General features: G+C 37.0%; 2 protein-coding genes across 8 annotated transcripts; one reads left to right on the top strand and one right to left on the bottom strand.

Moving 5' to 3' along the window:
- Positions 1 to 37,704: 37,704 nt before the first annotated feature.
- On the bottom strand, positions 37,705 to 139,128 carry RB1CC1 (RB1 inducible coiled-coil 1). Of its 7 annotated transcripts, none has more exons than XM_082720093.1 (24): positions 138,750 to 138,888; positions 116,583 to 116,697; positions 115,305 to 115,414; positions 113,794 to 113,920; positions 113,456 to 113,626; positions 109,027 to 109,229; positions 107,269 to 107,695; positions 102,115 to 102,285; positions 93,257 to 93,441; positions 92,904 to 93,090; positions 92,737 to 92,818; positions 92,422 to 92,483; positions 90,740 to 90,843; positions 90,113 to 90,239; positions 88,124 to 90,024; positions 66,328 to 66,493; positions 64,046 to 64,154; positions 63,712 to 63,952; positions 55,172 to 55,226; positions 54,126 to 54,173; positions 51,538 to 51,596; positions 49,292 to 49,428; positions 39,891 to 39,961; positions 37,705 to 39,104 (listed from the first exon to the last, which is right to left on the bottom strand). In XM_082720093.1, the coding sequence occupies exons 3-24, from the start codon at positions 115,373 to 115,375 to the stop codon at positions 39,027 to 39,029; spliced, it is 4,782 nt and encodes a 1,593-aa protein (XP_082576219.1). In that variant the 5' UTR covers positions 115,376 to 115,414; positions 116,583 to 116,697; positions 138,750 to 138,888; the 3' UTR covers positions 37,705 to 39,026. The 7 variants fall into 7 exon arrangements, with proteins under 7 accessions (XP_082576219.1, XP_082576221.1, XP_082576223.1 ...); XM_082720095.1 differs by having other exon boundaries at positions 49,301 to 49,428; XM_082720097.1 differs by having other exon boundaries at positions 66,328 to 66,472.
- On the top strand, positions 131,404 to 140,658 carry LOC309859437 (uncharacterized protein). Its single transcript, XM_082720113.1, has 2 exons — positions 131,404 to 133,488; positions 136,542 to 140,658. The coding sequence occupies exon 2, from the start codon at positions 138,601 to 138,603 to the stop codon at positions 139,354 to 139,356; it is 756 nt and encodes a 251-aa protein (XP_082576239.1). The 5' UTR covers positions 131,404 to 133,488; positions 136,542 to 138,600; the 3' UTR covers positions 139,357 to 140,658.
- The last annotated feature ends 3,521 nt before the right edge of the window (positions 140,659 to 144,179 follow it).

The following is a 144,179-nucleotide window of genomic DNA, read 5'->3' as shown; positions in this document are numbered from 1 at the left end:
AAAATGGTTATGAAAGAAATTAAAGAGGACATAAAGAAATGGAAAAACATTCCATGCTCATGGATTGGAAAAACAAACATTGTTAAAATGTCTATACTACCTAAAGCAATCTATACACTTAATGCAATCCTTATCAAAATAACACCAGCATTTTTCACAGAGATAGAACAATCTTTAAATTGTATAGGGCTACAAGAGACAATGAATGGCCAGAACAATCCTGAAAAAGAAAGCAAACCTGGAGGCATCCAGACTCAAGACTTTAGGCTATTTTACAAAGCTATAGTCATCAAGACAGTATGGTACTGGCACAAAAACAGACACATAGATCAATGGAACAGTACAGAATACCCAGAAATGGACCCACAATTTTATGGTCAACTAAGCTTCAACAAAGCAGGAAAGACTATTCAATGGGAAAAACATCTCTTCAACAAATGATGTTGGAATACTGGACGGCAACATGCAGAAGAATGAAACTGGGCCACTTTGTTATACCACACATAAAAATAAATTGAAAATGGATGAAAACCGGAATGTGAGATAGGCAACCATTAAAATCCTAGAGAACAAGACAGGCAGAAACCTCTTTGACCTCAGCTCTAACAACTTCTTACTAGACATGTTCCTGGAGGGAAAAAAAACAAAAGCAAAAATTAAATATTGGGGCTTCATCAAGATTAAAAACAAAGCAAAACAAAACAAAAAACTTCTGCACAGTGAAGAAAACAATCAACAGAACTAAATGGGAGAAGATATTTGCAAATGGCATATCTGATAAAGGGTTAGTACCCAACATCTATAATTTATCAAACCCAACACCCAAAAAACAAATAATCCAGTTAAGAAAGGAGCAGAAGATATGAATAGACATTTTTCCAAAGAAGACATACAGATGGCTAACAGACACAAGAAAAGATGCTCAACATTACTCATTATCAGGGAAAACAAATCAAAATCAGGATGACATTACCACCTCACACCTGTCAGAATGGCTAAAATTAGCAATATAAGAAACAACAGGTGTTGGCAAGGATGTGGAGAAAGGAGAACCCTCTTGCACTGTTGGTGGGAATGAAAATTGGTGTACCCACTTTGGAAAATAGTATGAAGGTTGCTCAAAAAGTTAAAAATAGAACTATCATATGACCCAGCAATTGCACCACTAAGTATTTACATGAAGGATGCAAACATACAGATTAAATGGGGTACATGCATTCCAATGTTTATAGCAGTATTATCAACAAAAGCCAAACTATGGAAAGAGCCCAATGTCCACTGACTGATGAATGGATAACGAAGATGTGGTAGCCATCAGAAAGAATGAAATCTTGCCATTGGCAATGACATGAAGCTACAGTGTACTATCTGAAGCAAAGTAAGTCAATCAGAGAGACAAATACCATATGGTTTCACTCTTATGTGGAACTTAAGAAACAAAACAGAGGAACATATTGGGTGGGGAGGGGAGAAAAGAAATAAGAATATAAACCTTAAGAGACTCTTAACAATAGAGAACAAACAAACAAAGGGTTAATGGAGGGAGGTGGGTGGAGGATGGGCTAGACAGATGATGGTATTAAGGAGGACAATGTTGTGATGAACCCGGTTGTTATAAGTGATGAATCACTGAATTCTACTCCTGAAACCAATATTATACTTTATCTTAACTAACTAGAACGTAAATAAAAATTGGAAAATAAAATAATTAAAATATTTGCCAGCAAAGGCTGTTTTGACCCAATCTTCCCACCCACACCCACATCCATAGAAAAATAACAGATTTTCCTTTTTTTATTATCATTATTATTATTACTAATTGCAAATAAAAATTTGGGAGCATTTTATTTAATGTGATGAGTATGTAGTCTTTATAAGATCTTTCAGTCTGGAATACATCAGAGCAATTCTCACATGTCCCATATACTATTATATTTTATCATATTTTAAAATTTAAATTCAATTAATTAATACATAATTAATACATATATAACAATTAATACATATAATGTATTATTAGTTTCAGAGGTAGAGGGCAGTGATTCATCAGTCTAGTACAATACCCAATGCTCATTACACAAGCCCTCCTTAATGTCCATCAACCAGTTACCCCATCTACCCACCCCTTCCCGTCCAGCAGCCCCCAGTTTGTTTTCTATGATTAAGAGTCTCTTATGGTTTGTTTCCATCTCTGATTTCATCTTATTTTATTTTTGCCTCCCTTCCACTATGATCTTTTGTTGTGTTTCTTAAATTCCACGTATCAGTAAAATTATATGATAATTGTCTTTCTCTGATTGACTTATTTTGTTTAGTATAATACCCTCTAGTTCCATTCATGTTGTTGCAAATGGCAAGATTTCTTTTTTGATGGCTGCATAATATTCCATATACATATATATACCACATCTTCTTTATCCATTCATCTGTCAGTGGACATCTGGGCTCTTTCTATAGTTTTGCTGTTGTCTATAAACATTGGGGTGTAAGTGCCCCTTCGGATTACTACATTTGTATCTTCGGGGGTAAATACCTAGTAGTGCAATTGTTAGGTCATAGGGTAGTTCTATTTTCAATGTTATGAAGAACCTCCATACTGTTTTCCAGAGTGGCTCTACCACCTTGCATTTCTACCAACAGTGTAGGGGAGTTCCCCTTTCTCCATATCCTCACCAACACCTGTCATTTCCTGACTTGTTAATTTTAGCCATTCTGACTGGTGTGAGGTGGTATCTCATTGTGGTTTTGATTTGTATTTCCCTGATGAAGAGTGATATGCAGCATTTTGCAATGTTTCTTTTGACCATTTGTATGTCTTCTTTGGAGAAATGTCTGTTCATGCCTTCTGCCCATTTCTTGATTGGATTATTTGGCCTTTGGGTGTTGATTTTGATAAGTTCTTTATAGATCTTGGATACTAGCCCTTTATCTGATATGTCATTTGCAAATACCTTCTCCCATTCTGTCTTTTTCTTTTTTTTTTTTTTTTAAAGATTTTATTTATTTCTTTGACAGAGATCACAAGTAGGCAGAGAGGCAGGTGGGGGTGAGGGGGAAGTAGGCTCCCTGCTGAGCAGAGAGCCTGATGCAGGGCTCAATCCCAAGACCCTGGGATCATGACCTGAGCTGAAGGCAGAGGCTTTAACCCAGGCGCCCCAGTTGTCTTTTTCTTTTATCATCTGTTTCCTTGGCTGTGCAAAAGCTTTTTATCTTAATGAAATTCTAATACTTCATTTTTGCCTTTGTTTCCTCTGCTGTTGGAAACAGGTCCAGTAAGAAGTCCAGTAAGAAGTTTCTGTGACAGAGATCACAGAGATTGTTGCCTGTATTCTCTAGGATTTTTGATGAATTCTTCTCTCACATTGAGGTCTTTTATCTATTTTGAGTCTATTTTTTAAAATAAATTTTTTTTCTTTCTTTTTTTCTTTTTAAGATTTTATTTTTTTATTCAAGAGAGAGAGAACATGAGAAGAGGGAGAGTCAGAGGGAGAAGCAGACTCTCTGCCAAGCAGGAAGCCTGATGCAGGACTCAATCCCAGGACTCCAGGATCATGACCTGAGCCAAAGGCAGTCACTTAACCAACTGAGCCACACAGGCACCCAATTTTTGAGTCTATTTTTGGGTTGATGTAAGGAAATAATTGTTTCATTCTTTTGCATGTGGCTGTTCAATTTTCCCACCATCGTTTATTGAAGAGACTGTCTTTTTTCCACTGGATATTCTTTCCTGCTTTGTCAAAGATTAGTTGACCATAGACTTGAGGGTGCATTTTTGGATTTTTATTCTGTTGTATTGATCTGTGTGTCTGTTTTTGGACCAGTACCATACTGTCTTGATAATCACAGCTTTGTAATAGAGCTTGACATCCAGCATTGTGATGCCACCAGCTTTGGTTTTCTTTTTCAACATTCTTCTGGCTATTAGGGGTCTTTTCTGGTTCCATACAAATTTTAGAATTATTTGTTCCAGCTCTGTGACAAAAGTTGATAATATTTTGATAGGGATTGCATTGAATGTATAGATTGTTCTAGGTAGCATAGACATTTAAAAATAGTTGTTCTTCCAATCCATGAGCATGGAACATTTTTCCATTTCTTTGTGTCTTCCTCAATTTTGTTCATGAGTGTTCTGTCATTTTCTGAGTACAGATCCTTTGGCTCTTTGATTAGGTTTATTCCTAGGTATCTTATGAGTTTTGGTGTAATTATAAATAAAATTAACTCCTTAATTTCTTTTTCTTCTGTCTCTTTGTTAGTGTATAGAAATGCAAATGATTTCTGTGCATTGATTTTATATTCTGCCACTTTGCTGAATTCCTATATGAGCTCTAACAATTTTAGGGCATAGTCTTTTGGGTTTTTGACATAGAATATCATAAACTCTACAAAGAGTGAGAGTTTGATGTCTTCTTTGCCAATTCAGATGCCTTTTATTTCTTTTTGTTGTCTGACTGATGAGGCTAGGACGTCTAGTACTATGTTAAATAGCAGTGATGATAGTGGACATTCTTCTGTGTTCCTGACTTTAGGTAAAAGCTTTCAATTTTTCCCAATTGAGAATGATATTTGCTGCTGGTTTTTCATAGATGGCTTTTATTGTATTGAGGTATGTTCCCTTTATCTCCAAACTGTGGAGAGTTTCAGTCAAGAAAGCATGCTGCACTTTGTTGAATTCTTTTTCTACATTTATTGAGAGAATCATATGTTTCTTGTCCTTTTTTTTATTAATATAGTGTATCATGTTGATTGATTTGTGAATGTTGAACCACCTTTGCAGCCTAGGAATAAATCCCACTTAGACAAGGTGAATAATCCTTTAATATACTGTTGGATCCTGTTGATTAGTATCTTGGTGAGACTTTTGCATCCATGTTCATCAGGATATTGGTCTGTAATTTTCCAAGGAAAAGCAGTCAATCACTCCTGTCTTCCTGGCCTCTGTCTGCACTCTGTGCTCACCCAGCCTGTAACTGAACATTTCCTTCTAAAGCATGCAACCCCATTTCAAATCTCCAAACCCTGCAGACTCCTTTTGGCACCCACACCACTCCTACCAGGAGAGAAAAAGGGGTTTCTTTGAGGTTCTGCCACTTGCTGGGCCCCTGTTTGGGGAATGGTTGCCTGACTGTGCTGCTGTTAGTGGTATATGGTGTCCCTGAGCTGAAAGTCTCCTCCTGGGCTTACTTTGATTTCAGCCAGTTCCCATTCCAATGCCCAGGAACTCTGCTACACTTAGGCATCCCATCTTCCTGTGACCCTGGTGATCCTGGGGTCCTGAGATCATATGTGCCCCACCTAGGATTCTTCCCTGCTTCATCACCTGAGTGTCTTCAGGCTGGGACATCCCTCTATAGAGCAGACTTCTAAATGTTCTGATTTTGTGCTCCGTTGCTACATCACTTTCTGGGAGCCAGCTAATTGATGTTCCCTTCTATGGCTTATCTCCTGATATATCCCCTCAGATTCACTTCCCTGTGTTGGGTTGGCGGGCTCCGGGAGTGCAGGAGGAACAATAGAAATGACCACCAGGCCGCCATCTTCCAGCCCCCTCCTCCCCTTCCTCAACCCATGACTCTCCCACGTAAAGGATGTATGCCCAGGTCACATCTCCATAGGTAATCTGATATCTATGCAGGAAACAGAAGTATCAGGACCACCCATCCCATACCCTCCGATTACCAAATACTCTACCATATATGGATGTGAGCCCATGCCCTGCCTTGGCCCGATAAAAGACCCCTGCCCACTCCCTCCCAGCGTGACTTTCCCAACTCCCCTTTCCTGAGTCGAGGAACCTCGCCCGAGGGTGCCCACCTACTCCCGGTGTGACTTTCCTGGCTCCCTTTCTCCTGAGCCCTGAAACTTCACCGGAGAGCGCCTTTACTAAATCTTGCCTTGTGCCTACCTCACCTGGCGTCATGTTTATCTCATCTATAAAACCTTACACCCTGCACCTCTTACTTTGTAGAAAGTGGTTACTTTTTTATTTGTAGAATTGCATCTTAGATCTCTGATTGAGTTCCCAGGTGTTCAGAATAATTTGATAGCTATCTAGCTGAATTTCTGGGACTAGATGAAGCTAAGGTCTCCTACTCCTCTGCCATCTTGGACTATATCTCTTTATTTCTTTTTTAAAAACTGTGTTTTCAAGTGTTTTCTTCCCTTTATCATCCACAATAAAAGTCATTGTCACATTATTCAATGTATTGGTTACTTTGTTTCTGTCTTATTTATTCATTTAGTGGAAAATCTCACAAATGTGAAAAAATAAGCTATAAGAACACATGGAAATGTTCCTTTTTCCTAGATATCAGCAGGTAGAACATGAATTTATATCGAAAACCATTTCTTTTTTTCTACCTGTAATTAAACAACATTAAAAAAATCACATCCATATCCATTAATTCAAATATATGTCTATTATTTACAAGTGTTATGTCTAAAGATCCCTTATTTAGGGAGGTAAGCCACAAATGATAGTTCTGAATTTTACTAAAATTACTCTTTTTTTGTTGTTGCCATATGGATGGAGAGTCACATGATACTTCCTGTGAGGTTTGCTTGTTTTTGTTGTTTTTTTGTTTGTTTTCCTGTTCTTTTAATGAGGAAATGGAGTTTGGTTTGTTTTTATTTTATCTTATGGAAACTTGAAGCTATTTATCTATACTTCTATTTTGCTGAAATCTTTAGAAAGCTGATGCCCAAACTGAAAAGCAGAAAAACCCCAAAACTTAAAAAACATAATTATATACATACAAAATAAAATAAAACTCTACCAAGGATCAAAAAATAATTGAACGTATGGGGCGCCTGGGTGGCTTAGTGGGTTAAAGCCTCTGCCTTTGGCTCAGGTCATGATCCCAGGGTCCTGGGATTGAACCCCTTATTGGGCTCTCTGCTCAGCAGGGAGCCTGTTTCCTCCTCCCCTCTCTCTGCCTGCCTCTCTGCCTACTTGTGATCTCTGTCAAATAAAATCTTAAAAAATAATAATAATCAGAATTAAATTAGAAATTAAAAATCACAACATTGGGGCACCTGGGTAGCTCAGTCATTAGGCATCTGCCTTCAACTCAGGTCATGATCCCAGGGTCCTGGGATCAAACCCCATAATGGGCTCCCTGCTCAGTGGTAATCCTGCTTCTCCCTCTCACACTCCCCCCTGCTAGTATTCCCTCTCTCACTGTCTCTCACTGTCAAATAAATAAATAAATAAATCTTTAAAAAATAAAGTAAATAAATGAAAATCACAGCATTGTTTTATCATGTTACAATGGATTCTTTGTCAAACTGAGAATATTTTTGAAAAGAAAAAGTACAAATCAATGTGCTATATGAATAAAATGAAAATTGAAGAGCATTTGGTTTAAGATGGTAGAATAAAGCATTTAAGGAATTTTATTGTTATTTCTGGAAACCCTCCAAAGACTACCAAAAAAAACAAAGTATAGACACACATCCACAGGTTCTGGGAAACAAGTAAATATCCATAACAATAACCCAAAGACTCTAGAATATCCTCAAGAGTTAGACTAATTAGAATATCTGTCTATAAGGGTTGCCTTTTATCATCCAGTCAAGAGCAAAAGTATGGGGGTAATCCCTTTACTCTTGTTGATGGGAGCTGAGTTCTTTCCCAAAATGTCTGGCTTGAGTAGCATGATTATTATCTAATGGTTTCTGTCTTGCTAGGCTTCCCCTTTCTGACCTTTTCACTACATAGAACATGTTGGTCATAGCAGAGCACTTTGTTATCAGAACTCCTTGGCGTTTCTTGGTTGCCAGCTTCCACAGCACACAGTTTGAGGGCAAAACAAAATCACTGCTGTTGAGAAAGGGACAGGTGGGGCTAGGTAGGGAGAGATAGGTAGAGGGCTATGTGATCAGGCTCACAGAAATCCCAAAGATATGGAAGTGTGGGAAAACCAGATATAAGGGAACAAATTGGCCCCTCCTGCCCTAGCATCACCCTGTCCTAGGTGTGAATGGTGGGTGTCTTTTTAATGATTATCACCTGTGACCAACAAAGAATAACCAGACCTTATAAAGGAAATAAGCCATTGAAGGTGTTGTCACTAGTTCCTGCTCAATGGTTATCAATAGAGATGTTAAAAGGATTTAAGCTCCTTGTGAGCTTCCTATAAAAGATCAATCCTAATTGCCCTCATTGACAACCCTCTTGGGACCCCTTTCACTCTTGAGAGCTTTTCTGTATCTTCACTTAATAAACTTCTATTGCTTTACCCACTCTCCACTGTCTGCGAGATTTATTCTTTGACTCCATGACACAAGTACCTAGCTCTCCAGCTTAACTGTGTTCTTTGCCCCCTCATTGGTCTGCATTCTTTGCAACTTTCAAGGCTTCCTATGTTTGTTTTATCTACAGTACAAAGGGTTTTTAGCCATACTTTATGGTAGGAAAGAAATGTATCTACTCTACCTTATTCCAGAATAGGAAGTCTGTGTGGTATCATTTTAATCATGCCATTGTCTCAATTATTTTTTTTTCTTAAGGTAAATCATCAAGAGGGCTAGTAATAGTATGGCTACAAGATCCTTTTCTGGATTTGAGATTTTGTAATTTGATAGCAAACAGGCAAAACAAGACAAAACTGTTGTGCATTTGATCTGAGAGTTGCTCTAAATTTAGTTTTACTTATCACTAATAGTTCAAAGTTATTCACTGCTTCATTATCTTCTGGTATAATTTGTTAAGCTGATGATTAATTCAAAGCCCTATTTCCTATGAGTTCATATTTTACCATATTTTTAGTTTTTTAGATTTTATTTATTTATTTGACAGACAGAGATCACAAGTAGGCAGAGAGGCAGGCAGAGAGAGAGAGGAGGATGTAGGCTCCCTTCTGAGCAGAGAGCCCAATGTGGGGCTCAATCCCAGGACCCTGGGAATCATGACCTGAGCTGAAGGCAGTGGCTTTACACACTGAGCCACCCAGGTACCCCCATATTTTTAAATTTTTAATAAATAAGCTCTCAAATAATCACTTATAAAAGTACCTGCTTCCAAAACCCATTTATATTTTAACTAACTTCTGGGGTGCACATTAAAGTTTTCAGAATGCCGAAATAAGCATTTTTTTCAATTTTTCCTCAGCCCGGGAAATTAAGCCTCATATAAAGTTAAATTATATATCCAAATTAATGGTGAAGTTGTGATGCATGAGATAGTTTGTCTCCATATTTGAAGGTTTTCATTAAAGGAAATTGTCCCATGAAAGTCCTAGGTGCAAAAGAAATAAGGATGTTATGTACTTAAGGGTGTGGTTAAACAAAAGGAGAGAATGGGGGTGGGGGCTGTGCTTTAGAAGGTTTCAGATCATGGAACGGTCATCATGGCCAGTTTTTCCAACATGGTGTTGGTCTGGTTCACACAGAGGTATATCGAAACTGCTCTGTTTGCCTTCAAGAAGACCATTGGATTTTCATTCCAAGGAGAATATTTAGGAATCAAAGATTATGCAAAAATAAAATGAACTGCCCTGAGTGGTAGTAACTTTTTCCACCTCTGGAGCAATTGAAACATCACCTGGATATTTCTAGGGAATTCATATATTTTGCGGATGAGATTTAAGCATTGCTTAAGTTTGGTGATGAGGCATTTATGGTTTCTGATATTTTGTGACTTCATACAACCCTGATGATTTAGAATATGTTTGAATTCTAGAATACTGAAGGCAAGGCAAATGTTTTAATTCATGCTTTGCATTTAAATCACAATGGAAGAGATCATATGCCATTCAAAGATATCTTAAACTAAATTTTGATTTTCCTGAGAAGTTGCCTATTAATTAAGAGAATAGATTTGAAATTGTTAATTGCAGGAAGACTCCATCAAATATTTATTGTATGAATAAAGTCTGGATAATTAAACATGTAGAGAAAATACATATTTGTATTAGATTTTTCATTCATTATTCCTCACCTTATAGAGAGATTTGGGCTAGATGTATGATAGAAGCTTTGCTGCACTCTGCATGTAAGTATTAGCCAATTTTAAGAAAATAGGGTTAATTTCATTTGCTCTTTTGGTGCCCCAATTATTAAAGCAATTGCCACTTTTATAACTGGTACTCGTAGATGTTAAGTACAAGAGAGGAAATAGAGTATCATAAACTTGATTACCAATAACTGAAACACCACACTTACTTTAGCAAGATAATTATTGTGGTTTTCAGTGGGACCATACTCTGACAATTGTGAGGTTTTGCCTAGTCTCACCTTCTGCCACTAGGAAACACGTCCAGGCATATTTTAGAGGAGCAGATGGGCAGTAATAATACATGTTTCCTAAGTAGATCACTCAAAATCTAAATGCTCATTCACTTATTTATTTCTTAGCATACTTTACAGTAGTTTAGACTACTTGGGTATTGTGGATAGCTCTCTCAATTACTTTTATATAGGGCATCTCTCATCCATGGGATACAGTTTCAGTTGTTCATATGGGACCTATTTTTTTCTCTTTCAGCAATTGGTGTTGAGACTAATAGGATAACATACTTTGGAATGTATATTTAAGGTCTTTTTGTAAATTCATCCTCAGGTTTTATTAGAAATTAAAATGAAAAGAAAAGGGTCTTAAGCACTAAGGTAATTTGGTGTGAAAATATCTTTCAATTGTGATTTATTTCTGTCAATAAGATGTTTTGTCATTGTTTCTGGTAAACTAATTTTATTTAACTATTTTCTCTAAATTAAAAGAAAACTTTAATAGAACAATTTGAAGATGTCTGTGAACACTAGCTTGAAATATGATCCTAAAGATGTTTCAAAACATAAATATAATTTAATATAAATATAATTTATGTTTGAAACATCTTTAGGATCATAAAATACATATTTTAATGGGTATATAGCTATTGTTTAAATCATGTTTATTTAACACAAATTTGTGAATATTATTTGATGAAGCAAAACTGAATTTCTGAAACCATTTTCTATTGGTTCTGAGGGACAATTTATATTAGAACATATTCTTTTTAAATAAAAGATTTTATTTGAGAGAGAGAAAGAGAGAGCATGACGGGGAGAGGGGCAGAGGGAGAAACAGATTCCCTACTGAGCAGGGAGCCCAATGCGGGGCTCAATCCCAGGACCTTGAGATCATGATCTAAGCTGAAGACAGATGCTTAACCAACAGGACTAGCTAGGCACTCCCTATTAGATCATATTCTTAATCAAAACTCACAAGTAAAAAGTTACTAATATATCACTAAGAGGATTAAGCCACTAATGCTATGTATAAATGCAGAGTAATCTTACTAAAATATATCATAATTTATTCCTTCTATTGTCAATATATAGGAATTTGGGGGTAATGTGCTAATTATAGGAAAGATGAAGACATATTAAAATATGTACCTATGCTTGCATAAAGGAGTTGCATGTGGGCATAGAGTGATAGTAGCTAACCACATAACATATAGATGATGCCAGCACCTTCCAAGCACTATGTATATAACAACTTATAACCTCACAAGCATGCTTTGAATTGTTGATATTACAACTATTCACATTTTCATTGTGTAGAAGGAAAAGTGAATCATGGAGAAGGTCACTGGTCCAAAGTCAGGCTCATACTTGGCCAAGGGAGGACTTGAACTGGGCAGTCTGTTCCAGACTTCATGTTTTTATCTCTCAGATGATACTCCGTTAGTTTCTTCATTCTGCATTAATTTATTTGCTGAACATAATCATTGAAACCAAATCAAATTTCACTAGTTTTGTGTGTCAGGAAGGTTCTTTTTCCTGATGTGTTTTAGGATGGTACTTGAGAGATTGTTATTAATTTGGCTTTCCTGTCTACAGACAGTACATTTGCATCTCTGCAAAATTAGCAATTAGTTCCTTGGCTTGGCTGCAAGCATTTTTACATAACTGCTAAGATAATAAACAACTCCTACTTTTCCATAAGCAGAGTTATCTGTTGGAATGCAACAGCCACAAAAGAGCCAAAATGTTGAATGGCCAGTGAACATCTAAGAAACAGTATTCATCCACAAGGGCCCTCCCCCACATCCTGCAGGAAGGTACTCAGGGCCATTGTGCATGTCCCTTGCACCCTGGGGCATCTGGAGCCACATTTACTGAAAGTCAGTATGCTCTCCAGCCTGCTAGGCAATCACACTGGATGTTAAAGCTTTTTTTTTTAATTTTTTTTTTAAGATTTTATTTTTTTATCTGACAGAAAGAGAGACACAGCGAGGGAAGGTACACCAACAGGGGAGCAGCAGAGGGAGCAGAGGGAGAGGGAGAAGCAGGCTTCCTGCCAAGCAGAGTCCAATGTGGAGTTCAATCCCAGGACCCTAGGATCATACCTGAGCAGAAGGGAGATGCTTCACGACCAAGCTGCCCAGGAGCCCCCTGGATGTGAAAACATTTATGTGAGTAGCATCTATGTTATTTGTTCCTGCCCTGAAGATGCTGACAAGATAATATTTACTGATGGCATGGTTTCTTCATTTAAAATTTTTTCAAAATTTTAGTCTTAAAAATTGTTCCTAAACAGAATAAGACATAGAGATGTCAGGCAGTCCTTCAATGTTCTCATTAGTAGAATGTTCACATAAAGCTCTCTTCGGTGATGCGGGAGAAACAGACATAGGCTTTTCTGATGTTTGATATGAGGACCAACTCCTTTCTGGGCCACTGCCCAAGCCTCTGAAAGCTGAAGCAGACCTCTTTTGTTTTCTAGATTTTCTTCCTCTGGGAAGTGGCAGTCAATTGTAAATGTGAATTTGGGGAGACAGAATTAGTCTGGAAGGGAAGTCTAGGGCTGAGTTTCCAAAGACAGAATGCAATGACGGGCCTGGATTTGGCTCATCAGTCTGCTGGATGTGCTGCTCAACATGCAGGAACATGAATCACTGGAATTCAGTTGAGAGGGTCTAGGTCCTGGTGCTGGTACTCTCAGTTTTGATTCTTGATAAAAGGCAGTTTCCCAAAACCCTTCAAGGATGATGACCTAACAAATTGTACAGCTCATTAATCCAAGGTTGATGAGATTGCCAAAAGATTGTTGAATTTAAGACACCTAATTGTACTTTTTGCCATTCAAATTAAGGTTCAGAGTTCTGAGGTTGTCCAGAACACAAGCAGTAGTGCACGATGTAACTTTGTACCTGTTGTGCTAATGAACCAGATATCTCGAAAACACTGAGCAGGGAGCAGAAATGCATAGATTAGGAGAGAAAAAAAAAAGAATCATAGATGAAGGTGATGTGGTTTTGGAATCTAGGTGAGGTTTGGTAGGGGTGGAGCCCAGAGCCCATGTCCAAGAAAGAATTCTTGAGACATCTTTGTTGTGAAATGGTTTATTAAAGTACAGGGAAAGGACCTGGGGGCAGAAAGAGCTGCTGCCCCGAGGTTGTGAAGGGTGGCTGATTATATACCATGGGATTGGGGCAGGTAAGGAAAAAGGGAGGTTTCAAAAGGATTTTCATATATTAAAGAAGACTCACAGGATATGGAGGCCTTGCCATTGTCAAGTTAAGGTTGTTTTTCCCTCTAGCAAGACATTAACATGAAGATAGTTGGGAACTTCCTGGAGGAATGTTACACTCTGCCTGTTTCAAGTATCTCAATGGGCTGCCAATTATAAGGACATTATAAGGACACAAAAGCTATTGCTTTCGTAAGTAAAATACTTATTTCGTAAGTAAAATCAGGTCTGGTTGGACTGCGGTCTCTACAAGTTAACTGTTCTCCCTTTAGGGCAGCCAGGAGTGCCTAAGGAATGTCACATATATCCCATGGGTAGGTGGGGAGGGTTGTGGGGTGTCAGTTTCTGCTTTGTCCTCAGTTTGCCTTCTGTTACCTCATCAAAGGGCAAGCTTTAATCTGTAGGTAATATATCATGATTACTGAAGGTTTTTAAATCACAAATAGAAGTAAAACTAAACATTTTGATGTAACAATTTTGATGCTACTGAGAAATTAAATTTCTCCTGGAAGAGAAATTGAAATCCACTAAGAAGTCAGTGGAATTAAAACTAGGAAGGGAACCATCAGAGTAAACAGTCTGTGATTTAGGCCCTGAGGTACCAACATTTTATTGCTTTAACTTTCTTTATTGATATATCCTTTTCAAAAGTTAAAACAAAACAAAACAAAACAAAATGGGTTCCAGTGTGTTTAGAGAATTTCCTGGCATCTTTTGAAGTAATTTGACCAATTCATTTATTGATTTTCATAATTTTCTTATTAACCTATATTTCTTTTTAGTTGTATAAAATAGTGAGCTTTTATCATCATTATAGAAATAACATTTTTTGGTGAGCTGTTGACCATTTTATTTTGGTTTTTACATTCACTGAAGGTATTTTTTATTAGCATTGATAGGGAAAAACTGTGCTCTAAGATGGCTGACCAAACCAGCAAGGGAATTCCAGTCCCTGTCTCAAAGCCCTTCTGGGTTCTTCTTTCCTACCCCGTTTCCCATGCACGTGCCAAAAGTACCAAGTATGCGTAAGTAGAAGGGTATAAATCTCCCTCCCTGCTTGTGCTCAGGGCTCAGACTCTTGGAGGACAACCTCTTCTGAGCCCACTAGTGTTAAATAAACCTCCAACCCTCCAAAATCTCTGAGTGCCACTTGGTTCTTCCACCAGGATCCAATTCAGGTTCCACAACAGCATGGGGCAAATCTACCTTCTTTTCTTTATAATTTCTTCTCTCTGTAAGGTTATAAAGTCTTTCACCTTTCAGGGTGGGGACAAGTATTTAACTGCATTACTGCTTTTGTTTTTAAATGGTGTCTACAGTTTCTATAACTCATCTGGATACAATTTTGGGTGAGAAACTTTTTTTTTTTTTTTTTTTTTTTTTTAAGCAAGGCTGATGTCTTCTCTGGCTTATTTATGATGTGTTGATTTGGCTAACCTGGTCTCTTTTCTCTGCTGCTTTATGAAAGGATTCTGTGGATCCAGGTTCTTCATTTCTAAGGTGAAGTGAAGGGTTCAGTGATGGGTTGGCCGAGAGTAGAGAGAGCGGCTAGTGGGCTTGTCTGGGGCCCAAGAAAGAGATGCAGACTGAGGTATACTTAGGGTTTCATCTAGTGCTACCACGCACCCAGACTGTGGCCCAGGGAGCCACCCCTGTGTGAAGGATGGGGGTGCTAGTTTAAGGACCCAGAATAAATCACCCCACTCCTATAAAACCTTTTATGGTTATCAAAAATATGAAACTGCCTTTCTTTTCATGCATACACCTCCTAGGCTACAAGCTACATCATGTAATTTGATTTAACTTGAATTTCAAAAAAGGGCAGATCATTTGTTCTGAGCACTGAATCTTTTCTAAGGATGTTGTTAGCATTGAAGCAAAGCACTTTTTGCAAGTAATAAGATAATAAAAGCATGGCTTTCCCCTATCCTTTCATTTAAATTCCTCTTTTCTGCCATATTTATCCAGTGAGCAGACATAAATGAAGTGTACTGTTGTCTAAACTTGCTTCAGAGGACACCTGGGTGGCTCAGTCATTAAGCATCTGCCTTCAGCTCACGTCATGGTCCTGGGATTCTGGTATCAAGTCCCACACTGGGCTCCCTGCTCTGAGGGAAGCCTGCTTCCTCCTCTCCCACCCCCCTGCTTGTGTTCCCTCTCTCACTGTGTCTCTATCTGTCAAATAAATAAATAAAATCTTGGGGTGCTTGGGTGGCTCAGTGGGTTAAAGCCTCTGCCTTCGGCTTGGATCATGATCCCAGGGTCCTGGGATCCAGCCCCACATTGGGCTCTCTGCTCTGCAGGGAGTCTGCTTCCTCCTCTCTCTCTCTCTCTCTGCCTGCCTCTCTGCCTACTTGTAATCTCTGTCTGTCAAATAAATAAATAAAATCTTTTTAAAAAATGATGAAAAAGAAGTAAACTTGTTTTGGGTACCTCTGCCAGGCACAGTTCTTGCCTTTCTGGAACTCATATAGAGTGACAGGCAGAAAAAAACAGGACAATAACTGCAGGATAGACACACAATGACTTGGGGTCCCTGGATAGCTCAGTCAGTTAAGTGTCTGCCTTTGGCTCAGGTCATGATCCTGGGGTTCTGTGATGAAGTCCAGCATTGGGCTTCCTGCTCAGCGGGGAGCCTGGTTCTCGCTCTGCACCCTCCACCCCATGCTTTCCCTCTCTCTCTATCCCTCCCCCCAAAGATACACAAATACAGACAACAGGTTTAACAGTCTCAAAGACATCTTCCATGTATATTGAATATCTTAAGATACTGGTTGAATATGATGCTTATAGTTTTTGAATTTCAGAGATCAGAAGGAGGATGAGAACAGTCAGATGAGACTGAAAAGAGGGAATGCTGGGAGCACAGCCTCTCCACACCTACCCACTGGCCCACAGTGACTTGCATATAGTAGATAATGAGTGAGAGTGTGAATGTAGTAACACTGCTTGTGCTGGAATGTGCAAAGCTGGGAATAGGTGTCAATTTGAGATGAGAGTATTTCCATCTGCCAGCAGTAGTTGGATTGGTAATGATGGAAGTCATGATCCTGATCCTGGGCTAGTCCATCCACCTCTCTAAGCATCAGTGTCCTTATGTTAGCTAGGGTGCAACAGATGTTACTCAATCAGAGGGCTGAAAACCAGCCACAGAGGGGAAGTGGGAAAAGGGACACAAAAGGGAAGGGATATGTTTTGTTTTGGAGAACCAACAGTTCCAGCCAAGGAGAGGACCTGCTGAGATTTTCACCTGAGAGCCCTGTGCTAAGTGTGCCTCACCCAATAATGCACCACCCCCACCCCCGTAGGTGAGCCAGTTTGAGTGAGATTGGAGCTGAGAACCTGCACAGAAGTTCCCCTGAATTGTACTGAAGTTACCTTTTACTAATTAGAGTACTAAGATCTCCTCCTAGGGGTAGAGTTTTCAAGCATTGTTTGAGGATATGGATGTATGCATTGGTGTATTGATGTGCTGAACATGTGTAATTGAACCAAAGGGCCTAATGGAATTTGTTTAAGCTCCATAACTGTTGGGCAATCTCTCTGCCCTGGGCCTAAGACACTGAGTAGAAGCTTCCTGCACTACCCTGAAGGGAGCCAGTGCTTTGAGACCTATTTCCCTGTCTCCACATTTGTCACAATAATCACAAGTTCTTTGGTTTCAGCACTTCCACTTCTGTTCAGCACTTGTGTTCAATTTAATGCACCTCAAGTGATGTGGTTTTGGAATATAGGTGAGGTTCAGTGGAGTGAGGTCTGGAGCTGATGACCAAGAAAGAATTGTTGAGATGTCTTTGGTGTGAAATGGATGGTGGTTTATTAAAGCATGGGCACATGACCTGTGGACAGAAAGAGCTGCTGCCCTGGGACTGTCAGGAATGGCTGATTATACACTCAGGAATTGGGGGAGTAAGGAAAAAGGAGGTTTCAAGAGGTTTTTCCATATGTTAAAGAGGACCCTAAGGATACTGGAGGCTGTCAAGCTAAATTTGTTTTTCCCTCTGGCAAGGCATTAAGATAGTGAGGAGAGCGGGGAGGAGTCAAGATGCAGAGGAATAGAAGGGTGAGATGACATCAGGTTGCAGAAGTGCAGTTAGATAGTTATTGAACCTTTCCAAACACCTGCAAATCCAACAGTAGATTGAAGAGAAGAGCAGTAGTTCTAGAAACAGAAAATCAACCACTTTCTTAAAGGTAGGACTTGCAGAGAAGTGAATCCAAAGTGATGGGAAGATAAACCTTGGGGGGGGGGGGCGGCTCCCAGAAAGTGGTGGGGCAACGGAGCACAAAATCAGAACTTTTAAAAGACTGCTCCACTGAGGACATGGCTCCAGAGCCTAAGCAGGGGTGGAACCCACGTGGGGACAGAGGGGTCTCAGGTCCCAAGGGGTCACAGAAGGATCAGGGGTGTCTGAGTGTAGCAGAGCTCACAGATATTATAGCAGGGAAGCTGGCTACAGAGACGGAGCTGAGGAGTGAGCTCTCAGCTTGGTATTACCTTAAACTGTGATCTGTGGCAGTCAGGTCACTGCTCTTTGAGCAGGGATTCCACAAGTGGCAGATCCAGGGAGACTCACCTTCCTTCTCTGGAGGTAGGAATCTGCTGGGTTTGGAGACTCCAAACAGGACTGAATGCCAGAGACAGAAATGCTCAGTCATAGGCCAGGTGAGCTCAGAGAACTGCTGGAGACCAAGATGGGAGTGATTGATGTCTTTTCTCCAGGGTCACACTAAGGAATGGGGCCCTGAGCTCTTGGCACCTCTGGGCCAGAGACTGGGAGGCAGACATTTTCATTCCCATCTTCCAGAGCTCTACAGAAAGCCTTCAGGGAACAAAAGTTCCCGAGAGCAAACCGAAGGAAATTACTTAGCCTAGCCCCTGGCAAGGACGGTGCAATTCCACCTCCAGCAAAAACACTTGAGAATCACTACAACAGGCCCCTCACCCAGAAGATCAGCAAGAACATCCAGCCAAGACCAAGCTCACTGATCAAGGAGAACAGCAGAATTTGAAGGAGGGGAAAGCAAAGCATGGAATTCATGGCTTTTCCCCCATGATTCTTTAGTCTTGCAAAGTTAATTAAATTTTTAAAATTTTATTTCCTTTCTTATTCTATTTTTTAACTTTTACTCTTTCCTCTTTTAATGTTTTTTAACTACTTTATCTTAACAATACCTTTCTTTAAAAAAATCATTTTGAATCTTCATTATTATAGTCATATTTTATTCTTTATTGTATCTAACTTAATTTTTTTCAAACATACAGGGTTTTTCTTCTAAAAAATTCTGGGATACAACTTCTTCTAATAGATCAAAATATACCCTAAATCTATCACAGGGCTTAGTTCTAGGCTCCAGCCTGAGCAAATTCTCCTAACTTGCTTTATCTTTCTTTTCCCATCCAATGCATCAACTCTCTCTCTCTCTCTCTCTCTCTCTCTCTATATATATATATATATATATATATATATATATATAGTGGTTGTTATTGTTGTTAAAAATTTTTTTTAAATTTTTTGAACTTTTTAAACCTTTTCTTCTCCCCATGATTTGGGATCTCTTCTGATTTGGTTAACACACATTTTTTCTGGGGTCTTTGCCACCCTTTTAGTATTTTATTACCTCATTCATATATTCTTATCTGGATAAAATGACAAGGCAGAAAAACTCACCACCACCACCACCACCACCACAACAACAACAAAAGGACAAGAGGCAGTACTAAAGACTAGGGACATAACCAGTACACACGTTGGTAATATATCAGATCTAGAGTTCAGAATGGCAATTTTCAAGGTGCTAGCTGGGCTTGAAAAAGGCATGGAAGATATTAGAGAAACCCTGTCTGGATAAATAAAAGCCCTTTCTGGAGAAATAAAAGAACGAAAATCTAACCAAGCTAAAATCAAAAAAGGTATTAATGAGGCGCAATAAAAAATGGAGGCTCGTACTGGTAGGATAAATGAGGCAGAAGAGAGAATTAGTGATATAGAATACCAAATGATAGAGAATAAAGAAGCTGAGCAAAAGAGAGATGAACAACTACTGGACCACGAGGGTAGAATTTGAGAGATAAGTGACACCGTAAGATGAAACAATATTAGAATAATTGGGATTCCAGAAGACAAAGAACAAGAGAGGGGGTAGAGGGTATATTGGAGCAAATTACTGTAGAGAATTTCCTTAATATGGCAAAGGGAACAGGCATCAAAATCCGGGAAGCACAGAGAACTCCCCTCAAAATCAATAAGAATTAAGTCCACACCCCATCATCTATAGTAAAACTTATAAGTCTTAGTGACAAAGAGAAAATCCTAAAAGCAGCCTGGGACAAAAAGTCTTTAGCAATAAATGGTAAAAATATTAGATTGGCAGCAGACTTATCCACAGAGACCTGGCAGGCCAGAAAGAACTGGCATGATATATTCAGAGCATTAAATGAGAAAGACATGCAGCCAAGAATACTATATCCAGCTAGGCTATCATTGAAAATAGAAGGAGAGATTAAAAGCTTCTGGGACAAACAAAAACTAAAAGAATTTGTAAATACCAAACCAGCTCTAGAGGAAATATTGAAAGGGGTCCTCTAAGCAAAGAGAGAGTCTATAAAAATAGTCAACCAGAAAGGAACAGAGACAATATAGAGTAACGGTCATCTTATAGGCAATACAATGGCACTAAATTCATATCTCTCAGTAGTTACTCTGAATGTAGATGGGCTAAATGCCCCAATCAAAAGACACAGGTATCAGAATGGATAAAAAAACAAAACCCATCAATATGCTGTCTACAAGAAACTAATTTTAAACCCAAAGACACCTCCAGATTTAAAGTGAGGGAGTGGAAAACAATTTACCATGCTAATGGACATCAAAAGAAAGCTGGGGTGGCAATCCTTATATAAGATCAATTGGATTTTAAGCCAAAGACTATAATAAGAGATGAGGAAAGACACTATATCATACTCAAAGGGTTTGTCCAATAAGATGATCTAACAATTGTAAATGTCTATGCCCCTAACATGGGAGCAGACAACTGTATAAACCAATTAATAACAAAATCAAAGAAACACATTGACAATAATAAATAATAGTAGGGGACTTTAACACCCCTTGACTGAAATGGACAGATCATCCACGCAAAAGATCAACAAGGAAATAAAGGCCTTAAATGATACATTAGACCAGATGGACACCACAGATGTATTCACAACATTCCATTCCAAAACAACAGAATATGCATTGTTCTCTAGAGCACATGGAACATTCTCCAGAATACATCACATCCTGGGTCACAAATCAGGTCTCAACTGGTACCAAAAGATTGGGATCATTCCCTGCATATTTTCAGATTACAATACTCTGAATCTAGAACTCAATCACAAGAGGAAATTTGGAAAGAACCCAATACATGGAGACTAAAGAGCATCCTACTAATTAATGAGTGGGTTAACCAGGAAATTCAAGAAGAATTGAAAAAATTCATGGAAACAAATGATAATGAAAACACAACTATTCCAAAATCTGTGGGACACAGCAAAAGTGGTCCTGAAAGGAAAATATATAGCTATACAAGCCTTTCTCAAGAAATAAGAAAGGTCTCAAATATACAACCTAACCCTACACCTAAAAGGAGTTGGAGAAAGAACAGCAAAGAAAGCCTAAACCCAGTAGGAGAAGAGAAATCATAAAGATCAGAGCAGAAGTCAATGAAATAGAAACCAAAAGTACAGTAGAACAAATCAATGAAATTAGAAACTGTTTTATTGAAAGAATTAATAAGATTGAGAAGCCCCTGGCCAGACTTACCAAAAAAGAAAGGACCCAAATAAATAAAATCTTGAATGAAAGAGGAGATCACAATCAACACCAAAGAAATACAAACAATTATAAGAACATATTATGAGCAACTATGCACCAGCAAATTTGACAATCTTGAAGAAATGGATGCATTCCTAGAGACAAACTACCACAACTGAACAAGGAAGAAACAGAAAACCTGAACAGACCCATAACCAGTAAAGATACTGAAGCAGTCATCAAAAAATCTCCCAAAAAACAAGAGCCCAGGGCCAGATGGCTTCCCAGGGGAATTCTATCAAACATTTAAAGAAGAATTAATTTCTATTCTCCTGAAACTGTTCCAAAACATAGAAATGGAAGGAAAACTTCCAAACTCTTTTTATGAGGCCATTACCTTGATCCCAAAACCAGACAAAGACTCCATCAAAAAAGAGAATTACTGTCGCCCTCGGCCTGCAAGGACGACAATGAGCCTGGTATGGTGTTAATACTTCATTTCCATTTATTTAATCAACTTCCTTAGCTTATATACAGCAGGGTGACCAATAAGGGGTCAAGCAATGGGGAGAGCCAATGAGAGTCCTGTTACTATGCTGATTAAATTTGATACAGCCAATAACTATGTCCTCCTTTAGGCGGGCTTCACCAGAAAGTTCATTGTATACTTGCAGCGTATTTTGCTAGCAGTGAGCCAAGCACCTTCTTGTAATGGCGGGGACTTTCCCGGCTGGAGGCAGTCCTCGACATCTCCCCCTTTTTTGTTTTATGGCAGAGATCGTGCCTGTCTTAGGTCGTCAGTAGCAGAAAACATCCTTACCCGTCATCAGACACAAGATATCGATGATCTCTGTCCTGTCTTAGGTGGTATGTTTCTCTACTGATCTTACCTGTCTTTGACTACCGATCTAGCATGCTTAGCCATATCTGGGGAGATGTCCCAGCCTCTATTGACATAGGGGCTTGTGCTATAGCTCGCTTCTGCTCTCGCTGCTGTGTTCTCCATTGGTGAACGTTTCTGAATAGAAGCAGAATGTCAATAAGGAGGAGGACAAGATGACCAATTGTACCAGCCCATTTTTGGTGAACTGGAACATATTGCTGAATGTTGGAAATAGCTCTGGAAGGGAAGCTGGTTGCACACGTGTACTATTTAGTCAAGTTATCTCAGCCAGAAGGATTCATGTGAAATTTTGAAAATCGTCAGACCAAGTACCCTGCAAATACTAAGAGAGCTGTTGGGAGGAATTGCTGGCCTTATTAAATTGAGAGAATTTTACAGGGGTAACACAAAGCACAGAAAAAGGAACAAAGGATAGGGGCAAGCCTTCAGAATAGCCCATAATTCACGTGTCGCCGTCAGGGGAATTAGGAATATCAGAGTCCCCCACGACAGTAGGAGAATCACGGCTTCCTCTGGCCTCATCCTTGTTCTCAGGGGCCTTCCGGACCAATCTCTCTGGAATCCAAATCGGCACTTCTTTGTCCTGTGGGAAAACACAAACGGAGCCTCTGCTCCAGATTAATACAGGATCCGGGCCTTTCCATTGTCCTGTAAGGATATCCTTCCAAAGAACTAAGGGCTTGGGGGAAGAATCCATACGGGCTGAATGTCTTTCAGCTGCTGCTTGACCGTTTTTATCGAGCGTCAAAAAATTTAAAATAAATAGAATTGTATTTAGTTTGTCTTTAGGGGACCGGAACGTGTCCCCTATTCCCCCTTTTTGTTTTAAAAGAGTTTGTTTGATGGTTAAGTGGGCACGTTCCACAATGGCCTGTCCTTGAGGATTGTAGGGAATACTATGATTTAGTTGAGTAAGGAAACTGAAATAGAGGCGAATATGACACCAGAACATGTGTCCACGGAAACATGCACATATTTTAGTTTGCCAAATTCAGGGATGTGAGTAACATCCATTTGCCATATATGGTTGGGTAACAGGCCTCATGGGTTAACTCCTAAGGAGGGGGATGGCAAGAGGGTAACACAGTTTTTACAAGAGACTATAATGTCCCTGGCTTGAGCTTTTGTTATGTTGAATTTAAGTCTGAGAGTAAGAGCATTAACATGAAATAGCTTGTGAAATTGTTTTGCTTGTTGGATATTTTCCATTAAAGTGAAGATAAATTGCTCTTTGGTTAACATATCTGCAGTGCGATTGCCTTCCGTCAAGGGGCTGGGGAGAGCCATATGTGCCCTGATATGCCCTATGTAAAAGGGTACCTTTCTGTCCCATATAATGTGTTGGAGATTCTTTAAAGTTTCTGTAATGGTGGATTTGGTGCTGATGTGACCTACGTTTTCCAGGATGGAAACAGCTTGGACAACATATTTGCTGTCTGATAACAAGTTAAAAGGTGTATCATGAAACAACTGAAAGGCTTTAATGACTGCAAATAGCTCTGTAATTTGAGGGGAGGAGCTTTGAAATAAAAAGGTCCAAGTGTTATCTTGGGTAACCACAGCGCCCACCCCATTTTTAGAACCATCAGTAAAAACGAGTTTTGCATTATCCAAAGGTGATTGACGTGTAACCCTTGGATATATTAATGGGTGAGTAAGACTAAATTGCAGCCATGGGTTTGCCGGATAATGATTGTCAAATTTTGCAGTTGAGATAGTCATAGCAATGGCCCAATCATCGTCACATGCTGCTAAGCAAGTTAACTGCTCTTGTGTATAGGGAGTTAGGATGACGTCAGGTTGTTTGCCAAATGCAGTGATGCTAAGTTTTAGTCCTTTCAATATAATTTTAGCTATTGCATTGGGATACCATGGCAGAACTTTTCCTGGAGAGTAGGCTAAATTGACCCAGGAGATGGGACCTTCCTGCCAAAAAACAGCAGTGGGCGTGTGCTCTACTGCAAGAACACAATAATATAGGGTTTCAGAGTAATTAATTCTATCAACTTGGGCAGTCTCAAGTCTATTTTGAATCAATTTAACAGCTTCTTGAGCTTGTTCAGATAAAATACGGGGGGAGTTCAAGTCAGAGTCTCCTTTCAATGTCTCAAACAGGGGCTGTAGTTCCTGATTAGTGAGTTTTAGGTATGGCCTTATCCAGTTAATATCTCCCAGGAGTTTTTGAAAATCATTTAATGTTTTTAATTTATCTGTTCATAGGGTTACCTTTAAAGGTTTAACTTTAGTATCATCAAGTCTAGTGCCCAGATAGTCCTTGACAGATGTTTTTTGGATTTTTTCTGGGGCTATATTCAAGTCAAACTGTTTGAAATATTCGAAAAGGGAAACAAGGGCCTTTTCAAGCTGTTCTTCCTGTTTATGGCAAAGTAGTACATCATCCATATAGTGGTATACCAAAACGGAAGGATAGAGCTCCTTGACCTTTTGCAAGGCCTGATCAACATAAAGTTGACACATTGTGGGGCTGTTAGCCATACCCTGAGGAAGAACTGTCCATTCAAATCGCTGATCAGGACCAGAATGATTAATAGTGGTTATGGTAAATGCAAATCGGGGGGGTATCACTGGAGTGTAATGGTATAGAAAAAAAGCAATCTTTGATATCTACAACAATTGAAGGCCAACTCGAGGGGAGGGCAGATACCAAGGGTAACCCTAATTGGACTGGTCCCATGATAACCATTTGGGCATTGATTGCTCTCAAATCATGCAATAACCACCATTTACCTGATTTTTTCTTAATGACAAAGATAGGAGTATTCCATGGTGAAGTGGAAGGCTTTATATGTCCTGCAACAAGTTGTTCATACACTAATGTGTGGGCGGCTTCGTATTTTTCTTTGGGCAGGGGCCACTGAGAAACCCACACAGGCTTGTCATTGTGCCATTGAATTTTCAAAGGCTCAGTGGCCCCTATGAAAAACTCAACCCTGGTCCACCAATCCCAGAGGTATAATTACTTAGGGGTACTGAATTTGTAATACCCTGATTTTTCCTCCCTAATCCTCCAACACCTGAATATCCAGCTTTAGTCATGAGGTTTCGAGCTTTCTCACTGTAAAAGGCTTCAGTAGTCAATTTTAGGTCCATTTGAGTAAGAATGTCTCTTCCCCAGAGAGATATAGGGATCTTAAGTACATATGGCTGAACCAGGCCGCTATGACCTTCATCATCCTTCCATGGTAATGTAGCAGCACTACACATAGGACTTTGGGCAACCCCTAGGCCTCTAAGGGTTTGATCAGCCCTTTGTAGGGGCCAATCTTTTGGCCAATCAACTTCATTAATGATACTACGATCAGCCCCGGTATCCAGAAGGCCCATAAATTTTTTATTTCTGATCCACAGAGAATAAAGAGGTCTAGCCTCTATTCCAAGTGTTAGACATGTGAGGGGCGGGCCAGTAGAGCCAAAACCCCTCTGTCCACGGGATTTTTCTGTGTTGGGGAATAGTTTATGACAGCTTGGTAACACTATAATTTGTGCTATTTTATCACCTGGACTGATAACTGTAATGCCACGAGGGGAAGACACTAATATTTTGACTATTCCTGTATAATCAGCATCAATTACTCCGGGGTGTACTATTAATCCAGCAAGGGCTGTGGAGCTATGCCCTCATAATAGGCCTACAGTGTTCACAGGCAGTGGGCCCTTAAAATCCGATTCCACCACCTGGGTTCCCATCTCGGGGGTTAGTACAAGTCTGGTGGTGGCGCGGATGTCCAATCCGGCGCTTCCTTTTGTAGCCCGCCTTGGCTCGTGGGCGGGTAATGCGTGCGGGCTACCTGTTGAAGCACCCCATACATTTGAGGGCCCTGGGGTGATGGGCCCCATTTCCCGTTTTTTGAATTCCTTGGGGGTAGTGGATTACCTTGAATATCTTTTACTGAGCGACATTCATTCGCCCAGTGTGTACCCTTGCCACACCTAGGACATATGCCAGGTTGCTTTACTGTTGGGGGACCCTTGCTGTCAGGACATTCTCGCTTAAAGTGCCCCTGAGCTCCACATTTGTAGCATTCCCCAGAATTTCCTTTAGCGCCCTTACGTTGGGATAGCTGAATGCCCTGAAGGCCTTGAGTAATGGCTGAAGCAAGTACTTGTCCTTGAATAACACTGTCATTAATATCCCTGCATACCTTAATGTATGTGCTTAAATCTTTAGCCTTCCATGGCCTAAGGGCCTCTTTACACCATTTATTGGCTTGCTCATAGGCCAGTCGTTTAATTAGAGGCATGGCTGTGTCAACATCCCCAAATACTCTCCCAGCTGTTTGCATCAATCTTGCAACAAAATCAGCATATGCTTCATTTGGTCCTTGTATCACCTTAGATAGTTGACCCTGCAAGTCCCCACTGCCCTGGAGGGTTTTCCATGCTTTGGTAGCGGCAGCCGCAGTTGGTCATGTTTACCAGTGTATGGCCCCATGCCCATAAGCATATCCAGATTCCATTGTGGATTGCCTGCCGCGGCATTACGCCGTGCAACATCCTGGGAATGCTCTTGCCATGCTGTCTTCCAGACCAAATATTGCCCTCCAGAGAGGGCTGCCCTTGCTAAATTCCCCCAGTCTTCGGGGATTAAATTCATGCCTGCTATGGACTCCACTAGAGAAATAGTAAATGCTGCCTGAGGGCCATACTGCATGACCGCTTCCTTTAATTGTTTAACTAATTTAAATTCCAAGGGCTGGTGATACCGTTGATGATTTTGGTCCTCTAGAACTGGGAAAATCGAGCTGCTATTGGCCCCCCTCCATGCGGTCTTCCAATCCTCATTAGCAGAGGGATGACATTTACATGTTATCTCCCCCGCCAGGGGATTGTAAGGAGGCGGAGCACTAGGGGTCACTGCTGAACAGGGAGGGTCTGGTTTTAATTTGAACTTCCACTCTAGCTCCTCCCCCGACATTTCTTCTTCCCCTTCACTAGAACTACTCCTTTCCGAAGCAAGAGATGAGCGTTCTTCTTTCACTTCCTCGAGTGCCTCAGCGCCCTCCTGAATAACTGAATCACATTTCGGCTTATATCCTCCCAGGCACCCTCTGACTAGAGTCCATATAACTAACGTTCCTGGCGGCAATGGTTTATTTTTATCCCTCTTCTTAAAATCCTCACCTAACTGGTCCCATTGGGGGATATTTAGCAAGCCCTCGTCCAGAAACCAAGGTGCCACTGTCTCAACTGTATTCAAGAATGTCCTAGCAGTTTTCGTTTTTAATGGCGTGCCATTGGCCTTTATAGAAGGTCCTTTAGGGAACCCTCTAACCTCGACTTTGACAGTCCAGATCCCATAATTAGAATCCCAACCTAATGGCTGTTCCGTGTATACTTGCTGCTTAATCCCGGCTCTAAGGCCGCCCGCTTCTTATTGCGGACTCACTAAATCCTGACTCTAAGGCCGCCCTGCTTCTTATTGCGGTCTTGTACAAGATTCCCACCACTTTGATCGTGGTCCCTTCCCTGCTTACCTTTGGACTTCTCCCTTGCAAGGTTTTTCTATTTTTCTTAATATTTCCTGGGTCTCAGCACCATTTGTCGCCCTCGGCCCGCAAGGACGACAATGAGCCTGGTATGGTGTTAATGCTTCATTTCCATTTATTTAATCAACTTCCTTAGCTTATATACAGCAGGGTGACCAATAAGGGGTCAAGCAATGGGGAGAGCCAATGAGAGTCCTGTTACTATGCTGATTAAATTTGATACAGCCAATAACTATGTCCTCCTTTAGGCGGGCTTCACCAGAAAGTTCATTGTATACTTGCAGCGTGTTTTGCTGGCAGTGAGCCAAGCACCTTCTTGTAATGGCGGGGACTTTCCCGGGCCGGAGGCAGTCCCCGACAAATTACAGGCCAATATCCTTGATGAATACAGATGTGAAAATTCTCACCAAAATACTAGCCAATAGGGTCCAACAGTACATTAAAAGGGTTATTCACCACGACCAACTGGGATTTATTCCTGGGCTACAAGGTTGGTTCAACATCCACAAAACAACCAATGTGATACAATATATTAATAAAGGAAAGAATAGGAACCATATGATACTCCCAGTATATGCTGAGAAAGCACAGTATCCTTTCTTGATCAAAACTCTTCACAGTGGAGGGACAGCCAGCATAAAGTCACACATATGCCTTAAGAAAACATGCCTCTACATACATTGTGTGTAAGTAAGGCTGAGGGTCCTCTTTGTACAGAGATTTTAGTATTATAATGAGGTAAATGTCATTGTTGGTCATGCCAAGGGCCATACATGGTCCATCGGTGCAGACTAGATTCAGGGGTTTAGCTCAACACATCTGGGTGGTCTGGGCCAAGTGGAAGTCTCTTCAGGGCAATTGCTATCACCTGATGGGTGGTTTCTGTTTTTATCTGCCAGAGTTAATAGGCAAGTCATAAAGAAGTGCTTAAAGAAAAATGTAAGACAAAGGTTGCAAATACAAGCAGTAAAGTGAGTACGGGAAATCAAGGTCAGGTCTTGGGGTTTAGCTGGTAACACTTCATTGGAGATATGCATCACAAATATCTTCTTCCAGTCTGTGACATGCTTTTTTACTCTTTTGGTGGGGTCTTTTGATGAATTATAGTTCTTATGTTTCAGTGAAATGTAAGTTTTCAATCTCTTAGTTGCTTTTCATGGGTCCAATTTAAGAATTTTTTGTTTTCCCCAGGGGAAGAATGGGTATTTTTCTCTTTTCTTCAAAGAGTTTTATTATTATATCTTCCACATTTAATTTCACAATCCGTTTTAAATATACTCTCCATGTTTTAAATGCATTTTGTGCATAGTATGCAGGCAAAGTCAAGGCTCACTTTATTTCCCTACTAAGTTGCAGTAGCTTTGTGGTAAATCAGGTGATTGTATATATGTGAATCTATTTCTGGACCCTGTTTTCTTTTCCATTTTATTCTGTGAGCAGAAACCAGGACTGTTTTTGTGAGGCTATAGATAGTAATTTCTCAGCATGCTATTTTTAGATTGAGACATGAATGCTTTTGCCTTCATAGAGTTCTTTTGATTCTTTTCCCTGACTTACTTTCCATCCCTTTATAAAGACAAAGATAGCAGTGACCTCCTGGACATGCACTGGCAATGGTGACCCCAGAGCTTTTTTACTATAAATTTTATTATGTTTACTTTGTCTAATAGAAAAAAAAATATGTCGCTTAACCCAAAAAAGAAAAAAAAAGTACAATAATATGAAAGGAGCAGTTATTTTTCATTATTTATTATTCATTTTTCATATTCCTGACTGAATATGAACACCTACTAGAAATAGTCTACAAATGTTTTGAGATCTCAGAGAAATAATAGTTTTATAATCCAAGATTTGGCTTTTCAAACTATTATGTGTAAAGGAAATATTGCATCAGTTTATCTTTAAACTTGGCATTTAATATAGTAATTAGTATAGATATTGATGTAATCTCCATATTTGCACTATATATTTTAAATTATCTTTTAATTAGAAAGGTAAATGTTTAGCTCTTGCTTGTGAATGGAAACATTAAGTACAAGAAACAATACTTTTACATATTATGGCTGTTATATTTTTATAAAATGAAATTCCATATGTTCTTCATAATCTGACAAGTACAAAAAAAACTCCTGATGTAAGTATTGATCATAGTTTCTCTGATGCTTCCAGTGGAAGTAATATACCAGATTGAATTCTCTGTAAGTCCTCAGTCACTGAACACTTGCTATCTTATGACAAAAAAATTTTTTTAAGATTTTATTTATTTGACAGAGAACAGAGAGATCACAAGTAGGCAGAGAGACGGGCAGAGAGAGGGGCAGAGAGAGGGGCAGAGAGAGGGGGAAGCAGGCTCCCTGCAGAGCAGAGAGCCTGATGTGGGGCTTGATCCCAGGACCCTGGGATCAAGACCTGAGCCGAAGGCAGAGGCTTAACCCACTGAGCCACCCAGGTGCCCCTTATGAAAACCTCTTAAGTCTATCTCACAATGTACCTGGCTCCCCCTAAAAATAGGTTCAGCAATATGTGCAGCCTTAACTCTGAAATTATGGATTTCTCTTTTCTCTTCCCTCTAGATTCACTTGTGCTTCTTCAAAATGTTAGGTGAGTTTTCTGAGGTCCTATATAACACCAAAACTTACTGATAAATGACAGCTACCTGAATCACTCAGGCAAGGAAGTTTCTGTTAAGAGAATAAACTTAGAATTAGTGGTCCTTGTCCCACAGAATCCAATTTTGGCTAATTTGTACTGTGAACAATGTGCAGTTTGTTTGCATTCACAACATACACAAAGTAAAGATGAGAGGGAGCACTTTGTTGCCTTAGGTCTTCAACAAAGACCTTAGTGAAGATAAGCCAAATAGAGCTAGAGGAGATACATTTGAAAGAAGTGATATAGCTCATCACTTTACCAGTTCAGTGATTTTTGAAGCATATAAACTTATGTTAAGAAACATTAAAAAGGCAGTTTTGTATCAGTCCCGAAAGGGCTTATTTAAATTTCAAGGTGGTTAATGAACTTCTTTTGTATGGAAATGAAAAAAATAAATCTAGACCAATATATACTTTTTTCCATTTATTGTGTAATATGGTTAGTTCTCTAACATCTTTAATTCCTATCTCAAAAATAATTTTTCACATATGTCATGTTTCTCATGAAAATTATACTTCATTTAGAGAAAAACAGAATTGTCAAAATCAAAATGGCTATATCTAATGAATAAGTCAAACTAAAATAGGGATCAAAATGTTTAATTGTTTTCTAAAATTTTCTAGAAATCCATATTCTAAAATTATTTTAATGTACAAAATATGGATATTAGGTCATTTCTAAGTGCTTCTCTTTTATTTCCTTTTTTCCCCAAGGTTTTTGTTTTTTGTTTGTTTGTTTTTTAAGATTTATGTATTTATTTGACACAGAGAGTGAGATCACAAGTAGGCAGAGAGGCAGGCAGAGAGAGAGGGGGAAGCAGGCTTCCTGCTGAGCAGGGAGCCCAATGGTGGGGCTCGATCCCAGGGCCCTGAGATCATGACCTGAGCCGAAGGCAGTGGCTTAACCCACTGAGCCACTCAAGGTAACCCCACCCGAGGTTTTATTTTTAGGTAATCTCTACATGTAATGAGGAGCTCGAACTCACAACCCTGACATCAATAGTTGCAAGCTGTACCAACGGAGCTAGCCAGATGCCCCAAGTGCTATTCACATTAAGTTTAGAATGGGAATTAAAATTTTTCTCTACAAATTCTGTGTTAAAATCTTTATCCCAAGGAAAGATAGAGGGAAGAGAGCAGAGAGGTTTTAGTGTCTCTTTGTATCCCTAAATGCATCAGAGATGTCAGTTGCTACTTCCATCTGACGTGCCACCATTTAACTTTTGTGGGATTTTGGTGGTGGGCTGGGGTTAGGGTGGGGTTATATGCCTTTTGTTTGTTTGTTTTTTAAAGATTTTATTTATTTGGCAGAGAAAGAGAGAGCGCGTGCACAAGCAGGGGGAGGGACAGGCCGAGGAAGAGGGGGAAGCAGATTCCCTGCTGAGCAGGTAACCGAACATGGGCTAGATTCCAGGACCCTGGGATCATAACTCGAGCTAAAGACAGACACTCAACCGACTGAGCCACCCAGGTGCTCCAATAATAGCATTGATGTAGAAACCTAGGAAGACCACCATCCTACAACCCTAATTAGTGTTTTGAAACCACTTATGAAAGTCTTTCTAGGAATGTATAGATATTTGTATGGCACTTTTCAATATGCAAAATATTTTCACTTAATTTCTCTCATTGTGATCATCACAACAAGGCTGTAAGGTTAATTTCTTCCAGATAACAGAAATTCCTACAGGGAAATTAAGGCTAATTCTGCCCCTTATCAGAATGTCACATTGTATCATGCCTATAATTCTAAGCAGGAGGATCTGTGTAAAACATCGGAATTTTCCTGAGGAAACAAGTTCTCTAGATGCTTATATTAAAAGACTTATCAAATGAATAAGGATGGCTGTGTTCGAGTCATGTATTTTTGAGCTTCACTTGTGGGTATTGATGATATGGGGCTAGAGATAAATGTGGGTTGGGAGCAGTCCTGAAATTCCAACATGAACAGAAAGTAGCTGACTGCAAGCACCTGACACAGGCAGCTTATGGTGCCCTTGGACTGCACCATCACTGTAGTTTTATCTTATTAGACCTCAGCATCCCTGTGGTCTACTGGTTCACCCTATGGGATAAAGTCCAGAATTTTCCCTTGGAGCAAAGGTATTTCTTTTAAGTACAAAGGCTGGATTCAGATAGACAAAGGTCAACCTTTCAAACTCTTTGTTTCTTGAGCATTATTTTTGAAAATGTGGATGGTTCCCGTAGTAGACTAGCAGTTCATACTATTGTAAGAGGCTTCCTACAGAAGGTAATTGACTAAACATACTCCTTGTTGTTAATGAACTATATCTTTGTGCTGTCTCTTAATTTGTAGAACTTTCTTTAAGAAAGGACCACAGTGACTGCTCATCACTTTCAGTAAGATCCAACTTGTTATTATAGTAACCTTGAGTATATGGTTTCCCCCAAAACTTTGAAAAGACCTCGTGAGAAAATACTGTGCAAAGTAATGGTAATAAATTGCTTGATATTAGCCATCCTCCATTTCACAATTGTAGCCTTTTAAGATATGCCACAAGTGCATTAGGAGGCATTTAGCTTTGACCCTTCTAATCAAAGTAAAACTTTTGAAGTTTACTACTATGTGAATACACAGAATCATCTTGACGCCACACATTATTTAATGGAGATTTTCTGAATTTCATTCTTTTTTTAATAATCTTATTTATTTATTTGACAGAGAGAGAAAGAGAGAGCACAAATAGGCAGAGGGAGAAGCAGTCTCTCCACTGAGCAGGAGCCGAATGCGGGGCTCGATCCCAGGGCCCTGGGATCATGACTGGAACTGAAGGCAGCCGTTCAACCTGAAAGAGCCACCCAGGTGCCCTTTGAACTTTATTGCAATCATAACCTTGTAATTACAAGCTCTGTAATTAAAATGATTAGAAATAATGTGGTAGTGAGCATTGAGGAGGTATTTTAGTATGTCTAAATTGCTGGAATTGTTACACTTGATGTTAGCCAAAAGGCCGAGAAGCGATAAAATTGCTGGAATTTTTAAGATTTTTATGAAAATCTTGGAATTTCCCATTCCAGTTTGGCGTATTCCAATAAACACAACAAAGAACATATGCAGAGGGAAATCAGGTACCACCTAGAACTTGAGTAAAATGAGAAAAGTTTAAAGAAATAATTCAATAGTGATCTGGAGAAATAGTCCTAGGTTGTGGATATGTGGCTGGAATTTTAAAACGATTAGTCCAATCAGACAAGAAGTTGGTTATAGTCTCATGGAGACAGGACTAGAACTTCATCACACTTATAAAAAAGCTAAGCCCTGAACAACTGAAAAAGGCAGCGCTGACTACAGGGGTAATGTGAAAGGGAAGCTAGGAAATGCAGTAGGAAATGCAGCTGGGGGAGACTGGTGAGTAGCACAGAGAAGGCGAGTCCCCACCTTGGACTCCCACAGCTGGACTGCTGTGGCCACCTGAAAGCCAATTTCTGGCTCACTGGGCTACATTTTGATAATTCTGCTTCCACCAAGGGGCAGAATTCATCTGTTAGTATACCACATTCCCTTGGCAATCATATTACTGTCACAAGTGACAATGGTTTGAGTTTATACCAGAATCACCCCAGTGACATGGCCTGCCTTCATACAAGGACATGGAAAAGTTAGTACTTACTGATTCATTCATTCATTTATGGGAAAACGGTTTGAGTGAAGATATTTAGAATACAGAGCAGCACAGGCATGCTTGTGAGGTAAGTCATTCAAATCCCAAGAAGACAACTTGGACACGCTGTGGAAGTGATTTCTTGACATTCCAGTTACATCCACAAGCCTGGACCCAACCACCTCTTAACATTATGAACTAGGATTTATCACGTAGCTCATGGGGTGAGATTTCAACTAACTCTACCGTGAATACTCTATTGATAATGGTAAATAGCCAGTTACTCAATTAATCAAAACTTTTTTGAAAAGCCTCTCCAGTGTTTTAAGGAGTGCACAATTGTTCAATACAGAGGTAGTTTGGGAAATACCAGGTACCAAAGTTGGAAGGTGACTTGTCCAGTATCGTAAATCCCTGCAGATGTCGGGATCAGAGTGATGACAGAATTCTTGTACAATTTTTGAATGCTCTTATTTCCAGGGTACAAAATAGGCCACAGTTGTAAATGTTGCTCACTCATGTTTTCTTGCACTCTTCAATGCTACAGGCTAAAGTATGTTGCTTTTAAGGATCTAGCTATGTATATTGTTGTATATGAAAACATTAAGGACAGAGTATACATTACTAGATCATGTATAAACTTTTTTTTTTTTAAAGTTAATACCTGCATATATGGTGACAGTTCCAGAAATCATACTTCTAAGCAGGTTGAAGAAATAAACTTGTTGTACATAACTGAAATTGATGAGGTAATTCAAGCATCATATATATTTGTGGGATTAGGCTTTACACTTGCAGGAGTTAGCTCATTCTTTAAGAAACTAAGCAGTTGATGTTAGAAGCTTGGACTTGTTAAGTAGACATCCACTGATACAGAATTCAAAGAGAATACAAGTGACACCTATGTGAGTTATTCACTCAGTAATATTACTGACTAGTGGAGGAATTAACTGATGGCATTTCTAAATCAGTCTAAGAAAGGAGTGTTACAACATCAACTGGGAATTAGACTGTCAGAAGCATTTTTGCTATTAGGGTCCACAAAACATCTTGCAGAAGCAACATAAAACATTTATAAAAATAGCCTCTGAGTGTGCTGGAAATTCCTGAATTGTCCATTTTATAGTGATAGTTCAGTAAGAATGGGGGGGATTTCTCCCTCTAGCAGGCCTAGTACCTGCTCTGAAGGGAAAAGATTCGGTGACATGTTAAAATGGCTGAACAGCACAGTATTTTAATGGGGGCACAGACACTAAATAGGCATTGCTAAGTATATTCTTATGTGATGCATACAATTATTGCTTTGATGAGAAAACAGGGAGATTTAATCTTGCACTTTGTAGCACTGAGGTTTGCCACTTTCCATTAACATGGGGACTGATACTGCTAGTAAGCCTTATTTTAAGGTAGGAATGGAATAGGTGGAGTTCAAATGAAATGGTATCCAAGTCTGAGAAACCTAAGAAGTATGTAAACCAAATAGTTTACAGCTGACTGCAGTCTCATTACCACTATGTTGAGAAGTGTTTGAATTTCCATCTTACTCATAAAGATAATAAATTATAGAAAGCATTTTTAAAATTGGCCAAAGATGGCTTGTTTATATTCTGAGACTATGACTAATATAAAAGCTATTAGTGGACAATGACATTTTTAACTGCTTCCAGTTTTTACTACTAAGTAAAATTCGTATTTGTGGAAAATTATTTTAAACATTGAATTTTGTGGCTTTAGACATCATTAAATCACATGCTAGTCTAAAAAAATTTCAAGGATATCTATAACGATTTCTAAATATCAAGGGGGTAATAGCTACTTTGCACCTAACTTGAGAAAGTATTGTGATGGTTTAAAAAAGACAATTTTTATGCCCTGCTACTCCTTTGAATGTAAGTTGGTTCTGTTAGTTTGACCAAAAAGACAAGTGACAGAATTTGATTTCCAAGCCTCAGACTTTTGCTACTTCTTTCAGGAATGCTGCATTGCTTAGAAAGCCAGGGTATTATGATGGAGGCCACACAGGGAACCAAAATATTCCTGGTGACAACCCCAACTAATCTTTAGACACTTCAGTGAATATGAAGCATCTAGCCTAAATTGAGTAAACAGGTGACTACAGCCATGTGAGCAACTAATTGTTTTGGAATGAACAGTTACACAATAAACACTTGATACAGAAATTGGTACCAAAATTGTGGGGCTGTCATAACAAAAGCCTAACATTTGGCACTCCCTGACCAAAGGCCAGAACAGTGAAGGAGTTGTCTGTGAAGGTTGGGAAAGTAGAGAAACTGTTACTGGAAGCTGGAAAGATGAGGACATTTTGCAGTAGTCAAACAAATGGCAAAAGTAACAAATGTGTGCTTCCGGGTAAAGTTTCCAAGAAATGTTCAAAGTGACAACTGATTCATTTTAGCAGTGTATGAGACATGGGAGAGATGGTCCCAAAATGCAGGTCTCTGGGAAATGTGACTTGATGAAATGAAATACGAAGAAACATTTAAAAAAACTGAGGCTCTGGCAATTATACAATAATAGCACAAAAAGAAAAAACAACAGAGAAGCGTCAAATAGACTACGGGCTGTACAAGGAAGGAAATGTAATCCTAGCTCAGGACTTGGATCAGCAGACAGTATTTAGAGTCATGACAATGTAAATGCTAGTTGAAAAGTAACCGTAAATTACTGGAAAGAGAGCAGAGAGAGTTCTAATGAAATAACTAAAATTTCATATAAGACAGTAAACTGGTAACAAATTATCAAGTAAACTGCAGTACAGTTATGATTTGGTATATAAACTAAAAAAGTCTAACCAGTAAAATTTTACCTCTATGTGGTACAACTGGGAAACAGGACAGGGACGTAGGGGTATATTAAGTTTTTTGAAAGCATGTGCATGTCTTATACCACGAAAATTTTAAAAAATGAAAGTGAAGGTTAGGATAATTTTTGTTCATTCTGTTCTTAGCATATGCAGAGGTACCTCTGCAAAAAGAAATTACCCACATATTTTACATGTGCTTGAATTTTACTTGCAGAAAAATATGATTTAAACACTCATCCCTGGAATAAAGATATATTTCTATTAGAGTCTGAGTAGTGAATTTAACAGCTTTTGACTCTGCAAAAAATCTTTACAATAGCTAATATTTATCCAGTATTTAATGTTTTTGAAACTGTTCTAAGTACCGTGTATTAATTTTCATCACTTAACCTTCAAAATGACCTTAGGAGGTAGGTCCTAATAGTATACCATTTTATACATGAGAAAACTGAGGTTCACCTTAAGTTGCCCAAAGTTAAGGTTAGATCTAGAAATGGAACTCAGGAGTTCTGATGCACCAAAGTACAATACACATTGACCATAACCAGAGGGTTAAGAACTCAGTGAGTTCTGACTTTTAGGTTTCATTTTTCTTTTTAGCTAAGAAAATTGCATTTTCCTTACATGTGTTTTATAAAGGGATATATGAACACTGGTAGGATGGAAATAAAAGAAGAAAAACTAAGAGCAATAAAATCCAACATTAAAGAGGGGCATTAATGAAATGATGGCTTTCATGTGTCAGGCCACTTTGGTTCCACAGCACAGAGACCACATATTTATGTGTGTGACGGGTACCAAATAAGTCAAATAGTCCATCTGGCAGATTCATTTAGGCTCAACCAAATCTGCTTAACAAAACCATTCTGTATATAAAGTAGTTTATTGCTTTGGTTTTTTGCATTGAGATGTCATGGAAGGATTGAATAGAAACATGTGAAATCATTTGCTCATTTATTCATTAATATGTTGTCAAATTCAGTTATCTATACACTATGGTGTTTATTCCATTTTCTGTACTATTAGATATACATATTTAAAAAAATATTTAACTTATTTTTAAGAAGAAATTAAATATTTTCTGAAAAAGAATCATTTAATTATTGTTCTCTAGCAACAAACCTAAAACAAGCCTCATCCAACTCAACTAACTCATTTAAATACCTTTGCTCCATAGCAATTTGTCTACATACCTAGTTTATACAATTCTATTCTACATAACACTGTTTTACCCTGTTACATAGTATATAGTTAAAGAACATTTTTGTAATAAACATGTTTCTCTTTTGATTTGATACAGAACAAGTTTTTCCACACTTCCCAGCAATCACTCAAATATATTAAAAACGTATCCTTCTTTAAAAGGCACACACATGTACAGGTTCAAATCTTTATTGTTTTAAAATTCTACATGTCTTTTACAATACAATACTTTGTTATTTAAATGACCTCTAAATGGTTAATGTACAATGAATATGCTTTTTCTGAAATCAAACCATGAATTACGATTTCATCAATATGACTATTCTAAACCAAATAATAAAGAGGTTGGGAAGTCTCCAGTGCTGCCTTTTAAACTGTCGATAGCACAGACTCTTCCCTTTAGAACCCAGGTGACCACTGTTGAAAGTGCTTTTGAAGATTGCTGATTATGGCTGATCTTAACATCAGTCACTCAAATTAAGAGTTTCTTTTTGTTTTGAAACATCAAAGGGCATTTAAAAAAATAAATGAAACAGTTTGCTTTAGTAATCTACAGAGGCAAACTCAAAGTTATGATTATCTGCATGCAATAACACTCCTCTTTAAATAGATTTGAAGAATTTATACATTTTATAAAGAATGTGTTTAAGAGTGCAAGTTTTCTGATATTGATTTCACAAAAGGACAAATGCTGGTAATAATAACTAACATTTAATATCTAAGTCCAAGCTAATGTATATGTAACAGGCAATTAATATGGCTAACCATAAGCCACAATGCAGGGTATGCCCTTTGAGAAAATGAACTAGTTTGGTCCGCATTTCTAGTTATTTGGGTAAAAAAACAAAAACAAAACCATTTTAACTCAGCCAAGGGTTTTGATGAATTTATTGTTCCTAAAACGTAGCCAGTTAAAAAGTAAGTGTTATACACCAATGAAGTATATTGTCACGGTGACTTTTGTATAAAAAGATGGCCTGCTGTTTTTGGAGTGATGAATAAGCACTGTAGGACAAATCAGAAAAACGTCACAGAAGGTTTAGTTTCTTCCATAAATTATACTTTCTTATTCCATGACACAGCTTTCACTCTGTAGAACTTTGTCCCCAAAGGAACTTTAAATCTGTTTTGTGCCTATGAAGAGAAGAAAAAGAATCACTTAAATGGGTAAAGCCAAATTACAGAGGTGCTGTCCTATCACACTACTCAATGCTAGAGTACTAGGGGCTGAAAAGCATGGGTGAGGAGAAGTCTTTATAAAATTATACAAGATCCAGCCCTTACACCTGAGAGTATACTGAACCACTAATACTGATGGAAGAAAGAGCTGGTAATCACTGCTCAAGAATATAGTACAAAGGGAGATATATGTCATGATTTTAAGTATCAAAGCATCCTCAAAGCACTGTTTTAAGTTTCATTAGTGTTTTGGAGCAGAGGGGCCCCAAATTACAGTGAGTCAGGAAAAATGCTCATTAGATTTCATTGATTCTATAGCTTTGATACTGCTGACATTAGTCACGTACATTTTTAGTCACCAATTTTTTTGCATTCTTTCTTCAATAGGGGTAAGCATATGAAAATCAGAAAAAACAACTCTGCTACAAATAGATTCACTTTTAATCACCAGTTATGCTGTGTGATTAAGAAAACATAATGGTTCTAGAACAGAAACTTGCAGTTATTGTCATGTACAGGCCGACTAACTGTTGGGAAGCTACCTATATCCACTCTCTAAAGATAAATAACAGATATTTATAAAATTGGTGGTTCATACTCACAACTCATTAAATTCAAGGTATTAATGAAATGAGCTAAAGGACAAACCCCTGCCCTACTAACAATTTCTATGTGAAGTAGTATGTGAATCTGAATCTTCTTGATAATTTCTAGGTTTATATCTTTTGATGTAGTTTTTACCTTTTTGGCTTGACAGTATTCCTTTTCCATTACTTTTCCAAGTACCCAGGGTCTTCTAGATGCACCTGAAGCTGTTGAATGAAATTGTCAATTTCTTTTTAAAAGTAAGGATATAATCACCCATGAAAACATAACTGCCAGAGTCAAATCAAATAAAGTTCTCTAAAGTAAAAGAAGGTATAAGACTTTTAAAACAAATCACTAAAATACAAAATTATTTGTAAATCGAAAATTAATTCCTTTTACTTTTCCGCCATAGTTTTGGCTTTTCTCACTAAATATAGTTGATAAATCCTATCACAGAACTAAAACAAAGTTCAAGAAATACAAATCATGAACGAATAAATCTAGGAATTCTAAATTAGCTCAACAGTGCCATCTACTGAAAGTGCTAAGGAAGATGACGATGTCCATTTCTGAAAGCAGACAGTTACTCAGACAAAAATTTCTTTTCTAGGTTCAAACCAAACCACCGCCCTTTTCTTTGGTGTTGGGGGTGGGGGTGCCTTGAACGCCAGTGCTCAAGGACAGGAGCTGCATCTGCCTGGCAGCCTGGTATGCCTTGGCATGGAGTGTTAACATCATCAGTGAGGAAAAATTGGCAGTTAAAGGGTTAAGAACCAAATCTGGAAAGGCAGTGCTTATGTGAAGGGGAGATGGAAAATGTGGGAGGAGACAGGCTGAAAACAATAGTCCTCATAGAGCCAAAGTGTGACAAGCTAAGGAAATTTTATTTTTTAATTCATCAGAAGATAAGTTTTTAAAAGAGTCGATTTCAAAAGTATTTGGCCAGTAAACTATCTGGTTAGGCTAAAGCCTTTGAGATTCCTAAGAAAAGACAAAACTGATTTTTATTCTGTAAACATTATTTGGCAACATATAAATTAAAGATATTACAAGGGGTGCCTAGGTGGCCCAGTTGGGTGAGTGTCTGCCTTCAGCTCAGGTCATGATCCTAGGGTCCAGGGACTGAATCCTGTGTTGGGCTCCCTGATCAATGGGGAGTCTGCTTCTCCTTCTGCCCCTCCTCACAGTCATTTCTCTCTCTCTCTCACTCACTCAAAAATAAACAAACAAAATCTTTTTAAAAATTTTAAAAAGGGGGGAGGAGTCAGAATGGCGGAGAAGTAGCAGGCTGAGACTACTTCAGCTAGCCCGAGATCAGCTAGATAGCTTATCTAAAGACTGCAAACACCTGCAAATCCATCGGCAGATTGAAGAGAAGAAGAACAGCAATTCTGGAAACAGAAAAACAACCACTTTCTGAAAGGTAGGACTGGTGGAGACATGAATCCAAAGCGATGGGAAGATAGAGCCCGGGGGGAGGGGCCGGCTCCTGGCAAGCGGCGGAGCAACCGCGCACAAAATCAGGACTTTTAAAATTCTGTTCCGCTGAGGGACATCGCTCCAGAGGCTAAACCCGGGCGAAGCCCACACGGGGTCAGCGTGGCCTCAGGACCCACAGGGTCACAGAAGGAACGGGGGTCTCTGAGTGTCACAGAGCTTGCGGGTATTGGAACAGGAAAGCCGGCTACAGAGACAGAGCCGACAGTAAGATCGCAGCACGGGGTTACCTTGAACCAGCCGCAGGCTCGGTGAGCTCGGAGCGCGGCTGGAGGTCAGGCAGACGGGAGTAACTGGGCGCTGTTCTCTGAGGGTGCACTGAGGAGTGGGGCCCCGGGCTCTCGGCTCCTCCGGGCTGGAGACCAGGAGGCCGCCATTTGTATTCCTGTCCTCCGGAACTCTATGGAAAGCGCTCAGGAAACAAAAGATCCTGAAAGCAAACCTGAGTGGATTACTCAGCCCAGCCCCTGGTAAGGGTGGTGCAATTCCGCCTGGGGCAAAGACACTTGAGAATCACTACACCAGGCCCCTCCCCCAGAAGATCAACAAGAAATCAGCCAAGACCAAGTTGACCTACCAAGGAGTGCGGTTTCAATACCAAGGAGAGCAGCAGAATTCCAGAGGACGAGAAAGCAAAGATGGAATTCATGGCCTTCTCCCTGTCATTTTTCTTAGTCTTGCAGTTAATTTAATTGTTTTTCTTTTTAATTTTTGTTTTTTTTCTCACTTTCTGGTAAAATTTTTTTTAACTTTTAACCTTTTCTTTTTTAACGTTTTTTAACTAGTTTATCTAATTATATATTTTTCCTTTTTTATATTTTTCTTCATTCGTTTTCTTTTTTTTAAATTATTTTCTTTTTTTTTTCTTTCTTCCTTTTTGAACCTCTTTTTATCCCCTTTCTCCCCCATCACGATTTGGGATCTCTTCTAATTTGGTTAAAGCATATTTTCCTGGGGTTGTTGCCACCCTTTTAGTATTTTACTTGCTCCTTCATATACTCTTATCTGGAAAAATGAAAAGACGGAAAAATTCAACACAAAAAAAAGAACAAGAGGCAGTACCGAAGGCTAGGGACCTAATCAATACAGACATTGGTAATATGTCAGATCTAGAGTTCAGAATGACAATTCTCAAGGTTCTAGCTGGGCTCAAAAAAGGCATGGAAGATATTAGAGAAACCCTCTCGGGAGATATAAAAGCCATTTCTGGAGAAATAAAAGAACTAAAATCTAACCAAGTTGAAATCAAAAAAGCTATTAATAGGGGCAATCAAAAATGGAGGCTCTCACTGCTAGGATAAATGAGGCAGAAGAAAGAATTAGCGATAGAGAAGACCAAATGACAGAGAATAAAGAAGCTGAGCAAAAGAGGGACAAACAGCTACTGGACCACGAGGGGAGAATTCGAGAGATAAGTGACACCATAAGACAAAACAACATTAGAATAATTGGGATTCCAGAAGAAGAAGAAAGAGAGAGGGGAGCAGAAGGTATACTGGAGAGAATTATTGGGGAGAATTTCCCCAATATGGCAAAGGCAACGAGCATCAAAATTCAGGAGGTTCAGAGAACGCCTCTCAAAATCAATAAGAATAGGCCCACACCCCGTCACCTAATAGTAAAATTTACAAGTCTCAGTGACAAAGAGAAAAGCCTGAAAGCAGCCTGGGAAAAGAAGTCTGTAACATACAATGGTAAAAATATTAGATTGGCAGCTGACTTATCCACAGAGACCTGGAAGGCCAGAAAGAGCTGGCATGATATTTTCAGAGCACTAAACGAGAAAAACATGCAGCCAAGAATACTATATCCAGCTAGGCTACCACTGAAAATAGAAGGAGAGAGTAAAAGCTTCCAGGACAAACAAAAACTGAAAGAATTAGCAAACACCAAACCAGCTCTACAGGAAATATTGAAAGGGGTCCTCTAAGCAAAGAGAAAGCCTACAAGTGGTAGATCAGAAAGGAACAGAGACCATATACAGTAACAGTCACCTTAAAGGCAACACAATGGCACTAAATTCATATCTCTCAATACTTACCTGGAATGTTAATGGGCTAAATGCCCCAATCAAAAGATACGGGATATCAGAATGGATAAAAAACCAAAACCCATCTATATGTTGCCTCCAAGAAACTCATTTTAAGCCCGAAGACACCTCCAGATTTAAAGTGAGGGGTGGAAAAGAATTTACCATGCTAATGGACATCAGAAGAAAGAAGGAGTGGCAATCAAATCAATTAGATTTTAAGCCAAAGACTATAAGAGATGAGGAGGGATACTATATCATATTCAAAGGGTCTGTCCAACAACAAGATCTAACAATTTTAAATATCTATGCTCCCAACGTGGGAGCAGCCAACTATATAAACCAATTAATAACAAAATCAAAGAAACACATCAACAATAATACAATAATAGTAGGGGACTTTAACACTCCCCTCACTGAAATGGACAGATCATCCAAGCAAAAGATCAGCAAGGAAATAAAGGCCTTAAACGACACACTGGACCAGATGGACATCACAGATATATCAGAACATTTCATCCCAAAGCAACAGAATACACATTCTGCTCTAGTGCACATGGAACATTCTCCAGAATAGATCACATCCTCGGTCCTAAATCAGGACTCAACCGGTATCAAAAGCTTGGGATCATTCCCTGCATATTTTCAGACTACAATGCTCTAAAGCTAGAACTCAACCACAAAAGGAAGTTTGGAAAGAACCCAAATACATGGAGACTAAACAGCATCCTTCTAAAGAATGAATGGGTCAACTGGGAAATTAAAGAAGAATTGAAAAAAATCATGGAAACAAATGATAATGAAAATACAACGTTTCAAAATCTGTGGGACACAACAAAGGCAGTCCTGAGAGGAAAATATATAGCGGTACAAGCCTTTCTCAAAAAACAAGAAAGGTCTCAGGTACACAACCTAACCCTACACCTAAAGGAGCTAGAGAAAGAACAAGAAAGAAACCCTAAGCCCAGCAGGAAAAGAGAAATCATAAAGATCAGAGCAGAAATCAATGAAATAGAAACCAAAAAAACAACAGAACAAATCAACGAAACTAGGAGCTGGTTCTTTGAAAGAATTAATAAAATTGATAAACCTCTGGCCCGACTTATCAAAAAGAATGAGAAAGGACCCAAATAAATAAAATCATGAATGAAAGAGGAGAGATCACAAATAACACCAAAGAAATACAAACTATTATAAGAACATACTATGAGCAACTCTACGGCAATAAATTTGACAATCTGGAAGAAATGGATGCATTCCTAGAAACATATAAACTACCACAGGAACCAGGAAGAAACAGAAAGCCTCAACAGACCCATAACCAGTAAGGAGATTGAAACAGTCATCAAAAATCTCCAAACAAACAAAAGCCCAGGGCCAGACGGCTTCCCGGGGGAATTCTACCAAACATTTAAAGAAGAGCTATTCCTATTCTCCTGAAACTGTTCCAAAAAATAGAAATGGAAGGAAAACTTCCAAACTCATTTTATGAGGCCAGCATCACCTTGATCCCCAAACCAGACAAGGATCCCATCAAAAAAGAGAGCTATAGACCAATATCCTTGATGAACACAGATGCGAAAATTCTCACCAAAATACTAGCCAATAGAATTCAACAGTACATTAAAAGGATTATTCACCACGACCAAGTGGGATTTATTCCAGGGCTGCAAGGTTGGTTCAACATCCGCAAATCAGTCAATGTGATACAACACATCAATAAAAGAAAGAACAAGAACCATATGATACTCTCAATAGATGCTGAAAAAGCATTTGACAAAGTACAGCATCCCTTCCTGATCAAAACTCTTCAAAGTGTAGGGATAGAGGGCACATACCTCAATATCGTCAAAGCCATCTATGAAAAACCCACCGCAAATATCATTCTCAATGGAGAAAAACTGAAAGCTTTTCCGCTAAGGTCAAGAACACGGCAGGGATGTCCATTATCACCACTGCTATTCAACATAGTACTAGAGGTCCTAGCCTCAGCAATCAGACAACAAAAGGAAATTAAAGGCATCCAAATCGACAAAGAAGAGGTCAAATTATCACTCTTCGCAGATGATATGATAGTATATGTGGAAAACCCAAAAGACTCTACTCCAAAACTGCTAGAACTTGTACAGGAATTCAGTAAAGTGTCAGGATATAAAATCAATGCACAGAAATCAGTTGCATTTCTCTACACCAACAACAAGACAGAAGAAAGAGAAATTAAGGAGTCCATCCCATTTACAATTGCACCCAAAACCATAAGATACCTAGAAATAAACCTAACCAAAGAGGTACAGAATCTATACTCAGAAAACTATAAAGTACTCATGAAAGAAATTGAGGAAGACACAAAGAAATGGAAAAATGTTCCATGCTCCTGGATTGGAAGAATAAATATTGTGAAAATGTCTATGCTACCTAAAGCAATCTACACATTTAATGCAATTCCTATCAAAGTACCATCCATCTTTTTCAAAGAAATGGAACAAATAATTCTAAAATTTATATGGAACCAGAAAAGACCTCGAATAGCTTAAGGGATATTGAAAAAGAAAGCCAAAGTTGGTGGCATCACAATTCCGGACTTCAAGCTGTATTACAAAGCTGTCATCATCAAGACAGCATGGTACTGGCACAAAAACAGACCCATAGATCAATGGAAGAGAATAGAGAGCACAGAAATAGACCCTCAACTCTATGGTCAACTGATCTTCGACAAAGCAGGAAAGAATGTCCAATGGAAAAAAGACAGCCTCTTCAATAAATGGTGCTGGGAAAATTGGACAGCCACATGCAGAAAAATGAAATTGGACCATTTCCTTACACCACACACAAAAATAGACTCAAAATGGATGAAGGACCTCAATGTGCGAAAGGAATCCATCCAAATCCTTGAGGAGAACACAGGCAGCAACCTCTTCGACCTCAGCCGCAGCAACATCTTCCTAGGAACAACGCCAAAGGCAAGGGAAGCAAGGGCAAAAATGAACTATTGGGATTTCATCAAGATCAAAAGCTTTTGCACAGCAAAGGAAACAGTTAACAAAAATCAAAAGACAACTGACAGAATGGGAGAAGATATTTGCAAATGACATATCAGATAAAGGACTAGTGTCCAGAATCTATAAAGAACTTAGCAAACTCAACACCCAAAGAACAAATAATCCAATCAAGAAATGGGCAGAGGACATGAACAGACATTTCTGCAAAGAAGACATCCAGATGGCCAACAGACACATGAAAAAGTGCTCCATATCACTCGGCATCAGGGAAATACAAATCAAAACCAAAAGGAGATATCACCTCACACCAGTCAGAATGGCTAAAATCAACAAGTCCGGAAATGACAGATGCTGGCGAGGATGCGGAGAAAGGGGAACCCTCCTACACTGTTGATGGGAATGCAAGCTGGTGCAGCCACTCTGGAAAACAGCATGGAGGTTCCTCAAAATGTTGAAAATAGAACTGCCCTATGACCCAGCAATTGCACTATTGGGTATTTACCCTAAAGATACAAACGTAGTGATCCTAAGGGGCACGTGTACCCGAATGTTTATAGCAGCAATGTCCACAATAGCCAAACTATGGAAAGAACCTAGATGTCCATCAACAGATGAATGGATCAAGAAGATGTGGTATATATACACAATGGAATACTATGCAGCCATCAAAAGAAATGAAATCTTGCCATTTGCGACAACATGGATGGAACTAGAGCGTATCATGCTTAGCGAAATAAGTCAAGCAGAGAAAGACAACTATCATATGATCTCCCTGATATGAGGAAGTGGTGATGCAACATGGGGGCTTCAGTGGGTAGAAGAAGAATCAATGAAACAAGATGGAATTGGGAGGGAGACAAACCATAAGTGACTCTTAATCTCACAAAACAAACTGAGGGTTGCTGGGGGGAGGGGGGTTTGGATAAGGGGGAGGGATTATGGATATTGGGGAGGGTATGTGCTTTGGGTGAGTGCTGTGAAGTCTGTAAACCTGATGATTCACAGACCTGTACCCCTGGGGATCAAAATATATGTTTATAAAAAATAAAAACTTAAAATAAAATTTTAAAAAGATACCATGAGTAAACTATTAGAAATAAAAATATATAGATGTATCACATGATAGAAAGATAAAAGCCCCTAAGCCAAAGGATATGAAAATATTCTCAAGAGTAATATAGCACATCACAAACAATCCATGATTTCTGGAAAGAATGACCTAAAACTAAATACTTATGTTTTGTTTGAGGAGTAAATAAGTCCCACTGTCATGGGCAAAAAAAAAAAACAACACACTATTATTATTCCCGAGGGCAATGATAGAAGGGTAGGGTAGCATCATCCCCAATTGGTATCCTCTCTTCTGTATTTCTCAAAAAAAAAAAAAAAAAAAAGGCTGGAGGGGAGAGAAGGCTGGAGTTCCTTGGTAAAAGAAGATTGTTAAATTCTTTTCTCTGAGACCTCTGAGAACCTTTAAAATGGTAATGTTGCACTGTGAATCTCTAAGAGTATACGGTGTTTCTTAGATTTATTTTAATTTATTTATTTATTTTTAAAAAGATATTATTTATTTATTTATTTGTCAGAAAGAGACACAGCAAAAGAGGGAACACAAGCAGGGGGAGTGGGAGAGGGAGACAAAGGCTTCCCGCTGTGCAGGGAGCCCAATGAGGGGCTTGATCCCAGGACTCTGGGATCATGACCTGAGCCGAAGGCAGAAACTTAACGCCTGAGCCACCCAGGCACTCTTCATTTAATTTTTTAAAGATTTACTCATTTGTGAGAGAGGGGTAGAGAGAGAGAATGCATGCATGTGGAGGGAGAAAGGGAGAGAATCTTCAAACAGATTCCCCGAGCTTAGAGTCCAACACGGGCCCAAGATCACAGCCTGAGCTGAAACCAAGAGTTGCACATTCAACCAAGTGAGTCACTGAGTTGGTTTCCTAGATTTAAGCACTAACTCTCCTATTCTCGGGAAATGCATATTGAAATATTTAAAGACAAAGATCCATGATATAACTTAGGCTCATATGGTTCCAGGCAACAAAACAAAACATGCACCCATTTGTGTATATTTATGTGTTTATACACTTAGACATACACATGTAGAATAAGGCAATGGGGCAAAAATGTTAACAATAGTTGAATGTGAGTACAGGTGTATGGGTCTTTTGTTTTTGCTCTGTACTTATCATGCAACTCTGTGGTAAATAAAAATCATTTTCAAATAAAAAGCTTAAAGAAATGAGACAAAAGAAACCCACAGAAAATCGAAACAATACCAAGTTCACTGTTTTCAAGACACAAAGCCAGTAAGCTGTAAGGTTATCCTCTCATTTTTCAAAGTCTTATGAAAACTATGCAAGTGTGTGGACATTCACCAACAGCCATGATGGACTGATTATGTGACATGGGCCTAGTTCAAGAGTTGGTATTTGCCCATGTTGGTTAAGTCATTCCGAAAAGAAACATCAATGTAAATGGACATACATTCTTGTATTTTAATAATTCTATTTAAGTTAAGTATCCCAAGGTTTCTATTCTTCTATGTTCAAAGTAATTATAATAGACATTGTAATTTGGTAAATTTTAACAAAACTATTTTTTAGAAAGCCTTAAAAAATTAAGTATTGACAAGTTTAATGAAAAACAAGGAAGGAACATAAGATGATAATAAATAAAAGATATTTTATAGCTGGAGAGACGATTTCTTCTAAAAGCCTTTTTAAATAAATAAGTGTGACCTAAGCTTAAATAGGCTGCATTTATATGGGAATTCTGATAATATAATTCTACTTTTGCTAGGGTATGAGATACTTGACCTAAATGCACTAAATATACTCTAATTTTGAACTGTCCAGAGACCAGGAAAATAATCTAATACTGATTTTATAAAAAACAACAAAAAATTAAGCAGAGTTCCTTCTTAGTGATTTAATTCTGTCATACTCAAACAAGAGGGTAGAAAAATCTTTGAAATATTCTCTACACTCCAGGTTTAATATTTTAGTAATGGATGTGACACTTACCACCCTCACCTGGTTTGAGATCCAGGGCAGGCAGAGACTCCGAATGCAGAAAATACAAGGTTGGACTAACAGTAAATAACACATAATTGTCATGGCGCTCATCTAGGATGATGAGTACCAAATCTCCAACCTGAAAACTGAATAAAGGAATATAATTTATTGTCTCAATAGTTACTGCCTCACTCTTCTGAAAACCTTTAAGTATATATTCTGCAATGTTCCACTCTATATTCAAATATCAATGCATTATTAAAACTCACATTAACACATGATCTTTTTTTTTTTTTTAACTCTACCCTGCTCCCGTTGGGAGTGCTGGTCATACATAGCACATGTTCAAAGGGTGATGCCCATGACACTCAAAGACCAAAATTTTTAAATTTCCAATATTATTGTTTAAAAAAACAAAAGTAATGCTTGGATGAGGGGGAGAGAAAAACACTATTATAGTCACCAACCACAGGAAGAAGCTATTCATCTCCGTCTTCCATCTTAGAACATGAAACAAATTCCAAGTGAACTTATTTACAGTCATAGTGGAAAAGAAAGACTACATACTATTTCTTCTGTCTCCAGCTTTAGAGCTCTTTAATTTGAAAGAAAAACCTACTGTGCTCAGTTCATGTACTTATAGGGTTAAACAGGATAGTGAAAATTAATGCTTTGGGGTGAAGGCCCAAAAGGAGGAGCAAGGAAAGAAAGAAGTGGGTACAACTGCCCATATACTTTAATCGGTTTTGTGTCTTCAGAATCATTTTTAGAATGTTGTTCAAAATATGAACAGGCATTTAAAGTTAATCTTAATCTTTTGACCTTACTGAATTTATCAGTTCAAGTAGTTTTTTGATGGAACCTTTGGGGTTTTCTATATAGTACCATGTCATCTGCAAATAGTGTAAGTTTTACTTCTTCCTTGCTGATTTGAATGCCTTTTATTTCTTCTTCTTGTCTGACTGCTGTGCCTAGGACTTCCAATACTATGTTGAGTAAGAGTAGTGATAGTTACCAGAGGGGAAGCGGGTAGTGGCGATGGATGAAAATAGGTGATGGAGATTAGGAGTACTTTTATCATGATGAGCAGTGAGTAACACAGAATTGTGGAATCACTATATTGTACACCTTAAACTAATATAACACAGTATGTTAACTACACTGGAATTAAAAGTAAAAACTTAAAAAAAAAAATAAAGTTAATCTCAGATTTCTTAGTTGTCAAGATAATTTAATTTAGTACGTCCTGTACCTGAAAAATCATCAAAATCACTGGGAAAGCTTTTAAAGGATAATAGCTTTTTCCTTAATTGTTCATCGGACAAATACTTGATGCCTTACCTAACAAGATGTGGCAGGAATGGTTTTGGCTAAATACCAGAAGACCTTCAAAAAGGTAGGCAGGGCCTCTCTTTAGGCAGTTAAATATTTTTTTTTCTTTTAAAGCTCATCTCAAAACTGGATTTGGTTTGACATACAGCTGATACATAAAAGCAGATACCAGCTACCTTTCTAACATCACTGAGAAAAGATAAAATTCTAATTAGAAGTTCAAGGCCAGAAACCACAGATGTCTGACAACCAAAAATTTAGTTGACAGACCTATTTTAGACAAAAATAAAGGGTCTTGTAAAAATATCTAGTTTACTGATTTTTGTATCTGTCCATAGGTATAGGATATGTGCTGTTCACGTGTTCATGTGCTGCTGGCAATGCTTTTGAAAAACTTTATTACAGAGATCCTCCTTTTAATAGCCCATGCCAAAAACCAACATATTATGATGGGTAATGGGGTAATGGAAGACTGTCTATGAAATTATTCAACTGATAAATAGCATATTATGAATTTGTAGTAGTATATCAATAAAATGAAATCTGAAAAATAAAAATGAGGAAACAGTATGACTTAAAAAAATCTGACTCTCCAACCTACAATGTAAAAGGAAATAGGATGTAAAAGAGGTGGCATTTAGATGAAAAGTAGAGTCAAAAGGAATATTTGTGTATAAATGATAATTGAAGCTGTAATGACTTCAAATATAATGCTAATGTTTCCAAGAATAATTTAGGAAAACTATACTTTTTAATAAAAAATTTTTACTACCAATGGGTACAAAACAGCTTAATGCACTTGAATCTGAAGGATTACAGCCACTGAAAAATATTTTCATTAACAATTCAATAAATTAATAAATTTTTAAAAATTAATAAATTTATTTCACATGGAAAACAGAAAATATCAATATAATACTTACTCTCTAATAGCTATCTTTTCAGAATGCCTTGAGGATACCGAAGACATGCTCTGAGACATCTAAAAAAAAAAAAAAAAAAAAAAAAGAATAAAGTTTATAAAATTAAAGCACCACATATATTTATTAGGTCCTTGTTGCAAAAATTTCTTTTGATGTCACACATATTCACATCTGTGTCCCAGCTTTTAAGAGTCCAAATATGATGTTCACTAATGTAATTGCTTTCCATCAACAATGACTTTCAGTGGGCAAATTCACCTACATTTTTTTTTTTTAAGATTTTTTATTTATTTATTTGACAGAGAGAGATCACAAGTAGGCAGAGAGGCAGGCAGAGAGAGAGAGAGAGGAGGAAGCAGGCTCCCTGCCAAGCAGAGAGCCCGATGCGGGACTCGATCCCAGTACCCTGAGATCATGACCCGAGCCGAAGGCAGCGGCTCAACCCACTGAGCCACCCAGGCGCCCTCACCTACATTTTTATATATGGTATTTTTTAAGTCAAATTTGGCTGCATTAAAAACTTTAAATATAAAATCGTATTTTATTTATATTTACACAGTTAATATTAAATATATCACAGAATAGAGATTGACAAGTTTTGGAGAAGCGCTTGCCAATTATAACACATCAGTTTCAAATCTTTCATTTTGGTAAAAGAACAAACCAAAAAACTCTTGAGCAAAATCTTATTCAAAGGTCCAATATCTAACTAGGAAAAACAAATATAATACTCCTCTGGTTAAAATAAGGGTGGGAGAAAAAAGTCCCGAGAATTGGTAAAGTCCCTCACTTACCTCCAAGGCAACTTCTGAGAACTTCAGTTTAAAAACCCACTATTCCCAGCAAGGGCTAAATAATGAGCCCTTAAGGGGCTTAAATTAAGACCTTGAAAATTAATTCCTCTCCTGATGAGCACAATGGAATGGGACTTGCTAGCTGATGTAGTGCTGCCTTAGCCCAGCTGGGACTGCTTGCTTTTCAAACAGGCTTTAATCCATTATTTAATACCATCACACGATACATGGGACATGTGTCCCATGGTCTTGGGGCCTGAAAGGATGGCAATGATGCCTATATTTCCCAAGCAGAGTGGGTCCATTACACAGTTGTACAAATCAAGGACGGCTAAATGAATTTCTCTTTGTTTAAGAAGTCTAATTCTGATGCCCTCGGAACATTATCTGGAACGATGCAGGGTCTCACTAGCATTTGGAAACAAAATAAAACGAACAACAAATAGTAAATAGAAAGGCCTAAAAGTGTAGTAACTTTTCAGAATCATCGAAATGGTCTATATGCTGCCAGTGAAGACAAGTCTGATTTTCCATTTTCCAGACCATATTCAATTTTATTTTGATTTTTAAGTTTTTCATATATTTATTATAAAATAAACGAGGGCTGAGATTTAAGAAAACACTGTGTGAAAACAGTTGTAAACTGATATGAAAGTATGCTTTACACTAAATTACATCTTGGGGTGGGAGTGGGGTACTCTTTGGATCTGAAGAATAAAAAGCTTTCATTCATAAACACTTCCCAAGTATCAACTGTGTACCAGTTGCTAGTCTAGGTGCTAAGAACACAGAAAATTGATTATAATCCTTGCCAGACACAGCTTATATTCAACTGGAAATACTGCATAAAACAGCATACTGAATGATGTCTGGGATAGGCAATTCTTCTTAGTCTTTGTGAACAACAGTTTCCTCTACTTAGAAAAATAGTAAATAGCCTTAAGATTATCTTGGTGATAAATTGACTAGAATGACTATAGACTAACTGACTATATGACCAATGACTGTAGAATTAAGATGTGATTTACACTGTTTGAGTTGGGGAAGAAAGGCATATGAAAGACAGCAGATGTTTTCCTATAAGACACAATTTTTAAAAGCTCAATTCTAATCAGTACCTTAAAGTTTTCAAAAGTACTGAACACAGGCCTTAGATTATTCCTATTTTGTTGTAAATTACAATTATTAGACCTTGAAAAATTAAGTAATTGCTTTATTAAAACATGTAAGATCAACTATATAACTGTTCAAGTAACTGGTTAGGTTTGCAGGTGACAGCAGAGCCAAGATTAATTCAAAACCATGTAGTCTCTCATGCAAGGTGTCAAGGTCAAACAGCTCAAGTTAAATTAAAAAAAAGAGGAAAAAAAAAAGAGAAAAAAAGGGGAAGGGATACTATGTGTGTATTAATTATTCACACTTCCATGTGAACATGTTAATTTTCAAAAGGCCTATGAAGAATACCTTTAACTTTGTTACGGACTTAAGAATCCTAACTTGATGTTATAAATACACATAATTATGGAATCCTAAGTGATCATAGCTTTTAATCAGAAAACTGCTTTGATTTTATTGATTGATTTTAACATTATATTAGTAAGGTAGTCCACTTGGTCAGTTCTACGGCCACATATAGTAACTCTGAGAATCAATTCATTAATGACCCACATGGCCCAATGAAACTACTAGAAATAAATTAATCAAGCTGTATACATCTCTGATGGTATTTATAGTGAAAGAAAATGCAAAACATTTTGAAATGTTAGTATCTATTTGGTAAGAAAAATAACTTACCAGTCTTTGATTTAACCGCTTGTTTTCTTCTTCTTTCAACTGTAACGTCTGCAGGAGAAAAAAAAGACCCCTGTGGTTTAATCCCTTGTACCTTCTCAAATTGAAACTTAGTAATTGTCAAAATTTCCTGAATTTTCACATTAATGTTCTGATCTACTATGAAATATTAGGATATTCTTTTTTATGGGTCTTTTCCAACTGTTTTAATTATTTACAGGCTTAAGAGAGAGTTAGAATAATTTTAGGTACATTTGCCTAGGCCTAGAGTTCTCAGAATTTTACATGCATTAGAATTACTTGTGACACTTGCAAATATGCAGTAAGTAGCTGAGCTCTTTCCCCAAAGACTCTGTAGGGAATAGATATGAGACAGGGATAGGAATAGGTATGGCCAAAGAGGATTCTGTAGTTGTAACCCACAGCCCACCTGATTCTGACAAAGGTGATCACACAACCCTTTAATTAAAAAAAAAAATGTAGAAAATCTTAAAAGCCCAAGGAATGAAAAGTAGTCTATGACCAAAGATATGTTAACTTTAAATCAAAATTACATATAACACGGTAGTACAGCTGGGAGGAAACTACTACTGCCAATTTTTTCTTGTTCAATTAATTTCTTAAAAATCCCTTTTCTTCTTCATTATTCATATTCTATTTTTGCCCAATTCTAGAAAATATTTACCTTGCTTTTGAAATACTTAAGTTCATAATTATAATGTTCTGTGCATTTTGAACCATTACTGAATAAAACCATTATTCCATATATTCATTTTATAAAGAACACCAATCTTTCTTACTGATAGAGACTTCAATTATTGGGAAGAAATGAAAAGGAAAGGACTGAGTTACTACTGCCAAACATTTAGCCAGTTGGATTAAAAAAAAAAAATGACAGGATTTCTCAAAACGTTAACCATTAAAGTAACCATTAAAAGCAAGATTAACTTATAAACACAACTGTGTATGTTTTCAATACAAGGTTTATGTAACTGCATCTCCAAAGTGAACATAGCAAACATTGTATTTCAAGAAAGCAATTTACTTACTCGTTCTAACAGCATTATTCTCTGTTTTTCTTCAGAGAGCATATGAATATTTTCTCTAAAAGAGAATGATTTATTTTAGTTTAAGTTGTTAAAAATTCTGAACTTACATTTTCCAATAAGATTTGGAAATTTTATATTAAGTGTAACTATTAATACAGAGCACTTAAAAAATTTAAAGGTCTGTACTGAATTTTCAAAAGCAGCCTATTTAAATTAGGATACATTTCAATGGTATATATTCTTTGTACCAGGTCTTGAACCTAGGTCTATAAACTGTTTGAAATTATAAGCAAAACTTTGTGCATGCATTTTTCTAGAGATAAGGTCTTCTAAATTTTAAGTCCCCCCCCCCCACTCTTCTTCCTCTTTGTGGGGTTAATCTATATTACCAATCAAGTGGTACTTCTTGGGTGGCTTCACCATTAAAACTAGAAACAAAATAAAATTCTACACATACTTGAGTAAGCTACAGAACTTAAAGTTTTATTTTATAAAAAATAAACCAAATATCAATAGACTTCACAAGTATTACTAAATGGCTATAAATGTGCCATGTGTGAATCTGCCCATCACACTAAAATACTCAAAAAACTAACACCTCCATCACTTACCTTTTTTGCAAGGCAGGGAGAACACTGAAATTCTACTCTCCTATCATATTTCAAATACACAACACATACTGTATGTGTGTGTGTGTGTGTGTGTGTGTGTGTGTGTGTGTATACATATCCACATATCCTCAGGTCTTATTCATCTTTTTTTTTTAATTAAAAAAAATTTTTTTAAAAGATTTTATTTATTTATTTGACAGAGAGCGAGATCACAAGTAGGCAGAGAGGCTGGCAGAGAGTGAGAGAGGAGGAAGCAGGCTCCCTGCTGAGCAGAGAGCCTGATGTGGGGCTCGATCCCAGAACCCTGGGATCATGACCTGAGCCGAAGGCTTTAACCCACTGAGCCACCCAGGCGCCCCGGTCTTATTCATCTTACAACTGAAATTTTGCACCTTTTCCTCCCACCTCCTGGCAACCACTTTTCTACTTTACCAGTCTGATTTATTAAAGATTCTTCATATGGGGATACTATGTAGTATTTGTCTTTCTCTGCCTGGCTTATTTCACTGAGCATAATGGCCTCCAGTTTCATCCACACTGTTGCAAAGGGCAGAATTTCCTTCTTTCTTATGGCTGAGTAATAATCCATTATATATTTTTATTCACCATTTTATCTATTCCTCTATCAAGAAATACTTAGGATGCTTCCTAAGTATGCTGGCTACTGTGAATAATGCTGCAATGAACATGGGAGTACAAGAATCTCTTTGAGATAATGACTTCATTTCCTGTGCATGTATATAATCAGAGGTGAGACCGCTGGATCATATGGCAGTTCTACATTTAATTTCTTGAGGAACCTCCATACTGTTTTCTATAGTGGCTGCGCCAGTTTACATTCTCACAAATGGTACATAAGGGCTCCTTCTTCTCCACATCCTTGCCAGCTATTGTTATCTATTGATTGTAAAAACAGACATCCTGATAGATATGAGGTAACTGTTATCTTGTGGTTTTGATTTGTATTTCCTTGATGATTAGTGACACTGAGGAACTTTTCACATACTTGATGGCCATCTATATGTCAACTATGAAAAAACATCTGTTTTTTTTTGCCCACTTTTTAGCTGGTTTGTTTCTTTGCTATTGAGTTTTGTGAATTCGTTACGTATTTCAGACATTGATAATTTATCAGATAAATGATTTGCAAATATCTACTCCCACCTATGGCTGGCCTTTTCATTTTGTTGATGTATAGAAGCTTTTTAATTTGATGAGGCACCACCTATTTATCTTTGTTGCCTTTGCTTCCAGTGAAAAAGCAGAAAATCAATGCCAAGGCCAATGTCAAGGATCTCACCTCCTATATTTCCTTCCATGAATTTTACGGATTCAGGTTATGTTCAAGTATTTAATCCATTTTGAGGTGATTTTTATATATGACATTAACACAGGGATCCAATTTCATTCTTTTGTATGTGGCTATCCAGTTTTCCCAGCACAATTTATTGAAGACATTGTCCTCTCCCCATTAGTTTTCTTGGCTACCTTGTCAAATTTTAGTTGCTTAGTATGGGGGGATTTATTTCTGGGATCTCCATTCTGTTCCACTGAGCCATGTGCTTATGCCACCTGTCTGATTCCACAGCATTTTAAGACAGTTTGAAATCAGGAAATGTGAGGTCTCCAGCTTTGTTCCTCTTACTCAAGATCGCTCAGGCTACTTGGTGTTTTGTAGTTTCACATGAATTTCAGGATTGCATTTTTCTATTTCTGTGAGAAATGCCACTGGAATTTTGATACAGATTGCATGAAATCTGCAGATTGCTTTGGTTAATAGACATTTTAAACAGTATTAATCTTGCAATCTAAGAACACAGGACACCTTTCCATTTATTTTTGTGTCTTCTTCAATTTCACCAATATGTTTTAGTTTTCAATGTAAAATCTTTCAGCTCCTTGGTTAAATTTATTCCTAGGTATTTTATTCTTTTTGATGCAATTGTAAATGGGACTATTTCCTCAAATCTCTGTTAGTTCACTATTAGCATATAAAAACACTACTGAGTTCATTCCTGCAACTTTACTGAATTTATGATTAGTTCTAACAGTTTTTGGTGGTCTTTAGGGGTTTCTACATATGTCATATCATCTGCAAAAAGAAAATTTCATTCTTCTTTGCCAGTTCGGGGTTTTAAAATTTTTTTCTTGCCTAATTGCTCTGGCTATGACTTCCAGTGGTGAGAGTGGGCATCTTTGTCTTATTCCTGATCTTAAAAACCTTCAGCTTTCCACTAGTAAGTGGATTTTTCATATGATCTGGGTTTCTCATATATGGCCTTTATTATGCTGAGATACATTCACTCTATACACCTAACTTTGTTAAGAGTTTTTATCATGAAAGGACGCTGGAAATTTTGTCAAATGCATTTTTTCTTTCATATATTGCAATGATTAAATGATTGTCATCCTTTGTTTTGTTAATGTGGCATATATCATACTAATTTGCAGATATTGAGCTACCCTTGTATACCTGGAATAAATCCCATTGATCACGATGGATGCTTTTATTTTTTATTATTTTATTTATTTATTTGAGAAAGCGAATAAGAGAGATCATGAGTGGGATGAAGGGCAGAGGGAGAAGCAGACTCCCAGTTGAGCAGGGAGCCCGATGAGGGACTCGATCCTGGGACCCTGGGATCCTGACCTGAGATGAAGGCAGACACTTAACTGAGTCACCCAGGCGCCCTGTGTGCTCCTTGTAATGTACTATTGAATTCAGTTTAGTACCATTTTGCTGACAATTTCTGCATCTGTTCATTAGGAATATTGCTCTGGATTTTTCTTTCCTTCCCTTGTCAGGTTTTGGTATCAGGGTAATGCTGGCTTCATATAATGAGTTCAGTGGAGTTCTTTCCTCTTCCGTGTTTTATAAGAGTTTCAGGAAGTTTGGTATTAGTTCTTCTTCAAAAAAATGTTTGACAGAATTCACCAGAGAAGCCATCTGGTCCTGGGCTTTTCTTTGCTGGGAGGTTTTTGATTACAGATTCAATCTCCTTAGCTATTAACTAGCCTGTTGAGATCTTCTCTTTCTTCATGATTCAGTCAGTCTTGTTTGGTTGTATGTTTCTAGGAATGTATCCATGTCTTCTAGATTGTCCAATTTGTTGGGAATAGTTGTATACAGTAATCTCTTATGGCTCTTTGTAGGTCTGGTACTGTGGTAATGTAGTATTGTAATTTAATGTTTTAAATTCTTTTGCATGTGTAATTCACAGATTACATTTTAAGCAACCTGACTGAGGCAGGAATTCTATCTTCTAAATGTTAATTCTTGTAGGAAGAAGCTTTGCCTAACATAAGGTCACAAAGACTCATAAGTTTAGCTTTTACATTTAAGTCCATGATCCACTTTGTTAATCTGTCTTGTAAAGTAAACAAAAGATCCAGTTTCACTCTTTTCATGTGGATATCCAACTGTCCCAGCACCATTTTTTAAAAAGGCTATTATTTCTCCATTGAATTGTTGTCTTGGCAGCTGTGACCATAATGTAAGGGTTCAACTGACTATGAGAGCTTACTTCTGGACTTTCAATGATTTATAAACATATACATTCACATATACAAGCACACAGATATAGATGAGGCTACCACCACCGTCTTGATTGCCCTAGCTTTGTATTAATTTTTGTAATAAGGATGTGGACATTTCCAACTTCATTCTTCTTCTTTGCATATTGTTTTGGTTATTTTGAGTTCACTGCATTTCCATATGAATTTTAGGACCCACTGTCCACTTCTGGAAAAAAGGCATACTTCAACAGCAAATACTGTGCTGAATCTGCACATCACAAGAGTACTGCTACCTCAACAAGATTAAGTCCCCCCCCCACTTTAAGATTTCATTTTTAAGTAATCTCTACACCCGGTATAAGGTTTGAATTTACAACCCCAAGATCAAGAGTAGTATGCCCTACCAACTGAGCCAGCTAGGTGTTCCAAGATTAAGTCTTCTAATCAATGAACATGGGATTTTTTAGGTCTGCAATTTTGTTAAATAATATTTTATAACCTTCAGTGTATATGTCTTGAGCTTCTTTTATTAAACTTATTAAATATTTAGACTTTTAGTGAAATTCTTGGGATTGTCAATAACAAGAACATGTTATAGATACAAATAAAGATAGTTTTATTTGTTCCTTTCCAATATGGAATGGATGACTATAATTTCTTTTCCTTGCCTGAGTGCCCTTTATAGAAGAATGGATCTTTTTCTTAATTTTTAGGGGAAAAGCATTCATTCTTTCATCACTGAGTATGATCTTACTTGTGGGTAAGATGCCTTTTATTAAATTAAGGAAGTTCTCTTCAGTTCTTGCTTTACTGAGTGCTTAAATAAAGTATCTGTTTATTGATACTGATAGGGTATATTACATAAACTAATTTTTAAATGTTCGGCCAATATTGCATTCCTGAGACCCAGTAAGAATCCCCTTTATGTATTGTTGGATTTGGACTATTAGTATTTTGCTGAGAACATCTGAATCTATAGTTATGAGATATTTTCATAAGTATAAGAACTGAACTTGATGTGGAGTTTCTCATTCAATAGGACTTGGAAGGGTTCTAAGATTTTAATTCCTAAGGAGTTTAATGCTAGTTCTGATACTGCTTATTTAGAGAAGGAACCTGAAGAATGACTGTTAAACTACCATTTTTAATTTTTCTAAAATAAGCATTTAAAGTTATTTAAAATAACTTTAGAAACACAAACAGAAAATTAAGAAAAACTCCTAAAGTTGGTTGAAATAAGTAGAAATCCAGCATATTTAACAAGCCAATTAGAAAAGGACCAAATTGGCATTACTATCCCTAGCTTCAATTTTCTTTTTCTTAGTTTCACTGAGGTCTAATAATTGATATGCAAAAATCTGCACATACATTTCATATACACATCTTGATGGGTCTAAACATATGCATACACCATGATACCACCACCACAACCAAGGAACCAGATATATCCATCAAATTAAAAAATTTCTGTGTGTGTGTATAAGAAAAAGGAAGGGAGAAATTTTAATGTAACACTAGTCTTTTCCTTACGCTTCCCTACTCCACATTCAAAGCAGTCTACTTTAAAAAATGCTACTATGTTAAAAAAAATCTTCAGTCTTTAATACATCTGTATTATTTTTTGGTATATAACATAAAATATAGGTTACCCTCCACCAATAAGCAACCAGGTATTACTCCAATGTCTCACGTCTTCTTCCAAACTCATTTAAAATGCCATCAATTTCCATACATCCATGGGTTTACTCAAGAGAACCAAATCTAGTAATCTATTTACCTGTGACTTTATCAACAATATACAGAATTATTATCTACATAGCTTAAGACTGCATCTTAACATCCAGCAGGATAAATTCCTACTCGCTGATAATTTTGAAAGTTATCACTGTTTTTTTGCACATATATTTTTCTGTATGAATTTTAACATCCAACATCAAATTTTACCTACTTATCCTGCTGGAATTTTAAATGGGTATAAATAACTGAATAAATCTGTATTTAAAAACAGTATCTTTATAACACTATACTTTATCATCTTCAACTATCAAGCCTTTTAGTACCTTTCATATAGTTCCACAGCTTTCTCCACAAGGGTCTTGCATATTTTTTGTTAAATTCATTACTAACAAATAATTTCCTTATATTTTCATTGGGACCTCACACACACACACACACACACACACACACACACACATATATATTCCCATCAGCTTTTGCTGGTAAATAGATGCAAACTGCTCTATTTTGATATATTTAAGACATACACTCTGATGCAGTCTTACTACTTTTAATAGTCTGTTAGGTCTATTTGAAAAGGATATTATCATGATATCATGACAGTTAAGACTTTACTTGCCAATTTTTATTGTTTATTGTCTTGCAGAATGGTGATGGTGACAGCTGGCATTCTGGCATTCTTCCTAAAATTACGGAAAATGCTTCTAAATGTTTCAACATTGAATATATTTGCTATGTCTCATGTATACTCTCTCAAACTAACAAAGTTCACTTCTATTCATAATTTACTAAGTTTTTAATTATTGCATTCCTGAAATACTCCACTGAGTCATGATGATCATCTTAATACTCCATTGTATTTAAAATGCTGGAATTGTCTTGTGGACTTTTTACACTTATATTAACAAATGAGATTAACTTTTATCTTATTCTGTAAAATTTTTAAAACCATACCTGCAGTTATGGTTATACTCATTCCACATATTTACTTGTACCTACTTTTGCTTAATATTTTATTTATCACATCTCATATACTTTTACCAATTTCATTTTCTAATACAGATACTTGAGGTTATTTAATTCTTCCAGTGTTACCACCTTCTTAGTATCTCTCGTTTTTTGATACTTTTGTTTAGATTTAAATAATTAAATTTCGATTTTCTTATCAATACCTATGTTGCATATACAGGTATTCAGATTTAAAAATGTATAAACTTCTAAGTTTGTTACTGATTTTCAATCACTTATGTTTAGTGGCTGGAATTGTATCAATATTTAGACCTTTGAGACTTCCTTTGTGATCTGGTATATAGTGAATTTTCTTGACTGTTTCTGTACTGTTTTATTTTTTACTTCACTGTGCCCTGAGAGGAAATTCTATTAATATGGATCTGAAAAGTTCTCATTCTAGTTTTTTTTTTTTTTAAGATTTTATTTATTTATCAACAGAGATCACAAGTAGGCAGAGAGGCAGGCAGAGAGAAGGAGAAGCGGGCTCCCTGCTGAACAGAGAGCCCAGTGTGGGGCTCTATCCCAGGACCCTGAGATCATGACCTGAGCTGAAGGCAGAAGCTTAACCCTCTGAGCCACCCCAGGCGCACCTCTCATTCTAGTTTTAATCCATTTTTCTTTCAGATACAATTGATAGAAGTTACATTTTCAAGCATCTACGTAACAATGAACTGCTTATGGTAAAACTGCCCTCTCTAAATATGAAAACTTTTTCTTAAGTTTATAAAAACTATTGCTTTGAGTAGCTTATATATTTTTCCCTTTATCATTTTTCTTTAGGTGCTTCTCATATGTAGAATTGGATCCTTTTTTTTTTTTTTTTAAATTCTATTTATTTATTTTACAGAGAGAGATCACAAATAGACAGGCAGGCAGAGAGAGAGAGGGAAGCAGACTCCCTGCTGAGCAGAGAGCCCGATGTGGGACTCGATCCCAGGACCCTGAGATCATGACCTGAGCCGAAGGCAGCGGCTCAACCCACTGAGCCACCCAGGCACCCTGGATCCTTTTTTTTTTTTTTGCCCTGAGTCATTAGGTCAGTTAACTTTCCACATATTTTGACTTATTTCTGTCATTTACATTTTCTAATTACCATGGGTTCTTTAGAGGTTTGTGCCTTGCCTTTCTGAATTATTCATTTCTCTATTTTTCACATACAGTCTTAAAGCCTTATATCTTTCCAAGACTCAAGTTAACCAGCTTCTACTCCTTTTTTTTAAACCAAATGGAAAGCTGCATTTTTACTTTTTAAAAAACTCCTCTGCCTCCTCCCACCCAACACAAACTCATCAAAATAAATATATTTATTACTATAGTAATGCCTTTTCCTCGAGTTAATGGGCCTCAAAATTTAAACAGTTCTATAAATAAAAATAGTCTGACACTACTGCAATGATCATTATCTTGGAGGCCTATGAAAAGTCTGGTGCACATAAAAAGTATAACAGGTCAAAGTGATTCAAATACACACAATCAGCAGTATTAAAATATTTCTCAAATCTACAGCTTAAACGAATTTAAATGGCACAACTTTCAGATATATGGGCTGTGGGCAACCAGCAGTGCTACACGTATTTCCTATCTTGAGTGCTTTCAGCTTAGACAAGTGCACTAGTGCTGTAAAAGCATGTATTACTTAAGGCAGTTGAAGACATATGTACTTACTGTACAGACATCATGCTTGTCTCCATTGCTGAATCAACTTTTCCTTCATCTTGTGTTTCCATGGCTGATCTCTCTGTTTCACCTGGGAGTTCAGGTGCACAAGCTCCATAAAGTTCTGGGGCTGCAGCTACATATGCTGAAGGAACAAAACTGCTACTACGCAGCTTACTGACTTCTTCTTCAAGTTTTTTCTTTTCCTCAAGCAAACGAGCTCGATCTTCAGATAGTGACTCTATCAAATCTGAAGGCCCCCCCAAGTTGAAATAACATTATAAAACATTTCATATGATTTTTTAATTTTAAAAATAAAAATATATTGTGAAATATTACTAACCTTTATCTCGCTCTTGCTGTTGCATTGTACTTTTCAACTTATCACTAAGATCATTGATTATGTTTTCTTTTTTCATTTTCTCTCTTGTTAAAACAGTGTTAAAATTGGTCTGGAACAAGAGAATGACAACTACTTAAATTACCTGCATGTACACAGCAGCTAGGGCTAAAGAAACTAGCCAATATTTTTGCATGGTGCATTTGTATGTGGAGAAGATAAAATGCAATTCACAAATGATGTTAATTTTTGATAAGAATGTCCTACTGTGGTAAAAACAATGTCACTGGGTTGTCCTGAGGTTCCATATTAAGATATGCTCCAATTTAATTCCTTAAAAATGAATTCTATTTTTTCATTATTATCTACATATCTATTGTCAAAGGAAAAGCATGAGCAGATGATTTTAAAATTGGGAAGAAAGAAAACAAGTGTTGTTATCCACTTTACTTTTTCTTTAATAATCTTTCCGCTTCTGGAATCTTCCTTTAATCTTACAGCTAAGTCTTGATTACCACAGTAATATTTTATAGAGATGACTTTATCCCATCTTCTTCTCCTTTCTGGACATTTGCAATAGCCACTGCACATGTAGTGAATAATAACCGGATCTGTTACTCCTTTAATTTTTTATAAAAACTTTCCTACTGTGAAACGCATATATCAAAGTGCCTACACAGATTACATAAGCCCATCTGGCAATTCTAACCACAGTTTCTTTTATAAAGATGACTGAATTGTTAACAATTACATTTATAAGATCTCCATTAAGATCTTCCTTAAACTTAAAAGCAATAGCTGAATGGTAAATGATCTAAATTGATTCTTCCCATCTGCCCAGCATTTCCAATTCCAAATTTAATAATCTATGATCTTTCAATCAATGCATAATGCCAATAATACTAAAAACTGGGAGATGACTTAGTATAGCATTTTTAGATCGAAATTAGTTAATTCATTAAAGATTGAGTTAAATACCATTTCTAGCCAGAAAGCATACATGAAGATGCCTTGAACATTTATGATGCTAAGCCATTTCTTTTGTTAAGCCATTTCTCCACATATTATGTATGTATAGAAAATTAACAAATATTTATAATAGTGTTTTAGTCAGTTAATTCATCCCTAATATTTATAAAAGCATATTTCAGCCAATTAATCCGTCCCTTATTTAATTTTGTAAATCAGAAATTGCATATTAGCTCACAAAAGAGCACAGAGAAAGAAAGTGAATGGAAGATATATTTTAAACATAGATGTATATATAAAATATATCCAAGACATATACAAAGGAATTTTTAAAAACAGAGACATCATTAATGATCTCTTCATTGGTAATTCTTCCTTAAAACTAAACTGGCTGCTACTCCACCTCCCTGAACACTTAATTTTGTTGACTTCCATAGCCACATTTTTCCTTTTTCTAGTTATTTTTTCTTATTCCCCCTTTCAGGCTCTTCTTTCATTCCCCAAGCCTTAAGGCTTAAAATAGAAAGTTCCTACAGGTTTTGAACTACACTTCTATACTTTTCTTGAATTCTACAAAGACCTAAATGTAATCACACCACCACAGGAAAAGGAAAATACCACATATATTGAACAAATGTGTATCAACTGCAATATGTTACCTGTTTCAGAAAAATATTCCTTGGGGTAAAAAAAGCAGGTCATTATTCTCCCTGCCCTATCTGTCAGAGCAGGCATCCACTGTCCCCACAGCTGCCCATGTCTAGCAGTTCTCCACTCTTTCTCCCCAACCCAGTTGTACAAATCCAACTGTGGATTTCCTTTATTTTCTCTCCAAGTGCCTGAGGTGAAACACAGCTCCCGAAGAAGGCTGCCACCTAGTCCTTAGTGGTCTGTGCCTGTTTCCCATATAAGCTTTACCCTCTCACCATTCCTCAATATTATTAATCAAGTGAATCAACAAAATTCAACAGTAGGCCACGATTATGTACCACTAGGCTGTCACATGGATAAAAATTATAGGAAGCATAAGAAATTTGTATAGATTGGCATGTAATTTAGAGTAATAAAATCTGAGAGCTTGGAGGAAAAGTTCAAATATGTGCAAAGTAATAGAAGCACTTCCATTTTACAAAAAACCTAATCTGAATTGAAAATGCTTTTATCTTGAGGATATTTAATAAGTATGACAGGGTCAAGGCAGGAAAATCACATGTAAGATATAAGATGCCCTGAGTTACACAAAAAAATTATGTCTGTTAATTTATGTTTATCTTCTTTAGACCTGAAATAAATGAAACAAGGGTTGGGGAACATACCTGTTGTTCAGCAATCAGAGATGTTCGAACATTTTGCATTTCTTCATTCTTTCGTTTCTCTTGCTCTTCAAGTTGTTCTAGAAACTTTGCTTTTTCTTCCTGAAGCTTTTCTTGAAGTTCAGCAACTAGGCTTGAAGAATCTTCTCTGGTAGATTCAATGGCAAGACTTGAAAATTACATACAGTATTAAATTAAAAAAAAAAAATAACATATAATCATAAATATACAAAATATCAAAATTATTTGGCATCAGAAAGGCTATATACCTTCCTTAAACCGAATAGTAATTAATTACTGTAAACCGAATAGTAATTACCGTTAGAGATAATTCTATGTAATCCTCCACCCTTTTTACCTACTAAGGAAAGGGAAGCAAGTGAAAGGGAAAGTTTAACAGAGATTATATACTGACACCAACATGGTAAATGCCTATAATGATTACATTTGATAAATTCAGGGTAACCTGCTTCTACCTGCATTGGGAATATTTTCAATATAACGAATCAATATGCCTCTCAAGAGCTCTGCTTCAAATGTCAGTTCTGCTAATCCCAGAACTGTAATGCACATGACAGAGAAAGAAGAAAACAAACATATGTGAGGATCACATACTTTTGAAAAATCCTTCTTAATTTTTTAAATAGGTTTTAGTTCACTTTGTTAATTACTAAACAAGTAACACAAAACTAAAAGGGAACTTAAATGTTCACACAGCAAATCTACATATTGATCATTCATATTCACCTCCCTCAAAACTAGCTACCCCCTAAGGGGTTGCAGATAAAACACCAGAGGTAAGAGAAGAGGACACACAAGGAGAAAAAGCCCAAACACAAGTTAGTAAGTATTGTAATTTCTGATATAGAAGTTAATTTTATCTTTCAATCCAATAATCTTTTTTAAAAATTATTCTTATTAACATATAATGTATTATTTGCACCAGGGTACAGGTCTGTGAATCATCAGGTTTACACATTTCACAGCACTCACCATGGCACATACCCTCCCCAATGTCCATAATGCAACCACCTTCTCCCTACCCACCCAGCAACCCTCAGTTTGTTTTCTAAGATTAAGAGTCTCCTATGGTTTATCTCCCTCCCAGTCCCATCTTATTTCATATTTTCCTTCCCTAACTCCCAACACCCCCCCGCCCTACCTCTAAATTCCTCAAATCAGAGAGATCATGATAACTGCCTTTCTCTGATTGACTTATTTTGCTCAGCATAATACCCTCTATTTCCATCCACGTCGTTGCAAATGGCAACCTAATAATCTTTTACATCAAAAAAAGTTTTCCCATGAAGTAAATAATTAATCCCACCAAAGGAGTTATAAATATGTTAAACCACAGGAAAGAGGCTTCCATGTTAGCAAATATTCCTAAACTATTTTGGTGACTAAGTCAACTGATTGCTTTAAATGTAGATTTACACAATTTTAAATTACACTTTAATGTTTTTGGAATCAAATAAATAAAATTTATTTGAAAGAGAGAAAAAAAAAGTGGGGGAAGAAGCACAGGGAGAAAAATAAGCAGACTGCGCTGAGGGCAGAGCCCGATGCAGGGCTGCATCCCATGAGCCTGACATTATGACCCAAACTGAAATCAGGAGTCCAATGCTGAACCAGACACTCAACCTACTGAGCCACCCAGGTGCCCCTTGGAATCAAGAGGCATTTTCTAGTCAATGCGGATACTGAAATTGTTTGCTTATAATTATTCCTGATGTAATTTCGTAATATATAAAATTATCATACTATTAATATTATAGCAATTGATAATCATACAAAGAATTGCTATGATTCTTTTATTCATTCTTCCCACTTTACTAATAAAATCAAGCAGTTCATATCAATTTATTGCCCATTTTCCTCTAAGGGATGGTTTTAAATGGCCAAACATGAAATATGCAGTTAGAGACATATTACCTCTATCAAAGTTTGAGATTTCTTAGTTTACAGCAAGATTTCAATTGGGAAATCACCTCAGCCCTTAGGCAGTAGAAAGGATAAGGTAAAAGAGTTGTTTTCGAAGTTCTTCCTTTAGGGCTAGAGGAGTACAGAAGGTAAAAATTAGAGCGCAGATGGAAACCTGACAAGCTACGTAAACCAAGGTGTTACTCAGGAACCAGAATATAAATATGGACTCAATATACTAACAATAAAGTGTTAAGGGTCCAAATTGGTACAGGCAAGGTTTAAGTATTAGGTCTTCTTCAACAGTGCCTAATGTCCACCTTTGGCAAGTAAGAGTTATACTTTGAAGAATTATCCCTACAATTATAGGATAGGTGAGTTGTTACAGGAAAAACAAAAGGCCAGGTTTCAGGCAGGTAAGCAGGGTGACCATAGTGAGGAATGAAGTTAGAGAAGCAGGGGGGAAGCCAGATCAGAAACAAAAAGTATTTGGATTTTCTCAGCAGTACAAGGTAAAGTCATTAAAGAATCTTGTCTAGAGAGAATGACAGAATATAAATTTAGGTTTGTCAAAGACTGTTATGAGGATTTTGGTGAAAATATGGAGCACAGTAACAAAGAAAGGAGAGATTTCAGCATGAGAAAGGATGCTAAGAATCCTGTGAGAGTGTGTGGGGTGTGTGTGTGTGTGTGTTATGCACAAAGATGGGTAGTATTTGTAATTTCTAGGGGTCTTGTAACTTTGGGCTGCCTGATGCACCTTTATTTCAAGTGTCAGTGCTGTGCTAGGATGGGGCAGGTAGGGGAGAAGACAGTTCTAGGCATACAAGAATGTGCAGACACATCATTGCCTCTTTGTACTTTTTCTTAGATTTAAAGATTATTTATTTATCTGAGAGAGAGTGATAGACAAAGACAGAGAGAGAGCATGAGCCGGGGGAGGAGCAGAGGGAGAGGGAGAAGCAGACTCCCTGTTGAGCAAGAAGCCCGACGTGGGGCTTGATCCCTGGAATACAGGATCATTACCTTTGTAAATACGTAATTATTCCAAATACCCACAACGAGCACATTAAATGATTAGGTATACACTGATTCATAGGGTAAAAGACTTTTGGTGGCAAAAAAAATAAAGGAGAGCTTAAGACACAAAGAACAATAATCCTACAGTGTTGGGGTCAGGGGTTTCTTGTGATTATATATGCTATGTCACATTGAGACTCCTGTTGGAAAAGGTTCCAGGGAACTGTTAGCCACATCATTCCATTGTATTTTATACTACTCTACAACCTCAAATGGCTCTGTCATTAGGGGGAATTAACCCCAGCAATGGAATAATAATAGCTAAAGTAAGTTTTATTTTTTGTAGCACCACAGCCACACTTTCTTTGGGGAGTAAGGAGATACGTGTGTGCTGGGTACCCGCAATCTAAACTTACATAATCCTGTCTTATATTAATATCCCCAAACGGCCTTAAAATTAGAACTGAAGGAAGCAGATAGGTGAGTTGTTACAGTTGAAGTTTCCACACTCTTACATAGAACCTGAAATAAATCATAAATCATTTCTGGTTGATAGGTTACCCCACCATTAATAAATTAGTGTATGCTAGTCAAAAGATTATTTTATACCCAACATTTCTAGAAAATTTGCATTGAATACAAACTAGACTGTCATGATGCCTGAACTATTTCCTATCATTATATTAGATTTGGGCCTAGTAAACAAATATTGTTTACTGTGGGTTTTAAACGTTTTTCAGATTAAGTCTGTAAAACTGAAATGCTCTTCCTATACTCACCCAAATCTATATCAACTACTCCCTGGAGGTACAGCTATAAACAGTAAAGTAGGCAGATTTGTAATCATAGACACACACACATTCTCTGCACTCATTTTCTTTGTACAGAGGTGTATGAGAAAGCCCCTTCCCCTATTAAAAATAATCTATACTACTGATTTAATTTTTCCCTAGTTATATGGGAAAAAATGTGTCTTACTTTAATTTTGCATTTCCTTAATCCCAGGTAGACTAAAAACTATTCACGTATTGGCTATTTGTATTTTTTCATTGATCTGGTTATTCACATACTCTGTCCATTTTTCTAATGAATACCTTGCCTTTTCCTAACTGATTTCTGGGAGTTCTTTAACATTACAGATACAATTAATACTTTTATTTATATCTTGTTGATGCTTCTCCCACACAGCTGGTCTCTCCATACTGCTTCTGGCATATTCGCAACCAACCAAGTGGTGGAAAGCAGGGAGGTGTGCTGTATCATATCATCATCCCAGCATCATTTCTGCTCAAAGATTTCCACATTCTTTTTCAAGTGTTTCTCCTGCACGACAGAGAAGCCTAGAAACTATGTCAACCAGAACCCCCTTCCCAGTAAGCTCGGAGTTCAAGTTTGCCAATGAAAGATACACAAGATACACAAGATCTGGAATGCTAAGGAAAAGAGAGAGTTTGTCATTCTGTAGAAGTGGCTATGACCAGCTATGTGGGCTGTTCAGTTTATGAGGGGTTTCCAAGTGAACTACCTGCACTGGTGCTATAGTAGACAACTGGTGGACATCTCCAAGAAACTGTAGCAAGTTTCTGACTAGCTACCCACTTCTGGTGCTTCAGATGGCTTTGAACCTACAGATTTTCAAGTCTTTGGCAGCAACTCCTTTACCACGTCCCTCCCTCAGAACTTCTATGAGTTTGGGAAGACCCAATTGTAATATTAAACCCTTTAATCCTGGAATATTTAAAAGAGATTCTGTTTTCTAAATTCAATTCTGACAGATACAAATATGATACTTGGGGAAAAAAGCATAAAGACAGGAATCTGGAATTGATTCTCTGATATGCTTTGATCTGAAGGCAGTAATGACTGTCAGTGCAAAATAGAACTCTGGGAGATTAGGGCATTCCATGGCAGAAGAGCTGATACCTATACCTGTGTGGATCAGGTGATTTAGGTGGCCAATGCCATAGCTGTCCCTACCAATCCCACCAAGCCTTCCTTGCCAGCAGCAGCAGCCTTTACTGCCTCATCTGAAAAGATTAGTGCCAGTTTGCCTGAGGTTCCCATCTCAACAAGCTGATCCTTCTCAACTGGCTTACCTACTATTTAATTACTTCCAGATCCATCTCTACTTTCAAATCCCAGATCCCAGGGGAGTTGAAAATCTAACCAAGGAGGAATTGCAACTGGAAAATTTTTCATTTATTTTGATAGAAATATAGGAAATACGTATGGGGATAGAGCCAATAGGAGTTAGAAAAGGAAAGGCAAACATAATGGTAACTTGGGCCAAAATTGTCTGTAGGGATACAATAATCAGAGACTCCAGATTCAATGTTAACACACTGCTAGATTTATTGCCTGAAACCTGGATGTGATGGCCCACATTAAAGAAAATAAGATGCAAAGACGAGATATTCTAGACCATAGGCAAACAACGGCCTGCAGGGCAGATCCAGCTTTTATTTGTTGTGTAGGTGAAGTTTTACTGCAAAATAGCCACACCCATTCATTTATATTAACTCACTTATCTCTTGCTAGTTGAGCAGGAGGGATAGAAACCATTATCACCTGCAAAGCCTAAAATATTTACGATTGGTCCTTTACACAAAGTTTGCCAACCAGTCTCTGTATCAATGATTCTCAAGGTGTGATCCATAGACCTTAGGGGTGACTAGAAACAGTATCAATGGATCAGTAAGATCAAAACGATTTTCATAATAATACTTAGATGATATTTGTCTCTTACACCTTGTTGACATTTGCACATATGATAAAATCGCTGACACCTAAATATAAAGACAGCAGTGCCAAACCGTACTTTTTTTTTTTTTTAAGATTTTATTTATTTATTTGACAGAGAGAGATCACAAGTAGGCAGAGAGGCAGGCAGAGAGAGAGAGAGAGGAGGAAGCAGGCTCCCTGCTGAGCAGAGAGCCCGATGCGGGACTAGATCCCAGGACCCTGAGATCATTACCTGAGCCGAAGACAACAGCTTAACCCACTGAGCCACCCAAGCGCCCCCAAACCGTACTTTTAATCATTGTTTCTTTACACCAAAGCACCCAAAGTGGAAAAGAAAAAGGCAGATTTATTTTGGAATATCCATGATATAGTAAGAATTATTATTACTGAATCCTGACTACTGACTATGCACCTTTTTAGTACTCAGCGTGATGAAATGAGTACATATAAAGCCACTTACAGAAATATGTCTATCTCACGGAAAAGTACTTGTATAATTCCTTTGGTGTGTGCTGAATTAGCTACTTTTTCATGCTCTACTATTTCTATTTGAAAAACGACAATCTGCGGCACCTGGGTGGCTCAGTGGGTTAAAGCCTCTGTCTAAGGCTCAGGTCATGATCTCATGATTCTGGGATCAAGCCCCCTATTGAGCTCTGCATTGGGCTCTCTGCTCAGCAGGGAGCCTGCTTCCTCCTCTCTCTCTGCCTGCCTCTCTGTCTACTTATGATCTCTGTCAAATAAATAAATAAAATCTTTAAAAAAAATAAAAATGACAATCTTTGGTTATTTAGATTTTTCAACATATTCTTAAGAATGACTAATGTGAGCTTATTAACGTCAATGAACAAATGACAGAATTTATTACCAATGGTTAAGATGTCATTATTTAAAGATAAATTAAAATTTAGAAACCCTGAGGTGCCTGGCTAGCTAAGTTGGTGATCTCAGGACCATGAGTTCGAACCCCACGGGCATAAAAATTATTTAAAAATAAAACTAAAAAAAAAAAAAAAAAAAAAAAAGAATTTAGAAAACTTGTACCTGCCACTATGGGCTTGAGAGTTTTGCAGGATTTAAGATCTTTCTCATAAAACTGGTAGATATAGTAACACATCTGATTTTTCTTTCAATAAAATATGACCGTATTTACAAGATCTACATAACTCAGTGAGCCTGTATTTTTCAAATGGACAATTCATTGTGCTACAAAATTATGCATGAGTAAAATAGCCAAAGTGCAAGACAGAGTTCAATAGATATTAGCATAAACAGCGTGAAAAAATCCATTCTGACAGTTTCATATTCCTTCCTGAAACTTATGTTTAAGAACTTATCGTTTATTGAGAGGGAGGAGTCAAGGTAGTGGGGAATTAGCAGGCTGAGATGACAACAGGGAGCAGGAGATCAGCTAGCTTATCAAACCATTCTGAACACCTACAAATCCAACAGGAGATCAAAGAGAAGAGGAGCAGCAATTCTAGAAACAGAAAATCAACCACTTTCTGAAAGGTGGGACCAGCAAAGAAGTGAATCCAAAGCAATGGGAAGATAAAGACTGCAGGGGGAGGGGCCGGCTCCTGGCAAGTGTCAGAGAAACAGAGCACAAAATCATAACTGAAAAAGTCTGCTCCACTGAGGGACATCAGTCCAGAGGCTAAGCTGGGGTGAAGCCCATGCGGGGACAGCATGGTCTCAGGTCCCGTGGGGTCACAGAAGGATCGGGGGTGTCTGAGTATTGCAGAGCTTGCAGGTATTAGAGCAGGGAAGCTGGCTAAAGAGACGGAGCCGAGGAATGAGCTCTCAACTCAGGGTTACCTTAAATTGTGATCCGTGACACAGACCACTGCTGTGTGAGCAGGGACCCCACAAGATCCAGGGAGACACCCCCTCCCCCGGAAGAGCACAGGGATCTGTGGGGCTTGGAGATTCCAGGCGGAGCTGTGTGCCAGAGACGGAGATACTTGATCACAGGCTGGGTAAGCTCGGAGTGCATGCAGCTGGTGGCCAGGGAGACGAGTGATTGAGCGCTTTATTCTGAGGGTGCACAGAGGAGTGGGGCCCTGAACGCTCGACTCTTCTGGGCCAGAGGCTGGAAGGCCGCCATTTTTTTTTTTTTTTTAATTTCTTTTCAGCATAACAGTATTCCTTGTTTTTGCACCACACCCAGTGCTCCATGCAATCCGTGCCCTCTCTAATACCCACCACCTGGTTCCCCCAACCTCCCACCCCCCACCCCTTCAAAACCCTCAGATTGTTTTTCAGAGTCCATAGTCTCTCATGGTTCACCTCCCCTTCCAATTTCCCCCCACTCCCTTCTCCTCTCTAACTCCCCATGTCCTCCATGATATCTGTTATGCTCCACAAATAAGTGAAACCATATGATAATTGACTCTCTCTGCTTGACTTATTTCACTCAGCATAATCTCTTCCAGTCCCATCCATGTTGCTACAAAAGTTGGGTATTCATCCTTTCTGATGGAGGCATATTACTCCATAGTGTACATGGACCACAGCTTCCTTATCCATTCGTCCATTGAAGGGCATCTTGGTTCTTTCCACAGTTTGGCGACCATGGCCATTGCTGCTATAAACATTGGGGTACAGATGGTCCTTCTTTTCACTACATCTGTATCTTTGGGGTAAATACCCAGTAGTGCAATTGCAGGGTCATAGGGAAGCTCTATTTTTAATTTCTTTTCTTTTTTTTTTTTTTAATTTTTTAATTATTATTATTTTTTTATTTGAAAGATGGAGATCACAAGCAGACAGAGAGGAAGGCAGAGAGAGAGAGAGAGGGAAGCAGGCTCCCCTCTGAGCAGAGAGCCTGATGTGGGGTTCGATCCCAGGACCTTGGGATTATGACCTGAGCTGAAGGCAGAGGCTTTAACCCACTGAGCCACCCAGGTGCCCCTATTTTTAATTTCTTGAGGAATCTCCACACTGTCTTCCCAAGTGGCTGCACCAACTTGCATTCCCACTAACAGTGTAAGAGGGTTCCCCTTTCTCCACATCCTCTCCAACACATGTTGTTTCCTATCTTGCTAATTTTGGAAGGCCGCCATTTTCATTCCTGTCCTCTGGCAAAGACACTTGAGAATCACTACTAACAGGCCCCTCCCCCAGAAGATCAGCAAGAAATCCAGCCAAGACCAAGTTCACTTACCAAGAAGAACAGCAGAATTCCAGAGGAGAAAGCAAAACATGGAATTCATAGCTTTCTCCCCATGATTCTTAAGTTTTGCAAACTTAAATATTTTAAAACTTTACTTTTTCTTATGCTAAAATTGTTTTAAATTTTAACTTTTACTCGTTCCTCTTTTAATATTTTGTAAACTAGTTTATCTTAACAATACTTTTCATAAAAAAATGTTTTATGAACCTTCATTATTATAGTCATATTTTATCCTTCATTGTATCTAACTTTATTTTTTGAATACACATAGGGTTTTTTCTTCTAAAAAAATTTGGGATACAACTTCTTCTAATAGATCAAAATATACCCTAAATCTAGCACAAGTCTTTATTCTGGTCTCCAGCCTGAGCAAATTCTCTCCACTTCCTTTTTCTTTATTCTCCCAACCAACTTATCAACTCCTTTTTTTGAAATTATTTTAAAAAACATTTTCATCTTTGTAAGTCATATTCCATCCCTGCACTATATTTACCTTCATATATGCTTTTCTTTCTTCAAAATTTTGGGAGGTAGTTTCTTCTAAGAGACCAAATACTCTGAAAATTAAGTGGGTGACCCTGTTCAATTCACCAGTCTAATATAAATATTTTTTTCTTTTAAAAAAATTTTTTTTTCTGAACTTCTTTTTACCCCCTATTTCCCCCCCATAATTTGGTGTCTCTTCTGATTTGGTTAAAGCACATTTTCCTGAGGTCTTTGCCAACCTTTTAGTATTTAATTCGCTCCTTCATATATTCTTACCTGGATAAAACGACAAGGTGGAAAAACTCACCACAAAAAAAAGAACAAGAGGCAATACCGAAGGCTAGGGACCTAATCAATACGGACATTGGTAATATGTCAGATCTAGAGTTCAGAATGATGATTCTGAAGGTGTTAGCCGAGCTCTAAAAAGGCGTGGAAGATACTAGAGAGACCATGTCAGGAGAAATAAAAGAACTAAAATCTAACCAAGTTGAAATCAAAAAAGCTATTAATGAGGTGCAATCAAAAATGGATGTCTTACTGCTAGGATAAATGAGGCAGAAGAGAGAATTCATGATATAGAAGACTAAATGTCAGAGAATAAAGAAACTGAGCAAAAGAGAGACAAAGAATTACTGGACCACGAGGGGAGAATTTGAGATATAGTGACAGCATAAGACGAAACAATGTTAGAATAATTGGGATTCCAGAAGAAGAAAGAGAGGGGAGCAGAAGGTATATTGGAGAGAATTACTGGAGAGAATTTCCCTAATACGGCAAAGGGAACAAGCATCAAAATCCAGGAGGCACAGAGAACCCCCCTCAAATTCCATAAGAACAGATCCACACCCCGTCATCTAAGAGTAAAATTTACAACTCTTAACAACAAAGAGAAAATCCTCAGAGCAGCCCGGGACAAGAAGTCTGTAACATACAATGGTGAAAATATTAGACTGGCAACGGACTTATCCAGAGAGATCTGGCAGGCCAGAAAGAACTGGCATGATATATTCAGAGCATTAAATGAGAAAGACATGCAGCCAAGAATACTATATCCAGCTAGGCTATCACTGAAAATAGAAGGAGATATAAAAAGCTTCTGGGACAAATAAAAACTAAAAGAATTTGTAAACACCAAACCAGCTCTAGAAGAAATATTGAAAGGGTCCTCTAAGAGAGAGCCTAAAAGTAGCTTATCAGAAAGGTACAGAGACAATATACAGTAATAGTCACCTTATAGGCAATACAATGACACTAAATTCTTATTTCTCAATAGTTACCCTAATGTAAATGGGCTAAATGCCCCAATCAAAAGACACAGGGTATCAGAACAGATTAAAAACAAAACAAAACAAAAAAAACCCAAAAAAACCCATCAATATGCTGTCTACAAGAAACTCATTTTAGACCCAGAGACACCTCCAGAGTTAAAGTGAGGGGATAGAAAACAATTTACCATGCTAATGGACATCGAAAGAAAGCCAGAGTGGCAATCCTTATATCAGATCAATTAGATTTTAGCCAAATACTATAATAAGAGATGAGGAAGGACACTATATCATACTCAAAGGGTGTGTCCAACAAAAAGATCTAACAATTTTAAATGTCTATGCCCCTAACACGGGAGCAGCCAACTATATAAACCAGTTAATAACAAAATCAAAGAAACACATTGACAATAATACAGTAATAGTAGGGGACTTTAACACTCCCCTCACTGAAATGGACAGATCATCCAAACAAAAGATCAACAAGGAGATAAAGGCCTTAAATGACATACTGGACCAGATGGACATTACAGATATATTCAGAACATTCCATCCCAAAGCAATAGAATATACATTCTTCTCTAGTGCACATGAGACATTCTCCAGAATAGATCACATCCTGGGTCAGAAATCAGGTCTCAACTGGTACCAAAAGATTGGGATCATTCCTTGCATATTTTCAGACCACAATGCTCTGAAGCTAGAACTCAATCACAGGAGGAAATCTGGAACGAACCCAAATACATGGAGACTAAACAGCATCCCTCTAAAGAATGAATGGGTCAAAAAGGAAATTCAAGAAGAATTGAAAAAAATTCATGGAAACAAGTGATAATGAAAACACAACGGTTCAAAATCTGTGGGACAAAGGCAGTCCTGAGAGGAAAATAAAAGCCTTTCTCAAGAAACAATAAAGGTCTCAAATACACAACCTAACCCTACACCTAAAGGAGCTGGAGAAAGAACAACAAAGAAAGCCTAAACCCAGCAGGAGAAGAGAAATCATAAAGATCAGAGCAGAAATCAATGAAATAGAAACAAAACGAAACAAAACAAAAAAACCACCAACAACAAGAAAACAGAACAAATCAACGAAACTAGAAGCTGGTTTTTTGAAGAATTAATAATACTGATAAATCCCAGGCCAGACTTATCAAAAAGAAAAGAGAAAAGACCCAAATAAAGAAAATCATGAATGAAAGAGGAGAGATCACAACCAACACCAAAGAAATACAAACAATTATAAGAACATATTATGAGCAACTAAGCACCAGCAAATTTGACAATCTGGAAGAAATGGATGCCTTCCTAGAGACAAATAAACTATCACAACTCAACAAGGAAGAAACAGAAAACCTGAACAGACCCATAGCCAGTAAGGAGATTGAAACAGTCATCAAAAATCTCCCAAAAAACAAGAGCCCAGGGCCAGATGGCTTCCCAGGGGAATTCTATCCAACATTTAAAGAAGAATTAATTCCTATTCTCCTGAAACTGTTCTAAAACATAGAGATGGAAGGAAAACTTCCAAACTCCTTTTATGAGGCCAGCATTACCTTGATCCCAAAACCAGACAAAGACTCCATCAAAAAAGAGAATTGCAGGCCAATATCCTTGATGAACACAGATGTGAAAATTCTCACCAAAATAGTAGCCAATAGGGTCCAATAGTATATTAAAAGGGTTATTCACCACGACCAACTGGGATGTATTCTAGGGCTACAAGGTTGGTTCAACATCCGCAAATCAATCAATGTGATACAACACATCAATAAAAGAAAGAACAAGAACTATATGATACTCTCAATAGATGCTGAAAAAGCATTTGACAAAGTGCAGCGTCCCTTCCTGATCAAAACTCTTCAAAGTGTAGGGATAGAGGGTACATACCTCAATATTATCAAAGCCATCTATGAAAAACCCACCACAAATATCATTCTCAATGGAGAAAAACTGAGAGCTTTTCCACTAAGGTCAGGAATACGGCAGGGATGTCCATTATCACCACTGCTATTCAACATAGTACTAGAAGTCCTAGCCTCAGCAATCAGACAACAAAAAGAAATTAAAGGCACCCAAATCGGCATAGAAGAAGTCAAACTCTCACTCTTTGCAGATGATATGATAGTATATGTGGAAAACCCAAAAGACTCCACTCCAAATCTGCTAGAACTTGTATAGGAATTCAGTAAAGTCTCAGGATATAAAATCAATGCACAGAAATCAGTTGCATTTCTTTATACCACAAACAAGACAGATGAAAGAGAAATTAAGGAGTCGATCCCATTTACAATTGCACCCAAAACCATGAGACACCTAGGAATAAACCTAACCAAAGAGACAAAGACTCTGTACTCAGAAAACTATAAAGTACTCATGAAATAAGTTGGGGAAGACACAAAGAAATGGAAAAATGATCCATGTTCGTGGATTTGAAGAACAAATATTGTGAAAATGTCTATGCTTCCTAAAGCTATCTACACATTTAATGCAATCCCTATCAAAATCCCATCCATTTTTTCCAAAGAAATGGAACAAATAATCCTAAAATTTATATGGAACCATAAAAGACCTTGAATAGCCAGAGGAATATTGAAAAAGAAAGTCAAAGTTGTTGGCATCACAATTCCAGACTTCAAGCTCTATTCCAAAGCTGTCATCATCAAGACAGTATGGCTGTCAGAAAAACAGACACATAGATCAATGGAACAGAATAGAGAGCCCAGAAATAGACCCTCAACTCTATGGTCAACTCATCTTAGATAATGCAGGAAAGAATGTCTAATGGAAAAAAGACAGTCTCTTCAACAAATGGTGTTGGGAAAATTGGACAGTCACATACAGAAAAATGAAACTGGACCATTTTCTTACACCACACACGAAAACAGACTCAAAATGGATGGACCGCAATGTGAAAAAGGAATCCATCAAAATCTCTGAGGAGATCACAGGCAGCAACCTCTTCGATCTCAGCCGCAGCAACTTCTTCCTAGGAACATCACCAAAGGCAAGGGAATCAAGGACAAAAATGAACTATTGGAACTTTGTCAAGATCAAAAGCTTTTGCGCTGCAAAATAAACAGTTAACAAAACCAAAGGACAATTGACAGAATGGGAGAAGATATTTGCAAACAATAAATCAGGTAAAGGGCTAATATCCAAAATCTAGAAAGAACTTCTCAAACTCAACACCTAAAGAACAAATAATCCAATCAAGAAATGGGCAGAGGACATGAACAGACACTTCTGCAAAGAAGACATCCAGACGGCCAACAGACACAAGAAAACGTGCTCTGCATCACTTGGCATCAGGGAAATACAAATCAAAACCACAATGAGATACCACCTCACACCAGTCAGAATGGCTAAAATTAACAAGTCAGGAAATGACAGATGCTGGTGAGGATGTAGAGAAAGGGGAACTACTACACTGTTGGTGAGAATGCAAGCTGGTGCAACCACTCTGGAAAACAGCATGGGGGTTCCTCAAAAAGTTGAAAAGAGTGTTATCCTATGACACAGCAATTGCACTACTGGGTATGTACCCTAAAGATACAAATGTAGTGATCTGAAGGGGCACATGCACCTGAATGTTTATAGCAGCAATGTCCACAATAGCCAAACTATGGAAAGAACCTAGATGTCCATCAAGAGATGAATTGATAAGGAAGAGGTGGTATATATATACACAATGGAACACTATGCAGCCATCAAAAGAAATCAAATCTTGCTATTTGCGACAACGTGGATGGAACTAAAGGGCATTATGCTTAGTGAAATAAGGCAAGTGGAGAAAGACAACTATCATATGATCTCACTGATATGAAGAAGTGGAGATGCAATGTAGGGGGTTTAGGGAGTAGGAAAAGAATAAATGAAACAAGATGGGATTGGGAGGCAGACAAACCATAAGAGACTCTTAAACTCACAAAACAAACTGAGAGGTGCCGTGGGGAGAGGGGTAGGAAGAGGGTGGTGGGGTTACGGACACTGGGGAAGGTATGTGCTATGGTGAGTGCTGTGAAATGTGTAAACCTGGCGATTCACAGACCTGTACCCTTGGGACTAATAAGACATTATATGTTAATAAAAAAATTAAAAACAATTAAAAAAGAAATAATTGTTTATTGGACTTTGACTTAGTATCAAGGAAATGTCCACAAGTATCTGAAAGTTATTCAAATATTCCTCTTTTCCAATTACATGTAAGTAAGAGGGAAATACAAAATGATAGAAGTTGGCGAGAGGGAGACAAAGCCTAACAGATTCTTCATCTCAAGAAACAAACTGAGGGTGGCTGGAGTGTAGAGGGGTGGGGAGGATGGGGTGGCTGGGTGATGGACATCAGGGAGGGTATGTGCTGTGGTGAGTGCAGTGTACTGTGTAAGACTGATGAATTACAGACCTGTGCCTCTGAAACAAATAATACATTATATGTTGATTTTTAAAAAAGCTTCTCTGTAGTACTCTGCAGGACAGGGATAGCAGAGGGAGAGAAAAATCACTGAAATTCAATGAATTTATAATGAGAATACAGTATTCTGGAGTGGTAGAGGCCCATTAGTGGCACTTAACCAGAGATATGATGCAGTACTATTACAAGCAGCAGAGCCAGAGCAGCAATCAGGTCTGACCCAGAAAAATCTTTGGCACTGGCTATCCACAGGGCCACAAAAGAGGGATGACAAAGGATTATTAAAACTTTAAAAATTTTTTTTTAAGAAACTCTTCATCACCCCTCACCTAACCCCAACATCTGAGTCAGTCATCAACTACAATGCCAAAGTTTTATAATGTTGTCTCCATAGTCTTTAGCATAGGGACCTGTGTCCACATCTCAGGCTTAGTGTGTATTCTGGTAAAGTAGTTAACCAACATTTGGGGGACAAAAGAATACTGGCTCTGAGGGGGTTCTGATACCACTGTGGTCCATCAGGAGATTACTGATAGCCAAGTGATAAATGGGGTTTGGGTTCAGTGGGTCCTTTATCATGGACAATTGATAAAATACATCTTTACATCCAGAATCCAGTGGGATATACATAAAAGTTATTGTTGGAGACTCCTTGTTGGTTCCCTTACTCATGGAACTAAGGAACTATTATGATAAAAAAGCCAAGTAAAATCTCTAAAACAGTCTCTCATTTCACAGGATGTAAGGGCAATTTTTATAATGTTCTTATTCAACTTAACTATGTGTCCTATAGAAAATATACAACAATAAGCAATGGATCCTCATAAATTTAATCAGGTAGTGACTCCAAGGAAACTTATTTCACATATGACCCCTCTGCTGGAGTAAATCAACAAGGCCATTACTGCCTGACATGGAGCTAGTGACTTAGTGATTTCTTCCCTCTTCATAATACATACTAGAGGCTGACAAACTTTTTCTAAAGGGAAAAAGTAAACATTTTAGTGAGATCATCTGTCATACCTACTCAACTCTTCCAAAAGCAACCACAGGTAATAAATAGGTAAAGGAACGGGCATCTGTGTATATTCCAATAGAGCTGTATTTACAAAAACAAGTGATAAGCTGGATTCCCACAGGGCAGTTTGCAACCTCTAGTAGTATAGACCATAAGCAGCAGTTAGATTCTACCTACAACAACAGCAACACACTTCCAATGTCTTATCTCTGGATTATACCAGTTCTCTAGTTCTCTGTTAAAATCCAGTATTCAGGGGGCCTGGGTGGCTCAGTGGGTTAGGTCGCTGCCTTCGGCTCAGGTCATGATCTCAGGGTCCTGGGATCGAGTCCCGCATCGGGCTCTCTGCTCAGCAGGGAGCCTGCTTCCCTCTCTCTCTCTCTGCCTGCCTCTCAGTGTACTTGTGATTTCTCTCTGTCAAATAAATAAATAAAATCTTTAAAAAAAAAAATCCAGTATTCAATGCACACAAAACAGATAATCATGTCAAAAAATGGGCAGAAGACATGAACAGATACTTCTCTAATGAGGACATACAAACGGCTGACAGACACATGAAAAAATGTTCATCATCACTGGCCATCAGGGAGATTCAAATCAAAACCACCTTATACCAGTTAGAATGGCCAAAATTAACAAGACCGTAAATGAAATGTGTTGGAGAGGATGTGGAGAAAAGGGAATCCTTGTACACTGTTGGTGGGAATGCAAGTTAGTGTAGCCACTTTGGAAAACAGTGTGGAGATTCCTTAAGAAAGTAAAAATAGAGCTTCCCCATGACCCTGCAATTGCATTATTGAGTATTTACCCCAAAGATACAGAGGTAGTGAAAAGGACCATCTGTACCCCAATGTTCATAGCAGCAATGGCCAGTCTCCAAACTGTGGAAAGAACCAAGATGCCCTTCAACGGACGAATGGATAAAGAAGATGTGGTCCATATATACATATATTCATCAGAAAGGATGAATATCCAACTTTTGTATCAACAAAAGATTATGCTGAGTGAAATAAATCAAGCAGAGAGAGTCAATTATGGTTTCGCTTATTTGTGGAGCATAAGGAATAACACAGAGGACATGGGGAGCTGGAGAGGAGAAGGGAGTTGGGGGAAATTGGAGGGGTAGACAAACCATGAGAGACTGTGGACTCTGAAAAATAATCTGAGGGTTTTGGAGGGGGGAGGAGGTTGGGTGAGCCTGGTTGGGGGTGTTATGGAGGGCACGTATTGCATGGAGCACTGGGTGTGGTGCATAAACAATGAATTTCGGAACACTGAAAAGAAATTAAAAAAATAAATACAAATTAAGAAAAATCTAGTTGGCAGGGATACTGGTCTTCATGCTATTCCTCAAAATATCAATACTAATCTGAGAGGAGGCGGGGAAAAGATATCATATTAATCCAATACATTTATGGCATTTATGCTCCTTAGGCCGAGTAAATAGGAAGTAGCAACTACCTCAGCTACCAGGTGACGACAAAGGAGTGCCAGAGGATGAGCAATAATGACCATGACAATTCAGGAGCTTGTCAGTACAGTGAAATTTCTTAGTATTCAGTGGTCCAATCATATGAGATGTCCCCTCTAAGGTGAAGGGACTAACTACATTGTAGGTGATCATCTCTGAATTTTGGAGGCAAAATGTACAGTACAACTGGGTGTGCTGCTCAGACTCATTAATGAAATAATTCCCTATTCTGTGTAAGGTCCAGGGCAACATGCAAGTTGCTTTGCCCTTTGACCCACATCTCCCAGAAGATGTTTGAAGTGTCTGTAGCGGAAATTAATAACGTATAGAACTTTTGACAAGTCATATAGGAGAATCACAGTTGAGACCCTTACAATTTTGAAGTGCATAACTAATTTTTCTTTTTTTTTTTTTTAAGATTTTATTTATTCGACAGAGAGATCACAAGTAGGCAGAGAGGCAGGCAGAGAGAGGGGGGGAAGCAGGCTACCTGCCGAGCAGAGAACCTGATGTGGGGCTCTATCCCAGAACCCTGAGATCATGACCTGAGCCAAAGGCAGAGGCTTAACCCACTGAGCCACCAGGCGCCCCCATAACTATTTTTCTGTTGTAAAGTAGCTTGCCTCTGGGTCCGCAGAGACTGAAAGACTCCATGTTCTCCCAAGGTACTGTGTCCTGAGCTTCCCATCATCAGGTAATGCTGTCTAGGTCATGAAACCATAAAATTGGGTATACACGGCAATATACTATCACAAGTTAGATATGGCATACATGAGATCAAACAAATTATGGCACAAGTATGGCATAAACAGATCAAGAGGTTTCAGGTTCCCAAGGGGCCTTCTCCTGCTACACTGCCTCCTTTCTCTCCACCACAATTCTGACATTGACGGAGTGAAAAAAAAAAAAAAAACCTGGCAGGCTTGGTTTTATCATGATTCTGTAAAATATACTGACACTATTCAAAAGTATAGTTGAGGTATTAGAGCCCCACTGAGAAATGGTTCTAAAGAATAGTAGTGAAGGGGAATCTTCTCACTGGCAATATGTTAAGCAGTGTACCTAAAGTTACTAAAGAGGACAAATGGTCAGAGGCAAAGATTTGCAGTGATTCATGGAGACTGGCCAGCCTTTGGGTGGATAGTGAGAGACTTTAAAGAAACTAGATTGAAATCTGGTGGGAAGATTTCTGGAAAAGAAATAAGGACCAGCCTCTTGAAATGTACAGGATATGTAAGTTCTCTAAATATATTATGTCTGACTGTGAGGAACCTCTTAATAATCAGATGGGCAACCTGAACATTCTAGATTATCAATCAGTCCTAGTCAAAAGGCTGACGAACAACTGTCCGTACAGGCAGGAAGTGAGGTTACATATAGGCTCAGCAATATGAACTTCTATGTATTTAGTAACTAGCAGTTGAGCCCCCTGATATTGTAGTGCTCCTCTGGGAAACCGGCCAGCTACCTGGTGGCATGCTGATTACACTGGACTGCTTCTATCAAAGAGAACAGTAATCTATCTTCACAATTAACAGTCTATTATTCTCCATATAGAATTGCTTTCCATGCCCATAGTATTTCTGCAAAAATTACCATTCCTGAACATACAAAAAAGGCTTATTCACTGCTATGATATTCTACTAGAATTGCTTCTAAACATGGAATTACATTGTACAGTGAAACATATGTAGCTATAGCTACAAACCCATGGAAATCACTTATCTTAAAACAAATGCCAATCACTAAACAGCCAGTTTGATAAAACTGTGGATCAAAACATTAAAAATTCATTACAGTACCAGATGGGTTCCCTACCCACTGTAGAGCCCAATGCAGGGCTTGAACTCATGATCCTGAGATCAAGACCTGAGCTGAGATCAAGAGTTAGACCTTAACCGAATGAGCCACTCAGGTACCCTGTCATTTTGAATGGCTAGAGCAGAGAATGCAGAACATACCCTGAATCAGATTATTACTATGTGAAACTAATTATCCCACAGTTAGAATATATAGGTTGGAGAACCAATGATAAAAACTGGAATAACACATATGTTAAACTAACTAGAATTTAAATAAAGATTTAATTCAAGAAAAAAAAATTGTAATAACTATTATTCCAATAAGCCAACAGCAAAAATTTTGCTTCTCATCCCTACAACTTTGGATTGTGCCAGTTTGGTTTCTCCAAGAAGAATTCCTTTACCAGGAGATACCACCAGGGTCCCACTCACCTGGAAGCTTAAGCTACCACAGGGATACATAAAGCTCATCACAGCACTGAATCAACACAAAAAGAAGGAAGCTGCAGTTATATATTGATATTTAACTTAATTATCAATGAGAAACAGTTGTCCCTAAACAGTAAGGCAGAGGAATATGCCTGGAAGTCAGAAGCTTTTCTAGGGTATCTCCTGGCACTTCCATGTCCACTGATAAACAATCAAATGAGAAACTACAGTGACTGTATTACAGGAGGAATCATTATTGGCAGTCTCTTCTGGTCAAGTAAAGTCAACTGAGGTAATGTCTAAGGTAATAAAATAGAAGGAAGCTGTAAATACCTACTAGGGTTATGAGACTAGTTATAGAAATAAAGACTACCACGATTAGATCTATACATAAGGATGAATTTCTTTTTTTAACCTTATACCTTCTCTTGGTATCTCAATATTGTAGTAAGTATTGTGACAATTGTAATTAAACCTGTATTTCAGTATTTAACCTACAGAATATCAAACAGAGACTGTGGCTGTACAGAAAGAAAAATGAACAGAGTTCTAGGATGGCTGCAATGACATAAGTTATTTGGAAGAATAACTCCTTTGGAAGAGGTGAGACTGAGGAGATATGAAAGACACAAGCTGAATCATGTCCAAAAGAATGACATTTTAAGTGTCTTTATTTGGAAGTTCAGTATGGGTAAATGAAAAAAGAAGGACCCTTGGGTTGGAAATGGGGTATATACAGTACTGGACTGTCATCATCCATCCATCCATCACTCTCATCCCTCTTCTAGAGTCTCATCTGTACTGTACTGCAGAAATGTGTATTTCCCAGAATCCCCTTGTAACTGCAAGTTTGCCAGTAAAAAGAATATGTACAAGATTGGAGAGCACGAAAGCTTGGTGCACCCTGATGAAATTTCAGAGGAGCTTCCTGTCAAGTAACTGAGAACTACCCTTTTGTGTTGCAGACTGAGCCACATTACTGGGGCTCTGAAGAGATTCTTGGTTGCTACAGCAATTTTCCAGTGAGCCATGAATAACTCTCATCTTTGATGGGTACTTCAGCATCTATTTTCCTGATATTTCACCCAGAGCTTTCCTGATTTTCAGCAGTCATTCCCTTGATCTTAGCTCCCCCAGCTCTCTAAACATTTGTATTAAACCCTCCAATCTGCCCAGAATACATGAAGAGTTCTTGCTTTCAAAACAGAGTGGGAGGTTTAACTGAATGCCAGTATATGAAAAGTACACAGCAGAGTATATCACAAGATATTATAAAAGTGATGAGGCAAGAAATAGGTTAAAGTATATAAGGTATTCAAACCTACAAATATATTCACTGAGAAGAATTAATGACAGAACTAATTGATAATGGTCTAGAAGTTAGTCATTAGGCCATATAGCCCATCAATGAAGTTTAAAGAGCAGAAATACTGATCAAAAGGTAGTAATAACAGTCACAATATTAAAAATGCAAAAAAAAAAAAACCCCAAAAAACAAAAAACAAAAAACCATCACTGTATAAAACCTGGAATTTAAAGACATTATCTTTTGAACCACAGAGGAAATGACCAAAATTGTAATATCAAGGGACTAACAGTGAAGAAACACTTAGTCAATTTGGAATTTACTCTTTAATAAGTGAGCACTACTCAGATGAAACTATTATCTTTCACACATATGCTATTTAAAAGGAATGGTAAAGAGTAATTTTCAACAGAAAAAATTAGGTTAAAACATCAAACCAAAAAAGGAAAATTAATGAATTAAAAAGAAAGAAGCCCAAAACATATGAAATTTTCAAAAAATAATTTCTCTGAAAATCCAAGATTCTCAGCCATTTTTAAAAGCCACTAATGAGCTTATGCAGTCTATTATTTTTTAAATGTTTACAAGAAGCAATGAATATAAAGTAAAAGATTGTAGTTTATAAAAATATCTCAATTACTATATTGACCTACGATAAGGAAGTAAATCAAGGTACTGTGATTATATAAATAATTAAAATTTGAATCACCAATATTTTAATTTTAAATTTTAAAGCAATCCTTACCTCTTTGCTATTTGATTCTCAAGATGTTTAACTTTTTCTAGTAACTCTTTCTCAACAGCATCTCTCTCCAATTTAAACTCTTTTAGGGCAGTGTGAATAGCTTCTTCTTTTTCACAATTAAGCTTCTGAATTAACTGTTCTCTGTCTTGTTCCTGGCTCATGACAAGATTCTCTTTGTCTTTCTCAAGTTTCTGAATAATGGCTTCATACTTCTCTTCCTGTTGGGTGAGTTTTTCATCTTTTTGTTTTTCAAGAGCACTCAATTCTGCGTCCAATTTACTCTGCAGTTCAGCTATTTCTCCTTTCAGGTTTTTTTCTATTTCAAATGCTTGGTGATTCAATGATGTTACTTTGTTTAATTCAGCTTTAAGCATATCAGATTCTTCTTCATGTCTACTAATTAACTCTGAAATGCACTGATCTTTTTCAATTGTCATTAAAGTTCTTAGCTCTGCCAAGCCCACCTGATAGTTTTCATTATTATCCTGAATCCTTTGGTTTAGTTTACTTATCTCTGTTCTCAAATTTTCTGTCTCTTGTTCAAGGAGAGATTTTAAGGTCTCCTTCTGCTGGGTTCTGCATTCTTCCAGCAAAATTTTTATTTCATCAGTTTCTGCTTCCTTCAATGCAAGTTCAACCTCTAACTTACATCTCATGTCAGACAAATCTGAAACCTTCAGTTTTAATTCCTGTAGCTGTTGTTCTTTCTCCTGGATAACTGTGGCATGAGACTCTTGTATCTGATCGATTCGTTGCTGATTTTCCTTTTTTAGTTTCTCCAAAGACACTTTATGGTCTGCCATAACTTTCTCAAATTCCTGAGTGTGCCTGACACGCAGAGTGTCCTCTAACTCCTTTAGATGACTTTGCTCTAAACACTGAAGTTCTGTCCGCAACAACTGCATCTTCTCATTATTTTCAACATGGAGCTTCTTTAATTCTTCTAACACTATCTCTCGTGACTGTTTCAGTTCATTAATTTCACAATTTTGAGTGTGCATTGTATTTTCCATCTCTAACAACTTCTGATCCTTTTCATTTTGCAAGCAGATAACAGCTTCTTTTTCATGTTTAACCAAAGCAAATTCATTATCTTTATTTTGTAAAACCTCCTCAAGGCATACCAAGTCTCCTTTAAGCTTTTTAATTTTGTTTTCATTTTCTTCACTTTCTTTCATAAGTGCATCAAGCTTGCCTTCGTATTCACTTTTTAAAGACTGCAGCTCTCTTTGATGTTTTTCATTTAGTGTTATTTCCAAAGAATATTTTACTTTTTCAATAATGTTTCTTATTTCTAGTGCTGTACATTTTAAAGAATTTGAGAAGTCACACTGTTCTTTCTGTACAAATGTTCTGAAGTGGCAAAGGTCTTCCTTGATGGTTTGTATACTGAAGTGTGAGTCTTGGGCAACAACTCGACACTTTTCCAACTGGACATTTAGAGAAGCATGATCTCCTATATCCTCTTTACCACATACATTTGTATCCTGCATCCTTCTACTGTCTATCGCATTGATAACAGATGAATAAAGTGATTCCACCATCATTTCTGGACTCTGTGGATCACTTATAGGATTAGGAGATGACAAATTTTCTTCTATTACAAACTCATTTACGGCAGACATAAAATCTGATTCAGGGCTTTCTGCTAATGAATCCAAATCTAATGAAACTTGGTGAATAGTCTGTTCTATGTTTGGATGGGGGATAGTTTCAAAATCAAATGTATGTGCATCAATGCTATCTGGAGATAATTCTTCTAAGGGACATACTGCAGGACATAAGGGATCCTGAACAGTGAGTGGAGGAGGAGTTCTTGGTGAGGTAGTAGTTGCAATTCCTGTTGCACTTTCTATCCTTGGTGACGAAGCCGACTGTGGGGACGTCTGACTCATGGATGCCTGGAAAAGAGAGGGGATAGGCTTAAAGAGCTGTAGCAACAAATATTTTACGCTAATGAAACAAATCATTTGAAAGAACTTAATTTGCCTTTTGTTCACTCAATAGATCTGTAATGGTCTGTGACATTTCATCCAAACTTTGTGCTGCTTTTACCAAATTATGTAGAGCAAGTACATGCTGGTGTAGAGGTTCAAAGTCACAAAGTAAGGGGACCCTGGAACAGAAAACAATATAATTAGATTTGTGATTCCACAATGAAAAGATGGATGCCTACAACCAAATATTTCCATCTATGTAAAAACAAAAACAAAAACAACCCCCCCCAAAACAGTACCATCATCCCCTTTTAATCAACACCAGAAAAATAGCTTAGACCTAAGACATAATCACTGAAGTGATGAATCAGACATCTCCCACGCTATACACAAAGTGAGAATAATTACTAGAAAAAAATTAATTACATGTAAGGCACTAATTTCCTTTATCTTCATTTTCTGATCATTTGCATATTCCCTAGAAACTTCTTAAAGCAGCATATCAGTCTATCATAAAATATTTCTATATTACGGCATCTCCTGAGACTATCAGTGCTACTTTCCACAGCTCCAAAATAATTAAAGTATTTTAAAATGATAACTAAAGTTAAAAATAATCTTTCTCAGCCTTCTGGCTAAGATCAAGTGTACTAAGGTTAAAAATGCTAATGATATTTACCTGAGGAGTGGCTGAACTTCTGAAGGACAAAATGATTGAAGAAACTGTAAATCTTTTAATGAAATATCTGGAAGTTCACAGTCAAACTTTCGAGGCTTCTGTGTCTGTACAAAAAAACGAAACAAAACAAAACCCCAAAAATATACAGTACAAATTTATAAATTTTTACTATGATTAATTTCAATATTAACAAAGAAGCAAAAATGCTACAAATCTACTGACATTTAAGAAATAGGATAAAATAAAAATGAACTATTCAATGACCAACACGGTATACTATTTTTCTGAGTTTTAAATGACTGGGGATCATAGCTGTTGGTGATCCAAGTACTGTGGCTGTTCCTCCCTTTCTCGTCAGCTTTTAAAAAATGGGGTAGTGGGGCACCTGGGTGGCTCAGTGGGTTAAGCTCTGCCTTCCGCTCAGGTCATGATCTCAGAGTCCTGGGATCGAGTCCCGCTTCCGGCTCTCTGCTCAGCAAGGAGCCTGCTTCCCCCTCTCTCTGCCTGCCTCTCTGCCTACTTGTGATCTCTCTCTGTCAAATAAATAAAATCTTTAAAAAAATAAAAAATAAAAAATAAAAAAAAATAAAAAAAAAATAGGGTAGTATCCTGTCAACATCAAAGAAACCCATTTGTTTCACCAGCATATAGGCGTTCCCAAATTTTTCTTTAACTTATAACAAGACCATGAAGATCTCTCTGGCCTTAGCTCTATGACTATTCCTATCATTTATTAGGATGCCTTGGTGTTTTAATATGGTAAAAAGTTTTTTCCTATGTAACATGTCCTTCCTTGCCTTTTACTTGATCTTTCCATTATTTTCCAAAATAAAAAACTCTTAGTAAATTTCAGTTTCTTAAAAAAAAAAAACTACCTGGTAAGTCCTACCATTTCTTTATAATATTGCCAAGAAATGTGACTCTAATCATTTCAATCACTACCTAAGCAGATTTAGAGATGTCAAGATGCTCTTCATTAAATGGGGGTCCTAGATATATGAGTGTGGGACACCCTATTACATCACTCATTTTTAGATATTAAAAGATTCATACATTTAAGGCCTAAAAATCCTGCAGTACAGAAACACATTTAATAGCTAAGCACTGCATCTGAAGAGAAAAGAAACAAAAAGCCTACAGCATTTCCCAAACTTCTCTGACCCATGGAATCAATGTTTCTCATGAAATAAAATGAGTGGTCCCCAGTAATCCTGGTTTAAAAACACATTTATTTTTCAGGATTTCAGTGAAGGCCACCTGAAGAGTCACCTTATTCTGATTAGTAAACACAAGAATAAAATGAGGGTGGTGGTGGTGGTGAAGAGAATGAAAAGAGGAGAGGATAAAAGGAAAAGAAAGTGCAGGGATGGGGAGAGAATGAGGGAAGGGAAAAGATAAAGAGAATGAGAGGAGGGCAAATGAGAAAGACAAAATAATAAGACAATCTACTCCTACCAAACAATATCTTAACAATGTAATATGTCTTATCCTCTTGTGTTATGAAAACTCTTCATCAAAAACTATGAATATATTTTAATAAAGTTTCATGACAAATGGCTTTTAAAACCAAAAACATTTTTATGTTATAAAAGAAGACTCTATGTTTCTGAAAATATCTCTACTTCTGAAATAAGGTTTGAATACGTACAAAATTTAGTCATAGTTAGAAAATTAATACATACACAAAAGGACGGGGGCCAGGAGTCCAATCCCCTAAACAGACGATTTCTTAAAAATGACTTCCCTGTGTAAAAAAGTTAACAATATGATAATTTTATAACTTTATATTTCAGAGGAAAAAAAATTTCTGGTTTTTGAAAAACAAATTAACAATTCTTCATATTTAAGTTTTAACAATGGATTCAACTTTACAGACCTTAAAAAGAATATTTCTCCAAATTTCAATGGTAACTTAAATCACATAGATTCTATATAACAACATTCATATTGACAAAATAGCATTTTTCATTAAAAATAAATTAGTAAAGAACACTTACTAAATAATTTCCCAAAGGATTCCCTTTTTGACTTTTCAGCTTCATATAATCGCTTTCCATCTTTGACTAAAGCACCAGCCCACTAAGAGAAGGAAAGCTTACGTTAATAATCATACACCAACTCATTAAGGCTCATACACAATGAAAAGAGAATTCAACTTGCATACCTCCCTGTAGTGTTTTATGAACATTTTTCTCCTTACAACCTCAACAACAGCTATGCAGTACATCTGAGGAACTGTACTAAGAGCTTCAACAATTTTGACTCTTTCTAACAGTTCTATTACAAGGCGGAGCAAAGCTTGCAATTTCTCTCCATCTTGATCAGCATGAAGCATTACAAAGCAACACCACCTACAGAATGAAATTGAGACACAAAGCTCCATAAAAATAATCTAATCCCAAGTTAATCAACCAATCAAGTATTTCAATATAACAATAAAAAGTACTCCATTACTTGGCAGAAATTTTAAAAAATCACTTTGAAACATCCAAAATTAGATGTAAGAGAATCACTTACTTCAGTCGGACATGTAGGTTATTTGCTAGTTCCTGTTTGGCAGTGGTACATTTCTGTTTAATATCCAACAGTTTTCTATGATTTTGCAACATAATCATCAACTGATTTGCGTGACTCAGGCACAAATCAGGTAAAACAGATGCATCCTTCAAGTTTTCAGCTCTCATCTGATTAGCTAAAAATCCCTTTGAAAGAAAATATTTTAAAGGACATTAATCTGGTTTCAGGAAAGATAACATTCATTTAAGAGGGAAATCTTTGTTAAATATGAACTGTTCTACTTTTAAAGATTTTATTAATTACTATCCTGAATGTAGATATACTCATAAAAAAGATTATTTTTAAGAACTCTGCTCATCTAGTTGTTTCAATTTCTAGCTAGGAAAAAAAAAAAAAAACCCACTGGGAAGATAGAGTAATTTATCCAAGGACAGACACTCTTAACAGTTAAATTAGAACCAGAATTTATGCGTCTAGACTCCTACTATACCATGGGTCAGTCAGATCATGTATTAAATAAAATATGATCACTGATTTTAGCCATGAAATAACTGACCTAATCTAACCAATGATATTCAATAGTACTTTGTACCCTTCCCCAAATGAGTAACAATCAATTTACTGTACTTTTTATTAAGAAGTCATTCCTCTCTCCAGTATTTCTGGACTAAATTTTTTCATATATATATATATATATACACACATATATATATATATATTTTTTTTTAACTCATATTAGAATGACTTAAATGTATAGTTTTATAATACATTTTATTATTTGATAAGAAAAATATTATATTTTTTCTTAGCTATCCTTACTCATTTATTTTCATAGGTGAACTGTGCATCATTCTGCTAAGCAGGGATTGTGTTTAGGCTCTAAATTAATTTAAAATAAGATAGTTGTATATACAAAACATAACAAAAAAAGAAACCCAACAGCAAAACCTTAAAAAAGGTCCAAGACATCTTATTAAGGTTACTACTAAATGCTTTTGTTGTACTTATAGGTCCTTTTACTACTGCTTACTGAACAGTTTTTGTATTACAGGAGTTTTATAATTTGCATGTCCATCTGACAGCCATACTTGCTACTGTAAATAATTATCTGTCTAGGAACTTAACAATATGGCTGGCAATAGTATGTCTTCTAACTTTTTGGTAGTTCTCTCTGTTTCTGTCTTCCTAAATTTCAAGAAAATATTTAAATTTAAATGACATGTACTAAACTCAAAACCATTTAATATCTGAAAATAAAACAATTTCAATAGGAATTTTATATCTTATTTCCTTTTCAATATGCCATATGCTCTACTGTAGCTATATTTTTTTCTGAACTTAAAAATAACTTACTGGTTTTATCAATTGCATTAAAATCTTAATAGGTTTCCACTACTTTTTAATGATCCAAGAAAAACATAATCAATCCCCCAAATTAAGTTCTAAAGCAATAATGAGGAATTTCCTGACACCAAAAGCACATACATGCCAAAGTTGCCAAAAGAAAAAACGTTTAGGGGCACCTGGGTGGCTCAGTGGGTTAAAGCCTCTGCCTTTGACTCAGGTCATGATCCCAAGGTCCTGGGATCAAGCCCTGCATCAGGCTCTCTGCTCAGTGGGGAGCCTGCTTCCTCCCTCTCTCTCTCTGCCTGTTCTCTCACTACTTGTGATCTCTGTCTGTCAAAAAAATAAAATAAAATCTTAAAAAAAAGAAAAAAGAAAAGAAAAGAAAAAATGTTTAAATCTGCTTTCAATAAAGTAATTTCTGTATTTATCAAACCATCCTTAGAATAATATTTAGACTAAGTAGTAAAATACCTAAGTACAAGCTTCTTAAAAAATAAGTCATCGGAATGAAAAGTATAGCATAAGGAACATAATCAATAATACTGTAATAATGTTTAATGGTGACAGATGATAATTACACTTATCATGTTGAGCAATGAGTAAAGAATTGTCCAGTCACTTTCTTGTAGATCTAAAAACTAATGTAACACTGTATGTCAACTATACTTCAATAAAAAAGTTTAAAAAAGTATAAAAAACTGTGATGTCATTTCGTATTAGTATTTTTTATGTGTAAGTAAGGATAGATATATACATGATATGTAAGTTTAAAAGAAAATTACATAGCTGAGTGATGATGGAAGGCAGAACTTAAACCATACCACATCCTAATTCTGAATTTTTAGTAGGTTATCTAATAAGAATAATCATGACAACATTCAAAAGAAATCTAACTAGCTCTTAGTTACTACAGTACTTACAACTCCCCTCAAGATGTATTCTGTGAACTTTTGGTTTAGGGAGCAGATTTCCTATTATTTTCTTATTTTGTTGATAATCTTTAAAGACAAAAAGATTACTAGAGAAATAAAACACACTGAATAAATTTTCAGGGCTCCAGTGTTAACATAGCTTCACAGATCTGGTTAAGATTCTCTGTCAATTAAGGTAGAAGTGTCTATAAACCTCAAGTGTTGTGATCTTAAAAAAATTACTCTCTTAAAGCTGCCTGAACTGGTCTTTATCATATAAGATATTTAGGCAATAAATCTCCTTCCATTGTCTCATCCCTTCTTTCTCCTTTTTTTTTTTTTTTTTTTTTTTTTTGGAGAAAGAGAGTGTAAGAGAGCAAGTGGGGAGGGGGGCAGAGGGATAGAAGAGAGAAAATCTTCAGTAGGGTCCATGCTCAGTATAGAGCCTGATGTAGCGGCTTGATCTCACAACTTTGAGATCATCGCCTGAGCTGAAATCAAGAGTTGTACACTCAACTGAGGTACCCAAGTGTCCCCTTTCCCTTTCCTTTAAGAGTGGTTAGAAGATTTAACTGCTATGTTGCTAGAATGAATTACATAAAATTGTGTTTATACAGAATCTAAAATCAACTCCTCAAAATGATTAATCTGAATTTATCGACTTTCACTGACCACATGCTGAAGGAAATACTGATTAAAAAAAAAAAAAGAAAATATCTGCAATGGAAAAAAATACATTAACTATAATAAAACTAACAGATGAGACATCTGCAAATAATGAAAAGGTCCCAGACCAGATTTTTATAGAGAAGTCTAACATTCCATAAACTCAAGACTACCCTACCCCAAATTCTTGCTCTTTCTCTCTCTGTCTCTATTTTTTTAATGGGGAGGAGTGAGAGAATCTTATGCAGGCTCCACACCCAGCTCAAAGCCCAACTTGGGACTCAATCACATGACCCTGAGATTATGATCTTGGCCAAAATCAAGTCAGACCATAATAGAATGAGCCAACCAGGCACCCCTCATTCTGTAAATACTGACTGTGTACTTACTACAGGTAAAGAACCTGCAAGGCACTGTGATTAGGGCAGCGAGGAAGAGAGATTAGAAACCTGGTTTCTTAGAGCTTATTATTTTTTTGTTTTTCTTAATTTCTACACCCCGTGTGGGACTCAAACTCATGACCATAAGATCAAGAGTCATGGGCTCTTCCAACTGAGCCAGACAGGTGCCCTGGAGCTTGTATTCTTAAAGAAAAAATTTCATTTAAAAAAAAAAACAACCCACATAATCACTTAAATGTAATTATGACATAGCCTAAGTACAACCTGCTAAGAAAAAATATATCTGATCTGATCAAGACTGCAAAATCAGAGAAAATTTGTCTGTGAAAGTGATGTCTCAGTTAAAACCCTTGCCTCTATACATCCCTTGTCAGTCAAACACATAAACATATAGGAGTGAAAAGTTGCTCCAACAGCCATGTATACCTAACTTCAATAAGTTATCCCTCATCCCTCATAAGCACATTTAGAATTATCTTATTATAGCCAATTTCTCTCAAAGCTATTTACTCAGGCAAGCCCAGCTGACATCTATGATTGCTGGGCCTTGATTTCCATCTATTTTACATATTAATATTTTACATATTCAGTTTTATTCTGAATATATAATGTACTTATATTGAAGCATATGTAGGAACACTAAAAATATTCACTGAGGAATAATTAAATGAAATTTAATTGCCTCTCAATGTCAAAAAGGATTATACACTATACTATTTGAGGTATCAATATCCAAGAAAAACATAAACATTTTTATTTGAGAGAAAGAGAGCAAGAGAGAAGGAGCTGGGGGAGGGGCAGAGGAAGAGGGAGAAAGTAGACTACCTCCTGAATGGGAAGCGTGATGTGTGGCTCAATCCCAGGACTCTGAGATCATAACCTCAGCCAAAGGCAGACGCTTAACCAACTGAAACACCTAGGCCTAAACCCCCCAAAAATCTGTTTTTGTAAAAGTAAGAGTATTATGTCTTAAAAGTTAAATTCTATAAAAGTTAACTTAAAACATTAGCAAAAGCTGGGAATAAATTAGGGGGAAAGAAGATAGTTAGACAAGGTACTTCTTTGATCACAGGATGCCAAAGAGTAGTTTTCAAATTTTCCCAGGAACAGTATAGGACATATCTACTAAATTTTTTTCACTTTGGGTTCAAGAAACCCTGGGAGGGTTCAGCCCTGAAAAACAAAAATACAGGAGCAAACAAAAAAGGATCAAGAAATGCTTTCTCTATTTTTTAAAGAAAATAAAGAAATACTATTAGGTCCTTTATTAAGCAAATACACTTCCAGGAAAATGACCTATTCTTGTATTACACAACTCCATTTGCTGAATCCAATGCAGATGAGGATAACATCAGCATTAGGTTTTTTTTTTAATATAACCAAATGCAACACCCTTCCTTTTAGCTGCCTGATTGTAGTAGAGCTACTATACACATATTCCCCCCACACCCTCACAACAACCCCCAGAGATTTGAGAGTAAAGAAAGGAGAAAACAGATTATCTAGATAAGAAAACAGGAAGTCCTGGTTTATTCAATCAGAGAAAGAGGAATAAAGAAATCTGGAGATTTTAAAGGAATGAAGAGTTTATTAAATTAAAGACGAAAAAATGACTAATAATATATCTGACTGCATCAAAATTTAAAATTTCTGTTTAACAATCTTCACAACACTATCAACAAAGAGACGGTATCTGTATTATTTACAATAGACAAAGGATTATCCAGATTACATATAAAATAAATTTTTACAGAAACATTAGGATAAAAAAAATTGGCAAATGAAAATTCAGAGGAAATAGATGGTAAATACTGATATAAGGAAAACTGCTCTTCTCTTAATTACTGGGAGTGTTGACTGATTTTTCCTTTATGGAGGGTATAACATTACTAATTAATATTTAAAAATGCACAAACACACCAGAATCTAGCAATTCAATTACTGAAGATTGTCCCAACATGCACATAATGACAGAGATGTACTGGGATATTAAAACAATGTTTGTAACAAGAAAAACTAGAAGCAACCTAAATGACCATCAAAGAAGTCTGGTTAAATAAATTATGTTTGATTCATTCTATTGAGGGCTAAAAAAGAATGACCTTGGAGAAACAACAAAACAATCAGAAATTCAAAGCTGTCTCAAGTGATGGTAAACTATAATTTAATGATAATGTAGACTAAGCTTCCTATGGCATTAGTTACGAAAGACCTAAGAAAGCAGTAAAAGAGAAGAACCAGGATCTAGAAGGAGGAAACCTAGGAAAAGCCAGTTAAGCAACTAGGAATTCTTTGCCCTAGAGACATGTGCTGATTCCTGAAGAGGAGCCCAAAGCTAAGAATTAAAAAAAAGCAATCCTTCTGACATTCTCAAGGAGCTATGAAATAAAAAACTGGAGATCAGGGCCAGCCAAAGGAAGTGAAGATGGAAAACACTTTGTATTAGTACCCCAAAAAGCTATATCCTATGGAGTAAGAGTCTACAAAAGTAGACTGGCCACCACCACAAGGACTGTAAGATCAACTTCCCATAAACTAAATCCTTGATGTTACATTAAGATAATGTAAGACTGTGATAGCCCCTATCACATGCAAACAAATTCTCTCCAGAAGTGTTATCTTAAGCTTCATATTTCCTGTTTTTATTTATTTATTTATTTATTTATTTATTTATTTATTTATTTAGATTTGTCAGAGATAGAGAGGGAGAGAGCATAAACAGGGGGAGGAGCAGGCAGAGGGAGAAGCAGGTTCCCTGTTGAGCAAGAAGCCAGATCCCCACCTGAGCTGAAGGCAGATGCTTAACCAACTGAACCATCCAGGCATCCTCTGGGTTTTTCTTATCAAAAATAATTAGGCAGGTGAAAAGGCAAAACCACATGAATTTAAACTATTTAAACTATAAGAAACAATCCTATATCCACAGACACACAGGCACAAGTAATGGAGTTAACAGATAGACTTTTAAATTACTATATGGTTAATGTAATCAAAGAGATGATGGATGAGTCTGAGTATTTTGATAGATAATTTGAAACTATATAAACAAAAGAACCAAACTGAAATTGTAAGGCTAAAAAAATAAACAAAAATTACATATCAATAAATGGGTTTAATAACAGCTATTCACAGCTAGAAAAAATTAATCTGGGTCGAAAGAAATACCTGGAATAAAGCACAGATGGATATGACGATGGGAAATGCAGGCTATAAGGGTAAATGAAGAGAATGAGATGAAAGGTCTAATACATGTGTAAATGGAATCAATGAATGAGAAGGGAAAGAGCAAGGCAAAGGCAAAATTTGAAGAGACACTGGCAGTTATCCCAAAACATATGCCATTATACCACAGCTTCCAGTAGTACTACAAGTGCAACGCAAGGAGAAATACAAAGAAAACCACATTTTGTCATATTTTAGTAAAACTGTTAAAAACCTAGAAGTAAATCATGGAAAACCTAGATTCTATATCCAGAGAAAACATCCTTCAGAAATAAAGGTGATTTAAAGAAATTTTCAAACGACAAAGACTAAATTTTCCACTAAAGGATTCTTTAGGATATTCTAAATGCCTATCGAACTTACAAGGATGCATGTATTACTTTAAAAAAGCTAATATGGAAGATAAAATACTTTTTTAATGATAAGTTTTAAAATGATACATATATATGTATATATGTATCATTTTAAGAGAGAGCAAATGACCAGCGGTTATGGGGCAAAGTAGGAGACATTTTAATCAGGCTCCATGTCCAGCATGGAGCCCGACACGGGGCTCAATCTCATACCCCTGAGATCATGGACCTGAGGTGAATTCAAGAGTTAGATGCTTAACTGACTGAGCCACCATCCCCCAAATTTTTAAATTTTATTTTTAAATGATAAAAATAATCCAAAGGGCAAAAGCAGAAAGAGATATAACTGGAAGAAAAATTAGAAATAAGACTTAAAAACAAATAGTAATTATATTAAATAAATGGACTGAATACTCTTTTTTTCAAGATTTTATTTATTTGACAGAGAGAGATCATAAGTCGGCAGAGATGAAGGCGGGGGGTGGGGGAAGCAGGCTCCCCGCCAAGCAGACAGCCCAATGCAGAGCTCAATCCCAAGACCCTGAGATCATGACCTGAGGTGAAGGCAGAGGCTTAACCCATATTAAGCCATCCAGGTACCCCTGGACTAAATATTCTAATCAAAAAATTTCTCAACTTACTTTGAGGCCATCATAAAGACAATGCCCAACTTGACAAATATATGCCGAATGAATACACAATATAATTCAGTTTGCCAAAATGTTACACTTAATTCAGAAATACATGAAAAAGACAATATATTATGACCATGTTGAGTTTATTTCAAGAATCCAAGAATGGTTCAAGATTAGAAGCAGACTATAACTTTCTTAATCTGATAAAGGGTTTCTATTAACACAAAGAGAAAAAACTATTAGAAACATTCTAGTTGTGAAATACCACTTTCTATGGATCAAAAATTAAACAATGACATCTGCTATCACCTTCTACTCTGCATTGGTACTAGGGGATTCCAAGTCAGTGCAAAAGCACAAGATAAAGGGGTTCAGTTCACAATAAGGTGGCCAGATCCAAAATCAGGAGAAAAAAAGAGTCGGAATGACGGATGAATTCACTTAGGAAACCATAAAAATACAGTAAGTATTTTGAAATTTATTTTAGAAGAATTAAAGCAAGGATATACATGTTTTATCTACCTACCACACACTGTATAATGCCATGCAGGTAAAATAAAACATTTACACCCATTTGTATGTTTTAATGTTAAGAACACAATTGGAGGAAAAATACTGAAGATACAGAAGAACATTAAACTAGAAAAGTATATATTAGAATCAAGATTATGCAAGTCAACCCTTTTGGTGTTTTGCCAGAGTGGATGGAGGGCAAAATCATAAGCATGGCAGAAAATGCCTACAGTTTCCACTCTTTGCAATTCCATCACTATGTTTTGGTTATAAAATCTCTGACAGAGTTCTTAGAACACTACATTAAATTAGATCTAAAAACCTAAGTATTAGTAATCTGTAAGATTTCACATTTTCCTCTTATCTTTTACAAATCTCATGTGTTCTTTTTTAGTTTTCTGAGGGGGGAGCAGGAAGTACTCAAATGTTTAGTACAATGACTGCTTTATAATGTTCTTTCCACATGTTTTTTCCCCAGCTGCTGACAGCATTTTCATGGTTTATCTTTCTGTTACTACTTAAAGTGGCCCCAGCTCACGTTATCAAACCTGAACATTAAGAATGTGTAAACCTGGCGATTCACAGACCTGTACCTCTGGGGAAAAAAAATACATGTTTATAAAAAAATAAAAAATTAAAAAAAAAAAAAGAATGTGTCTTCTTCCTTATTTCATGCAAACAATACTATTCATTAACAATAATCAAGGATGTGGTAAAAAATAATGGTGTATGACAAACTGATACTACACATAAACTACTAGGATAGAGAAACTATGAACTGGTTTTCCTGAGAGAAGACTGATAGGGTACCTGAGCGAGTTCCTTCTGTTCATTCACCAGTCGGCTGCAGCTAGCAATCATCTGGTCCAGGGCATAGAGCCGGTCTTCAAGTCCTTTAATGGCTTTCATATTCTGATTATCAAGTTTGGCAATAGTTTGACGGCACTCTGCTATAAATGGCCGAATAATCCTTGGATCAAGCTAAATGACAACAGAACATATGAATGAAGTTTTCAGCAAACAATTTACAATATATTTCTCACCATTTTGATACACAGTTTCAGAGGAAAAAAAATTAAAAATACAGAAAAGTAAAAGCATGGGGAATCCTACTTATACTTTCACAAAATTGAGAGCAATAAAAAATTACTGATTATATTAGAATACATAATTAGGGATATAGTGCCAGGAGGTACCTGGAGGTATCTTTATTATCAGTCTCTATCTTGTAAAGGAATTTGCTTTATCAACCCAACTTTTTTCCTCTTCAATCTCTCCTGTTCCCTGGCTTTAAATCTACGAATTTTCTGGAATTCATGGAACCTAACAAATTTCTCTCAACACTGTTCCCCTTCCCTTGAAAGAATACACTGGTAGTGTTTTTACAGATAGTCTCCATTAAAAAAGATTGTCAAAGAGGACCAATGACCTCCTTTCTTTGAGGCTCTTAAACACTGAAGATAATCTTTCACAAACTCTGGAAGTCTGGGGCATTACTTCACTAGTTTCTCTACAGTACCATTCTCTGGCTCCTTTTCCTATCTAATCCATAAATACAGATAATCCAGAAGGACTCTGTGCTTATTAGCCCATCTTTACTATTTTATATGATTTCAGCATTAAGCATAATTTCTATGGAGCTCCCAAGCCTTCTGTAATCACTAATCCTTCTCATAGATTTTCAGCTTGTGTTTCTGACCACCTACTTATATCTCTATGTGAATACCAACCAGTTATCTTCTATTATTATTATCTCATTATAGTTGTCTTCTGTTGAAATCCCTAAATGGCTTCCTTCTGCCCACAATGACATCCAAAAAACACAGCATATAGTAAAGGCTTCAGTAATTGGATACCATTAAATCTTTCTAAGGCCTATCCTCTTCTCAAACTGAATTACCCATTACATCCAGAAAAGCTCTTTGTTTCTCTAGCTCTGATCTTTCTTCATACTGATGATCCTGCCTAGCTGTTTGCAAGCCCATCCCTGTTTCTACATAAGGGTCCTAGTTGAATACTGCCTCCTTCATGCTTTCTCTGATCACTGAAATTGAAAGACCATAAAATATTCAGTGTAGTGTTCGGCACAGAGAGAACATACAAAGGCAATTAAAACCGAACTATTTTATTGTTATTATCAATAATCCAGTGTAATTATTAAGAGGCTGCATTTGCAACGCTACAAAAAAGTTAACAAAGCCACTGCTTATATATAGGCAGCATTTGCCTAATATTAATGAAAACCTTACATACGTTAACATTTTCTCACTTTTCTTAATTTCACTGTAACTAAGTCCAATCTGCACACATTTCTGATCCAAAGTATTATACAAACCAAAGTTTAGCTATAAATCATTAAGGTGATAAAGGGCTAAAAAAGAGGATTAAAATAGATTTGAATTTTTAGCTTGTGCAAAATTACAACTATGCATGGACTTTTCACAGTAGTAATTTAAAGAAAAAAACCCCAAACCAGGGCTCCTGATTATGATAGTTCTGTATTTCATAATTCATTGAAAGTATAATACAACTATACTGGCAATATGGAAGAGTATTTTGTAAATCACTTAAGTAGCAGGTACATAACCTGACTTCCTAAAATCTTATTCTACTTAATATTTTATTTCATTTGTCCACAGAGTCTCTGGAGAAATTCTTTTTTAAAGATTTTATTTCTTTGTCAGAGAGACAGCTCACATGCACAAGCAGGGGGAGTGGCAGGCAGAGGGAAAAGTAAGTTCCCTGCTGAGCAAGGATCCTGATGTGGGACTTGATCCCATAACCTTGGGATCATGACCTGAGCTGAAGGTAGATGCTCAACTGACCGAGTCGAGTCACTCAGGTGTGCCTCTGGAGACATCTTTAAAAATATGTATTTTAAACCACAGAATTCTATTAATTATTTAGGAAATTTTCAGTAACTGAACACAGTGCTACATTCATATTTTACTCTTGGGCTTTTCCACTGATATCTGGAAAGATTAATATTATTATTGTCTTAAAAGATAAGAAACTAGAAATTGTCTTACCCTCTCCATTCTTCCCATCCCACCTCTAAATCCACACCCACTGCACAGACCAAACACTATTTCAGTTACACACAAAAATCCTGAATGAAATAACTACAAGATTCAATACATTATGCTGATACTAATCTGAACAGCTTAGAAATGAGCTGAATATGCATATTTCCAATTATTAATCATCAGATATACAAATGTTTGCCTTTTATAGTATAACCTGAACTAAAATATCCAAGATTCATTCTAATACAAACACACCGTAACCTAAAAAAATATTTGAGTACACAAAAATCCAGCAACAATTCTAAATTTTACCTGGTATACGAGGGGGAAAACTAAATAGGTCATGAAAATGCCATCTATTAATCCATCCAAGTATTATAAAACAGAGGATTCAACTGACGTATGGATGAGATGAGTAATAAATGGATGGCAGTGCCAGGATTTGAGCCCTTAGGATGCCCAATCTTAGGGAAGTTCCATAATGCCTATGTTTTAACTAGTTTCTTGAAAAAGATATTTGATTTAGGCAGTTGAAAATGCATGTTACAAATACTACTGAAACTGGGATTAGTATGTGAAAATGATGACTTTAAACAGGATTTGCTTTTGTAAGAACATCAAACCTTAGCACCTTTTAAAATTCATTGGCAAAGAGCACTTTCTACTATCAGATAATCAAGTAGGTTAGTTGTTATGGGTTAACTATGTAATAAATGTGAGAGAAAAAGGAAGGCATCTCTAGTGAGAGAGAAGTCCCATACTCCCTTTAATCTATCTTTAGAAATGCCATTAATGGTATTAAGAATAATACATAAATCTACCAAGAGGAGGAAAATATTAATCTAATAAAGAAATTTGACAAGTGATATTTATCATTCAGTATATCCCACTAATAGATCATTCCACACTGTAAAATACAGGCAGAAATATATAAACAAATATTGAAACAAGTTCTTCAAAATGTGTTTTCACTGCTTTTAAACAAAATTTTTTAATCTAATGGGCATCCACAACTGAAAAGAATGCTGTATTATAGATAGTATTTTACATTATGCTACACTTATTTTATAACAAGTAACTATAACCAAATAAAAATTTATATTTTGCCTTCAGAATATAATAGCCATGTAATCTATCACAAAGACTTCAGATACTCTTGGTATGTACTATGAGAGTAAATATTAACTTAGGTCAAAAATGTGACACCCTAGCAATAATACTATGGCTAACTTCTGTAGATTATTTCTATAAATATAAATTCTTATAAATTTTCATTAAGTCAGAAAAGGATCACTATTTCCTTTCTCTTATCATGTAAAGCGAATAAAAATTATATGACTGTGCTGGAATTCATTTAAACACGTAAATGCAAAACCAATTTCAAGTCCGTTTAAAAGGGGATTTTCCTCATAGTCTATAACCCTATTCTGACTCACGCAGAATATATATACATACATACATATATATATATATATATATATATATATATATATAAAATACACATATATACACTTCAATCACCCTAATTACCATCACGTATTAGAATTTTTAGGCTACTAAAATGTCAACATTTTAAACAGGAACACAAGTTTTCATCCCTTTTAGGCAGTAATCTTTGCATAATATATTACATACTTTCATGCCTTGGCAAATGTCTTAATTGAAGCTTTCTTTGATGACAATAAGTGGCCAAAAAGAAATTCCTGCTTTAAAGGATGTCATCAAGGAAGTGGAAATTTAAAGAATAAGAAACCTAGAATTTATTTAAGTTTTCCATTTGGAAAGATATGTGCTATTTTCTAGGCATTCCAGAAAATGCACTACCTTTCTCAATATTCAAAGAACAAGTCTTTTTTTGTAATTGAGTACCCCTTTAAAAAAGGCTAACAATCATGCCAATTATCTTTAGACACCTGCAGCCTTCAAAATACTATTTTGTTATTTCTGTATAACTGACTGAGCCACCCAGGCACCCATGGATCATATTTTAAGAGATATTTATTTCCCAGGTCTAAAAGTTTTTAGAAGTATATTTGGAGAAAAATTTAATCCAAAATATGAGCTCACTATAATTACAAAATACAACCAAGAATACAATGTTGAAATTTTGAATTTTAAAGTATCTCAGGCAGATACGATATTTAAAACTTCTTTTAAAAGTCAGCAATTGATTAGATTAGAAAGATGCACACGGGATTTTCAGGGAGACAAAAGTGTTCAGAATCTCCTTTTGGGTGGTGGTTATTCTGTGACCTAACCACTAAAGAACCTGAATATTTCACTGAATATAAATCTTTCTTGCCAAAAATAATTTTTTAACTGTAAAAAACAAAATTTTATCTTTAATATTTTCCAAAAGACCTTCAAAGTTCTATAGCATTTATAAATGTGAGCATGTGATCCATTATTAACTTAAAAATGTGGCAGGCTAGAAGTGGCCAAATATTACCATTTACCTATTTACTTATATTCAATGAGTGCTCCATGCCTATAGCACAAGAATGAAAACATTAAGACTGCTCAAGTTTTACCTAGAAGATAAAAGAACCTAACTGTAGGAACAAATTAAAGGATAGGAGATAGTAAAACATCTAAGTAATATTACAAGGTCAGAGAGAAATATATTTCAAAGTGCTACCACCAAAATCTGTACCACTTGAGCGGACACTTCAAATGTTCTGTATTGCAGTAGAAATTTTATGTATATGACCTCTAACAGTTTTCACAAATTTACTAACAATTCATAAATTAGGTTACAAGTGAAAAGGTTTGATTCGTCCAAGGTTGCAACCTTGGTTATAAAGTCTCACATCAAGGCTCAATATTTCTACTGTTAATAATGTGTTGTCATTCTCCCATTATATAAAACATTCAGTACAAATAACATAATTTTGCGTAGCTGAAATGACCCAAGAAATACCAAATTAACATGACTTACTCTGCTCATGGAATCAAAGCATTTCCTGACCAACGATTCCACATCATTAGGTCTATCTTGAACATTTATCCAGTCTAACAAAGAAACATTAAAAAAAGGCAGATCACCGTCTTTAGCATCTACTGAAGTTTCATCCTGCTGGACAGTACTTTGACAAGATTCCCTAATTTCTTTTCCATTTTCAGCATCTGTGGTATCTGGGGCTATATGTTCCACTGACTTGTGAAATGAGGTTAACAAGGATTGGTTAGTTGTTCTAGGCATATCAGGAGAGAGCACCAGTTCAGTGGAGGTTTTCATTTCAGCCTTTTCTGAGCCTTCATGTTCAGGTAAAGAATCCAGTCTTCCCAAACATTCCCTGTAACTATGTCTGGTTAGGCACTCCAACAGTGGAATCTTGGCCATTACTGAAACCGCAGTTCCTAAACTTAAAATACAAAAGAGCTGTCAGTAAAATTATGAGACTGCTCTAGCCAGAGAAATAGCATTTAATTACTATACACACAAAAACTACAACCTCTTTATTACATTATGCATATATAGTCTGTGTTCTTTTAAAAAAAAAAGTTAGACAGAGAAGGGTATCATTAATACATTAAAATACCACTCTCAAGTAAAGGGAGCCAGCTTACACTAAACAAGTGGACACATGGTTTTCATCAAACCTTAAGCTATAAAAAATACAAATTAAAAAAAAAAAAAAGATTTACCCACAGCAGTTCCTTAAAGTATAACTTAAAGCCAAACAAGTTGAAAGCACAGGATAAAATTAATAATCCCAATAAAGATTAACATAACTCTCATATTCATTTCACCCTATAGACAGGTAGATCTATGTTGTCAAAAGGCATGCGAAAGATGAACTATCTATGATTTGATTTCTGTAGAACATTTGTGAAATGGCTCAGGATTCTATGAGGAATTAACATATCTAAAAGAACTCTCAAACAACAGTTACTTGAATAGACTGTTGTATAAACTCTTTCTAGTCTTAAGTAATCACTCCCTTCCTTCCCAAGATCAGTCCCATTTGCAAGGCTAAAATCTTCTAATTCATACCACAAAACAGAAAAATTTCAATTAATGATATTCATTTTAATTGAAAAAGATGTTACTTCCCTCCAATTCAATTCAAAGTAACAAAAAATGTAGAAACTAAAAAATGAATGTAAAAATTGAAAGCATACACACAGACAACAAAGAGCTATATTCATGCTGAATTATTGCTGTATTTTTACATTCAGTATAGCCTTTTTCAAAAACAACCACTGGCTATCAAATGTGCTTATATGAAAAGAACCAGAAAACCATCTAAATGGTTTCTTTCCATCTTAGCAAGCCTACATCATGGCAATATTTAAAAAGGAAAATAAAAATTTCCTTGATTGCTGAATGTTTGAAAACTTTTCCATTTCTGCTAGATGTGTTATGTTTATATTTTGCCTTTACTTTAATGTAAAATTGGTAGCAGGGCAAGGAGACAAACACACTCAGGTATGTAAATCATTCAAAAGTATTTTGAGCGCTTTACATAAAGAAAACAAGGTAAGTAAAAGAAACGTGGGAGATCCATAAAATAGGAGGTGAATAAAATTGAGCACAATTTTAAAGTCCATAAAAGTCATCATAAATGTCTCAAAAAACGAACAATTATAATAAACAGTTATTAGAAATGAAATCACAATTACTGAAACAACTGATAAATTGCAAAGGTATTTCAAACAAACATCTTATTACCCATTTTAATGGCAAACATACTGAGTAAGTTTTAACTTGATGTCTTCTATGGATTGCAGATAATTTGAATAAATACTTTCAAACTTGAAAAGTAGTTTTTGGTAAGAATTTGAACAGTCCTCCAGATTGGCCATAATTGCAGCCCAGCCTTGGTGCTGAAGATGTTCATCATGGACCAGACCTTCACAGAAAGAGCAAAGTTTCTTGGCAACTTCATACATTTCCTGAAAACAAAGAAACACACCAAAAGAAGGTAATGTTTTCAACAATTAAATGAACTGTAGCATATTCACACAATGGAATACTATGTAGCAATGCATACAAACCATCAATTCATGCAATTACATGAAGAATCTCAGGAACATAATGTTAAATAAAAGAGGGGAGACACAAAAGAAAACAATGATTCCATCGATTTAAAGTTCTAAAAGAGGCAAAGTAATTTATGGTTTTAAATTCAGGATATTGGTTTATTTTACAGAAGAGAAAAGATGGGTACTGACTGCGAGAAAGCATGAAGTAGGGCTTCTGGGGTGATATTATATTTTAAGATTTCACTTTGTGAAATTTGCACAATGATTGAATTTGCACAAGTGAATGTGCAATGATCTGTACATTTTCTAATATGTATATATCTCACTAAACAAAAATCTATTATTTCACTAATGAAGGTATCTGAATCCAAGGTCACACCACAATTGAGGTGACCAAATTTAAACTCTGACAATTTGACTCTCGAAGACCATACTCCTGCCATTATTATAGAGCCTCTAATTCCTATTATAGAGCCTCTAATTCTAATTCAAATTTCTTATAATATGCACTATCTGACATATTCACTGTTTTGGTTACCACAGCTTTTGAGTACATTCTAAAATCTGAGGAAGATGTATTGTTCCCTCCACCTCTCATTCTTCTTTCTCTTTACTTTGGTAACTATTCCTGAACACTGATCCTTCCCCATAAACATTTTATCTAAAACAAACAAAACAAAACAAAAAAATCAAAGTTCCTCCTCACTCTCCAAAGCAAAAAATGCTTTTTTTCCCCTCCCTACACCAGTGCTTTCCATGGCAACTTTAAATGCAATTCGTTAGGCTAATGAATAATATTAAGATTATGACTATGAATACTAAGAATGATATTAAGAATGTCTTTTTTTTAGGGTGCCTGGGTGGCTCAGTTGTTTGAGCATCTGCCTTCAGCTCAGGTCATGATTCTGGGATCCTGGGATAAGTCCTGCATCAGGATCCCTAGCAGCGTACACCCTCCTTCTCCCTCTACCTCTGCCTCTTTCTTTCTCTCTTAAATAAAATCTTTGAAAAAAGAGTCTTCTTTTATTTCAGAGATAGAATTTAGTGATCCACCAGTTGCATCTAACATCCAGTGCACATTACTTCAAATGCCCTCCTTAATGCCAATCACCCAATTATCCTTTCCCTCATCCTTTTCCCCTCCAGTAAGTAATTCTCAGTTTATTTCCCAGAGTTAAGAGTTTCTTATGGTTTGTCTCCCCCTCTGATTACCCCTTGTTTTATTTTTCCCTCCCTTCCTCTACATTCCTGTTTTGTTTCTTAAATTCCACTCTCGAGTGAAATCATATAATAACTGTCTTTCTCTGACTGACTTATTTCACTTAGCATAATACCCTCTAATTCCATCCATGTCATTGCAAGTGGCAAGATTTTGTTCTTCAAGATTGAGAGCCGGGTAATATTCCATTGTATATACACACCACATTTTTATCCATTCATCTGTTGATGGACACTTGGGCACTTTCCATAATGTGACTATTGCTGATAATGTTGCTATAAACAGCACGGTACATGTGCTCCTTTGAATCACTATGTTTATATCCTTTGAATACCTAGTAGTGCAATTGCTGGGTTGTACGGTAGCTCTATTTTTAACTTTTTGAGGAACCTCCATACTGTTTTTCAGAGTTTAAAAATATGTCTTTCCATTAGCCTATAACTTGTATTTTTCTTTTTTTTAAGATTTTATTTATCTATTTGCTAGAAAGCGAGAGAGCACAAGCAAGGGGATGGAAGAGGAAGAGGGGAAGCAGCTTAGCAGAGAGCCTGGTGTGTGGCTTGATCCCAGGACTCTGGGATCGTGACCTGAACCAAAGGCAGATGCTTAACTGACTGAGACACCTAGGTACCCCTATAATTTATATTCTTTAACAGAATTTTATAATTTTTGTTGCTACTTAGATTGTAATACATTTCCATTTGCATTCCAAAGCAGGGCCCAGTACTGAGAAATGTGAATGTTTCTGCATTTATCACATACCCAGCCACCTTACCAAAAGTCTTTCTGATAGATTTTTATTAAATCCTCTGATATTCCAAATATACAACCATAGATCGCCTAAAATGGATGTTTTTCACTTCTTTTCCATTAATTTTGCCACTTACTTCATTTTCATTTTCTTATTTTAGTGTATTTCTTCAGAAGTTCCAAAAGAATACTGAATAGACTGATTCTGATTTATGTAAAAATGGCTCTAATAGTTTGTTGATTTAAAAGCTGATTAGCTTTCATATTTGGTCAATTCTACATTTTATTTATTTTGTTTCCTTCTAGAGCTATTTTACTATGAGGAATATCTGCTAAATTTTAACATACGCCCTTCTGGATAATATTAATATGACTCCATGTTTTGTCCTATAAAGTATAGTATTACCGATTGAGGCAATTAATTACCATTAAATTTCCAAATACTGAAGGACCCTTGCATTCCTTTAATATACCTTTTGCTATTAATATATTACTCTTTTGATACTCTTATTTTGGTTTTATCTGTAAGAAAAAATGAGTTATTCTCCATTTTCAGGATCCAAAATATTAAACACTGGCCCGTAAGAGCTTTCTGATTTTAAGAGACATATTAAAATCTCTCATTTTTTAAAAATCCCCCATTTTAAAATTATGATAAATACACATGAAACTTACTGTCTTAACCCATTTTAAGTGTATGGTTCAGAAGCACTAAGTTTTTCACATTGCCGGGTAACCATAACCACTAACCTTCTTCAGAAATTTTTCATCATCCCAAAGTGAAACTGTACCTAATAGATAATTAACTCGACCTTCCCCTCACCCCTCAGCCTTGGGTAACTCTTCTTCTATTTTCTGTCTCTATGAATCTGACTCCTATAGGTACTTTATATAACTGAGATTGCACAATATCTGTCCTTTTACATTTGGCTTATTTCACTTAGCTTATTTGTCCTCAAGTTTCATCCATATTGTAGTTCATATCAGAACTTTCTTCTGATATGGTTAAATTTGACAAGGTTAAATAATATCCCATTGTATGTATGTATATACCACATTCTGTTGAATCTATCTAGTCATCCACTGATGGACATTTGGGTTGTTTCTATCATTTGACTACTGGAAATAATTCTGCTATGAATACTGGTGTTCAACATTATGTTTTATTAAGTTCTGCAATTATTATCATTTAGCCTGTGTTGATAGAAAAATACAGATCTGACTTCTCTTTCTCACAAATTAAATCTTTTATTATAAATTTCACTTTGTTCTGTTTAATGCTTTAACATCCACTTTGTCAAGTATCAACACTACCATTTAAATTTTTTGTATGGTGGAAAGATAATTTGTTCTCCTCAAGGACTTAAATATGGGTATGGAAAAAACAATCACATTTTTAAGAGTTAGTTAAGTCTTTTATTTCTGTCTACTCCAACACAGGTAACTTTATTGTTTATAGCAATATTCAGAAGTCAATAACTGCATACCATCATTTAGGAAAGAAGTTGAACAAATCATGTTTAAAACTGCTTTTCCACTCTTAGATCTTATAACTCCTTGCAAATGCAGAATGACTAACAATGTATGAGTCTGAAAATTTAAAAACCAGACATATTAGCCAGCAAAATATTCCCCCAAAACTTTATTTTTATCTTTTTTTTATGCTTCCCCTGTAATTCAGACCACCTTGCTAGCTACTTATTTATTTGAGTATAGTTAACACACAATGCTAGCTCCAGGTGTACAACACTGTGATACAACAACTCTATACCTAGGCTATACACACAACAAGTGTAGCTACCATCTGTCAGCATACAGTATTATTACAGTATCACTGACTATATTCTTTATGCTGTACCTTTAATTCCCATTTATTCATTCCATAACTGGAAGCCTATATCTCCCACTCTTCTTCAACTATCCCTCCACTTCCATCCCTCTGGCAACCATCCGTTAGTTCTCTGTGCTTAATTTAGATTTGAATGCTTTTAGGAACTATCAATTTGTTATAACGTTCACTGATGCCTAAAACAGGCTAATACTTCATGAAAATATTACCAAGTATATGAAAAAGATATAATTTTGTTAAGTAACCAATTTTTAATTTTAAATTGTACTAGATGTAAATAAGTATAATAATCTCAAAAAACAATTATTTTTATCTTACCACTGCAAGTTGTGTTCTTGAAGCAACAGTGTGAAAAACTGCAGGCATCATAAGAGACTCTTCAACTTTTATTTCCATGTCATTTTCTGTTGAAAAAGTAGTTTTTGGAATAGCAGGTGGACGATCACATAAAATCATTTCTTTGTTGAAAAGAAAAATTGGATTTGTGTCCTACAGAAGTAAAAAAGCAAAAGAAACTAAAGTAAAATGTTATACTGAACATGCACACTGCCCTCAATATATGAAGCCGATAAACCTTACTTTTGAACGTTGAGTTCCCAATTCCCTACGTGATGTGAAACGAGCACGTTTGTACGAAAGCATTCATGGACACATACCGTCCCAGCACTGTAGGTGCACACTCTTCGATCTGCAGCCATGCATTCTCCTCCATTGACCACCAGCACCTGATGCTGAATAGCAATCTTGTATTTGCTATGAATGGCATGCTTGAGATCTGCCACACTTTAAAAGGGGTGGAGGTAGGGCAAAAAATTATTTATACATACTTTCCAATGACAAACTTTTTACCATCAAAGTAGCACTATGTAAAAATATTCGATAGATATTAATTTCACTCTAAAAAATTTTCCCCAAAACAACAGCATAAAATACAAATTTGTTTCTGGAATCAGATTCCACAATCATCTGGCTGACCTTAGGTGAATAAATCACCCATGTGGCACAACTAAAAGTGAATCTATAAAATGCAGGAAGTAGACATATTTATTTCCGTGATCTTTATATAAAAAACATAGCAAAAGAATATGCTCGAATTAGCATCAGGTCTGTTAAAGTCTTCAGAACACAGATGTCTGTTAAAATCCTCACATCACATTACACAAACTACATTAAGTATAAAACATAAAATTGCTTCCTTTCCTTACCTTTCAGAAAATCATTCCTTCACAGGTAAAATTATATTTTATAAAAAGCAGAATTTTTAAAAAAGAATATAATTTCAAATTCCATTTTTAAAACTAAGATTATAATTCCACAAATTATTTATAATATTTCCAGTGTCAGATTTGTTTACTCTGTATTGCATTAAGTCTTTGCTCTCAGATCCACTACCAAAATACAAGTATACAGGAATAGTTGTTACTATTCCCTTTCTTGCTGTTTGCCCTAAAAATATATCCTCCCTCCCTGACACTTCTCCCCACATTTCAAAATATAACAACATTCATCAGTCAAATATTTGAATCTCCTACAAAGCTGGAGAATTATTAGGTAGTATGAGTCCTACAAACTTAGTTAAAAATATTAAGCTGATTGTCTTCTTGAATCAACAAACAAAACAACTATTACTGACTTTATTCATGTAAGGGAATAAAAACAAATCACCAAAGCATCTAGGACTGACACATGTTACTTTATATAGTTAGCAATAATTTCCTTAGCAATGTCCTGGGAAACTTAGAAGGGCAATCAGGTATGAAAACTTCTTCTATTTGACAGTTTTAATTTGAAATAAGTTTGTTTGCAGGTAAGTTTGTTCATTGTGAATAATATATTCACAAAAACAGACAAAGCACAACTTTATGAACTTCGGTGTTTTAGTGAAAGAAAACAACTATGTAAGTAATATGCTAGAAGATTTAAGATATTACTACTCTTTTTTTTTTAATTTATTTTTTATTTATTTGTAGCTTAACAGTATTCATTATTTTGGCACCACACCCAGCACTCCATGCAATCCGTGCCCTCTGTAATACCCACCCCCCAAGATATTACTACTCTTATTTTCTTATTTAAAAAAGGAAGAGTTTTCTGCAAATCGATTACTTTGTAACTTTTTGCCTACACAAAATACAGAATTGATGAGATTGAACGAAATACAACTTACGTTTGCACTGTAAGTTCAGTGTCAAATGTCAGGGTAGTTCCAGTGTTAACCAGAAATACATATAACTTCATGATGATTTCTCTGGATTCTGTGAGCTTATACCTCACACTCTAATCCGGTTATTAAAAAAACAGACAAGAAAAATGGTCAGTTACATAAACATAACTACAAACACAGATACCCTCACATAAAACATGTTATTTATGTGCTACAGAAATAACTAAAAAATAGTTTTTGGTGTCTAAGATGGCTAACTGGACAATTTGGTAAATTTGCTGCTTAAAAATAAACAGTAATGAAATTAGTGAAAAGCATAAATATTCTAATTAAAAATATTTGTTTTAAGGAAGAGGCCAGCAATCAGAACAAAAATTATGTGTACACTTCACATTGTCCTCATGTACCCTTCTACATTAAGAATTAAAATTAAAAATTTGATCAAAGATCTTCCTAACTCAAAAAGTTCTTCCCTGACTGCTTCCTTTTAACAATAAAAAATTGTCTTGAGGTTAGACTTACTGATAGTAAATAAGAGTAGCCACTACTTGCTAGTTAGGGAAAACGAGTTAATTCCAATTCCTTCTATCAGCTGTCTCTTAATCTAAATTCCACCTCCACTCTGAGTTAGAAATGCTCCATAAGAAACTGTGACCCTAACAGTTATATCATCTCCTTGAGCAGTAGAAAGTGCACAGGTCTAGAAATCAGGATATTTGAAACAACTGCTATTAACTAGCTGTCCAAGCCAAAATCTCATATAAAATAAACTTCTTCAGGGAACCTGGGTGGTTCAGTCACTTGAGCATCTGACTCGTGGTTTGGGCTGGTGTCATGATATAAAGGTGGTAAGGTCAAGCCCTGTGATGGGCCCCACCATCAGGGAGTCTGCTTGAGATTCTCTTTTTCCCTCACTCCCTCTGCCCTTCTCCATTCTTCCATGTGCATCCTCTCTCTTTCTCTCAAGTAAATAAATCTTAAAAAAAAAAAAAAAATGAAATAACATAAACTTCCCCACCTACAAGGGACAGGTTTAAAATCTAGCACTTTATTTTTTACAATCAGAGGTAAAAATCCCCCAAATTAATGAAAGTGATGAAAGACAATAAATTAACAGATATTAGAATATATCTTTCCTTATGCTCTTTCCAATGAGTTTCAGAATAAAATTATCAGGAAAGAAGGAAAAAAATAAATAACATCTTAAAATCAATGTTTCCAACACCAGTTTTTTAAAAAATGCATTAGATGAAAAACTCATGAATTTAGAACTGTACTTACTGTCAGGCACTGTGAAAAGGACTACCACTTTTCTTAAAAAGCAGATTAAAACTGGCTTATGTTTGCTTTGCTTGATATTGGCAACTGAATGGCATTACTGGTTAAACTCAGTGAACTGGAAAAGAAAAATTTCTGGATTATCATAAAGAGAAATAATTCAGTATATGACAACGTATGATTATTTATTTAAAAACTCCCTTGTGAAAATAATTTCTACTCAATCTCTCCTCCTACCTGCACATTCACTGAAACCATAAGAGTATTATAACTTTTATCCATACCACTCCACTAAGAGACATAAAAGTCTCTAAAAAACTCTCCAAAGCTGCCAAATTCTACAGCCATTTCTTAGTTCTTTTTTTTAAAAAAAATTTTTTTTAAGATTTTATTTATTTGTCAGAGAGAGAGAGCGAGAGAGTGAGCAAGCACAGGCAGAGGGAGAAGCAGGCTCCCTAGAGACCAAGGAGCCCGATGTGGGACTCGATCCCAGGACACTGGGATCATGACCTGAGCCGAAGGCAGCCACTTAACGAACTGAGCCACCCAGGAGTCCCCAGTTCTTAAGATATAGTGGTAAAAAAGAGCCTGGCAGCTTTAGCCTAGCAGCATTAAACCCTGAGGCAGGGTTTAATCCTGGCCCCATTTCTTGTACATTATCTTGGGCAACTTACTTAATTGTCTTGATTTCTTGTTTTGTAAAATGAATAAAAATGGTACCTGTAGCAGGCAGCCTGCAAAACAGCCCTACTACCTCTGGGTATCCTTACTCCAATGAAATCCCTACCCCTACTGGGTATGGGCAGGGCCCATGATCTTTTTCTAACCAATGAAATATGGTAAGGTTAATGAAATGTCACATGATTGCTACTCAAGATTATAACATCCATCATGCTAGCTGACTCCTTCCCTTGCCAGCTCTGATGAAGTAATAAGCTACCATGGAGAGGCCCAATGAGTCAAAAAATTGAAGTTAGCCTCAGCAAGAAGCTGAGAGTCTCAATCAGACAAGCTGCACAGAACTGTTAACCACTGCTGAGCTTGGAAGCAGATCACTCCTTGGTTGAGCCTCAGACAAGACCTCAGCTCCAGCAAACACCTTCACTGCAATCTTCTGAGAGACCTTGAGGCAGATGACCCAGCCAACCTATGCCCAGAAAATGTGAACTAAAACATTTCTTATTCAGCAAAAGATAATATAGTACCCCACATTGCAGGGGTATTATGAGAAGTAAGGGAGAAAAAGTATGAAAAAAAAAAAAAAAGAAAAAAAAATATTAGCCTCATGCTCTGCAGGGAATAAGAATTCAACAGGGCGCCTGGGTGGCTCAGTGGGTTCAGCCTCTGCCTTCTGCTTAAGTAACGATCTCAGGGTCCTGGGATCAAGGCTTTCATCGTGCTCTCTGCTCAACAGGGAGCCTGCTTCCCCTTCTCTCTCTGCTGGCCTCTCTGCTTACTTGTGATCTCTCTCTCTCTCTGTCTGTCTGTCAAATAAATAAATAAAATCTTAAAAAAAAAAAAATTCAATAAACAACCCTAGCACCCCTTCTTGGGCTTTTTCCTCTGCCAACTCTCCAGTATTTGGGTAGGACCTCAACACCACACTCAAATTCAAAAGTATATTTTATCTTACAAGTTAAAGGAGTTCTTTTGTTTTCTAAAGGATTAGGTAGCTATAAGTATGGTGACTAAAAAAGAAGGAATATTGGTAGCAGAGATGATTCATTAATTAATTCATTCATTCAAATAGAACACTTATTGGGCTTGTGTGTCAGGACTATATTTTGTGAACAAAACAGACATGATCTTTGTCCTTATGGAGATCACAGCCCTGAAGTAGAAAAAGAAATTAAACAAAAAGAAAACAAACATGGTATAAGTTACAATAAATGCAATGTAAGAGGAATGGGGTGGCAAGGACCTAAAAACCTATTTTAGATTTGGGGGAGCAAAGAAGGCCTCTACGTAGATTACATTTAAATAGGTCACACAAATGAGACTAAGACTGTTCTGTAAGGGGGGTAAAGCAATACAAGAAGATACAACATTTGTGAGCCTAAATATAAAACCCTTAGAGTAATCACAACTGTATTCTAAGTTTTACTTTTCTTTCCTCTTAAATATTATTTACCCTTTCTATTTTGGGGTAACTTCACACTTAGAAAAAAGCTCAGAAATAGTAAAACAAACAAACAACCAAACAAAAACAAAACAAAAAAACCCTCCCTGGCACGTTTTACCTAGTGTTACCAACTATGTACACTGTGCTCCATGCCTGCTCCTTTCTTTTTCTCTCTCTATATACATATACACTGTACACACAGGATACATTTTTTTCTGAACTATCTGTGAGTAATCTGCAGACAGAATGTCTCATTATCCATAAACACTTCAGAATGTGAGTAACAGAAAGAATTTTTCTCATACATGACCAAAGTACATTTATCGACTCATCAAATTTAACCTAGATCCATATTATCACCTAATCCACCATCTGTACTCAAATTACTGCCCCAATAATACTCTTGACAGTTTTTCTCCCTCGATCTAGGACCCAATTCATTGATAATATTCAGATTTAGGATCCAATTCAGGATAATATTTGATAATATTTTAAATTTAACATCTATTTGATTTCCTTCAATCTAAAACTTCATCCATCTTTTTCTTTTCATGATCTAGGTACAATACTGTTCTCAATACAATAATCCATCAGAAGCTTCAGAAATCATTATAAAGATGGACTCAGTGCCATTTCCCTGTTCCATAATACTTACAGTAAATGAGGGAAATTGATAAATGCAGCAGCTACTATGTGCCTTTAAACAAACACTAATCTCTTTAGCTGGCGTTCACCCTAAGAAACAGCTCAATAATTAACAATGCTTACGAAAACAGCTACACGAAAAAAGCTTATTTGAAAATTAGTCTATATGTATAATTCATGAATAATGTAAAACAATCCCAAGGACACTTTTTATTGCTGTGGCTCTAGAACCTAGGTTAGTTTGACTCTACTATGTAGGCATCATATAGGCACACTATACAGGCACACTTGATATTGCCTGTCATTTAGATCATTTCTTTCTTTTTCTTTTTTTTAATTTAGCTCATTTCTAAAAGTTCCCGAATGACATTATGGCAGTATCATTTAGAGAAGCACCTCTGGACCTACCCTGATGTAACATCCCACATTCTCATCCATTATCCATTGTGTGAAGCCATCGCATTGGCAACTTTAACCAGAAGCATCCCTCTGAATCTTAACTCTCTATGCCCTCATTAATTGTCATCTACCACCCAGGACCTATGCTAGAACAGCATAAGAGAAAAATCTAACTAGTGAAATGAATCATTGTCCCATGGGTCTCACTGGCCTGGGTACTCTTTATTTATTTGACTAAATAAATAAAGCTTAATGGTAATCCTAAAATTTGTATGGAATCACAAGAGACCCTGAACTTCAAGTAATCTTGAAAAAGAACAAAATGGAGGCATCACAATCCGAGATTTCAAGATATACTACAAAGCTGTAGTAATCAAAATAGTATGGTACTGGCATAAAGCTAGACACACAGATCAACAGAACAGAGAGCTCATAAATAAGCCCATGATTATATGACCAATTAATCTTCAACAAAAGAGGCAAGAATATGCAATGGGAAAAAGTCTTTTCAACAAATGCTGCTGGGAAAATTGGACAGCTACACAGAAAAGAATGAACTTGGACCACTTTCCTACACCATACACAAAAAACAAACTCAAATGGATTAAGACATAAATGTGAAACACCAAACTGTAAAAATCCTAGAAAAGAGCACAGGCAGTAATTTCTTTGATATCTGCTATAGCAACTTTTTTCCTAGGTATGTCTCCTGAGACAAGGCAAACAAAAGCAAAAATAAACTATTCAAAGTAAGAAGCTTCTGCACAGTGAAGAAAGAAATCAACAAAAGTAAAAGACAACCTATGGGATAGGTGAAGATATTTGAAAATGATACTTCTGATAAATGATTACTATCCAAATACATAAAGAACACAAGAAACAGTAAGTGTTGGCAAAGATGCTGAGAAAAAGGAATCCCTATGCACAGTTGGTGGGAATGCAAACTAGCGAAGCCACTGTGGAAAACAGCATGGAGGTTCCTCAAAAAATTAAAAATAAAAATTACCATATGATCCAGTAATTCCACTATTGGGCACTTACAAAATATGAAAATATGATAATTCAAAAAGATAAATGCAACCCTGTGTTTACTGCAGCATTAGTTACAATAGCCAAGATATGGAAGCAATATAAGTGTCCATTGACAGATGAAGGGATAAAGATGTGAGGTGTATACACAGGTATACACACACACACACACACACACACACACACACACACAAAATTACTCAGCCATAAAAAAGAATGAAATGTTACCATTTGCAACAACATGGATAGATCTAGAGAGTATAAAGCTAAGAGAAATAAATCAGAGAAAGACAAATAAGTATGATCTCCCTCATGTGTGGAATTTAAGAAACAAAACAAGTGAATGAAGAAAGAGACAAACCAAGAAACAGACTCCTAATTACAAAGAAAAAAACCAATGGTTACAAGAGGGGAGGTATAGGAGGAGATGGGTGAAACAGGTGAAGGGGATTAAAGAGTACACTTACCATGATAAGCACTGAGTAAAGTGCTGAATTGTTGAGTAACACTTAAAACTAACAGAATACTCTATGTTAAGTACACTGAAATTGAAAAACAAAACCAGAAACATAAAGTAAAAAATGAAAGGGAATAGCGAAACAAAATAAAAACAAAACAAAAACAAATAAAACAACACAGGCTATGGTTTCCACAGCCACAAAACACTCATTTATTTCACCTGTCCCAAGTATACAACATAAAATAATCATCAGTGACCCTTACTGAGTAATTCATTATATATTGGTGATTATGCTCAGTAATATTATATGCAATAGTTCCCTTATTTTTCATAACATGTAAGATAACCATATTATTAATTTCTTTTTGGAGTTTAGGGAAAAGATTCAGAGATCACTCAACTTGTCTAAAGGTAGAAGGTTAGTACATATGAGATACAAGAGTTTGAACACATCTCAGTTTACAACATTCATTCAATAAAATTTCACCTGAGAATCTAGTATGCCCTAGGTGGTGTGTGTGTGAGTGTGTGTGTGTGTGTGTGTGTGTGTGTTTAGTTTTGGATAATAAAACAAACAGTGTGATAAAACTGCCGAGTCTCATGAAGAGTACATCTGGGTAATCTATACACAAACTCTGTGATATCTACTTTCAAAACAGTAGCTCTAAAAATGCAATTATTTGTAATTAAAAGTAATTCTAAAATATATGCTTGCATTTTTCTATGTTTTATTCTTTAAAGATATTGATATTGTTGACTTAACAATAACCACTGATTATTAACATGAAATAAAAGCCATACCATCTACATATCTTCACAATTTCTACTGTGAGAAAGGCTATTATCTCTAAATCAAGTGATAAAACTATGGTTCTAAAATACTTCAATAATCTCTCCAAGTCATATAGCAAAAACAACCAGAGTTCAAATCTATGGCTGGGTCAAGAAGGAAAGAAGTCCAACAAGGAAAGAACATGAACTACTACTAAAAAATATGAACATGTACTACTAAACACATGTAGTGAATACATTCCATGACTTGCCATTTTACTGTTCCTGTATAAGTTCCAATACTTGTTTCCCCCACCAATTCTATCTCTTTTCATTTTCTTGAATGCAATATAAAAAAAATTCTAAAAGTAAGTAAGGGGGTGGGATGGCAGAACACTTCCAAATTTGACATGGTAAGGTTTTCAAATGAAAAATAAGTTGCCCTCCAAGAACTGATGTGATCCTAGGTTATGGGAGAGTAAGATTCCCTTGGGAACACAGATAACATAGTTCCTTGTATGTGGCAAGACTGGAAATTCTTTCATGCTGTGGATCATCTGTGCATGGGGATTCTCTGAAAACTTTAAACCTAGAGAAATGTACACTGAAGAACTTACCTATGGTAGCCAAGAAAACATGCCTGAGTGAAATACTCAAAGTGGCCTTTGCTCTGTAGCCGCTGGGCTGTTTAGACACTGTTCTAAGGGAACAAGAAAGCTGAGGAAACCCATTCTACTCCCAGTGCTGCCTTTCCATTATCTGTTTCATCATTTAATCCAAGTATCAAAAGATGGGATCTGACTTTCTCCCCCAAACTGGTAAGTGGGACACTGTTACAACAGAGATTAAGGGTAAACAGCTTTAAAAAAAAAAAATTCCTATAAATTAGTAAGAAAATCACAAAAACCCACAACAGTGCATGAGAAAGTAATCCAAATAGTTAACCAATGAGGAAAATAAACCTCTTCAGTAATCAAAGAAATACAAATCTGAAAAAGACAGAATTTTCACCTATTAAATGAGCAAGAGTTTCAGTCTAAGAGTCCTAGACTTTCAATCTAAGAGAAAAGAGATACAATAAAGCAAAAAATAAGGACTTTAGAGATGTGAGTTTAAACAAAAATTGTTCTCTTTGCATAAAACACATATTTCACACCCCCAGTGAAATAAAGGCAGTGACAATCCTAGAGCAGTAAGTACTCATCTTCCTTGTATAGTAAAGAATTAATCTTATCCAAAGAGAAGTCTGGACTTTATCCTTGGCTATGAGGAGGGGAACCTGAGGTCTCTTGGATGTCCTATTTGACAAGAATATATCTGTTTGGGGGCTTTAGAATAGTATAACAATATGATTTATGATGGGGGCTTTGGGATACACAGTACCAGTTCCCATCTCCAGAAGAAATGGAGACTAAAAGACATAGTAGGACCTCCAGAAGAGCTAGAGACTAAAGGTTAGCTACCATGTAAAGATAATAGGACCTCAATAAAAACTCCAGACACCAAAGACTCAGGTAAACTTCTTAGAGGAAAAATTTCTTATAGAAAAAAGTGAAACTACAGTTGAAGTATATACAAAATAATTCACTACTTCTAAATAGTGTTAAAAATACTTCTAGTAGGGGCACCTGGGTGGCTCAGTGGGTGAAAGCCTCTGCCTTCAGCTCAGGTCATGATCCCAGGGTCTTGGGATCGAGCCCTGCATCAGGCTCTCTACTCAGCCTTCTTCTCTGCCTACTTGTGATCTCCATCTGTCAAATAAAAAAAAAAAAAAACAAAAAACTTCTAGTACTGGAATTAGTAATCTAGTAAAACAATTTGCTGCCAGAATATCTGCTGGCAATTTATTGCTAAATAAATAATCTAGTAAACTAGATAGAGTAAATAATTTGCTAAAACCATTTGCTGTTTCTTGGTTATAATCTGACCTAAAGTGAGGGAAAAACAACTGACTTTTATATAGAAAGAGCTTAATAGACCTTGTTTAAATTCTTTTTTTTTTTTTTTTTAAGATTTATTATTTATGTTTGAGAAGAGAGTGCCTGTGAGCAAGGTAGAGTGGGAAGGGGGAAGGGACAAGCAAACTTCCTCCTGAGCAGGGAGCCTGACACAGTGCTCCATCCCAGGATTCTGGGATCATGAACTGGGCTGAAGGGAGCTGCTTAACCTACTGAGCCACCCAGGGGCGCCCTGGTTTAAATTCCTACTCTGCTATTTATAGGCTGAATGAGTTGAGAAAAGTAAAGAAAACATTTTCCTTGCTGGGCTATTGTGGGTGTATCTGTTCTTTAAATTTATAAGACTACAGTTGCAAAAGAAGGGGAAGTAGCAGCAGGAGCTGTGGGGGGAATATCATGGCATATAACTGAAACAAGATTAGGCCATGAGATAACTGATACAAAATGATAGTTACATGTGGCTCAATATTCCATTGCCTATTGGTGTTAACTTCCACGAAATGTAAATATAAAAATACAAGAACAAAATAAAACTTACAGAACACTTTCAGAGGTTCCTCACCCCTACAAGAGAAGAAAAATAGTATACTAAAAAAACTTGGCTCAATAACCTGGTTTTCTGTATTTTGGTTATGTTTCTGTTTTTGCTTTTTTGAGCAAAGCTAGGAGTTATTCTCAAAAGCAAGTCCATTCTATAAAACCCTGCTGTAAAGAACCTTGTCTGTGCTGAAAACTAACTCCTGATAATGCCTATATAGGGTGCCATGCATGTTAGAAATTATGTGTCCCACACTTTCTGCTATTCGTACTGGACAAAATTTTTTTAATTTCCTCCCACACCTAGTGGTCATATTTTCTCACGTTAATAGCAAGTTTTTGAAATACTTTCTCAAGGCAGCTTCTCACTGTGCTGCTAAGAGAATTTCTTTTTCCTAATTTCTCAAAGAGAACTGTGAACTTGTAAGTAAGTCTGGACCCAGCATACAGCAAATCTCAGCATATCTTACTTGCAGCACGTCCATGAACAAGAGAATATATGAATAATGAGGGCACCTGGGTGGCTCAGTCTTAAGTGTCTGCCTTCGGCTCAGGTCATGATCCCAGGGTCCTGGGACTGAGCCCCACATCACATTTGGATGGGCTCCCTGCTCAGCTGGAGGTCTGCTTCTCCCTCTCCTACTCCCCCCTGCTTGTGTTTCCTCTCTCACTGCATCTCTCTCTGTCAAATAAATAAAAATCTTTAAACAAAAATATACAAATAATGTATAATATTTAGGGGCTTTGTGGACAATAATTGCAAATACAATGAAAATCACAACTTCCTGTAAGTAAGCACATATATATAGAAAGATACAAATCCAACTCTCATGTCACACCAACACCTAATCTAAATCTATATACAATATAAAAGATATGCAGCGCTTTCTTACTCTCAAACTATACCGTCAGCCTTTAATTTTTCAGCAAAAATCACCACAGACATGAAAAATAAAATTTACTTTCAAGTTAAGAGTTTTCCTGGACTATCATTGCCAGGAGAAGAAATCTGATTTTGAGGATACCAAAGGGCCTGCCTAGTCAAGATTCTGTTAGAGAAAGTTTATGTACAGGGCTCAAGCCATCTATTTAAGGAAACAGGCAAAATTCAATCTCTGTCTTGAAGGGCTGTACAATATTATGAGGTTAACAAAATATAACTAAAAATTCAAAAAACCAGATATGAAAGAAATAGTAAATGTCCTGAAGTTCCACTACTCTTAGATGAGCACTCTGTCCTGCTCGATACAAAGGGATATCATATAGATCACCATATTTCCCATCATCTAAATCTCCTCATAAGCTTGCCTGACCTTAAATTCTTTCTTCTGTACCTTAGCTCCTAAGTCACTAGAATCTTTTCTAAAAATCTACTCTGTCTTTAGCTGTTACTTCAACTCTGGGTTACTAATTTCTAAGTGATCACATCACAGTTTCACAGCAAGATTTGTTTCGGTCAAGAAAGATTTCTATCTACATTTAATTTTTTTTTTCTATATTTCACATACTGGATACATAGGGTGATGGACATGAATTTTTGTGTAAGCAAAAGTTCTGATTCAGATTCTACCTGTAAAGTATGGTTTATAAAAATTATAAAAATCATTAAATGCTCTAAATGGGTAACAAACATGTTCATAATATTTTAAATTCTCTTAAGAGAAATACAAAACTTCTATAAAGACTTATTTTGTGTAATCTAAATCAGTTATAAAATTTTATTGAATTACATGTTCTCCAGACAATCCAGGAGTCACCTGACTTTATTATCAACTAAAAACTTGTGGAGTTAAAAAAACCTTCTCATCACTACACATCTAGATTTCTGTTTGCTAATGTGTAAAATGGGAATGTTAGCAATACCTGTCTCCTAAAGCTTTTTGGAAAACAACTAAAATACCTATGCAATGAGTTTAATATTTAGCACAAGGCCAACTGCACATTATAAAACTCCAAAATGTTACTTAGGAACAGGCAGTAACTCTTGCTATACAACAGAAACTATTCAAGAACATCTACTGAGAGAATAGACTCTCACAAGCAAAAGTACTCTTAGAATACTACTTGCAGGGGCAGCTAGGTGGCTCAGTGGGTTAAAGCCTCTGCCTTCAGCTCAGGTCATGATCCCAGGGTCTTGGGATCTAGCCCAACATTGAGCCCCACATCAGGCTCTCTGCTCAGCAGGAAGCCTGCTCCCCACCCCCACCCCCCGCCTGCCTGTCTGCCTACTTGTGATCTCTGTCTGTCAAATAAAAATACCTTAAAAAAAAAACTACTTGCAGTAAGTAAATAGTTAATTGAGAGAGATCTCATCCAACTATCTAACTATTGGTAATTTCCTTAGAACCAAGGTATTCCAAGGCTCTTTAATTAAAAAACAGAAAAGCAAAAATGCAGTAATCATCTCTACTTTAAACATCTCCAAGATATTTCTCCTACTGACCTTTTTGGGTTCACCAATGGTAATCAAATTTACCATGTCATATGTGAATAAGTACTCTTTCGTCTCTGTATTCCTCTTTACCACTTATTCCCAATTAAGCTATCTAATTCAGTGCTTACTACTGCATACCCAAGCTCTGACAATAACCTAACTGAGCTCCTTCTACCCAGTGGGTTTCATTTCAATTCAACCCTGTAAGACACCACCAACTAAAAAATCTGAGGTCTTATTTTAATGTCACTTTACTTCTCACCCCAACTAAAAGCACTTTATAAGATTTACTTCTATAAATCCCTTGGAGTAAACAATCCAATATTGCCTTTCTGCATCTCATTAATGAAGCTCCATATCATTTAAAATGACCTCCTGATATAAGATGAATAAGCCTTGGTCTTTAGTGTCTTTACTCATGTCACAACACTGCCTCCATTTTATGACCATGATGTCACTCACAAACATCCTGTTGTAAAGTCTTCATCAATCTACTGGCTGTTAACAACCTTCCTTAAGCACTTACGGCCCTCAACTTCAAATTTCAGCTAATTAAATATTAGTGTCTATATCCAGAACATAAGTAAATAAATGTCTTGCTCTACATTTTTCCCCATGTGCCAAATGCCTGACATCCCCCAAACTGTATTGTAAACAGCTAGAGAAAACTTGGCCATGCCTTATACCTTTCTTCAAGACCTCACAGTGTCTTCTACACCTATTACCAAGACATTAGACAGTTAATAAATGAGGCCAACGCTATGGAGAAGGACTAGAGGAAGACCACAACAGAGAAATCAGAAATACAAAGTGGCTCAAAGAAAATCCACAGGAGTACTTTATTTATAAGAATGTATAATTTAGGGGCGCCTGGGTGGCTCAGTAGGTTAAAGCCTCTGCCTTCGGCTCAGGTCATGATCTCAGGATCCTGGGATCGAGCCCCACATGGGGCTCTCTGCTCAGCAAGGAGCCTGCTTCCCTCTCTCTCTGCCTGCCTCTCTGCCTACTTGTGATCTCTCTGTGTCAAATAAATAAATTGTTTAAAAAAATCTAAAAAATCTAAAAAAAAAAAAATGTACAATTCATATATTCAACAAAGCTGAATTCACTCCTTGCTATGTAATTGTTAAAACATTAAGCAAAAAAAGGGGCATTAGTAATAGTAACCACACACACATTTGGTCATCCTGAAAATGAAGAGAATCTGTCCTGAAAAAATAATGGAACAGAAGTAAAACAGATATAGGTTTTACTCCTAGATCCACATTCTTTACTTCTGTGACCCTGAGAGCCTAATTTCACCAAATCTCATTTCCTCACCTAAAAATTGAAAGGGCAGACGGGTTAATTCCTCCAGGTTTTTATAAAATCTCAGACGTTAAATTCGTTCTAACTTATTTAATGTGCGAGTTTCTAAAGATTAAAAAATATATATAAAGTATATGCTATCTCCTTTCAAGGAACTTAGTCACATAAAATGAATATGACACTACAATGCAATACATATTATAGAGGTATACAAAAGTTGTATCGAGAAGGAACGGGCAAAAGTTCACAAAAAGGAGGTGTTGTTTCAAAAAAATACCAAAAAAAGGTTACGTAAAATGGAGTTCCTGGTTTAACCTCCTCAATTACATTTGCTAAAATTTAAGAGGATAAGCTTAGCAAAACACAAATTTCCTTGAAAAAATAAACATTAAAAAGAGCTAACCCTTTCATCAACTTAGGAAGTTGGGATTGCTAATTAAGCACATTTTCCCTTAACTTACATAAAATCTATCAAATTTCTAAGTGGACTGCATCTAAATGATCTAGAACTAAATTTTCACATGCAATGGTAAAGTGCCACCATATAAGTCAACTACTGCTGAATTAGAAATTAACTTTATGACAAAATTTCAGCCTTAGTACATAAGTACATACATGGTATTACTTTTCACCAAATAGTCAAGATTTTCTAAAATTTGCCACAATGCTCATTTTATACATAAAAGTCATTTTTATAAAATGAATAGTATGACACAAGCTAGCCCAATTTAAAATTAAAAGCAACAGGTTAGTAACTCAATAATGACACATTCTCTTAAAATTATTATGTGGTCCTTTGCCTAAAAATGTCTCTAGTTTCTGTCCATTAAGCCAGTAATAAGTGGCCATTATAAATACTTATAAATATACATACATGTATATTTGGGGAGTGAAACAGACATTACAGGAGAGAACATTTATCGAAACATGTCAGACATAGTCTAACCAGTTACTAAAACTGGGATTCTGGCCCATTTGATAGATAACTTGTGGAACAAAACCAATACAAATAGATCTTCATATATACACGTGCAGATAAAAAATAATAATAGAATTTCAAATTAGGGGAAAGGATAAATGGTTCAAGCAACAGTACTATGACAAATGGCTATCTATAGCATACAGAAAAATAAACTTTATCAGAAATGCCATCAGTTTTTACCCTTTAGGTTACTTCTATAATGAATGAAATGAACAGTGTTGATTCTTGTTACCTCACAACAAGCACACTGGCAGTCTTAACAAGAACAGAAATCCAGGGAAGCCTGGGTGGCTCAGTCTGTTAAGCATCTGCCTTTGGCTCAGGTCACGATCCTGGGGTCCTGGGATTGAGTCCTGCATCAGGTTCCTTGCTCAACAGGGAGCCTGCTTCTCCCTCTGTCTCTGCCTGCTACTCCTCGCCCCCCACCCCGGCCTCGCTTATGCTCTCCCTTTCTCTGACAAATAAATAAAGGAAATCTTTAAAAAAAAATAGAAATCTGTACAACTTATAAAGAGATTTAATCTGGTAGTATGTATCAAAATTTAAACTGTGCAAATTAAAATGTACAAACCAACAATTATATCTTTGAAAATATATTGGAAGCAAATAAACAGACAAGTATACAAAGGCATATATCCAATGAATTATTTTTAACAATGAAAAATCAGAAAACTGCCAATCATTATTGGTCAAGTAAATGATGGTACAGCTATATGACATTATTTAGATATTTAAAAATATTAGCTCGATACATTTTAGTGATTATTATTAGTGATTAGTGATATATTTATTATTCAGTAAGAAAAACAAGTTACAGTATATGTGATTCTGTTTGTGGATTTTATTGTTATTTTATTAACTAATGGTGAGGAAGTACATGTATATACAAGCATTAAAAAAGTCTGGACTACATTTTCCAGCTATGTCTCCTGAAGCAAAGGAAACAAAAGCAAAAGTAAACTATTGGGACTCCATCAAAATAAAAACTTCTGTACCGTGAAGGAGACAATCAACAAAACTAAAAGGCAACTAGGGAATGGAAGGTATCTGCAAATGACATATATGATAAAGGGTTAATATCCAAAATATATAAAGAACTTACAAAACTCAACTTCCAAAAAACAAATAAATAAAGATAAAAAACAGGCAGAAGACATGAACAGACATTTCTCTAAATAAGACATACAGATGGCCAACTGACACATGAAAAGATGTTCATATCACTTACCATCAGAGAAATGCAAATCAAAAGTACAATGAGATAATATCTCCCACCTGTCAGAATGGCTAAAATCAAAAACACAAGTAACAAGAGTTGAACAGGATGTAGAAACAAAAGAACACTCCTGCACTTGTCTGGGGGAATGTAAACTGAAGCAGCCACTATGGAAAACAGCATGGAGGTTCCTCAAAAAATTAAAAACAGAACTATGATTCAGCAATTGCACTACTGGGTATTTACCCCCAAAATATAAAAACACTAATTCAAAGGGATGCATGCACCCCATGTTTATAACAGCATTATTTACAATAGCCAAATTATGGAAGGAGCCCACATGTCTATCAATTGATGAAAGGATAAAGATGTGGTATACACAGACAGACAGACACAGACACACACACACACACACACACACACACACCCCACCCAAGATTATTATTCAGCTAAGAAAAAGAATGAAATCTTGCCATTTGCAATGACATGGATGGAGCTAGAGAGTGTCACAGAAGGACACAAATACCATATGATTTCACTCACACGTGGAATTTAAGGGAAAAAAAAGGAAGAAAATAAGAAAAAAGAAGATAGAGGGGGGGAAAAGAGAAGAAAAACAAAAAATGGATTAACTAAAGAACCGATGGTCATCAGAGGGAAGGGAGTTAGGGAGATGGGTTAAATGGGTGATGGGGATTAGGGAGTACACGTATCACGATGAGCACTGCACGATACCTGGAGTCACTGAATCACTATACTGTACATCTGAAACTAATAACACTAGGTTAACTAACAGGAATTATGAAGAATTTAACATCAATCTTTTTATAATGGCTATTTCTGGATGCAGGACTTTCATTTTCTCTGATCTCCTTAAAAATCAGATTTATAATCAGAGGTAAAGATACTTATTTCAATTTTGAAAAAGAAAAAAGACAACACTTAATGCATCACAAAGAAATAAAGAATCTGAAATATGGTGCCCTAGAAGAGTTGGTCCACTAAAAGAACAAGACAATGACCACCATCTGCTGCTCCCATTCTAGCCTCAAATCTGCCATCCCAGTTTAGATAATGCCTTCCAACTCTACATCTTTCCTACATGGCCATTCATATTTAGTTCTCGAATTGTTATCTTTACTACATGTAAGAAGGAAAAAAACCAGGAATGTGAAAAGAACATGAGATTGGGAATCAGAGATCTATATTTAACTCCTATCCTCACTATTGACTATGTGACCCTGATTAACCTCATCAACCTTAAATTACTTCTTTTAAAATATTTTTTTATTAAAAAAACATTTTTTACTTTTTTTAATTATTATTTTTAAAGATTTTATTTATTTATTTGATAGAAGACACAGCAAGAGAGGGAACACAAGCAGGGGGAATGGGAAAGGGAGAAGCAGGCTCCCCACTGAGCAGAAAGCCAAGTGGGGAGCTCAATCCCAGGACCCTGGAATCAGGACCGGAGCCAAAGGCAGCTGCTTAACGACTGAGCCACCCAGACGCCCCAAGATTTTTTTATTTTTTTAAGTAAGCTTTACACCCAACATGGGGCTCAAACTCACACCAATTTCAGGAGTCATATGCTCCACAGACTGAGCCAGCCAGGCACTGCTAAACTTAAATTATTTGGACTACAGAAAGACACTCCCTATCTCATGGTTGTTGTGAAAATGTAAAGAATCTAAGTATAAACTATAGAGTTATGCAAAGTGAAGTGCAATACAAACATCAGTTACTGTTGTTTAATTCAGATTTCCGCCCCCAGGCACAGGACTAGCACTCACCTGATGCTAAGTATCTCCCATTAGCAATCACACCACAAACTACATATCCACATTTCAATTCAGTGCTTTTCCTTTAAAACTGGTCCCCAACTTCTTTTGTCAAAAAAGCTAGCATTTCCCCATTTTTCAGAACTTCAGTTTTTCCTAAAGCCTATCCATTTTTCCTCTAGAGTTCAATCCTTCATTTTCCAATGACATAACTCTTATTTTAGAGCCTGGAAACTCTTCTCTCTGCCTTTATATCTCCATCTTGCTCCAAGTCTTCCTGAGCATTCCTACCAGTTAAAACTGTCATCACCACTGTTATCAGGCTGCATCCCTACTCAAAAATCTTCCCCAGAGCTTCACAGTTGCCTACAGCAGAACACAAATCAATGGCCTACCATGCTCTGTAGCTTTTTTTTTTTTTTTTTTTTGCAGCTCTCTTCTGTGACATCAGTATAGTACTTTACAGTTGCACTTAATTTCATTATCTATCTGCTCCTTTAAGAACGTGAATTTGTCAACTCTGGCTTAAAGCTACATTAACATTTAAAGGGCAGACTCTGAAGCAAGATTTACCCTTATGGGAATCCCATCTCTCCCAATGATGCTCAGACAACCTGTAAACATCAGTTTATAATCCACAGACTGATAGGATACCTTTTACAGAGTGTATTTCAGACTCCTTTACTATGCAAGGACTAAAATAAAAGCTCTAAAGATGGTGGCGATTATAACTTTAAACTCCAACATTCATGGACTTCAGAATTACACTCTAGTTTACCTTTCTAGAAATATCTCCAACTACTTCTTTACAGGAAACTTATATTCTCTCACTTTATATAGCTCTGCCAGATACAAGTCCCCCAATTTCTATTATCGTGAATTTTACTCAGCCAACTATGGTCCAAAAACATGGTTCTGTTAGCACTTCTAGTGCTAACCTAACCACAGGTGGCCCACTCTTTTCCCTCTGAATTTACAGAGCTCTTACTAGCTATATCAAGTAGTAGGAATTATCAGAGGGAAAAAAATCTCACATCGTAGAAGAACATTTGTTCCACCAGGATCCTCTTGGGATACAGTCAGCTATAAATGAGGGGGAGATGGGATATCAAACCATCTCCTACACTCGTGAAAAACACTGTCTACCCAATTCATCAACTGGAGATTAATTTACAGTTTCCTCTTTGAGAGACAGCCACCATAATGACTAAGTCAACTATTCCAGTTTACTGTCAACTATTCAAAATTTAGAACTAGCTTCCTTAGGGTGCCTAGGTGGCTCAGTGGGTTAAAGCCTTTGCCTTTGGCTCAGGTCATGATCCCAGGGTCCTGGGATCCAGCCCTGCATAGGGCTCTCTGCTTGGCAGGGAGCCTGCTACCCTTCCTCTCTGCCTACTTGTGATCTCTATCAAATAAATAATAAATAAAATTTAAAAACAAAAAAAAAGAACTAGCTTCCTTATGGAGAAAACAAAGGGAAAAACCTCAATTTCTGACTTCCCAACTGAACACATTCAGCCATTATTCACTCTCTATTTGTTAAAAATCCAACATAAGCCAGAAACTCTGCTAGGTGCTGGAATTACAAGTCTCCACAGTAGCTTTCAGGTCCAGCAGAAGAGATAAAATTGAATGAACTAGGTATGTTAGACCAAAGTTTCATAGAAAAAGAACAAGAATTAGGAATAATTCTGTTTGATTTGCAATTCTGGAAATTGCAATTTGACCTCACTGAGGGGTAACTGTGTGCTGCATCAATGAAAATGTTCACTACAAATGGAACGTGTAGGTTACCCAGGGGACTGAAAACTGGACTTCAAATCCCCCAAATCAGATTATTTCCACCTGATCTTACCCTTTTTCTCTGCCAAGAGGAAAACAAAAGAAAAAAAAGAAGAGTACGTCAGTCATTTTTCTCACATTCCCCCAAAGAGAACTTTTTCCATAGAAGTTCAGAGCCTCCAAAATGAAGCTCCAAGTAGACAAGCAACTTCATATAAGATAGCACCCAAAGAAAGCAGACAACAGGAATACTTTTAATAGTTTGGCTTTAGGTTTTTTTCCTGCATATACAGAAAAAAAACATATGTGTATGTACGGACAGTTTGGTTTTTACAGAAATGAGAAAACATTATGCATACTGCTATACACCTTGTTTGAGCTGAATAACATAATGTGGGTATCTTTCCATCAATACATGTAAATGTATTACACATCTTGCTGTCCTGCCATTCATAAAAATTATGTAAAATGCATGACTTAGATAACTTGAATTTGGAGTATTAGTAAACAATCTAAAAAACAAAAGCCCCAATATAGAATATCAATAGATTTGTTATTCTGAATTAGTCTCTTTCATAAAAACTTTGTAAGTATTATTGTATTTAAACATGTTTTTTCATACATGCTATGTCATTTAATAACTTCTGCTTACCAGAAATTAAAAAAAAAAAAAAAAGCCATTCAGATGAATTTAAGTCAAGTTTGCTATAAAACAGCTCTCCTGCCTCCAAATTATACCAACTCTGGAAGCCACATCCATTTTTTTCTGTATTATTGTCACCAGCTGAAATATAACATCCAGGACTGTTCATGGTGTAATTTTTAAGGAATGGCAAGATCAAGTTGTGACACTCCCTTTAAATGTGAACTCAGGTTTTCTAAACTAATATTCACCTAATTATGTCTATAGCAAAAGTGTTATTGTTCTATGTTTCATTTTATAATGACTTGGTTTAAAAATGAAATCAAAATTATATATAGCAAATATTGAACTAGCTTAATTCTATTAAACCATATGTAAACATACAGCAATATCAAAAAAATTCGCAGAATAATGGCTAAAACAGATCAGTATGGTACTGATCTGACTAATATTTCAACAGATTTTCTGGACAGTTGCTGATCAATTGTTATGTGTAGAATGAGGGAAAAATAACGTGTATAGGCCCAAACCAGTAACAAGAAATGGAAATGAGTCACAATTATTTTCCTACCTTAACATAATTACAAGTATGAGAATTCAAAAGAGCAAAAACATGGGGAGTATGAAGAGTATGGGGTATCATTCCATAATCCTCAGGGTACTCACTGAACAGCTGTTAAAGAAACAAACCAATGAAAGAACGGGTGCATGAAGACACTCACATATTAGGAAAAAGTAATTAGAAAGGACCTCAACTTCACGGAGGGATGCAAAGAAATGTCACCCTCTCAGGGACCACACAACAGAGGTCTGCTTATAGGCATTTAGGTTTATTAGGCTCACAATAATAAACAAATCAGAAATGTGATAATTAAAATTTACATACTTTTATCTATAACAGTAAGTATACCTCTTCTACCTAGCACACTACAATCTGCTTCTCTAGCAGTATATCTACCTCAGTGTCTGAAAGTAGCTAGCATTTGCAATCTATCTTTTTAAAAATTTCCCATAGTTCAAAATTTCCTACATTCTTATATACAAAGCTTTACACACAAAGTTCTTATTCATTATTGCAGGAGCTAAAATTACGTATTGCAGGGGTTAACATTTCTTGAAAATATAAATGAATGTTAGGTACAAGCTGCCTCTGGCCTTGCTGGGTTTCCTGGAACAAACTTCTATGCCTTTGCACACGCAGGGTTACAGTACATGACTGTTTCCTTACTATTACCCCAAAACCCTGAGTATCTGTAGAGCCCTATCACCATTCTCAGAGCCCCCTCATTTCTATTAGTACACCCTGAGTAACCTTTTCACTTTTTCATGTATATGCCAATTATTTCAGAACCTTCCTATTTACTATTCCTGCTGCCAAGAATGTTCTTGCCCAGCCACACAGCAGCCTTCTCACTTCTCCTGGTTCTTTATTCCAAAGTTACCAACCAGTGAAGACTTCCTTGGCCACGTTATCTAAACCTCCTAATCCTGATACTCATCTCCTCCCTTGTTTGTGTTTGTGTGTGTGTTTTGTTTTGTTTTTCTTCCTAACATGTATCTCTTATTCCTCATTTTTCTTGAATGCAGGATTTGGTTTGTTCACTGTCAAATTCCCAACATTTCTTGACCAGTGCCTGGCAATAGTAGGTACATGATAAATCCTAAGCCAAAATTTGTTGAGGTGGCTAGGACATCATTTTTTTTTTTAATAGATTTTATTTATTTATTCGACAGACAAAAGATCACAAGTAGGCAGAGAGGCAGGCAGAGAGAGGAGCAAGCAGGTTCCCTGCCAAGCAGAGAGCCCGATGCGGGACTCAATCCCAGAATCCTGGGACCATGACGTGAGCTTAAGACAGAGGCTTTAACCCACTGAGCCACCTGGGTGCCCCTAGGACATCTTTTCAAGGAAAAGTGAAATGACTTATCCATGTTAGATCATGCTTCTAAAAATATCCCCCTACACTCCATAAAAACCCAAATTCCCTTTCATAACTTCTTTCAAACTTGCAATAATGCTCCGAAAGTGTAATTATATTTATACAGGACCCCAATCTCCTATTATAAGGCAAAAACAATTTCTTACATATTCTTATATGTATTCTTATGATCCTGTAGTAACTGGTTCAATGGTCTATTTTAAGTAATAACTGTATGAATGAATGTGTGTAGAAAGGGACTGCTAGATTTTCACTTGAGTTTCTTCAGCCACTATTACCTACACTACAAACGAGAAGCTTACATGGGTTAGAGAACAGCATTATCCAAAAAAGAACATTTTACTAGATATTCCTGTTTAAAAAAACATTTATAAGTTTCATACATCTGCAAAGTAAAGCATATAGCAAGTGTTAAAACGTTTGCTGAATGCATGAAAATTTAAAGACAGTTTCAAAATCAGAAGCCAAATAAAAGCTCTTCTCAAGCTTATACAATAAAAATTTAGGCTCAGAAATGTGGCTTTTCAAAAACAAAGGTCTTGTGTCCTCTGCCCTTCTGGACCTTATGAATTTGATTTGCTAAGAGTCAATCTGCCATACATTCTCAACTTGTATTTGTTAGCAAGGGCCAGAAAAATTCTGACACAAGAGTATTGCTTCACCGTCTTCCCTGTCATCCAACAACACCAGAAGAACCAGGCCAATAATCAATACTAAATTTGACTAACAATAAAAGATTCAAAATCGACTAAAAAAATTATTTTTAAAAAGTATACTGAGTTCCTATCTAATGTCCATCAGCAGATATTTCTTGACATAAACACCAACATAAAGCATTTCTTTTATAAAACTATTTTGGGTTTTAAACACAACCCTAAAATTAAAAAAAAAAAACAAAAAAACACGACAGGAATGTTACTGAGAAAATGTGTTCATTTGGGCCACATTCTGTTACAACATTACAAAAAGCAAAAATACCTTCCCACCTAGCTTACAAACCAAATAACCCCCAAAATAAAATCCTTATGGTACTTCTGCTTCTCATGGTAATAGCCTATCAGAATGGGAAATACCCTCTTTTTATCAAACACCGAAATATAATAATGTGATTCCTGATTAAACACAGATTTGTCTATTTAAATAATAAAGTCGTCTGTCACCTCCTAAGTTGCTAACTTTCCAACCCTTCGGATAAATCACACAATCAGCATCAACACACAACCTAGAAACTATTCAATAAAAACGATAAGCACATTTTCACAGGGCCCAAATCATTGCTCTACGTACAGTCAACTCGAGGCAAACATCGTTATCTAGCTTAATGACTTAGGCAGTAACGAGGCTCTATCAACAGTGAGCACATTAGTCTTCCCTGGTATGCAGGCACACACCACTTCGTGGTATGACCACACTCTAAAGAGTCATGATGGAAAAGACGAGATTACGAAACCATAAACAATAAACATAGTACATCCACCAGGCGGTGGAAGAAACTATTCCCCTCAAAAGCTGCCATTTCTCCTGTTCTCCTGCTTCTACTAAGGAAGTTGTGAAATCCGCAAACACACCCCATCCCAAATCTATCGGTGGGGCTGGCGGAGGCTGAGTCATTCCTAGGAGTAACTTTATACCGATCCTCGCACTCCCGGGTCGGGACAAAGGCATCTCTCCGATCCTCCCGCTGTGCGCTTCGTTCGGCCTCGGCCCAATTCCCCTCTCTGGTTTCCCAAGTCAAAGACAATATTAGGGCTAAGCCCGGTAGTGGTGACGACAAGGGGGAGTACGTCCCAGTGGGTTAGGCGTCCCTCCCCCTCGGCCACTCCCGAAATTCGGCCCGGAGCGCATACACAGAGGGACCCCGGCGGCCCGGCCGAGGAAGCCGCAGGTAGGCCTGCACGGGGCGAGCCCGCCCCACATCTCCCGTAGCCCAGTGGCGCTTCGACTCGAACCGCGAGTCTCCTCAGGGGCTGTCGCGCCAGGGAGGCAGCCGCAGGGCAACACCTGCCGCGGCCAGATGCGCCAGACTCGCCGGCTCACAAACCGGCTAGCCAGTGGCGTTCGGCCCGGTGGGGACCCGGGCGTTCCCGGCCCACTGTGCCCAGGCTCGCCGAGCGGCTCCGGTGTCAGATGGGGGAAGGGGCCACGGGCGGCGACGGCACTTACCTGGCAACACCTCCTCCTCCGCCGGCGGCAGCAGCAGAGCCAGCAGCCCCTGGCACCATCTTCCGCCACCGCCTCGTTGTCGGCGGCGGCTACCAACCGCCCATCGGGCACAGCCAACCGACAAAACCGCCGGTGTCCCAGGTGCCGGTGGCGGCCCCGAACTCCGGGCGGGAAGGGAGGGGTCGGGGCGGAGGGGGTACGCTGTCAGGCCCCTCGGCTCTGGGTCGGGGGCCGGGGGTCAGGGGGCCGCGGCCAGTCAGAGCCGAGGGGCCGGAACGACTCGGGGACCCCAAGGCAGCGCCGAGGGCTCGGCAGGGCCGCGGACACCGCCGCGGTTGGGTTTGTTATTGTCGACTCCGTCCCTTCCTCCGCGGAGCATGCCGGGAAACGGTGGGCGGGGGGAGGGGTGCGCCGGGCTGCCCTGCCGGCGCAGAGACGCGCGCGCAGGTCCGGAAGTCGGCCGGGACCCGGGACGGGGGGGGCGACTCCGCCCATAGTCGTTGTCAGTAGGCCTGTGACTTGGCTGTCCTCTGGTGACCCGAGGAGAACGCTGGGGCGGCCTGTTGCGGTGCGAGCCGTCGTCCGGGCGCGCATTGCTCCAAGGTGATCTTGACCTTCCTTGCTACAGCGAGCTGGCCTGGTCTGGGCCGACTCCACCGAACTTTGGATTAGCCCCAGGTTAAACAACTTTTCTCTTAGAACCTGCCGCGGAAGAGCGGGGTCCACTGAGGTTCCGTGCGTTCGTCGCCTGCCCGCACACTCGGCCAAAGTCTGTAAGGGGATGACGAACCTGGCCGTGCCGCCGCCAGGCTAGACTACCCCCACCTCATACCCCCGCCGCCAGGACTGCGAGCAGCTGTTAAGTGTCTCGGGTAACTCTGCAAGTGTGGGGCGGCACAATTTTTCTCAGACCAGGTAAGGCAAAGAAAACATCCAGGAGAGGAGAGAGTTGAGGTTTGGTCGATTGGAATGAAGGTGTAAGCGGCGAGACCACCAATTTTCAGCTCTATAAATACTGAATTTGTTCTCGAGTGGGTTAGCATGAGCACGCTAATGGGCGGGAAACAACTTGGGTGGAATCCTGAGTTTGTGAAGACGAACACTCACGAGCGATGACTTGAAGCCACAAGGCTTTGAGTATTAAAGTGTGGTTAGCAGAAGTTACACGTAGAATAATGATATAATACTCTAAATTCCTGTTCTATCCAGATATATATGGTACGAGTCAAAGTTGAGAGGTGCTACCAGGGTCAGAGGCTCTTGAATTGGGTTTGCATAAAAATGAGTATTATCACTGTTTTCAAGAGCACCGAAACAAAAAATACTATTAGGAAGCGAAGTTTGCAGTCCTTCACTTGTCACGTGGAAACTGACAAAACAAAACATTGAACTACTGGTAAGCATTAGGGGTTTTTAGTTTCCTTCACACTTAACCGGTTTCTGAAAGTTATGTTTAAGAAGGACTTCATTTTACCACTTGCTTTTTAATTTCACACTCCTGCATATCCCAGAGAGAATCTTGTCTTTGGCAAGTCATTTCACTTGTTTAGTTTTTTTGGGCTAGAGTATTATACACTCAGCAAGATACAGCAGAGAAGTGAAAATTAAGAGACTAAATTGTTCTTATGCCTTGGGGGGAGGTACGAGCTGGCAAGACTGAAGAAAAAGGATGCTGATTTTATTAGTCACAGCATAGTCCAGCACACAGAAAATAGGTGGTGGAGAGATTTTGCCAGAAAATTGGAGAGCAAAACAAACTACTAGGCCTATAAAGAATATAGGGGTGCTTAAACTTCACTTAGTTACCGTTGACATTCATCTTTACAAATATAATACAGCTTAGAATGTAGAAACATCACTGAACTATGTGAGTGGTAATCTATTAAATAATAAAGTGTTTTAAATGTTATTTGTCTCTCTGACCTCTTTCTTGGGGGGGGGGGGGGATTCACTTTTCATCTTCTCTTAGTCATAGGTTGGAAGAAATGATCAGAAGAGAAGGTTCATACCTTAAAAGTTGACATCTTCTCCAGAGTGTAAGGTTAGAATTTGTATGCATTCAGTGTTGTTTCTTAGTGATTAGTGTAAATGTGTTAACATTAGCTTTGTTATGTATATGCAGATATCTAGACTAAATACTATTATAAGTTACTGATGCTGCTTATGTCAGTAGTAATAAGTTTCAACAAGTTGCATTTTGTCCTACCAAGGATATTGAAAACCCAATATACTCTCCCTTCCTTAGTAAATTAAACCAGCCAAAATCCCTCATGCAGCATTACGTTTTTTTTTTTTTTTTAAGATTTTTATTTATTTATTTGACAGAGAGAGATCACAAGTAGGAAGAGAGGCAGGCAGAGAGAGAGGAAGGGAAGCAGGCTCCCCGCCCAGCAGAGAGCCTGATGCGGGGCTCCATCCCAGACCCTGGGACCCACTGAGCCACCCAGGCACCCCAGGGAAGCTGGTTCTTTTTAGGATTATGTAGGGATTACACAGAATCTGCAGGGAAGCACTAGAAATACTTCAACTCAATTCGGATCTTTAAAATCCTATTTTTCCTTCAGGTCTCCATTTCAGAGATTCTTTCTTTCTTTCTTTTTTTACTTATTTATTTATCTGTCAGAAAGAGAGAGCTCGCAAGCAAGGGGAGCAACAGGCAGTAGAAGAAGCAGGCCCAGGATCCTGAGATCATGACCCAGACCAAAGGCACCTGCTTAAACCAACTGAGCCGCCCAGGCGTCCCTCAGTGTCACTTTCTCAGGGAGTCCTTTCCTAACATTCCTGTATTTCCTCTAGATTATTATATCTTCTACTATTCATCTAACAGCTGAAATATAGGTCCTTTTTAAATAGAGGAACTGTTTCTTTATGGTGTACAGTAATCTGCATACAAACATTTGTTGACAGTACCCTACACTTTTTTCCAGTCCTTCAGTTTATACTTGGACTCACTTTAACTAGTCTCCATCATTTACTCTATCCAAGACCAATCTGATCATGCCTCTTCCCTAACCATCTTCATGGTTTTGTTTTGTATATGGATGCAATTTAGATTTTTTCAGGTAGCATAAGAATCTCTTCATCATGTAGCAACCCATCTCTTCACCTGTATCTCCTGGCACTTTGGCCCTTTACACCTGTGTTTCTTCCTCCAGGAATATTAATTCCACCTTGTTCCTTTTTCAAAGTCATTTTTTAAAACAGCTTAGACATCGATCAGCTTCTAACTTCTGGGCAATATAGTGATCCACACATCCTACTACATCTGCTCCATACCACACAACTATAAATTTTTGTCTCCCCTCTAAGTCTATGAAACTCTTAGGTTTAGAAGCTATGAATTACTAATTTTTAAGTTCCTAGAACTTTCTAGAGAGCTTGGCACAGACTTAGCAATGACTAAAATATTTATATTGAAGATTGAGAAGTTACTATGAAAAATGCTTGTCCTCAAATATCTCAAAGTCTTGTACAGACAACCATTCAAAAATCACTGTAGTGACAAGTTTAAATGACATTAATTCCTTATCCAGAATAAATCAAAATACTGGGAAGATCTAGTTTACAGCTTAATTTTGTTTACTGCCTGATTTGGGATTTTATTTTGCATGCATTAGATGCTTCTCAACTTTTTGTCATTACACTCATTTTCTTTTAGGTTCTGTTCAAACACCCAGCAACTGTGATTAACATAATTTGACTTTTTTCAGAGAATGAATCAGTTAGCTATTTTTAAAGGTTAACTCCTTTTAAAAAGTGTTGCATTTTGTTTTTAAGATCATAGCTAATGATGTATAAAACATGGTCATGCACTACTTAGAGGCTTCTGGTACTATGATTATTAAGTTAATGTTTTTAGTACTATTTACAGACATTAAAGCTGCCTTACTCTGTCTGTTGGTACTCACATATTATTAATGATAATGATGATAGTAAACTTGGTGAGTGTTTATCTTCAAAGCTAGTGCTGAGCTTGATGAGCTAGTGAGCAACACTGATTCTAATGCTGCAACACATGCAGGACTTCTAGCATGCTTAATTTTTCAACAGATTTAAAGCAGTAGATGGAGATAAAATACTTTTGGTCATTTTTCACATTAAGTTTTTGTCTCATTACTTTGAAGAGCTTTTTAACAAAATGTCCAAAGATAAAGCCGGACTGTCTTTTTTTTTTTTTTTAAGTTATTTATTTATTTGAGAGAGGGAGAGTAAGGGAGGGAGAAAGAATCTGAAATAGACTTGGCATTGCACACAGAGCCAGACTCGGGGTTTGATCGCACAACCATGAGATCATGACCTAAGCCAAAACCAAGAGTTGGACATTCCACTGACTGAGCCACCCAGGTGCTCCTCAGCTGGACTGTCTTAAAGCAAATCTTGTCACTTTTGCAGATATAGATTAGACTAAACCATCAAATGGTGGTAGTTGGATTTCGAATGGTGTCTTTCAGAGCTCTTTTATTGTGACACACATTAAAAAATACGTTTAAACATTGTGACCTGGTACATACATATAGGCCTCTATCGATGAAACCATGTTTTATGAAAATAATAACTTATCATGCACTCAGATTTTTTTCACTCTGATATCTCCTATTCTATTTTTGTTCCAGTGCTAGTCTTGACCCATAAAATTGACTTTACCACCCTCCAAATGGCTTGAAATTTCTTAGATTCAGTGACATAGGCCTCAAACCTTGAGATTCTTTGCTTCTGATTTTTCCATCAGTTTTTCCTATTTAGACTCTACCCCTCCGTGGTGAAGTTTGTGGTTATGTTTATTAAAAAAATAATAATAACCTAATTGAAGCCACTACAACCTAGTGAGTGTATCCCTAGATGACAAACATGAGCTTTACATTTATAAACCTACTTATTTGTCTTAGTAGTTCTATCCAGTTTCTATTAATTTCCCCATATTTACAGATGGGGAAATGAGAATTTAATTTACAGATCCCTTCTAGGTAATGTTCTTCAGCAAGTAACTATTATGGCTAATATATGAGCCCAGCCAATTCAACAGACTGTATCCAAACACTATACTATGCTGTCCCTTAATTTGGTGGACTCCTGAAGGAGGAGAAAAATTAAAAAAAATTAAGTCTAGAAGTAGACTATAGAATCTCAGCACTATTAGCATTTTGAGCCATGGGGGCTGTCTTCTATGTTTTAGGATGTTTAACAACATTCCTAACCTCTACCCACTAGATGCCAGTGGCACCCCCAGTGATGACAACCAAAAGTGTCTCTGGACATGTTGTAATGTTCCCAAAGAGACAAAGTTACTCCCTTCCCAGAACCACAGGCAAGAATATGGTACATCTATATAAAGAAATGCATTGAAGTCTTTAAAAATGTATTTTAGAAAAATATTTAATGACAAAATATTCTAAGTTAAAAATATAGAATTACTGGGGTGCCTGGGTGGCT

The sequence above is a fragment of the Mustela nivalis genome (assembly GCF_964662115.1).
Source record: "Mustela nivalis genome assembly, chromosome: 2".
NCBI lineage: Eukaryota > Metazoa > Chordata > Mammalia > Carnivora > Mustelidae > Mustela > Mustela nivalis.
This window is presented reverse-complemented; position numbering and strand designations above follow the sequence as displayed.

Bases quoted from the DNA above. Each gene is read 5' to 3' on its own strand.
- RB1CC1 (XM_082720094.1), bottom strand. From the start codon at position 115,375: ATGAAGTTATATGTATTTCTGGTTAACACTGGAACTACCCTGACATTT. The intron at 113,627-113,793 runs GTATGTGTCCAT...TTACTTCTGTAG, and splicing joins GCACCTACAGTGCTGGGACG to GACACAAATCCAATTTTTCT. The intron at 64,155-66,327 runs GTATGTTCCCCA...CTCTTGTTCCAG, and splicing joins CTCTGATTGCTGAACAACAG to ACCAATTTTAACACTGTTTT.
- LOC309859437 (XM_082720113.1), top strand. From the start codon at position 138,601: ATGCGCCAGACTCGCCGGCTCACAAACCGGCTAGCCAGTGGCGTTCGG.